This window comes from Prionailurus viverrinus, chromosome E1, assembly GCF_022837055.1.
Source record: "Prionailurus viverrinus isolate Anna chromosome E1, UM_Priviv_1.0, whole genome shotgun sequence".
NCBI classification, from domain to species: domain Eukaryota; kingdom Metazoa; phylum Chordata; class Mammalia; order Carnivora; family Felidae; genus Prionailurus; species Prionailurus viverrinus.
Genome location: NC_062574.1, coordinates 12,654,164 through 12,770,015, shown reverse-complemented (window position 1 = coordinate 12,770,015; position 115,852 = coordinate 12,654,164). Strand labels below are relative to the sequence as shown.

The 115,852-nt window shown below is 51.4% G+C and overlaps 1 protein-coding gene across 7 annotated transcripts; it reads right to left on the bottom strand.

Annotated features, from left to right (window-relative positions):
- Window positions 1–67,729: 67,729 nt before the first annotated feature.
- Window positions 67,730–110,222, bottom strand: KCNJ12 (potassium inwardly rectifying channel subfamily J member 12). Of its 7 annotated transcripts, none has more exons than XM_047833856.1 (4): window positions 109,917–110,222; window positions 77,706–77,827; window positions 72,911–73,195; window positions 67,730–70,716 (listed from the first exon to the last, which is right to left on the bottom strand). In XM_047833856.1, the coding sequence occupies exons 3-4, from the start codon at window positions 73,158–73,160 to the stop codon at window positions 69,365–69,367; spliced, it is 1,602 nt and encodes a 533-aa protein (XP_047689812.1). In that variant the 5' UTR covers window positions 73,161–73,195; window positions 77,706–77,827; window positions 109,917–110,222; the 3' UTR covers window positions 67,730–69,364. The 7 variants fall into 7 exon arrangements, with proteins under 7 accessions (XP_047689812.1, XP_047689813.1, XP_047689815.1 ...); XM_047833857.1 differs by lacking the exons at window positions 77,706–77,827; window positions 109,917–110,222 and adding exons at window positions 73,358–73,405; window positions 74,155–75,340; XM_047833859.1 differs by lacking the exons at window positions 77,706–77,827; window positions 109,917–110,222 and adding exons at window positions 70,824–71,427; window positions 72,521–72,631 and having other exon boundaries at window positions 72,911–72,996.
- Window positions 110,223–115,852: the final 5,630 nt, after the last annotated feature.

Genomic DNA, 115,852 nt, shown 5'->3' with positions numbered 1-115,852 from the left:
TCAACCCGGTCTCAGCCTGGCACCGGGGTCCGGCCTCCTACAAGATTCTCTTATTATTGCTTGTATTTCTGCAGTGTTGGTTGTGATCTCTCGTCATCCATCCTTGATTACATTTCTTTGGGTCCTTTCCTTTTTCCTTTTGATCAACCTGGCTAGGGCGTTGTCAGTTTGGTCGATGCTTTCAAAGAAACAGCTGCTGGTTTCATTGATCGGTGCTACTGTTTTCCTTTCGTATTTCGAAAGTGTTCATTTCTGCTCTAATCTTTCTTGTTTCCCATCTTCTGCTGGTTTGGGGTTAGCTCACACTTGAAAGCTAGTTCATTTCATCTGGGACTGTGTCATCTGCCTTGATTGACACTTCAGGTCCAGGGGCTGGCGAGAGACAAATTAGAGTCCCTGTGTCGCAGTGTGAATTCCCTGAAGATTACCCACATCTGGCTGCGTGTGGTCAGCACCCAGCCTTTCTCCAATTTGGAGTGCAGGCCAACTGAGAACAGGGGACAAAGGGTAGAGAGATATCAAGAACACCGTTTCGTTTCTGGACAGCTAGACTGTAGGATGCATCCTGTTCCTACTCACGGAATGGGAACATTCTGCTCTGCCCTTGCTGAAGGGAACAGACTCACACATTGGCTTACCGGGCTAACTGGAACGTGTGGGCTGGTGGAGACTTCCGGATAAACTGGCAGAGCAGGGAGGACAAGAAGAGTGCATAGCATGCAAACCAAGATTGAGGCAGAGACCCAAGGCAGGAGCCCCTTAAGAACTTGGCCATCATCGATCCCATCCAAGTGGCCTAAGAGGCCAGTGGAGGCCAGCGGACTTCCGCCTCCCCTCAGCACTATGCTTCCCTCCTTGTGTAGGCAGATCGGAACGAGAGTGCGGCACTGACGAGATTGCCCCCACACTGTTTTCTCTTGAAAGCGACCACGAAAGCACACAGGTAAAGAGATCGCTTCCTCAAAATCCCTTATCCAACTGGCGTCGTCTTCTCAAGAGGGATTATGGAAGCAGGAAGTTCTCTTCCCATCTGGAGAGTTCTCCCAGAATAGCGCGTGGGTACATGGACACTCCACAGGGTGTTCACAACTCCAGCCTTTGTTTTTTTCCCCTCGGTGGTGCTGGGGCCTTATCGATTTTATCGTTTCACACGCCAATTGTTGACTTTTTCATTTTCTCTGTGGCTTATCTTTTTCCTGTGTAATTGATGTGCCCTCTGTCCTTCTTTTCCCCTCCGTGGGTCTGATTTGTTGGTGCGTTTTCTAGCTCCTCAAAACGGAACTTAAACAAGTGATTCTCCACCCTTGCCCTCTGCTAACAGAAGCATTTGAAGCGACGGGCACTGCCCTAGTGGCATCTCACCACCAAATTCCATGTTGTATTTTGATTAACAGTCTGTTCTGGTTTACGTGTTCCATGTAATTTCCTCTCTAAACCGTGAGCCTTCAAGAAAGATACCGTTGTGGTGCAAACATTTAGGGATTCTCTGGACGTCTTAGTATTGTCGATTTCTACTTTATTCCCAATGTGTCAGAGAACATAATTTCTAATAGTTTGTTATCCTGATGATTATTGGGCCTGTGTCATGGCCCAGAATATCTGGGTGAATGTTCCATGTTTCTAGGAAAAAGTATGTTTTCTACAACAGTGAGGTGGTTAGTCTGTAAATGTCCGTTTCATTCAGGCCAAGGGTCGCAGTCAGATCCCCTGTGTTATCCCTCGTGACACGAGCCGGTGTCCCTGGGATTTGACACCTACCCGTGCTTCTCAGACTTCTTTCCCCATCAGGTGAGAGGATGCTAGAGGGAGCTGGGTTCCTTCCTGCACAGGGAAAGCTGGAGGGGACTGGATTTGGGCATCTTCTTTCCCCCAGGCCGGCTGTGGATGGCAGAGGCAAGGTGGTTGCTCTGGGAGAACCGTGTCCCCCCAGGGAAGGCTTCCTTAAGGAGACCAAGGGCACCCTGGGTGTGTTCAGAATGGTGGTTTCCTTCTCCCGCTGCCAGATGTACTGAGGATTTTGCTTTGCACTCTGAATGCGGTGGAGCTCCTGGAGGCGAGCTCATGAGTGTGGAAGTCCCGAAAGGCTGCGTCCCCCTGGGGTTTAACCTGTCCGTCTTGCGGACACGGAGCCTGCACACAGTCATCAGCCACCGTGTGAGCGCTGCTGCCCAGATCCCGCTCCACCAGCGGCCTCTGCTCGGTGAAGCCGCGAGCCTCTGCGTTCACCCGTCTCCCCACTTATTGCGGTGATGCTCACCCTGTGGTCTCAGTTCTCTGACGGATTTAAGGATTGTTGGTGTTCACGCCGTTCAGGTTTCTCTCGTGATGAGAGAGAAACCCCATTAAGAAGGTCCAAGGATAAAAGGCGTAAAGTAGGTTACGGGGACAGGGAGCCAAAATAAGTTATAGGCCTGTTTTTATTACGTGAGATTTTCACAGACATAACTCCATGATAGTGAACTTGGAAACAGATGAGATAGTCGATGTCTAGCAACACACAAATTATACGAAAATTGTGGCAAGCAGCGGAGAGGAGTCCACCCACAACGTGGCGCCACTCAAGGGGCTGGAGGGAGTGGCCGCGGTCTGGAGACCCCCGGACCGGGAGCTAGTCGCACATGGCAGAAGGGGCTGGTGGCCCTGAAGGGCAGTAGGGTGGAGCCAGTGAGGCGGCCAAGAGTCCTGTGGTCCTGCAGCAGGGGCGGCGGGGACCAGCTGGGGCAGGGGAACGATGGGGATGAGACAGGAAACGCAGCGTTTGAGGAGGACGCAGGGTGCGACCCTGCAGGGTGAGGCGAGCGGGGACGCAGGCCCGTCCTCTCTGCGAGGGCACAGGCAGGTCTGGCTGCTGTGGTGATGACGCCCTGGGTGAGTGGGCTCAGGGGGCCAGCCTCTCTGAAGTGCCACCGATCCCCTGTGTCAGCTCTGTGACTTCATGTCTCAGAGGGCTTCCTGCAGATACACCAGCCTAGGAGACCCTAGATCTAGCTCTATCTCACCATTGTCCAAACCATGGGAATGAAGGAACATAGAAGAGAGAATTCAGTTGGGAAGTCAAAGACCCAAGGACGATGTCCCAACTGTAGGGACTCTGAAGGATGTCCTAAAAGCCTTGCTAGGGGAACAAAGCAACTGAAGAAGTCCGTGTGGTAAAATCCCTTGTTGGGTTAAAAACACGTTTCAAAAGGTATATAGAGACATGCTTGAATGGCATGGAGCATTTATGGAGCGCTACCCAAGTAAATGCTTTTAGAAGATACTCTGTGCAGGGAAAGGGGAGACTTACATTTTCACTGTGTGTCCTCTAGACTATAATCTCTTTATTAAAGATATATTATTTGTATGTATTTGCTACACGCAATGGGGGCTCAAGAGTTGAATGCTCCCCCTGAGTCATCCAGGCGCCCCTAGACTATAATCTTTTATGAATGAAACATCGTTTAAAGGAAACACTCTTTCTCTTCTCCTCTTCCAAGCGATATCCTGCCTCCCAGGAGACCCCATGGACCCCGGAGCACAGTTAGAAACATTGTGTGAGGTGTGGACAGCCTGTAACACAAAGCTACGTATGCAAACAGACCTCCCCTCATTTTCCGAAAGTTCCATTCATTTCTCTTTCTAGTGTCCAATTCTACTGAAGACAGGCAAGTATTCTGAAACCCAGGGAGTTATTTCTCTTGCATCTGAGACATCACGTGCCTCTCCGCTGCTGTCCGTCCTGGGCTCGGGGGCTGCAAGGAGGGAGGTTCTGTGTGCACAGTGAGTCTCCCCCCGCCCCCCACCCCCCGCCCAGCGCCGATGGAGCCGGTCCTGACGTGCCTGCTGGTCCTGGGTCCGCCCTACCATGGCAGGCCGCGTCTTGCATGGACTCGTCCCTGAGGCAGGTCCCAGCAGGGCAGAACCCCTCGCAGCTGCTGGGGTCCATGTGTGGGACCCCAGGCCCCTCTGCTGGCTGCACTGCTGTCCACTCGCTAGAGCTGTCATCGAGGACAGGAAACCGTAAAACCGTCTGCAGACCCAGCTACCTACTTTGTAGGGACCGTGGCAAAGCGAACTTTCAGATCCCTTGTGCAAAAAGCAAGGGGAATATACAGTTACTGGAACTAAAATATAAGGCATTTTCCTTAATACTATATTACTTATGAAACATAATAGGTTATCAAAGGCACATGAGCAACAACTAGGGTGACACGTTAAAAGCAATATTTCCAGGGTCTTCTTTTATAGAATACACTACATAACACCTTATCTATGTTATACGGAAACGTGGTATCATTTTAGGGCTCACTTCTATGCAAGTTCCCTTACTGTGTCATGAAAATGTATAGATACTTTTAGCAACTTTTATCTTTGGTGGATGTAGTTGAGAGTAGTGTTGGCCTCTACTGGCACGTGGAAGACCCCACACACTTGTAGTTCATGGTTTGGGGAAGCGTCTTTTCGGTGGTGTGAATACAGGTGGAGCTGTTCAGAGTATCTTTGAGGCTGTGGTAAATTGGATGGGTTTCCGATAACTTATTTCAAAATATGAATTGCATCACCCACAGAACTCATGATCCTTGAGGAACAAGTTTTCTAAAAAGAAAGTCAACTTCAAACAAATCAAGCCAAACCATCGATTTCGGGTATTCCGAATGTAATTTGAGGTGTAAATTCATATACTTTGGCATTTTAAGGTTTCCGCTGACCTTTCTCATCATGTGCTGAGGGTGTACAAATACCCAAAACTGGGTTCCAGGTTGGTGTATAATACAAAATGCCCTTCAATTCATTCTAACACTGTACCTTCAATTTTCTGGAATGTTACTTTTAAAATTGTCTTCCTCCTTAACAGATGGTTCTTCTGAAGCTTCCTATAAAATAATGTTCTTTTCTGCTGCACGCAATGACCGTTAAATGTAATCTATGATTTCTGAGGTTGTGGATTTCTGGATTTGTAATGTTGTAGCAGTTTTCATACCAGAGATACTCAGCCCTTGAAGAATTCTAATATTCTTCAGTGGTCCCCGATATGATGTATTGCAATGAATTGTTATTTTGCAGCAAGCTACTAACCCAGTTTGCTGCCCGAGTAGCACAGTTCTCGTGCCAGCATCCAGGGTGGGCATTTGTATTGGTGCAGATGCCATGGGGACAGGCTAGCGGGACAGCCAGACCAGCCAGCCTGCCACTGCGGGTCCCGGCACACCCCCTTGCAGAGGTCCTGGTCCTCTCTCCTAAGGCTATAACTGCTGCCACTTCTGCTGCCATCACTGCTTGGGGACCCACTGTCCCAGGACTGTCCCCATCATACACATGTGCACCAGGCAGCCTGACCCACCCTTCGGCTCCATGCTGGGTGCTTCCTGCTGCATCTGCGTGTGTGAGGACACAGTACACCCCATGTCATCCACCAAGGCAGCCAGTCTTCACCCAGTCTTTGGGACAGGTGGCCTGTTCAGGGCTGCAGGGGTCAGGGGCTTGAAGGCCTTTGTATTATGTAGCTCTTCCCTTTTGCTAAGGAGAGAAGCCAAGGAGGCGTTTCAGATGCAGGTGTGAACCTCCTTCAAACACAGTCCGTGGCCAGTGAGCAGCGGGACGTACCCCCGTTAGGGGAAGCCTGCGAGTTGCATTTCTGAAATCCTGAAAGGTAATCCCATTGGTACGAGCCCAACAGTTTGTTTCTGCAAAGGAATCCTCTTTTATATTCATGCTTTCAAATTGTTCCATAATAGGATTCACAGCACAATATGGGTGACGTGTTTTTTATATGTGGGCTTCGATTTTTAAAAATCAGTAGAACTTTAAAGTTGTTTCATTTAGACGTTATTTCTAAAATTCTGCTTTTAGAGGTGCCTGCGTGGCTCAGTTGGTTAAGCGACCGACTCTTGATACTGGTTGAGGTCAGGATCTCACGGGGGTGAGATGCCCGCAGTCAGGCTCCACATGCGGGTGGAAGCTGCCTGGGGTTCTCTGTCTCCCTCTCTCCCTGCTCCTCCTCAGCTCGCGCACACATTCTCTGTCTCGCAAAATAAATAAATAAGCTTAAAATTCTGCTTTTAAATATAACATGGGCAAGCATTTAAGGACAACCCTGCGGGAGTCTGTGACACTCACCCGGCACCATGGTGAGCCTGCTCTCTGTGACTGGGAATAGCAAAGCCATTTGCTGATGGAACTGTAGGTCCAGGTAGAAGTGGCCCTCTGTGCTTGGAGCTAGGAATCTAACGGGCTAGAAAGAAATAACAGTCACTTACCAACCAAAAGTCCATTCCCACAGCTAAAGCCAGATCACTCTGAAAATAGGGACAGCTAACAATAAAGTGACAACGAATAGCTATAAAGTCAAATGCCTCAAATGTGAATCTCAAAAAGCAAAGGCATGCCATGACTGAGATAAACCAGAAGACACGAAAAATTAGTAGCTCTAAGAGTGAAACACTGGCAGAGATAACGAACATAAGTAATTCAGACATAATAAGGTTTTAAATAAATAGTGAAAAGTAACTAAACTGTAAATGACTGTGAGAATGCAGATCCGTCAAAAAGTCGCCAACTGAGTCCCAATTTGGTGAGAGGGAGCTGTTCCCTGCCAAGACAGGCTCCCACACGGGGAGCAGGGGTCAGAAGCAGAGTCAAACCAGAGAAGGCCAGGTGCCACGGAGGAGGTGACGGGAGAGAGGCCCCAGAGCAGGGAGTGGGAGAAGAATGGCCACAGCGAATATCTGGAAAGAGGCCGCCACATTTATGAGCATTTTCCAGACCCATCAGAAAGAAACCCTGTGAGGTTGGAAATGCTTTTCGGAAGCATACTGCTTTCCACAATTGTCACATAAACGACTAGCAGAAAAATACTATTTCTCTAGCAGTATTTTTGCTAGTATATTGCATACTCTAGCAGCGTGGGAATGGGCTCACCCCACACAAAGGTACCTCAGGGGTAAGAGGAGGAAGTACGGAGTAACCACTGCAGAACACGAAGAGTCCCCATCTTGATGAACCTTATGTGCTGTGCTGTGCAGCTTTTAAAAATGAGAAAAAAGTCGGGGCACCTGGGTGGCTCAGTCGGTTAAGTGACCTCAGCTGAGGTCATGATCTCAGGGTTTGTGAGTTCGAGCCCCACAACGGGCTTGCTGCTGTCAGCGCAGAGCCTGCTTTGGATCCCCTGTCCCCCTCTCTGTGCCTCCCCTGCTCGTGCTCTCTTTCTCTCAAAAATAAAGAAACATTTTTTTTAAATAAGATAAAAGTTATTAAGAAAGCAGGGCACCTGGGTGGCTCAGTGGGCTAAGAGTCTGACTCTTGGTTTCAGCTCAGGTCATGATCTGACAGATTTGTGAGTTTGAGCCCTCAATGGGGCTCTCGTGCTAACAGTGCGGAGCCTGTTTGGGATTCTCTCTCCCCCTCTCTCTCTGCCCCTCTTGCACAGGCACTCTCTCTCTCAAACATAAATAAATAAATGAATGAATAAATAAATAAATAAATAAATAATTTTAAGTTATTAAGAAACTGATTCAGTGTAAGATATACATCATTAATCAGAAATAGAAAAATTTAGTAATGAAGGGACAGAACCCAAGAAAGAATAAGAAAAAAAAAAGGGAAGTCGCTTCTTTTTTTTTTTTTTTTTTAATGTTTACTTATGTTTGAGAGAGAGAGACAAAGTGCAAATGGAGAAGGGGCAGAGAGAGAGGGGGACATAGAATTTGAATCAGGCTTCAGGCTCTGAGCTGTCAGCACAGAGCCCGACGTGGGGCTTAAACACAGGAACCTCAAGATCATGACCTGAGCCTAAGTCAGAGGCTTAACCCACAAAGCCACCCAGGTGCCACTCCTGGAAAAATCATCTCTTAAATGAAGTTCAAACCAGAAGAAACAATGTCAAATAAGCCTTACAAGCAACAGAAGGCAAAACAGAGGAAACTATTGAAAAAGCAATTAAATAAGAGATTGTAAGAGATTTGATAAAAGTGTCAAAAGTTGAAGATAATGAAAAGAGATGGGCCATATGAATGACTGAGGTGCTTGAAAGAGCAAAGACAAAGCCAAGATAGAAAACAAGTAGAAAAAATTCTAGTTCTGCTTTTGTCTGCAGACGGAAAACACTTTTGAGGAGGGAGCATAATGCAAGCTGAGAGTAAGTACAAGCTGGCACCAACCCCCCCTCCCCCCCCCCCCCCCCCCCCCGCAGCCAGGTGGAATATGTGTGATATTCCTCAGACACTCCCAGCTTCACAAGAACAAAGAAAAGGGGTTTAAGAGCTTGCCATGGTGACTCGGGAAACTAAGGCAAATGAAAACTTAAATTCCCTTACTGCCCACAGCCTACTGACAAGTCCTTGAGACAGGCAGAGTGACCTCTCTCTAGGAGCTCAGCTGCCTCAAGGACGACACTTTGCGAGGGCCAAAAGGGAATCTTGGCTTAACATTATCTAGCATGGCTACACCAGCAATGTGGTAATGGAACTTCTCTACTTCTCTCTCTCTCTGGGAGGAGCATGGGAGCTCCTTTTCGGTCCCCAAGGACTCTTCCTTGGGATACCTTTTTAACCCACTGGAAACAATTAGGCTTGCAAAATGTAGAAAAGGGCTGATCTCCTGGAACGCTGCATGGCCTTAGTAAACAGGGAAAATGGACAGAGGTACCCTAGGTCCAGGCCTGCACGGTCTGGTCAGTAACCAGGCCAGTAAACTCCCTCCTGATAATATTGGATAATAACTATCTAGCTAGGCGTCCTCCTGATAGAACTCAGTCGCTGGAGGAAACACAGGCCACCCCTGATAAAGGGGACACTGACTCTCTCTCTTCTTCCTCCTAATACATGTGAGGGCTTCTCCCTCATTCATTTCCCCGGGCTAATGGCTGTGATAATTAGAGCCAACTGTGCTTAGTCTACCTCAGGACGGGGACTTTAAGGAATATTCGCAAGCAGCTGCCTAAACTCCATTCATTTCCCTGTCTTCTCCAGCCAGACATGGATTCCATATTTCCCCTTTGGTGGAGAAAAAGAAAAACGAAAACAAAACAAAAAAAAAGAAAAGAAAAGAAAAGAAAAAGAAAAAACCAAATAAACCATGGTGTCTGCTCCTCTGTCCAGGCTGACAAGGTTTAGAGCCAGGAATCTTCCTTCTGTGCCTTCTGCTGGCACCTCGCCTCTTCTGCCTTCCCCTCCCCATCCTGTTTCTGCACCACCTTGGGTGGGGCTTACGTAACTGGTTCCTATGCCATCGTCACTGACTCAGGCACCACTGGTTCCTCCTCCCAGCTTCCTGTCAAGGAACAAAGAGCACCCACTTGGACTGCCCACTTCAGATCCCCCCACTGGCGTCCCAGGTAAAGATTGACAACAGGGAACAGATTGTCTCTTAAGTGGACCCAAATGGAACATATTTGTTTAAACTAACTTAAGCTTTTGCTTTAAGATAGACATGTCTTTAGCATTATCAACATTAAATATGAAACTTTTTATTCTACCTAGGTTTGCTGAAGGTCAAGAAAGCTCATGTTCTCTCTGCAAGTTGTTAGCAAGAAGATGCCTCATGGTAATGGTTAATTTTGTCTCAAAGTTTTCATGGGTAATTGTTAAGACAGCTTTCAAAGCCTTTGGTAACCTGAAACTTTAAAGTTTTGCTTGCACAATAAATGGGATTGAATTCATTGGATAGCAAATGAGATAAAAAGCTAAAGCACTGATTACTAGATGTAGGTTTGTGCTTTTGACTTATTGCAGAGTAACTAAGACTATTTGGGTCTGGTAAGCATGCTTTGTGTTTTATGAAACTTTTACTATGGAACACCTGCTTTGTGCTTAATTGATAAATTTACCATCTTAAAAAAAAACTGGTGTAACAGTTCTCAAGTGGTTACTAACTTCTCATTGGAGACTAAGGTTTCTAGAGTTAAAAGTCTGTTAAGTATAATTAAGACTGATGGAAATAAGGAAAGAAACTCTGTATGTAGGAAAGTAGGAGATGCATAAGAAAGATAGAAGGAATGGCAAATGCATTTTTTTGTTGGAGGTAAAAGAAAGTGATTTTTGTCCTAAATGAGACTGGTTCTTTGGAGAGAAATGGTTTGGGGCAAAATCTGAATGCAAAGGAAAGTTGTAGAAGGTTCCCAAAGGGAAATCTTTGGAAAGGAATTTGATGTGTGGTCCGGATGGACTAAGATAGAGGTGAATGGATTTTAGAGGTGCGCCAGGTATAAGATTAAAATTCTTTTCTCTCTGTTCAAAAGACAAAGTTTTCTTGGACTGTTGAGCTGCTCTCGATAAGAAAATGTGAACAAAGGTTTGGGCTTTTTGGGTTTTTTCCCTCTCTTTTCTCTGCCTGAAAAACCAAAGCTTATGTTTTGTCTTTTTCAGGTACTTGAGTACTTTGTTAAAACTTCTCAATGTTAAAGGAGCTTAGCTTTGCTGACAACTGTAGAACCATGCCTATTTGCCTTTGGAATCTCTTATTGCCACCTTGGTGAAAAAAATAATTTAAATAAATACTGATCTGCAATTCTATTTAGGATGCGCTTTATAACTGTCTGAGGTTTTTAACGGACTTCCAAGAGTTAAATTGTAAATGAATTTTTTTTTACAATTAGGCCTTTTTATTTGGGATGCTAAGTTACTTGGAAAGGCACTGTCCAATAATGGTAAACCTTAGGTTGTATTGCATGGGTAAATGCTGTAACTGTCAAATATATGTGCAATTCCTAAAGTTGTTGTTTTGATATTCTGATTATTGAAGTGGTATGTGCCACAGAAATAACTGAATTCCCTTGTCAATTGCATCATAATGAACTCTCATCAGATCTTTACCAATGTCCATTTTGTCATTTGTCATTTAGAATTGTTCTTATTCTCTCACACAACATATTTCATCTTCAAGGAGATTCATAAAAAGGACTTTTAGGACAATTACAGGTATTTGACATCTTTAAGATTAATACTAAAATGGGTAAAAATTTCCAGAAGTAAAAAGCTGCATTCATACTGAACAAGAATTAGGAACATGAGACTAAATGAATTGAGGAAGATTATAGTTTTGTGACTCTTGTTGGAAATATTGCTGGTTCTCTAATGTTTCCTCTCCAGATTAAGGAAACTTTCTCTTAAGATATCTATGATATACAGAAATGTCATAAAGTATTCATTTGTAAACTGAAGCATTTATCTTTTCTCTCTACCTAAACCCTCTAAAATTCAAAAAGTCTCAGTGAGCATTCTTCTAGCAATCATACTTATTTGCATCAGTTCAATAAGAGTCTTGTCCTTATAACAGGACACCATTGGAAATACTGGTGATTTTACCAAGGCTTTGCCTGGAATGTCCTATTTGAGAGACATGCATAGACTTAGATATGACCCGATAGCTCTAAGAAACTAAGGTTGACTTTATGAAACATGGAGCCATAAAGCCCCTTGGAAATGTTGGCCTGATACCTTGCTTACAGGGTTCTCAGCAGTCTCACCAGCTGAGTAAAGAATGTACCGTCACTTCCTGGCAGGTGCAGGAACCTCAGGGTACGTTGGGGACCTCGTGAAGAGGGATTCGCCCAGTTCTACAGGTATTGCGGGCATGTCTGACAGCAAGTACTTGGCTTGGCTTCTGGCTTGGAGAGGCTACTAAAAATTCAATCTGGAGATTCCTTAGAAAAGTTTGCAGCAAAGCAAACTTTAAGAAATCCTTATGATTAGGGGCTCCTTGAGTGGCTCAGTTGGTTAAGCGTCTGGCTTCAACTTAGGTCATGATCTCTCCATTTCTGAGTTCAATCCCAGCGTCAGGCTCTGTGCTGACAGCTCAGAGCCTGGAGCCTGCTTGGGATTCTGTGTTTCCCTCTCTCTCTGCCCCTCGCCTGCTCACGCTCTCTGTCTCAAAGATAAATATTTAAAAAATTTTTTAAAGGTCCTTATGATCAATCGCTATTCTTGCTGAGCTTATGTAAGTAATTAGGCCAAGTTTGCTAGAACCGGACTTGTTTTACAAACGAATTAGTCTTGATTTGGCTGTCTCCGAATATGAGGGTTTTTAGACAGAAAAACTATTTTCGATAATGCACTTTTATGGATGTTAAACTCTAGTTTTGATTGTCTTTAAATGTTTGTTGTTTGCCTAAACTGGACAACTTGAGGGAAACTTCAGAAAAGTGGTCACAATAGTACAGACATGGACAATCTTCTTGCTTGTTATTCTGTGGTAATAACCCCAGGGGCATATGATTTAAACAACTGGAAAATGGTATGGATTACCCCAACAATTGTATATGAAATAACTTTTCTCACTGTAAGTCTATCAACAGATAAAGACTATAGTGCCTTATTAAATTATTCACTTGCAGCCGGATTGAATCATGAGTCTCTAAATATGCAAACCATAGCCTCTAAACCTGATCTGACAATTACTAGCAACCCATGCCATATAAACCCCAAAGCCTGCTTTATTTAAAGGATCGAAAGTCTAATACAACAGGGAATTTAACTCCAAAATGAAATGGTCATATTATGTACTTCCACTGCCGTAAAGTTAGAGGGCACTCTTCATAGGCTCCTGCATCTAAATAAAACCTGTACCCCTTTACAGGAAATCAATGAGCGAACTAATGTGACCCCTAATTCCTGTGAACCTGTGGGAGAAATCAAACTTCTCTTATGATGGTTGTACCTTTCTTTTTCATTCTCCTTTCCCCAATTTCTACTAATAATTCCTTCTTACAATGGGCCACTCAAAAGGATCACCACAGATATTTGAGTTACACACCAGAAAGACCAATCTGATTCCTGCTGCCCATTCCCACTCCCATGTAAGGATGCTTCCAGCCTGACATCTAAAAATCTCACTGGCCGCACTTATTAATTGCCTGATTGCTTACTAAACAAAACATAATCTATAGGATGGCTAACCACCACCTGTTACCCAGTTAAGGCCTTAAATGACTCTCACAATAATATTATATTACTAAATACTAAAATAACTCAAATGCATGGAACAGTTCTACAACATAGAATGACATTCGATGTTTTAACTGCCGCACAGGTGGAACTTATACTCTCATAAAAACAAAGTGCTGTGTATACATTCCAGAATACCACAAAACTATTTCTGGATTTCTAACTGACAAGAATACTCAAACTGGCGCTTTAAACAATCCCTCTCTTTCCTTTAATGATTGGTTAAACATCTAGACTGGAGGTTTTTTGTCAGCTACCAAAGGACTTTTATTTGGGCTAATCTTTCTAGTTATTCTAATTATGTTTTGCTGTTTTCTCCCATGTCTGTCTGCCTCGTGCCGAGACTCCATCACTGCAATAACGTCAAGCCAACAGATGATCCTTTCTACTCCAGGAGCTTCGTGTACATTGCCAGTGTTGGATTCAGCTGCCTCTGCCTTTCATGACTCCCCTATACCTTCCGAACCGACCAATGTTGACCCATAGGTGGGGACATCTCTATGCCCCTACTCAGCAGGAGGAAGCCATGGAAAACGAGACCTCCACCGTCAGCAACCTTAAAGATACAAGGGTCGAAATTGTTCAGGAGGGATATGATGAGGGAGCATAATACAAGCTGAGGGCAAAGTACAAGCTAACACCAGCCCCTCCCACCTAGGTGGAATACGTGTGATAGTCCTCACACACACTCCCAGCTGCCCAAGAACAGAGTAAAGGGGTTTAAGTGCTTGCTGTAGTGATGTGGGAAAATAAAGCACACGAAAACTTAAATTCCCTTACTGCCTACAGCCCTTTGACTAGTCCTTGAAACAGGCAGAGTGACCTCCCTCTAGGAGCTCAGCTGCCTCAAGGACGACACTTTGCTAGGGTCAAAAGGGAAACCTGGCTTAACATTATCCTGACCCACCCTGATCCTGTAAATCTACTTTAACATATAAAAATTCCTTTGGAAATGCCCTTTATCTCAACTCCCCCAAGATATATGCTGGCAATCATACTCTAAGCTTATGGCCCCCGATATACATCTGAAGGGTCTCATGACTGAGGTTTTACTAAATGGTAATAAATGGCATTTTCCTAACAACAGCTAGCCCCTCAAGGTCCTGGAAATGTTGCTTCCAAAATACCTTAGAGACTTAGTGTATCCCTAATTCCCTCCCAACCTGTAGGACTATAATCAGTTACCTGTCACAATCCCAGTGCAGCTCTTTCTGCCCATGGGTCCTGTCCCTATGCTTTAATAAAATTACCTTTTTGCACCCAAGACATCTTCAAGAATTCTTCCTTGGCTGTTGGCTCCAAACCCCACCATCACCCAAAACATCGTCACCTGACACTTTTAGGAAAGAGAACACTGAGCATCTCTCGTAATAACTAATAGCAATATGGGTATTCAAGTAAAATCAGTGGGCTTTAAAGAAAAATAACAATCTTTTTTTTTTTTTTTTTTTTAAATTTTTTTTTTTTTTTCAACGTTTATTTATTTTTGGGACAGAGAGAGACAGAGCATGAACGGGGGAGGGGCAGAGAGAGAGGGAGACACAGAATCGGAAACAGGCTCCAGGCTCTGAGCCATCAGCCCAGAGCCTGACGCGGGGCTCGAACTCCCGGACCGCGAGATCGTGACCTGGCTGAAGTCGGACGCCTAACCGACTGCGCCACCCAGGCGCCCCAATAACAATCTTTTTAAAACAATATTTATTTATTTTTGAGAGAGAGAGGGAGGGAGAGGGAGGAAGCATGAGTGGGGGAGGGGCAGAGAGAGAGGGAGACACCGAATTCGAAGCAGGCATCAGGCTCTGAGCTGACAGCAGCAAGCCAGATGCGGAGCTCGAACCCACAAACCGTGACATCATGACCTGAGCCAAAGTCAGACACTCAACCGACTGAGACACCAAGGTGCCCCTAAAGAAACAGAAAAATCTTTGGGTATCTGGAATACAAGAGCAAGTGACATGTACAGAAACAACATTGAGAATTTCATCAACCATTGTGAGAGAAACACTAGGGCAACATATTGAAGATACTCAAGGAAAGAACTGATGAGTCATGAATTTCATACCAGCCTAGTTGGCTTCTTAGTATCAAAGACCCTGACATCCAAGTCATCAGGAAAGACCTAGGTTAACATTGTTCCCAAGATCAGTGAGATGAACAGACTTGAGTACAGGAAATCCCTATAAAGACATTGACATCAGGGGCGCCTGGGTGGCTCAGTCGGTTGAGCGTCCGACTTCAGCCCAGGTCACGATCTCACGGTCCGTGAGTTCGAGCCCCGCGTCGGGCTCTGGGCTGATGGCCCAGAGCCTGGAGCCTGCTTCCGATTCTGTGTCTCCCTCTCTCTCTGCCCCTCCCCCGTTCATGCTCTGTCTCTCTCTGTCTCAAAAATAAATAAACGTTAAAAATTTTTTTTTTAAAAAAAGACATTGACATCAGAACAGAGGCAAGTACTAAATTTGCAATTACTTTGTTTAATTAGCCTGAGTGAGGATTATCTGAGAGAGGGAGTGACCTTGGTAATGCCCTGAGTCACTATGGTGGCTGCCTTATATGGATTCAGTAAATTCTAACTTCCTTTAGGGTATTTTTCTCTATATGTTAGTGATTTTATAGAAAAATATTTTAAAAGCGAGTAGTAGTACATAAATAGTATTTAGTATAAAGCCTTCCATAGGAAATACAGATCATACATCTAACACTAATGTATACTAATGTATAATATATACTTCACATATACAATAAAACCCTAAATGTACTACATTAGGGAGTAATGTAGTAGACAGGGAGACAGGGAGACAAAAGGCAGTGAGGCCATTCTTGGTGTCTGTTGGGAGTGAGCCTGTCAGCCCTGTGTGAGCTCCACCCCCACCCCCCAGGAGGCCCAGGCTGAGGACCCCAGGGCCCCTCCCTCACAGGTGTCAGACCAGAATCTGCATCAGAAACAGGTGCTGGAATGACTGGGGAGGCACAGAGACAGATGGAGGAGGGCTCCCCGGGGTGGGTGCCTGGGACCCAGAGGGCGCCACATCTCTGGAAAGTGACTCTGTGCCCTGGCATCCCCAGGGGTCAGATCTGCTGGGCACTAGGACCTTTTGCTGCTCTCAGCTGACTGTGTTGTCTGTCAGCTGAGAATGTCTAGGAATGTCCTCCAGGAGTGATCTCTCCTGGGCATTCCGCCAGGCCGACTTAAGTAACTGGACCCTGGATGGTGAACTGCCACCCAGGAAAGGGGAGCCTCTAGACTCAGGATGAAAAGGCCAGTCGCACCCCTGGGCTCCCTGAGCAGCAGCAGGTCTGAGGACACAAGGTCGGGGGTGGGAAGCCCGCCCCTGCCCCCACACACAATAAGACCCAGCGTGGAACGTGCACAAAGTGGACAGGTAGTTCCCTGGAGCTCCTCCTTTTTCTCCCACTAATCCTTTTCTTTCTAAGACCCCAGCCTAACCTGCCTGTGCTTTTTAAAGTTTAGGGGAAAAAAAAGCATTATGCTGTGGTAATGAAAACACAGTTTTTATCTCGAATATATTCCAACACGAAAGCTTGCAAGTGACGTGACCTTTTATTTTATTTTTATTTTTTTAGCATTGGCAATTTTGTTGATTTTTGAAATTTTATAATTTTTTTTTATTTTGTAGATTTTGGTTTGGGGGTTTAGTTCTTGTTTTTTATTAATTTTTTGTTTTATATTTTTCATCTTATTTTGTTTACTTCTTTTTAAAATTTTATTTAAATTCAAGTTAGTTAACATATAGTGTAATAATATTTCCACGAATAGAATTTAGTCATTCATCACTCCATACAACACCCAGTGCTCATCCCAGCAAGTGCCCTCCTTAATGCCCATCACCCATTTAGCCCATCCACCCACCCAACACCCCACCACCAACTTTCAGTTTATTCTCTGTATTTAAGAGTCTCTTATGGTTTATCTCCCTCTCTGTTTCTATCTTATTTTTCCTTCTCTTCCTCTATGTTCATCTGTTTTGTTCCTTAAATTCCACAGACGAGTGAAATCATATGATATTTATCTTTCTCTGACTGACTCATTTCACTTAGCATAATACATTCTAGTTCCATCCACATTGATGCAAATGGCAAGATTTCATTCTTTCTGATTGCCCAGTAATACTCCATTGTCTATATACACCACATCTTCTTTATCTATTCATCCATCAGTGGACATTTGGGCTCTTTCCATACTTTCCATACTACATTCAAAATGTAGGACCAAGTGCTGGCAAACATGTGGAGACACTTGATCACTCGCACACCGATGGCGGGGACGTAAAATGGAATGGCTGCTCTGGAAAACAGGGTGGCAGTTTAAAACAACAACAGCAAAAAACAACAAAACAAACAAAAACCATGCAAATTGCATAACCTTGCGACTATCCCAGCCGAATGGAAGAGATTGTGCAGCAAAGGGTTGACTCAGCAGGTCTGGGATGTTCAGAAAGGAAATTGCACATGCCAGAGAAAGGCTGACCTTGCCTGTCTCCTTGCCCGTCTAAGCCCTTGGAAGGTCCTGCCTGGACCTTTGTTTAGCTGGGGCCTTGGGTCATCTAGGCCCACAATGTGACTTCTAGTGGGGGGCCTTGGGCCATGTGGTATCAGGATGACCTCCAGGAGGTCAGCGTCTTGGAATTTTGTGAGAGTCCTGCGAGTCCTTCTAGGGAGTGAGACATCCAGCCTGACGGTGGTCTGGAGGACCCCCATCCCAGGCCCGACACCACTTATGTTCCCACAAATTCCTGGCCATGAATGATCTCAACAGCTCTGTACCTCACAGCCCCAAACTGGAAACAACATGGATGTACTTCAAGGGGTGAGTGCTTGGGGGAGGGTAGGAGGGTATAGGGCAGGTAGTGGCAAAAATGTAGGGAAGCGTTTGGAGACACATGAGAGGAAGAATGGACAGGAGGGGGCCATGCATTCTCTATAACGTGGGAGAGACCGAATGAGGAAAGGCTTCTGGAAGTTGGAACAGGGTCACTAAGTGAACAGTGCTACCATCCATTCTGATGGGAAGTCTGGAGAATGCCCAAGGTGAGGGAGACCCAAGGTTGTGTGTCATTTTTTAATGTAATGTCCAGGAGGCATCCACATCAGAAAATCAACCAGGCAGTTTATGTATGATTACGGGGGGAGATAAATCGAGTTTATAAGCACTGAGGTGAGAGTGCCTTAGAAATGGACTAGATCACACAGAGATTATTTAAAATGATGAAAATGTAGACAGAAAAGACTAGTGCCCAGACTTGTACCATGATGCACTTCAAATTTAAAAATCTAGGCAGGGGAGCCTATGCAGGCAAACAGCGCTGTGAGAAACATCCAGAAAGTTAGGAATAAAAGGAGAGGATCCTAGAGTCAGGAGCCAGAAATGAGAGTGCCCTCAGACACAAAGATGAGCCCCACCTGCCTCTCTGTCCCCGTCACCACAAGCCCAGTCACTCAGGGGCATCCCAACTTCTGAGCTCCACTGCTCCCTCCAGGCCTGGAGCCAACCGGGGTGGACAGGACCCCAACTCCCTACGTCTTCAGCCACTTCCCACACCTCGAGCCCCTGGCAATTCAGTCGGCAGCACAGACCATCCCAGCCCCAGGGCAGGTGGCCCCCACCTGGGGCAGCACAGCCCCCACCTGGAGACTCGGGCCACCTTCTGGGGGAAGGGCATGCCCTCCTGCAGCAGGGATGAGTGAAAGGGACAGTGTCTCTTTGCTCCTGGACCCCATCTTACAAACTTTGTGTGCCCCCCACTCTGGAGAAACAATATGACCAAGGCCTTCCCTGGCCCGCGCATCCCCCCTGCTCTCACAGGGCAGCCTGAGCGTTCAGCAGGTCCCAGGTCTCCAGAAGGCAGGGACAGACACACAAACACACACACTCCCCAGGCTCCAAGTGTTCCTCCTCCTGGGGCCCAGCAGTGCTGGTGGCAGAAAATGTTCGGGAGACCATCGCTGCCACCTCCTGTCCCCTTGAATTGACAACCCCAGCTGATTCCAATCTGGTTGAGTTGTTTCTGTTAGTTTGATTTTACTGCTTCCTGTGGGAAGGCAGCTCGAAACTTCCTAGTCTGTCATTGTGCTGTGACCAGGAGCCTACATTTTCTTCTGTGGTCTCCATTCCTTCTCCTCATCCAACAGTCATAATCAAGAAAACAGTGCTCGGCGTGTATTTGCATTGAGTTTTCAAGCTTGAACAAGGTTAATAACACAGAGGGACAAGTTTTGGAGGGAATTTTATTCATCTTTTTTTTTGAAGCTCTCACAATGTTCAAGTACAATCTATAAAAACTTGAATATGTTAAAGAATGTTCACATAGTGAGTGGGTCCTCACTGCTCCCTCTGGTCTAAACTTTTTTCTCCCACCTCAGGGCTGCACAGTCTCCACCCACCTTCTGTGACACCGGCCTCACCCGATGGAACACCTGCCTGCCCTCTCGTCCAGACACTTTTGCTCTCACTCATGTCTATTGCTGTGTCCACCACGGACCTAAGCCCACCACAGTCAGGAACATGGTAAACGAGGAATCATTTCTCTACTGAGCCCCAGGGCTGGATAAAAAGAACACGGCTCTCGTTCTTCGGTGAAGACACAGCCTTCATGGAGCTGGAACAAATGACTGTAGGTGTCGGGAAGGAGAATTTGTGCATCAGTTCCTTACGTAACAGGCGGTGATCATAAAAGTCTTCCTCCTCCTCATCTTCCAGCTGAGTAGGTGGAGGAAGAGGAAGAGGAGCGCTGGCCTTCTGTGCCAGTAACTGTATATTCCCCCTGCTTTTTGCACAAGGGATCTGAAAGTTCGCTTTGCCACGGTCCCTACAAAGTAGGTAGCTGGGTCTGCAGACGGTTTTACGGTTTCCTGTCCTCGATGACAGCTCTAGCGAGTGGACAGCAGTGCAGCCAGCAGAGGGGCCTGGGGTCCCACACATGGACCCCAGCAGCTGCGAGGGGTTCTGCCCTGCTGGGACCTGCCTCAGGGACGAGTCCATGCAAGACGCGGCCTGCCATGGTAGGGCGGACCCAGGACCAGCAGGCACGTCAGGACCGGCTCCATCGGCGCTGGGCGGGGGGTGGGGGGCGGGGGGAGACTCACTGTGCACACAGAACCTCCCTCCTTGCAGCCCCCGAGCCCAGGACGGACAGCAGCGGAGAGGCACGTGATGTCTCAGATGCAAGAGAAATAACTCCCTGGGTTTCAGAATACTTGCCTGTCTTCAGTAGAATTGGACACTAGAAAGAGAAATGAATGGAACTTTCGGAAAATGAGGGGAGGTCTGTTTGCATACGTAGCTTTGTGTTACAGGCTGTCCACACCTCACACAATGTTTCTAACTGTGCTCCGGGGTCCATGGGGTCTCCTGGGAGGCAGGATATCGCTTGGAAGAGGAGAAGAGAAAGAGTGTTTCCTTTAAACGATGTTTCATTCATAAAAGATTATAGTCTAGGGGCGCCTGGATGACTCAGGGGGAGCATTCAACTCTTGAGCCCCCATTGCGTGTAGCAAATACATACAAATAATATATCTTTAATAAAGAGATTATAGTCTAGAGGACACACAGTGAAAATGTAAGTCTCCCCTTTCCCTGCACAGAGTATCTTCTAAAAGCATTTACTTGGGTAGCGCTCTATAAATGCTCCATGCCATTCAAGCATGTCTCTATATACCTTTTGAAACGTGTTTTTAACCCAACAAGGGATTTTACCACACGGACTTCTTCAGTTGCTTTGTTCCCCTAGCAAGGCTTTTAGGACATCCTTCAGAGTCCCTACAGTTGGGACATTGTCCTTGGGTCTTTGACTTCCCAACTGAATTCTCTCTTCTATGTTCCTTCATTCCCATGGTTTGGACAATGGTGAGATAGAGCTAGATCTAGGGTCTCCTAGGCTGGTGTATCTGCAGGAAGCCCTCTGAGACATGAAGTCACAGAGCTGACACAGGGGATCGGTGGCACTTCAGAGAGGCTGGCCCCCTGAGCCCACTCACCCAGGGCGTCATCACCACAGCAGCCAGACCTGCCTGTGCCCTCGCAGAGAGGACGGGCCTGCGTCCCCGCTCGCCTCACCCTGCAGGGTCGCACCCTGCGTCCTCCTCAAACGCTGCGTTTCCTGTCTCATCCCCATCGTTCCCCTGCCCCAGCTGGTCCCCGCCGCCCCTGCTGCAGGACCACAGGACTCTTGGCCGCCTCACTGGCTCCACCCTACTGCCCTTCAGGGCCACCAGCCCCTTCTGCCATGTGCGACTAGCTCCCGGTCCGGGGGTCTCCAGATCGCGGCCACTCCCTCCAGCCCCTTGAGTGGCGCCACGTTGTGGGTGGACTCCTCTCCGCTGCTTGCCACAATTTTCGTATAATTTGTGTGTTGCTAGACATCGACTATCTCATCTGTTTCCAAGTTCACTATCATGGAGTTATGTCTGTGAAAATCTCACGTAATAAAAACAGGCCTATAACTTATTTTGGCTCCCTGTCCCCGTAACCTACTTTACGCCTTTTATCCTTGGACCTTCTTAATGGGGTTTCTCTCTCATCACGAGAGAAACCTGAACGGCGTGAACACCAACAATCCTTAAATCCGTCAGAGAACTGAGACCACAGGGTGAGCATCACCGCAATAAGTGGGGAGACGGGTGAACGCAGAGGCTCGCGGCTTCACCGAGCAGAGGCCGCTGGTGGAGCGGGATCTGGGCAGCAGCGCTCACACGGTGGCTGATGACTGTGTGCAGGCTCCGTGTCCGCAAGACGGACAGGTTAAACCCCAGGGGGACGCAGCCTTTCGGGACTTCCACACTCATGAGCTCGCCTCCAGGAGCTCCACCGCATTCAGAGTGCAAAGCAAAATCCTCAGTACATCTGGCAGCGGGAGAAGGAAACCACCATTCTGAACACACCCAGGGTGCCCTTGGTCTCCTTAAGGAAGCCTTCCCTGGGGGGACACGGTTCTCCCAGAGCAACCACCTTGCCTCTGCCATCCACAGCCGGCCTGGGGGAAAGAAGATGCCCAAATCCAGTCCCCTCCAGCTTTCCCTGTGCAGGAAGGAACCCAGCTCCCTCTAGCATCCTCTCACCTGATGGGGAAAGAAGTCTGAGAAGCACGGGTAGGTGTCAAATCCCAGGGACACCGGCTCGTGTCACGAGGGATAACACAGGGGATCTGACTGCGACCCTTGGCCTGAATGAAACGGACATTTACAGACTAACCACCTCACTGTTGTAGAAAACATACTTTTTCCTAGAAACATGGAACATTCACCCAGATATTCTGGGCCATGACACAGGCCCAATAATCATCAGGATAACAAACTATTAGAAATTATGTTCTCTGACACATTGGGAATAAAGTAGAAATCGACAATACTAAGACGTCCAGAGAATCCCTAAATGTTTGCACCACAACGGTATCTTTCTTGAAGGCTCACGGTTTAGAGAGGAAATTACATGGAACACGTAAACCAGAACAGACTGTTAATCAAAATACAACATGGAATTTGGTGGTGAGATGCCACTAGGGCAGTGCCCGTCGCTTCAAATGCTTCTGTTAGCAGAGGGCAAGGGTGGAGAATCACTTGTTTAAGTTCCGTTTTGAGGAGCTAGAAAACGCACCAACAAATCAGACCCACGGAGGGGAAAAGAAGGACAGAGGGCACATCAATTACACAGGAAAAAGATAAGCCACAGAGAAAATGAAAAAGTCAACAATTGGCGTGTGAAACGATAAAATCGATAAGGCCCCAGCACCACCGAGGGGAAAAAAACAAAGGCTGGAGTTGTGAACACCCTGTGGAGTGTCCATGTACCCACGCGCTATTCTGGGAGAACTCTCCAGATGGGAAGAGAACTTCCTGCTTCCATAATCCCTCTTGAGAAGACGACGCCAGTTGGATAAGGGATTTTGAGGAAGCGATCTCTTTACCTGTGTGCTTTCGTGGTCGCTTTCAAGAGAAAACAGTGTGGGGGCAATCTCGTCAGTGCCGCACTCTCGTTCCGATCTGCCTACACAAGGAGGGAAGCATAGTGCTGAGGGGAGGCGGAAGTCCGCTGGCCTCCACTGGCCTCTTAGGCCACTTGGATGGGATCGATGATGGCCAAGTTCTTAAGGGGCTCCTGCCTTGGGTCTCTGCCTCAATCTTGGTTTGCATGCTATGCACTCTTCTTGTCCTCCCTGCTCTGCCAGTTTATCCGGAAGTCTCCACCAGCCCACACGTTCCAGTTAGCCCGGTAAGCCAATGTGTGAGTCTGTTCCCTTCAGCAAGGGCAGAGCAGAATGTTCCCATTCCGTGAGTAGGAACAGGATGCATCCTACAGTCTAGCTGTCCAGAAACGAAACGGTGTTCTTGATATCTCTCTACCCTTTGTCCCCTGTTCTCAGTTGGCCTGCACTCCAAATTGGAGAAAGGCTGGGTGCTGACCACACGCAGCCAGATGTGGGTAATCTTCAGGGAATTCACACTGCGACACAGGGACTCTAATTTGTCTCTCGCCAGCCCCTGGACCTGAAGTGTCAATCAAGGCAGATGACACAGTCCCAGATGAAATGAACTAGCTTTCAAGTGTGAGCTAACCCCAAACCAGCAGAAGATGGGAAACAAGAAAGATTAGAGCAGAAATGAACACTTTCGAAATACGAAAGGAAAACAGTAGCACCGATCAATGAAACCAGCAGCTGTTTCTTTGAAAGCATCGACCAAACTGACAACGCCCTAGCCAGGTTGATCAAAAGGAAAAAGGAAAGGACCCAAAGAAATGTAATCAAGGATGGATGACGAGAGATCACAACCAACACTGCAGAAATACAAGCAATAATAAGAGAATCTTGTAGGAGGCCGGACCCCGGTGCCAGGCTGAGACCGGGTTGAGCAACGGCTCCCTGTTGACTCAGCCAACCCGGTGGTTCCCCCTCCCATTCCCCCACTTGCAAAGGCATACGGAAGCCTCGCCAAGGCGGAGAAATCTAATTCCTGAAGCCTGTGGTCTGTGGGTGTTGGCAGTAATGTTACCCCCCTTTCTACCCCGGGTCAAATAGAAACAAACATGGGAACTGTGTTTTGCTAGCAATCTACCAACAGGACCTTGCTGTGACCCGTTTAGAAAGTTCACAATGTACACAGAACTAAATGTTTTGGTTGGCAGCGATCATGCGAAACCTGTTTATTCTTAGAATGACCTGACCCCTAAGAGTCTTGATATAAAAGATTGTGTACAGCAAGAATAAAGCCGTCACTTGGGCCATCAGCCCAGGGGACCCTCCTGTTCCCAAACTGGCTTCTCTTCTTTTCTTTCTTACATTCCCCTACCCTCAGGACCCTGATCTCGGTGTTTGTTGCGCCCGTCGCAACAGAATATTATGAGCAATTATATGCCAATAAATGGGGCATTCTGGAAGAGACGGACAAATTCCTAGAAACATAAACCACCAAAACTGAAACAGGAAGCAATAGAAACATGGAAAAGACTCGTCGCCAGTAAAGAAATTAAATTAGTAACCAAAAATCTCCCAAAAACCTAGAGTCCAGGGCCTGATAGCTTTTCAGGGGAATTCTACCAAACATTTAATTAAGAATTAACACCTATTCTTTTGAAGCTGTTTCAAAACATAGAAATGGAAGGAAAACTTCCAAACTCATTCGATGAGGCCAGAATTCCCTTGATTCCAAAACCAGACAAAGACCCCACTCGATAGGAAAACTGGAGACCAATTTCCCCGATGAACATGGAGGCAAAAATGCTCCACAAGATACTAGCCCACCGAATCCAACAGCACATGAAAAGAATTCTTCACTACGATCAAGTGGGATTTATACCTGGGATGCAGGGCTGGTTCCATGCCTGCAAATTGATCAGTGTGATACACTACATCAATAAAAGAAAGAAGAACCACATGATCCTGTCAGTAGTGAAAGGGCGGGCCTACGCCGGCCGACTCCATCTTGTTCTGTGTTCTCCACCTTGAGTGACTATGCCCCCGACATGACCCCTTTTCCGGGAAAATCGCAGAAACCTCAGACCGCGCCTCCTCCCCTCGAGTAACCTCCCGCTCACCCATTCAAACTTCCTGATCAAAACACACCCAGCGACCTGCTTAACAGGACTCTGACCCTTCCCCAGCCAATCGATTGCCCCTAGACCCCTATAAAACCTTTGTGCTTTTGAAACTCACTCTCTCTTCCCGGTATCTCACCCCTGCATCGGTGCAGGTAGAGGACTGAGCTCGAGCTAGCTCGAATAAAGGCTCTTTTGCTTTTGCATCGGACTCGGCTCCCTGGTGGTCTCCCTGGTGATCCCGAATTCTGGGCATAACAAGTAGATGCCGAGAAAGCATTTGACAAAACTCAGCATCCTTTCTTGATGAAAACCCTTAAGAAAGTAGGGATAGAAGGATCATACCTCAAGATCATAAGAGCCACATGGGAAAGACCAATGCGGATATCATCCTCAAAGGGGAAATTGAGAGTTTTCCCCCTAGGGTCAGGAACACGACAGGGATGTCCACTCTCACCACGGTTATTCAACCTAGTATTGGAAGTCCTAGCCTCAGCAATCAGACAACAAGAAGAACTAGAAGGCATCCAAACTGGCAAGGAGGAAGTCAAACTTTCACTCTTCGCCAACAACGTGACAGTCTATACGGAAAACCCCAAAGAGTCCCCCCAAAACTGCTAGAACTGATCCATGCGTTCAACACAGTTGCAGCATATCAAATCAAGGCACAGAGATCGGTTGCATTCCTGTACACCGATAATGAAACAACAGCGAGAGAAATCAAGGAATCGATCCCATTTCCAATTGCACCGAGTCCATAAAATGCCTTGGAATAAACCTACCCGAAGGCGCGAAAAACCTATGCACTGAAAAGTACAGAAAGCTTATGAAAAAAATTGAAGAAGACACACACACAAAATGGAAAAGTATTCCATCCTCTTGGATCGGAAGAACAAATATTGTTAAAATGCCAATACTACCCAAAGCAATCTACATATTCGACGCAACGCCTACCGAAAGAAACCCAGCTTTCTTGACAGAGCTATAAGAAAAAATCCAAAATTTTGTATGGAACCAGAAAAGACCCTGAATAGCCAAAAGCCATCCTGAGAAAGAAAACCACAGCTGGAGGCATCCCAACTCCACACATCAAGATGTAGTACAAAGCTGTAATCATCAAGACGGCATGATACTGGCACAAGAACAGACACCGAGATCAATGGAACAGAATCGAGAACCCAGAAATGGACCCACAGACGTATGGCCAACAGATCTTTGACAAAGCAGGAAAGAATATCCCATGGAATAAAGACAGTCTCTTCAGCACGTGGTGTTGGGAAAACCGGACAGCGACATGCAGGAGAACGAACCTGGACCACTTTCTTACGCCAGACAGAAAAATAAACTCAAAACGGAGGAAAGACTAAACGTAAGACAGGAAGCCATCCAAATGCTCGAGGAGAAAGCAGGCAAAAACATCTTTGGCGTCAGCCGCAGCACCTTCTTACCTGACACGTCTCCAGAGGCAAGGGAAACAAAAGCACAAATGAACTAGTGGGACCTCATCAAGATAAAAAGCTGCACAGCGAAGGAAACAATCGGCAAAACTAAAAGGCAACCGACGGAATCGGAGAAGATATTTGCAAATGACGTATCAGATGAAGGGTTAGTATCGAAAATCTAGAACGAACTTATCAAACTCAACATCCAAAAAAAACATATAATCCAGGGAAGAAATGGACAAAAGACACGAACAGACACTTCTCCCAAGAAGACATCCCGATGGCTAACAGACACATGAAAAGATGCACGAGGTCACTCATCATCAGGGAACTACAAATCAAAACCTCAACGAGATACCACCTCACACCTGTCAGGATGGCTAACATGAACAACTCAGGCAACGACAGATGTTGGCGAGGATGCGGAAAAAGAGGAACCCTTTTGCACTGCTGGTGGGAATGCAAACTGGTGCGGCCACTCTGGAAAACAGTATGGAGGTTCCTCCAAAAATTACAAAGAGAACTACCCTGCGACCCAGCAATTGCGCTGCTAGGTATTTAGCCAAAGGATACAGGAGTGCTGATTCGAAGGGGCACAGGCACACCGATGATCTTAGCGGCATTGTCAACAATGGCCAAGGAATGGAAAGAGCCCAAATGTCTACCAAGTGGTGAATGGATGAAGAAGATGTAGTATACGGACCCAGTGGAATAGTACTGGGCGATCCAAAAGAATGAAATCTTGCCATTTGTAACAAATTGGACGGAAGTAGAGTGTATTACGCTACGCAACATCGGACAGAGAAAGACAAACCTCATATGATTTCACTCGTGTGGAATTTAAGGATCAAAACAGATTAACGTAAGAGAAGAGAAGCAAAAATAATGTAAAAACACAGAGGGAGACAAACCATAAGAGACTTTTAAATACAGAGAACAAACTGAGGAGTGCTGGTGGGGAGTTGGGTGGGGGGAACCCCTAAAGGAGAGAGAGGCTTTAAGGAGGACACTTACTGGGATGAGCACTGGGTGTTACATGTAAATGATGACTCACTAAATTCTATTCCTGAAAAAAAGAAAGAAAAAAATAAAGAATTTCCTTCACAGGGGGAGAAAAACAACACGTAGATGGAACTAGGTGATAAAAGGCAGCGAAAGACAAATGCCCTATGTTTTCACGCGTATGTAGAATTTAGGAAACAAAACAAATGAGCAAAGGAAAAAGAGAGAGACAAACCAAGAAACAGACTCTTCGCTGTAAAAAACAGAAGGATGGGGAGCAGAGAGGAGGTGGCTGGGGGAATGAGTGAACCAGGTGATGGAGACTAAGGGGTGCACTTGTCCTGCTGAGCCCTGGGTGATGTATGGAGTGTTGAATCACTGCATCGGACACCGGAAAGGAATCCACATTGTATGTTACCTCTACAGGAAATAAATGAAATGAAGAATATAAAATAAAACGCAAAAAATGAATTAAAATATTACAAAATACAAGAGAATAGAAAAATAACGTTTAAAGAATAAGATGAAACATGAAAAACTAAAAATAAAAGATCCTATAATAAGCTCCCTAAATCTTGCCACCATATGAGATTCCAAGGAAAGTCTGTGACCCAGAAGAGGGCCCTCACCCAAGCATGCCAGCACCCTGATCTTGGACTTCTGGCCTCCAGACGTGTGAGCAACACGTTTCCGTTGCTGTATAAGTCACCAAGTGTATACTACTTGTTATAGAGGACTGGGTAGACGAATCCCTAAACCAGAAGACAATTGATAGTATGGCATTGTATGTGGTACACCAGAATTCCACGTGGATCCCCTTCATGGCTATGATCTTTTCCCAACCGTTTGTTCTTGTAACAAATAGTGCTGACATCAATATTCTTATCACCCATGCGTGTGCCCAAATGCTCCCCACGCCCCCTTGTTGCCAAAGGACTTTCCCTGTGGTATATGCAAAGGTCAATTTTGGTTACTCATTACGCGGGCAAGTTGATGAATCATTTCTTCGATGGATTCTGGGCTTTGCTTTATGCTTTCCGGAGACCTCCACTCCAGCATCATAGAATGAGAGGCGTCCCTCCACGCTTTCTACCAGTACTTTCACGGTTTCAGTTTTCGGTCCCGGCGCACCCTACCCCCGCACATGTCCTGTCCATCTAGGACGCCGAGAAGCACCGCTGTCGCTCTGAGAAAGAAGGTGGGCTAGGGGACTCGACGTGCCGGCGACTCTGGGGAATTTTGCGCCGGCTCACGAGTCGCCGCCTCCAGTCTGTCCTCTTCCCGTCCGCCGTCCCAGGCAGGGGAAGGCGATTCCAGGGAGATTTCCAGAAAAAGGTTTTCAAACTCCCCCTTAGGCTGTAGGTGCCGAGCCCTGTCAGGCAGGGCCGATCCATCCAGGCAGGGAACTCTTGGGGAGGGGGAGGGGGGGAATACTACCCGGGGCCCCGCGGGACACCCTCCGCCCACCTGGCGCGGGGAAGCGCCATCCGAGGGCACCGGGACGAGATCGGACTCGCAGGCGGCCGGTGGTGCGCCCTCGCCCGCCTGCGGTCCGGAGCCGGCCCGGTTGTCTAGCGCCACCTGGCGCCCGCCTCTCTAGCCTTTTCCCGCGGAGCTCCGCAAGACTAGCGACGGCTGGGATTCGGCCGCAGTCAGCGCCGCAGAGTTCCAGGGGGCCGGCAGCGCCAGCAGGATGTGCTCGGCGGTGCCACGGCGTCGGCGGGTCTTGCCTTCGCTGGGGATTGGGCGAGTAGGTCTCTTAGGGAGGCTGTCGTCGCGTCTCCGGCAGGGGTTGTGGGGCTGCCCAGACGGGTCGACCAGCACACGCCGCTCGCCGCCTGTCGGCTCGCGGGAAGCGACCGCGACCGCGACCGCGGCGGGTAAGGGGAGAGGGCGGCCCGGGCTCGGAGACGGGGACCGGGCGCCACGGGGGTTCCCGTGGTCCTACGTGGATCCCTGCCGTCGCACTTACCCGCGAGCGTGAATCCTCCTGGATTCCCGCTTCTTTCCCCACCTCGCCGTGGCTCAGCGTGGGCGGGGACGGGGTTGGGGAGCCTTGGCAATGATGGAGAAAGGGGATGGGGGGCGGCTCGACACTTCTAGTGTGCGACTGATGTGGCTGTTGCAGGGAGCGTGTGTGACGAAAGAGCCGGGTTGGACGCTGCCTTGCATGCCTCTTTCCGCAGTCCAGGTTGACCAGCAGTCTGCTAGGCTGGGGCTTGGGGGAATTTGGGGCGGTTGACCAGCAAGCCGTCAGTCAGGATTCGTGTACGGATTATTTGCATCTATTTGAGGTTTAAAGTAACTTTTTGCGTACAGCCACTCACTGTTGATTGTAAAATTGGACTCACTTCTGGTTCCAAGATGCTTTTGGAATAAACAGACTTCATCCCTGGTGCCAAAATGAAGTGTTAAACAGGTGTGTGTGTGTGTGTGTGTGTGTGTGTGTGTGTGTGTGTGTTTGAGTGTGACAGGGTCTCTGAGGCACCTGCCTATAAAAACATCATGAAATGAAATTGCTCTAAGGCCTAATCTCCTTGCAGTTTCAGTCTGTTTCAAAATGAAAGCTCTTTATCTGCCCATTTGCAATTCTTTTTTCTGAGACATTTCTTTCGTAGAAAACTTTGGGCCCCCTCACATAACCCATTTCTCTAGCCCACCGTGCAGGTGCTGCATACAATCAAGAAGCCAAACCCACAAGCTTGAAACAGGCTCTGGGGCTCAACTTACAACTGGCCTGCTGGGACAAAGACTACACCAGACCAGTCAGAGCGACAGTGGACCCCAGCACCTACCTTTCCCTGACTTCCCCTCATAAGGCTAAAAATCACACCCAGGGGCAGAGAGTTATCACACAAATAAAACATACCACGTATGAAAAAGCATGTTCTGTCAACTGCACCTGCACACCCAACTTCCTATATTTCTCCACCCTTACAGGGTTAGATGTCACTCCTTTCCTGCCTTCTACCCTTCGAAAACCTTCCCTGGGGGCACCTGGGGGATCAGTAGGTTAAACATCCAACTTCGGCTCAGGTCATGATCTCGAAGTTCATGGGTTTGAGCCCCGCATCAGTCTCTATGCTGACAGCTCAGAACCTGGAGTCTGCTTAGGGTTCTGTGTCTCCCTCTCTGCCTTTCTCTCTCTCTCTCTCTCTCTCTCTCTCTCTCTCTCTCTCTCTCTCAAAAGTAAACATTAAAAAAATAAAAACTTTCCCTGGCCATTGTTCAGGGAGCATCTAGTATTCCTTACCAAGACTGTCTCCATCATGCCCGGGCATGAGCTTGTACTAAATGCTATCCACACCATCCCTGGCCTCATGTCTCTTTCTACGCTCTAGAGTCAAAGGTCCCCAAGGTCAGTAACATATATATGCATATGTGCATGTATATATTATTAAGCGATAAAAAAAAAAAGAGGGAAATCCGCCATTTGTGACAACATCCTTGACGACACGGTGCTAAACAAATAAATCAGACATAGAAAGACAATACTGTATGGCTCACTTATATGTGGAATCTTAAAAAGTCAAAGTCATAGAACCAGAATATAAAATGGTGGTTACCAGGGTTTGGGGCTTAGGGGAAACGGGGAGACATTGGGCAAAGCATACAAAGCTCAATCGTAAGATGAATACGTTCTGGAGATCTAATGTACAGCGTGGTGACTACAGTTGATAATACTGTAGTATTTTATACTTGAAATTTGCTAAGAGAGTAGACCTTCAGTGTTCTCACCACACCTACAAAATTTAAACTAACCATGTGAGGCGATGGCTATGTGAATTAACTTGATTGTGGTCATCATTTCACAATGTACACACAGATAAACCCTCACGTCATACAACCTAAATATACACAATTTTTGTCAATCATACCTCAGTAAATATGTTTAATAAAAGACATGATTGGGTTATTAATAACATATAAAGTGACACCAACTATTTTTAAAGTAGTATATGTTGGCACATACCAGGCTTTTCTGTGAGCTTTTCGTAAAATTAAGAAAGAACCCTTCCCTGCTAAATGCATATACACACTGAAAGAGTTTCCCTCCAGCATGATTCTGCATATCCTCAGGGTCACACACAGTCTACACACACAGCCTTGGTTGGTCTGCAGTGTTCCCAGGAAGGAAAGAAGTTAAGGAAGGAAGGAAGGAAGGAAGGAAGGAGGGAAGGAGGGAAGGAGGGAGGGAGGGAGGGAGGGAGGGAAGGGAAAAGGAGAGAAAGAGAAGGAGAGGAAGGAAGGAAGGGAAGAAATAAAGGAAAAAAGGAAGAAAAGAAAGACATATAATTCATAATATAATTGCTGTGGATGAACTTTAGCTATTAAATGCTAAAATTCTCCTTGCCTTTCAGAAATTCCCTTACTCCAAACCAAGAAGGAGAAGTTTGTGTTTTTTAATTGTGGTAAAAATACATATCACCGCTTCAGCTATTTTTCTTAAATTTTTATTTAAGATTTTGATTTTGAGAGGTGGGGAAGGAGGGACTGAGAGAGGGAGAGAGCAAATCCCAGGCAGGCTTTGTACTATCAGCACAGAACCCACCACAGGGCTTGATCCCACAAAATGTGCGGTCAAGGCCTGAGCCAACATCAGGAGTTGCACACTCAACCGACTGAGTCTCCCAGGTGCCCCACCATTTTAGCTACTTTTAATTGTGTGGTTCAGTGGCATTGAATACATTCACACCCTTGCTGTGTTCACTCTTTTGTCTGACATTAAAAAAAATTTTTTTAATATTTATTCTTGAGACAGAGAGACAGGGTGTGAGCAGGGCAGGGGTAGAGAGAGGGAGACACAGAATCCGGAAGCAGGCTCCAGGCTCCCAGCTGTGCCATAGAGTCCAATGCGAGGCTGGACTCACAATCATGACCTGAGCCAAAGTTGGACGCTTAACCAACAGAGCCACCCAGGTGCCCCTTAGTCTGACTTTTGAAACAAGCCTGGGATGATGACTTTGAGTCACAATGAGAGCCCCATCTCTTCCACCCCCTCCCTGCTTCATTCAGAAGTACTGTCTCTGAGGTTCATTCATGTTTGCCCATCTTCCTCTTTGACATGGCCAGGAGGCAGTGAAATCCCTTGGCCAGAGTACCTGTGGGTGTCTAGACTCAGACTGAGGATTTCCCATGGGGATTGTGTCTGAGACTCAGACACTTGTTATAGCAGAGGGAAGACTTTACTCAAGAGGGACCACTGCAGGGGTGCCTGGAAGTTTCAGTTGGTTAAGCGTCTGATTTCAGCTCACGTCATGATCTCACAGCTCATGAGTTCCAGTCCTGCATCGGGCTGTGTGCTGACAGCTCAGAACCTGGAGCTGCTTCAGATTCTGTGTCTCCCTCTCACTCTGAAGTCAGTGGGGGTTTGCAGTGGGGAAGAGAGATTGAGATCAATGGCAAATACAAGGAAAAGCGGAAATTTATAGCCAGAGAACACATGGGGGCGAGCGGCCGGAAAATTACTAAGAGGAAACGTCACGGTGAGGAGGAATCTTCAATCAACTCAACAGGATTCTTGCTGCAGAATGAGAAATTTCATCGGAATTCAATTATGGGGAATTTTTACTAAACTTAATGAGCAGGAGGATTCTTGCTAAAATTGGATGAAGCTGGCCAAGGACAGAATGCAAGGCCCAGGCCTAGTCAGAAAGAGGACTCAGAGTGAGAGGCCTGAGAAAATTGAAAGTTAAAAGCTTAAGTTACGGGAAACTGAAACCTAACCAAGCTTAACCAGCTTGTTCCGCTTCTGTACAATTGCTTGGCGCGCCCATGTATTCCTGATCAATCATTATTGCCTGGCACATCCGTATATTCTTGATCAACCATTGTTACTTGGCACATCCGTGTACTCCTGATCAATCATTGTGATACCCGTACCCCCGGTTGTGGTCTGACCTAAAGGCAGGAACCAATCGAATACTGTTAAGTGTCCAACTTTAAACACCAACCAATCGCAGCTCTGTAACTGTGGAAAATTCCTGATTTCCCCATGACTTGTTTGTACCTGTCTATAAAAGGGGTGTAAAAACCTCTCTCAGGGCCTCTTGGCGTCACCGGCAACGGGGGCGCAGAGGTCCAGGTTCGAACCTGCAATAAATGACCCTTGCTGCTTAGCTTTGACTCTGGACTCTGGTGGTTCGTTTTGGGGGGGTCTCTTAGACTCTGGGCGTTTCAAGAGGAGTACGGGTAAAGAGGAAGTTTGGTTAAGGAGCGTCTGCCAGATGCCCGTGGGAGAGTAGGAACATAGTGGAACTTGAAGACTAAGGACAAAAACCATCACTTTGAGCAGAGTACTGCACTAGGAGTGTGCTGGGCCCAGAGCCCAGGGCTGAGGGCTCAAAAACATCCCCCACCAGGCCTTCCTTACCATTCCCACTTGTGTTTGGACTATGAACTCTAAGTCACCAATGTAACCTGTTTAACATCCTCCTTTGACTTGCCCCCCCCCCCCCCAAGGAAGGCTTGCAGTGAGACGTCAGCCTTCACATCCACGATTCTTAAATGATTTAGTGGGGTTTCCTGGGGCAGGAAAAGGAGGAGACTTTTTGCCCCAGACAAGGTGAGTGGCTCAGACACTCTCCCTCCCTCCCTCCCTCCCAGCAGTTTGGAAGCTGAAGGATGAGAGTGGGACAGGCGAAGAAAGCCATTCCTTGGAGAGAAGCCCAAGCTAGGTCAAAAGCTCTGACTCTACCAGAGCTTTCTGCATTTGAATCAAGTGCCCAGGGTTTCATCTTAAGTGGTGAACTAGGTCCCAGATCTGCAGGAATATCACACATGGGTACAGCGGAGTTGGTATCTCAGGCAAAGTGGTCAAGGTGTTGGCAAGATGTCTGCAGATGAGAGGAGACTTGTTCTGGGACCACCCTCCCAAGCACCGCTCTGGCTGAGAAGAAGGGAGGGCGGGTGCAGTTTGATCCAGAACCCTGACCAAACAATGACGTTAGCTGCTGCCTGCCTGGAGCCTGAGGGGCTGATGGCAGCAGGGTATGCCAGCTCCTCCAACTCGATTTATCCTGGGAACCTTCTGTTGTTACTACTGAGGTGCCAGTTGCTCCAATGACCAAAGCTAAACTCTCTGTGTCTAGTTTCTAAAAGGCCTGATTCTCTTGTTTTCTTGCTAAATGTGTAGCTGAACTAACACAAGTTTTCTCCTCCGTGAGTCACAGATAGAAACTACATCAGGTGAGTTATCGCACAAAGTCAACTTTATTGCAGCAAATAAGGAGATCACAGGGAATAACTTCCAAGCTGTGACTCCCCCAGCAACGGTAGATGGATTCCTTTGATTTAGGGTTAGGATGAATATTTAGGTTTGGGAACCTTGTCACTGGCTATAGGGGTGGGCACAAGGTGATGCATGCGCCTTAAAGAAACATGCCTATCCGTACATCGTATGTTATGTAAATGAGGCTTCTGCTCCCCATTGGATGGAGACTTTAGTATTAAAATGAGGTAGAGGTAACTGTAAGTCACTCCACAATTTCTGACATGATGGGGAAAAGAAGGATGATATGAGTGCAGACCTTGTTCATCTTGTCTTATCAGGGAAGATAATTTGGCCCTTGCCTGATGGGATCTAATTTTTTCATGAATGATGAGGCAAGATAATGGGAAAAGAAGGGAAATCTAGGATGTAAGAACACGAAGAAGATTGGTTATAGATACTGGGGTTCTGGAGAAAGTATTCTGTGCAAGAAGCATGAGCTTACTGATTTCTGGACAATGTTTCTGGCTGATTTGGCGTGTAGGTCATTTTGCACCGGCCTGTGGGTCCACTTTTGGATATCGTCTCCAGCTCACCTGAGTGGTGTGGTCGTGTAAATATAAGATGGGGGCTCATCCAGGGATGGAACCGTGTCAGAGAAAGGAGACAGCAGCAAGAAAGGGACTTCAAAGTATTTATAAGACAGTGACTCTCTAAAGTGGATGAGGGAGAAGGACACCTTGACAGTTTTATCTTTAAAGTCAGCAATCCCAAGGACTGGAACTCCTGGTTAAAGGAAATGTGGGTAAATGGAAAGATACTGCCAAGTTGCCCTTCAAAACGATGGTGCCAAGCGATACTGGAGAGAAACACGTAGCTGCTTTCCCTCACCCCGAGCTCGCGTGACACATTACTTAACTCTCGCACCTTTCCCGTCTGACCTGATGCTAAAGTGGTCCAGAGATGCATCTATCTCCTCACATGCAAGGGGCCTGGGGATAGCCTCGCATGCCTAAAAGCCATTTGTGTCTTTCAGGGAGTTTTGTGAATGTTCCAGACACCCAATCCCCAAGTTACTTGCCTCCCCCACTCCCCCCCCCCGCCCCGCGCCGCCCACACTGCCAAAATGGACTGTCCCTCCCACCACCTCTGCCTCCAGGGATTCTAACCTGACCACAGGGCTCTTCCCAGCACCTAAGATGGCCATCTGGGTCGCAGCCTCCCCTCTGTGCACGCTCCCTGGACCCCCACCATGGCAGGGCGTGGAGGCCTGACCGGCCCCGCCCCAGCAAAGCCCACTGTGTCTGTCAACAGACGGAGGCATGGTTTGCTGTATCGGTCTAGTAATATGAAATTCTAGAGCAGGCAAGGTAACCGGAAGGACGGATGTCAGTGGCTCCCTAGGCAATGGGCAGAGACCAGGTCTTTGGCAAAGGGGCACTAGCGAACCTTCTGAGTAATCGGAACGTTTTGGATCTTTATTGTGATGATAGCCCACCCAGTGGGGGCACATTTCATCAAAAGTCATGGACTTGTACACTGAAAGTGCCTATTAATGTGTGCAGATTATACCTCAATAGAGTAGATATTGAAGACAAAAGCAAACACTGCTCTCCAACGTAGGCTAATTTATACAGCAAATGAGGGATATGCATTCTCGGCAGTCAGCTTCCTCCCTGCTCTAGGCAGCAGGGTCTTTGATGCTTCCCCCTCACTTTTATGATTGCTCCTCTGTACGGTATTATTTTTCTTCTGCCTTCTCCATTTGTACCCTTAACACTTTTCAGCAGGGAGATCAGTGCTCTCACAAAGCCCTTTCACTACCGAGTGGCTAATCGTCCTACAAACGTAATAAAATTTTGAGGCATAAATAAATAAACAAGTAACCCACTGTCTCTGCCCTCAAGAATCTCACAGTCTAAATTTAAAATTGTGGAAGAAAGAGAAAGAAAAGAAAAGAGAAAAGAAAAGAATGCCTATAGTCACAGCAGCAGACCGTGACACATGGGAACATGGAACAGAAAAAAGGAAGTGAAAGCGATACAGAACAAAGACTTTTCTCTGAGGTCTCAGAATTGCAATTCAGTGAGTATAGACTCCAGCGTAACCAAAAACGTGTCCCACTTTTGTGGGGAAAGCAAGAGGTTTTTGTAAGAAAGAAGAGACTAATTACATGGTTTAGAAAAAGAAAAGAAGTGGGGGCGGGGAAATCTGTTAATTTGGGGGGAACTGGTCGAGCCACTTGGATGACTATCTAACTGATTGTTTTGTTGGTGCTATCAAATGAAGCTATTCCTGCTATACATTCGTTAAGGATTCTGTCTTTATAAAGTTAGTGCTGTCACCAAACCCAAGTTCATCTGTCTGAGGGGCAGCAAAGCCAATCACTGAGATATGGAATATGTAGCAAGGAAAGAGTGTATTGGGGAGGCAGCCAAATGAGGACAGGACAGCAAGCCTCAAATGTGCCTCCCCCAAAAGGGAGAGTCAGGGATATGTAAAGGCAAACTAGAAGGAGGAGCCATGATGGCAGAACAGCATGGAAGCTTTTTGTGTGTCTCACGTCCATGAAATACAGCCAGATCAACACTAAACCATCTTGCACACCTAGAAAGCTGATTTGAGGATTAACGCAACAATCTGCACGACCTGAACCACAGAACTCAGCAGGTACGCAGCTCGGAGAGGTGAACTGGGAGAGAGGGAAGCCACAGAGGGCAGGGAGCTGATTTTGTGTGAGGAGAGAGGATGGAGATGGGGGGGAGGGGGTATGGGAACCCCCCCCCCGCCCCCCGCAAAGCAGCTGGAGAGAAAGTAGAAAAGTGGAAACAGCCATAGGGACTGAACTAAAAAGGGACAAAGGAGAAAGGAGAGGGTTTAAATTCCATCAAGACTCTATAAACAGGGGACCGCCGAGTCTGAGGCCCCACTGCTCCATACCTGGAGGTGCTCTGGTGAGAAGGGCGAATCCCCAGGAGCAGAGTGGAGTCCAGGGGTCTTGAGGCCACACAGGGAGAGGTGGTTCCCCGGCTGGGAGGACAGCTGGTAGAGGCTGTGTGGGTCCCCCAAAGGCAAAGGCCCCAATGGACCCGGGAGAGCAACCACATTCGCTGGTGCTGGAACGAGGTCGTTGGCGGGTGAAGCCTGGTGCCAGATTCATGTTGTAATTTACCATAATCTCAGAAACACTGCTGCTGCAAGATCGCGTGAACTTTTTCTGGGGCGGGCTGGCACCCGGCCACAGTATCGGGGCACCGGCAGCAGCCCGGTCCCGCAAACGTTCCTGGGTGAGGCCGGCACCCGGCCATTGCTCGGTGAGACCCTCCCGCAGAGGGGCAGAATGAGTCAAAGCCACAATCCCTCAGAAATAAGGGGTCGGAAAACACAGCCGCATCTGAAACAAAACTCAGGAGGGAGGTGCTGCCTGAGGCTTGTGTAAAAGCGGGGAGTGGGCAGAAGCCAAAGACAAAGGACCTGTGCGCAATTGCTAATCAGGGAGCTAATCAGGGAGAACAGAATTCAGATACTGAAGACTGGGTAGCTGGGCGACGCCATTAACACCGCTCCCACGCATGCGCACACGTACCTACAAGTGACACAATCCATCCCAGTAAGCTGAGCAGCGCCATCTAGTGGAGAACGGAGCTGTTACACTAAGCCCCGGCCAACTGGGCCAACATCGCTCTTCAAGAACACATGTCTCTCCGCCTGCTTAGTTTATGGACCCTAAAGTGCTTCATAGCTTGGCTTCTAAGGGGAAAAGAAAGTAATTTCAATCGTATTTCAGTCTGTTCGCTGGTCCATCTATTCAATTTTCTTTTTTTTCCTTTTTTTCCCCTCTTTTTCGTTTCTTTTCTTTTCCTTGAATACTGAAAGAGAAAAAAAATTATCTTTATTTTCAATTTTTATTAAAAATGTTTTTCTTTATATTTTTACTATATTTTTTACTTTTGTGTAAATTTTTTTACATCGTATTTTACTGCCATCATTTCATTTTATTCTAATTCAGTGTATTCATTTTTTTCAAATTTTCAAACGATTTCCTTAGTTTTTTCCTTCTCCTTTTTTCTCTAATCTATCAGGCCCCTTTCAACCCCCAGACCAAAACAAACCTAGGATCTAGCATCATTTATTTGATTTTTTGTGTTTGTTGTTTTTAATGTCTTAATTATAATTTTTTTATAATTTTAATTTTTTTTTATAATTTTTTACCTCGTTAATTCCTTTTCTTCCTGCAAAATGATGAAATGAAGGAATTCACCACAAAAAGAGCAGGAAGAAACGACAGCCAGGGACTTAACTAACACAGATACAAGCAAGATGTCTGAAACAGAATTTAGAATCACGATAATAAGAATACTAGCTGGAGTTTAAAATAGATTATAATCCCTATCTGCAGAGATAAAAGACGTAAAAAACTAGACAAAATGGAATTTAAAAATGCTAGAACTGAGCTGCAATCTCGATGGATGCCATGGTAGCAAGGATGGATGAGGCAAACAGAGAATCAGCGATATAGAGGACAAACTTATGGAGAACAATGAAGCAGGAAAAAAAAAGAGGGAGATTAAGGCAAAAGAGCACGATTTAAGAATTAGAGAAATCAGTGACTCATTAAAAAGGAACAACATCAGAATCATATGGGTCCCAGAAGAGGAAAAGGGAGAAAAAAGGGTAGAAGGGTTATGTGAGCAAATCATAGCAGAAAACTTTCCTAACCTGGGGAAAGACACAGACATCAAAATCTAGGAAGCACAGAGGACTCCCATTAGATGCAACAAAAACGGACCATCAACAAGACATACCATAGTCAAATTCACAAAATACTCAGGGAAGGAAAGAATCATGAAAGCAGCAAGGGAAAAAACAGTCCTTAAACTACAAGGGAAGACAGATCAGGTTTGCAGCAGACCTATCCACAGACACTTGGCACGCCAGAAAGGAGTGGCAGGATATATTCAATGTGCTGAATCAGAAAAATATGGAGCCAAGAATTCTTTATCCAGCGAGGGTGTCATTCAAAATAGGAGAGATAAAAAGTTTCCCAGACAAACAAAAATTAAAGGAGTTTGTGACCACTAAACCAGCCTCGCAAGAAATTTTGAGGGGGACTCTCTGAGGGAAGAAAAGATGGAAAAAATAAATAAATAAATAAATAAATAAAGACCAAAAGCCACAAACATTAGAAAGGACCAGAGAACATCACCAGAATTCCAACTCTACAAGCAACATAATGGTAATACATTCATATCTTTCAGTACTCACTCTAAACATCGATGGACTAAATGCTCCAACCAAAAGACACAGGATGACAGAATGGATAAGAAAACAAGATCCATCCATACGCTGTTTACAAGAGACCCACTTTAGACCTAAAGACACCTTCAGATTGAAAGTAAGGTGATGGAGAACCACCTATCATTCTAACGGTCAACAAAAGAAAGCTGGAGTAGCCATACTTGTATCAGACAATCTAGACTTTAAAATAAAGTCTGTAACAAGAGATGAAGAAGGGCATCATATCATAATTAAGGGGTCTATCCACCAAGAGGACCTAACGATTATGAACACTTATGTTCCAATGTTGTGGCACCCAAATACATAAATCAATTAATCACAAACATAAAGAAACTCATTGATAATAATACTATAATAGTAGGGGACTTTAACACCCCACTTACAGCAATGGACAGATCATATAATCAGAAAATCAACAAGGAAACAATGGCTTTGAATGACACACTGGACCAGATGGACTTAACAGATATATTCAGAACATTTCATCCTAAAGCAGCAGAATATACATTCTTCTCCAGTGCCCATGGAATGTTCTCCAGAATAGACCATATACCGGGACACAAATCATCCCTCAACAAGTACAAAAAGATTGAGATCATACAGTGCATATTTTCAGACCACAATGCTATGAAACTCAAAATCAATCACAAGAAAAATTTTGGAAAGGTAACAAATACTTGGAGACTAAAGAACATCCTACTAAAGAATAAATGGGCTAACCAAGAAGTTAAAGAGGAAATTAAAAAGTTCATGGAAGCCGATGAAAATGATAACACCACAACCCAAGACTTCTGGGATGCAGGAAAGGTGGTCATAAGAGGAAAGTGTATAGCAATCCAGGCCTTACTAAAGAAGGAAGAAAGATCTCAGATACACAACCTAACCTTATGATTTGAAGAGCTGGAAAAAGAATAGCAAATAAAATCTAAAACCAGCAGAAGACAGGAAATAATAAAGATTAGAGCAGAAATTAATGCTATCGAAACCAAAACAAACAAACAAACAAACAAACAAACAAAAAGTAGAACAGATCAATGAAACCAGAAACTGGTTCTTTGAAAGAAGTCATAAAATTGATAAGCCACTAGCCAGTTGGACAAAAAAGAAAAAGGCAAGGACCCAAATAAATAAAATCAATAATGAAAAAGGAGAGATCACAACCAACCAGCAGAAATAAAAACAATAAGAGAATATTGTGAGCAATTATACACCAATAAAATGGGCAATTTGGAAGGAATGGACAAATTTCTAGAAACATATACACTACCAAGACTGAAACAGGAATAAACAGAAAATTTGAACAGACCCATTACCAGTAAAGAAATCGAATTAGTAATAAAAAATCTCCCAAAACACAAGAGTTTCCAAGGGAATTCCACCAAACATTTAAGGAAGACTTAACACCTATTCTCTTGAAGCTGTTCCAAAAAATAGAAATGGAAGGAAAACTTCCAAACTCTTTCTATGAAGCCAGCATTACCTTGATTCCAAAACCAGAGACCCCACTAAAAAGGAGAACTAGAGACCAATTTCCCTGATCAACATTCATGCAAAACTCCTCGACAAGATACTAGCCAATTGGATCCAACAATACATTTAAAAACTTATCCACCACGACCAAGTGGGATTTTTACCTGGGATGCAGGGTTGGTTCCATATCCGCAAAACAATCGATGTGATTCATCACATCCATAAAAGAAAGGACAAGAACCATATGATCCTCTCAATAGATGCAGAGAAAGCATTTGACAAAATACAGCATCCTTTCTTGATTAAAAAAAAAAAAAAACCTCAAGAAAGTAGGGATAGAAGGATCATACCTTGAGATCATAAAAGCCATAAACAAAAGACCCAATGCTAATATCATTCTCAATGGGGAAAAATTGAGAGTTTTCCCCTTAAGGTCAGAAACACAACAGGGATGTCCACTCTCACCACTGTTATTCAACCTAGTATCGGAAGTCCTAGCCTCAGCAATCAGACAACACAAATAAATAAAAGGCATCCAAGTCAGCCAGGAGGACATCAAACTTTCACTCTTCGCAGATGACATGATACTCTATATGGAAAACCCAAAAGATTCCACCAAAAAACTGCTAGAACAGATTCATGAATTCAGCAAAGTTGCAGGATATAACATCAATGCATAGAAATCAGTTGCATTCCTATACATCAACAATGAAGCAACAGAAAGAGAAATCAAGGAATCGATCCCATTTACAATTGCACCAAAGTCCATAAAACACCTAGGAATAAATCTAACCAAAGAGGTGGAAAATCTATACAATGAAAACTATAGAAAGCTTATGCAAGAAATGGAAGAAGACACAAAAAAGTGGAAAAAGATTCCATGCTCCTGGATAGGAAGAACAAATATTGTTAAAATGTTGATACTACCCAAAGCAATCGACATATTCAATGCAATCCCTATCAAAATAACACCAGCCTTCTTCACAGAGCTAGAACAAACAATCCTACAATTTGTATTAAACCAGAAAAGACCCCGAATAGCCAAAGCAATCTTGAAAAAGAAAACCAAAGCATGAGGCATCACAATCCCAACTTCAGGCTGTACTACAAAGCTGTAATCATCAAGACAGTATGGTACTGGCACAAAAACAGACACTCAGATCAATGGAACAGAATAGAGAACCCAGAAATGGACTCCCAAACGTATGGCCAACTAATCTTTGACAAAGCAGGAAAGAATATCCAATAGAATAAAGACAATCTCTTCAGCAAGTGGCGCTGGGAAAACTGGACAGCAACACGCAGGAGAATGAACCTGGACCACTTTTTTACACCGTACACAAAAATAAACTCAAAATGGAAGAAACACCTAAATGTAAGTCAGGAAGCCATCCAAATGCTAGAGGAGAAAGCAGGCAAAAACCTTTTTGATCTTGGCCGCAGCAACTTCTTACTCAACACATCTCTGGAGGCAAGAGAAACAAAAACAAAAATGAACTATTGGGACCTCATCAAAATAAAAAGCTTCTGCACAGAGAAGGAAACAATCAGCAAAACTAAAAGGCAACTGACGGGATGGGAGAAGTTATTTGCAAATGGCATATCAGATAAAGGGTTAGTATCCAAAATCTAAAAAGAACTTATCAAACCCAACACCCCAAAAACAAATAATCCAGGAAAGAAATGGGCAAAAGACATGAATAGACACTTCTCCAAAGAAGACATCCTGATGGCCCACTCACACATGGAAAAATGCTCCACATCACTCATCATCAGGGAAACACAAATCAAAACCACAATGAGATACCACCTCACACCTGTCAGAATGGCAGGCAACAACAAGTCAGGCAACAACAGGTGTTGGCGAGGATGCAGAGAAAGAGGATCTCTTCTGCACTGCTGGTGGGAATGCAAATTGGTGCAGCCGCTCTGGAAAACAGTGTGGAGGTTCTTCAAAAAATTAAAAATAGAACTACCCTACGACCCAGCAATTGCACTGCTAGGTATTTATCCAAGGGATACAGGTGTGCTGTTTCGAAGGAGCACATGCACCCCAGTGTTTATAGCAGCACTATCAACAATAGCCAAAGTATGGAAAGAGCCCAAATGGATAGTGGAGTATTACTCAGCAATCAAAAAGAATGAAATCTTGCCATTTGCAACTACGTGGATGGAACTAGAGGGTATTACACTAAGCGAAATTAGTCAGAGAAATACAGATATCATATGACTTCACTCACATGAGGCCTTTAAGACACAGAACATATGAACACAAGGGAAGGGAAGCAAAAATAATATAAAAACGGGGGGGGGGGGCGGCGCCTGGGTGGCGCAGTCGGTTAAGCGTCCGACTTCAGCCAGGTCACGATCTCACGGTCCGTGAGTTCGAGCCCCGCGTCGGGCTCTGGGCTGATGGCTCAGAGCCTGGAGCCTGTTTCCGATTCTGTGTCTCCCTCTCTCTCTGCCCCTCCCCCGTTCATGCTCTGTCTCTCTCTGTCCCAAAAATAAATAAATGTTGAAAAAAAAATTAAAAAAAAAAACAAACAGGGAGGGGGATAAAACATAAGAGACCCTTAAATATGGAGAACAAACAGAGGGTTGCTGGAGGGGTTGTGGGAAGGGTGATGGGCTTAATGGGTAAGGGGCACTAAGGAATCTACCCCTGAAATCATTGTTGCACTATAAGCTAACTAACTTGGATGTAAATTAAATTCTAAAAAAAGAGTATATTTAATACTCTTGTTTTCATGGAACCAAAGTATAATCAACACAAATATTCAGCCTTTATGATAAAGTGCATGCCTTTGTTTAGATTTGTATTATGTGTAAGTAACATAGGCTATATTCAATAATCCATCATAACAAGAAAATCTGTAGGAATAGAGACCTGACTACATGATTCTTCTACTACATGTTTTAAAAGACTGGCGTTTCTGTCCCCTGTGCTGGTGCATTGCCCAGTGTACCACTGTCCCTGTGGTCTGCAGCCCACTGCTTCCTGCCCTAACCCCTCCTGCCCAACCCCCAACGTTTACTGAAGGGCCGTGTCGCGGTGAGACGGGGCACGCCTGCTGGCACTGAGCCCTTAGCCTGCTGTCCTGCCACACAGCCCCTACAATGGAAGCTTTGTACCGGGGAGGGGCGGTCAGCACCGCCACTTAGCCCGAGCCAGGAGAAGAAACTGCAACCACAGAGATCCCCGACGCACAACCCAGGCGCCTGGGCTCCCCCACCCAGGCCTCCGTGAGGCCCCAAACCTAAATCCGCTGTCTTGGGGACCACTGCACAGATGCGTTCCTGCCGGCTCCCCCAGCCCTCACCCCACTTAGGGGACTCCCCCATGACCGGGCCCTCAGCCATGGACACCGGTTTTCCAAAGCTCACAGTGAAAAGGGGTCATCCCGCAGCTCCAGCTGACCCTGCGATGCCAGACCTCTCACCTGTCTACACCCTTCAGACCCCGGGGCAGAAAGCAGCCAAAGCAGAAGCTTCTGGTAGTACCGGGAAGGTCTTTGGTGCTGGGCACCACGGCCAATGGCAAGTGACAGCCGCTCCTTACTAGACAGGATCTTGTCTCTCCACAACGAAGCGACCAGTCATGCGCCCCCAAAGGTGAACAGCAATCTGGACCAGTGGCTGCTTGCGTGGGTGGACTGTGGGCAAATTGCAAAGTATAGAAGTCATTGTCCAGTACCATAGCTACTGTAGCACTTGAAATGGGGCTAATCTGAATTGAAATATGCTGTGAGTGTCATAGCCAGATTTTGAGACTTCGTATGATAAAAAGAATATACAATATATCATTAATAATTTTATATTAGTAACATGTTGGAATAATATTTTGAAGTAGTGAAGTAAAGAAAATATACCATGAAAATGCATTTTACTCCTTTAATGTTTCGATGTAGCTTCTGGAAAATGTGAATTTACATAGGTGGCTGATATTACATTTGTATTTAACAGACATCGCTGTCCTAGGAAAACGATGATGTGAAAAATGCATACATTGTTTGGAAAACCCTGCCCTCCCTAATTTATAAATGTACATGGAGACAGACACAGGAGGAGAGCAAGGAGATTTGAAAGGAATAATGAACAATGGAGGGGGAAAAAAAAGAAGGTGGAAAGATGTGTGACTTACTCCTATTTCAATATCGTGTCAATCATTCCCTGTCTCTTCCTTCCATGATTCTGTTTTCACCATAGGATAGAAGACATTTGTGGAATAGACACCACCAAAGAGGCCGAATACTGGATTTTGACTGAGCACTGGGTTTGAAATAGAAAGCAATGGCCTCTCCCAAATGGCTCATTCCAAGGAGAAATTTGGAGAGTTCTAACCCTTTGAGTCAAATATTGTCCAGTGCTGGTCGCCACAAAGGTGGGTCTGTGAGGCCCCTCTGAACATGAATCCACACCCTTCTTGGGAGAAACTGTTCAGTGGCTAAAGTTGTCCCAGCATTTCTTATACTCACCAACTTGGAGGTGCAGCCTATTTTGCCTCTCAGAAAAGAAAAATAACATGAATCTAGTCCATGTTACAAGTAAGTGGTTGTTGTGCCTGTGTAGTTGTTTTTTATTTAAAAAAATTTTTTTTAACGTTTATTTATTTTTGAGACAGAGAGAGACAGAGCATGAATGGGGGGAGGGTCAGAGAGAGAGGGAGACACAGAATCGGAAGCAGGCTCCAGGCTCCAAGCTGTCAGCACAGAGCCCGACCTGGGGCTCAAACTTGTGAACCACGAGATCATGACCTGAGCCGAAGCCGGACACTTAACCGTCTGAGCCACCCAGGCGCCCCTGTGCCTGTGTAGGTGTATAAAGACTCTTTTATAGGAGACATGGAAAGGGGCTGGGGAAGTTTATTTTATTCAGGGAGTTTTTTTTCATCCATAGCTGTCATTATTTATTTTTTACATTCAAACTGTCCAACTGAACTGTCAAACTGTTCAAACATCGCTTGCCCCCAGCCTTCCATTTCCCCCAGGTTCCCTGGTATCTTTCAGTGGGGGAGGGGTATGCTTCCTGCTCCCAGGATGCCACTGCTTTTAGGACCTTTTGATGAACGAGTTAGGGCAGTAGGTGTGAGTGTGTGCCTATAATTTTTTAAAATCATAGGTTTGGGGCACCTGGGTGGCGCAGTCGGTTAAGCGTCCGACTTCAGCCAGGTCACGATCTCGCGGTCCGTGAGTTCGAGCCCCGCGTCGGGCTCTGGGCTGATGATGGCCCAGAGCCTGGAGCCTGCTTCCGATTCTGTGTCTCCCTCTCTCTCTGCCCCTCCCCCGTTCATGCTCTGTCTCTCTCTGTCCCCAAAATAAATAAACGTTGGAAAAAAAAAATAAAAATAAAATCATAGGTTTATACTAATCCTCCAATTTAAATCAAACACCAGCAGGTTCCTCTCTATTTTTCCCCATTCCCGGTTTGTATTCCCTTTCTCCCATGGGGACATCCCTGGTTACCTCACAACATTAGGAAATGTATGCATTTCCTCAATCCTATAACCCCCCAAAATAGTTTCAGTGCTCCCATGCCTGTTGTACCATCAAAAACAAAACTGTCAAGCAAAGTTGAAGATTTCCTTATTGATCTTTTGGTTCGAAGTGTTGTTTTTGAAAGTCACTTGAATTATTTATTTATTATTTATCATTTTATTATTTATTTTTAACGTGCTCAGTTGTGGTATCAATTTGCTGCACAGGTTTGTGTTCTCCTGTTTGTATTTGATTTTTGTATTTTGTTTTTTATGCAACTTTATATTTAGCTTTATTTCCAACTTGGTAAAATGTTGACACTGTTAGAAAGTCAAAATTATACTTTTGAAAGTGTACCCAGAGAAATTGCCTTCCGATCCCTATCCTGTCCATACTATTCATCTAACCCTGAGAGCAAAGCATTTTCATTAATTTCTTGTTTATTCCTCTTGGGTTTCTTTTTGAAAGAAGAAACAAAGACATATGCATCTATATCTATATCTTCTTACTCTCCTTCTTTCTTCAAAATGCACATACACTTTGTAAACTGCTTTTTTCACTTAACAGTATATCCTTGAAATCACTCCATAGCAGTTAAGCAGATGGCTTTCATTAGTTTTCACAGATGCATGTTTTGCAATTTGTTTTAGATGTAGCGTATTTTAATCAACAAGGCTTCTCAGCATGGACGTTTAGGCTGTTTCAGTATTTTGCTGTTGCAAACAATACAGCCATCAGCAAGCTTATGTGCCCTGGTTTTTGTGTTTTGTTGGGGGGGGGGCTGGTTATCCGTTGAGGTGTAGTTTCAAGCTTTCTCCTAGAAGTGCAGTTGCTGGGTCAAAAGGTAAATGCATTTGTGGTTTTGTTACATAGATAGTGTCAAATTTCCCCTCACGGCTGCTACACTGTATCCATACCCCACACTTACAGAGGGTGTAGTTGAGGTCTGGGAATTTTTGCCAATCTGAGAGGTGAGAAGTGAGATTTTATATAGTTTTTCTTTTGCATTTATATAATAAGTGAATTAAAAATCTTCAGTGTATCATATGAGCCATTTTCATTCACTGTTCTTTTTTTCTGTCAATTTTAAGAGCTCTTTTCCATTAAGTAGATTAACCTTTTGGAAGGACATGTTGTAAATATTCTTTCAATTTTATTTGTATATTGGCTTAGCTTATGGTGCTTTTTGCCCATGCAAGAGTTTTTTTTCTTAGCACTTACGCATTAACCTATCAGTCTGTTCTTTTATTGAATCAGAATTTTTGGAGCGTACTTATGAAAGCCTTTTCCACGCACAGGGGACAATGGAATTACCCAGATTGTTTCTTCCAGTTCTTAAATGGTCTCAGTGTCTCCATTTATATCTCTGGTCAATATGCAGTGTATTCTTGGGTAAGGAGCAAGACACAGACCCGACTTCACTGGGGTCTGTGAGCAGGGGCTGTTCACACCCACCTTGAGGGGGAAGAAATCACGTTTCCCACCAAACCACTGGAAACACAGTCTTCACTTTGCCCCCTCCCTTGCTCCCACATCTGCAGTGACTCCCTACTGTCTGCAGAGACATGTTATTTGGGGCCTCACTGTGAGCTGACGTGGAACCCCTAGGACCCTGCTGAGCCAGGCCACACGCACTGTCGCACATACTTAAAGCACTCCTGCCTTCTATCCACTGTCCCTGTCTTCCAGAATTCCACTTGCCCAGACCTCTCTTCATGATCCTCAAAGATCAGTTTCCTCCTTCTCTGCCTCCTTCCTGCTCCAGCAGCCGGGATTTAACTCATTTCCTCCTCTAAATCCTCCTGGAATAAGTTTCTATAAACAGAGTTCAATTTGGTCCTTAGACCCTGGATGAATTTTCTTTCCTGGGTCACGGACTGAGCTACATTCCCCCGGATCCCCTCTGGCTGATGTCCCAGTAAAGTCTCGGCTTCCTGAGTCAAACTTCAGGGCTGGTGGCTGCACGGTTCTAACCACCAGTCAGTGCTCAGTTCAGGGCTGGGGTGGGAGGAGTATCTAGGTGGAAAGAAGTTTCCAAGACACAGATGCGGCCAGGGAGGGAAGGAACCTTCTGGAGAGGCAGGCAGGACTAGCCACGGAGTCCTCTGGCAGCGGTGAAATGTGAGGAATCCAAGGATTCAACCCCTGTGAGAGTGAGGAGTGAGGAGGAAAAGCCCAAGGACCAGAAGGGAGAGTGAGGAAGGCATTGCCCGCACTTCTCCTTCCCTGGAAATCTATCTGTTGGTTCGACACCCTCCCTGGAGCCTCCGAGATGGAATCTGAATCTGGCCCCTGTATTCAGAGGGCGGGGAGAGACTGACGGAAAAGGCAGGCCACTCCAGATCGGTAGGTGGCAATTGTAATCATAGCAAAGGGAACTTACATACGAGGCTTGTCTTGGGCAGCAGAAAGATGAAGGATCCCTGCCCCCACCCTCCCGCTGTTAAGAGGTTTGCAGAGAGGCGCTAACTGGGCTCAGTCACATACATAAAGCGTGCAGGTGTTTTCAACACCAGGTCACCATCTCAAGACTCTGTCCTTGATCACATTCCCTAACATCGCCCCTCCCTTCACTCCTGAAATTCCATTTCTGCAACCTCAGCTCACACACCGTCTCCCCCAGGAGGCCACCCCCTAGGCTGTGTGGTTGACACTCTGTCGCCCTACCCTGACCCAGTGTAACACATTGCTCTTGTCCCTGCGGTCTTCCCGCTGCTAGTGGCCGGTGGCTGGTGGCGTGCTTCATGCGATGAGCCGTGACGCCATTAGGCGGGTTGCCTGACTCCATTAGGACAGTGTCTTTTTCAAGTTTGAATTGCCATGCCTCTCATGCACATGGAAGGTCATTTTGTGGACCCTGAAGCATTTTCTAAGTGTGGGGGAGGGCCTGGGAGGCTGAGAACTGCTCCAATAGGCTGGGAGGCCAGGCAGAGAGACCCTGGTCCAATCGATCATCCTAGAATGTTGAGGGTTCCTTATACATTCCAATACCAGCCCTTGGTTGGCTATATGGTTGGCAAATATTTCCCCCCATCTGTATTTTGTCAGTCCCTCCTCTTTTAAGGGTGTTACACAGAGCATAAGCTCTTAATTTTGCGGAATTCTAATTTACCCAATTCTTTCTAGGGACCACGCTTTTGGTGTCAATCTAAAATCTCTTTGCCTAGCCTTAGATCGTAAATCCTTCCGGAAGTCCCCCCGCCAAAGCGTGTTCTAGTTTTATGTTTTACATGGAAGTATGACTTCATGTTTGTATGAGCTGTGAAGTGTGGCTGTTTAGGTTAAGAAATTTTTGTGTGCTGGCTTGCGTGTTTTGCCTGGGGATGTCCAATTGCCCTGCTCCTGGTTGATGGAGAGGCCACATCTTTCCTCCCTTCAATGGCTTTTGCACATCTGCCAAAAATCAGTTGAGCTTGGGCATATTTGTTTGAGTCTCTGTTCCATCCCATTGATCAACATGTCTGTCCACCTGCCAACATCATCCAGCCTCTGTCAGCTCTGTAACAAGTGTTAAATTAGGGGCAACTTTATTCTTGGTTTTCCAAATTTCTGTAGTCCTAGTTTCTTTGCCTATTTGTAGAAATATTTTTAAGGTAAACGTGTACATTTTGTAGCACCAAAGAAATTTCTACAACTTGCTTTTTTTTTTTTTCATTTGACTGTTCATCATGAACATTTACTTAATTTTTAAAAACCCCACAAATTTATAGTATTGCATTTATGGATATGCTGGAATTTATTTAACCCCTCCCCTCTTAATGAGTGGCTATTGTTTTCCTCATTTTTTTTGTTTTAATATAAGTAATGCTAAAATCAGTATTCTTATCACACATGTATTTGTGCAAATGTCCCCATACCTGTTTTCAGAATCCACATTCTTAAAAGATGGGGCCACATGGAAGCAGGGCTAGACTTCTGAGGAGGGGCCACCCCCTGGCCATGGAGATACCTCTGGGGCGGGCAGGCAGAGCACTATTCTGAGCTGGGACCCAGACCTCCGGAAGAAGGTCTTGATGAAAAGTAGAACAATAAACTTTCTAGAAGACATAAGAGCGTGTCTTCTTTATGTTGTGGTATTTATGAATTTGGTATGAGAAGTGCTTTCTTAAATGGGACCCCTAAAACGCAATAGCCATAAAAGAAAAGTTTGTTAGGGATGCCTGGCTGGCTCAGTCAGTAGAGCATCTGGCTCTTGATCTCAGGGTCGTGAGTTCCAGCCCCACGTTGGGTATAGATTTACTTAAAAAACAAAACAAAACAAAACAAAACAAGTAAAGAATCTTTAAAAAAAAATAAAAATAAAAGATTGTTAAATCGGACTTCATTAAGATTAAGAACTTTGAGTAAAAAACAACAGCCAAGGGGTGTGTGGGTGGCTCAATCAGTTAAGGGCCCAACTCATGATTTCAGCTCAGGTCATGATCCCAGCGTCATGGGATTGAGCCCCAAGTTGAGCTCTCTGCTGAGCGTGGAGCCTGCTTAAGATTCTCTCCCTCTCTCTCTCTCTCTCTCTCTCTCTCTCTGTCACCCCCTCCTCTGCTCACACACACACTCTCTTTAAAAAAAAAAAAAAAGACTGGGGCACCTGGGTGGCGCAGTCAGTTAAGCGTCCGACTTCAGCCAGGTCACGATCTCGCGGTCCGTGAGTTCGAGCCCCGCCTCGGGCTCTGGACTGATGGCTCAGAGCCTGGAGCCTGTTTCTGATTCTGTGTCTCCCTCTCTCTCTGCCCCTCCCCCGTTCATGCTCTGTATCTCTCTGTCCCAAAAATAAATAAACGTTGAAAAAAAAATTAAAAAAAAAATAAAAATAAAAAAAAGACTAAGTCAAAAATTTACAAGACTAGCAAAACAAGTGTTGCTAATGGGAGTGTAAATTAGTTCAACAACTTTGGAAGATCGCTTGGCAGTATCTATAAATCTAAACATACATAACACACCTCCTATGACACAGCCTGACAGTGGTTATTGCTAATGCCCACCGAAAGACGTGGAAGTAGGCAAAAGCTAGAAAAGTCAGACACAAAGCAATTTTACATCAATCATAGAGGAGATACGCATATTTTGATATATTTGAACAACAGTAGTGCATAGCAATGAGGAAATCAACTATTGCTACATGAAATAATATGGATGAAGTTCACAGACATGACCTTGAGTGAACAAGCTAGAATAAGAAAAGTGCCTAATGTATGTTTTCATCACTGTTCTAGCTTTGATTGCTCCTGTTTGTTTCCTAACTTTGCTTTCACCAATACTCCAGCACAATAGCAAATAACATGGATGGAAACAGACATTGTTGCCCCTTAGCTAATTTTAAAGGACATACTTCTGCTTTGTAATTTCCCCGTCTAAAGGAAAACACCCTCTTACATATGGGTCAATCTATTCCTACTTATTCTGGAGTCTTAAAATTTTAAAGATGTATTTATAACTATCTCAAATTATATTTGAGATGACAGTTTTATTTTTGCACGTTAAATGCTGATAAATAGATGTCCAATTGTTGCCAGCAGTTGGATGAAGAAGCCATGTTCCTGGTGGCATTGTCATTGTAACTACTTCAGGCACATTTGATCGCTTATCTTCCAAACATCATTCTCTCTGAACACAGCATTTTTTTTTTTGAGTACAGAATTTAGTAAATAGTGCCATATTAAGGAAAAAGAATAATTTTAAAATTGGAAACCTCAGTAAGGTATTCATTCTGTATTTTTTTAATGTTTATTTATTTGAGAGAGAGAGAGAGAGTAAGTGGGAGAGGGGCATAGAGAGAGGGAGAGAGAATCCCAAGCAGGCTCCCACCTGCCAGAGCAGAGCTGGACACGGGCCTCCATCTCAGGAAGCATGAGATCATGACCTGAGCCTAAATCAAAATTCGGACGTTTAACCGACTGAGCGACCTGGGCACCCCTCATTCTGTATTCTTATTTATACTATTCAATCTGACTTCACTGGATCTTCCATAAAATCAGTTTTGAGTGGATTATGTTTCCACACAAATGCGCAAGAACTAAAGAGGCAAGAATACCTGACGTTTCCTATCCCCAGACCAAGCGACGGTCTAGTGACTGGTCTTTTGCTGCCCTCTGCTGGTTCCAGTTGGAAGCCCTTGTTTAGATACATTCCAAGAAAACAGCTTTATGGTAGAATTTTTATAGTTTACCTACACACAAAACCAACAAAAATAAAATAAATAAAAATGTGAAATCCTTGATGTATATACACTTAGTCAAATATTTAAAAAGGCAAAAGTATTCTGATCCCAAAGAATATTTCCAATCTACATTATTTGGCTCTTGGTGCCATTTGAACTTAATCAAAACTCTGCAACATTTTACCCAGAACGTGAGATTCTCAGTTAATAGTAGAGGTCAATAGTGACTCCTTTCGTGGGAGTGGTTTCCCCAGGCCATTTGCTGAACAGACTGTCTCAGCTGCAAATCCTAATAGACTAACTTTTCTCAAAGACAGGAAAAAAAAAAAAAAGCCATGTGTGACACATCTAAACATAAGTCAAGCCGACAAAGTCTTAATATTCCAAATGCTTTTTATGTGATCTTATTCATGTAGGCACCAAGATTTTCACCACTGGAACCAGAGAACTTCCACCTGGTTCAGGCAAACACACACGCACAGGGGGACATGCACAAGAGCACACACACATACACACACACTCACAAGATGATACAGGAGCTCCTCGTAGGTAACCCAGGTAGCCCAAACTCTCTCAGGACTCACACATGGCCCAAACAGAGTTTCTTGTTTTCACCTGAACAATCAAGGTGACCTTGACTCTGTGTTCCCCACTGTCTCTCAGCAAGTCAGGACTTGCTTTCATGCATTCTTTACTCGTCTGTCCCCTGACTGCTTGTCTGTCCTGTGCCTCTGTCTGCCTGCCTCTATGTCTGCTGATGAGCTGTCTATCTTGTTCTCTATCTACCTTCCTCTCTTTACGTCTGTCTGTCAACCTGTTGCTCAATTAGTTTCTCTATTTGCCGTTCTGTCTGCCTGAATTTTTGTCTGCATATCTGTCAGTATGTCATTCTAGCTCTGTGCATGTCTGTCTGTCTGCCTTTCTGTCTTTCTGATAACTTTCTCTGCCTGTCTTTATATTCATCTGGCCATCTCTTTGCCTGTCTGCCAATCTTTCTGTCAGTTATCTATTTGACCATCTTTCTACCTGTCTGAATGCCTATATAATATCCGTTTGTCCGCCTTTCTGTTGATCTATCTATATTATAAATCTACTTGTCTCTCTAACAGCCTTTCTGTTTGTCTGTCTCTTTGGGTTTTTATGTATCTTTCTATATGTATATTTGTCTATCCTGCTACCGGTCTATCTGTATAACTACTTACCTCTAGAGATATGTGTATATCTATTTGCATGTCTACCCTTGTGTCTGTATGTCTTTCTATCTCTTAATTAGTGATCTATTTCTCTATCCAGCTCTCTGCCTATCCATTTGTTCATCTATCTGTCTGTATGCCTGTCTGCTGCTCTTTCTGTATATGTGACTGTCCATTTTCCATCAGTCTGTTTCTCTCTCTCTCTCTCTCTCTCTCTCCCTGTCTGTAGACAGATAGTGTCTTTCTGTCTGTCTCACTCTCTGTCTATCCATGTATCTGTCTTTCTATAAATATTTGTCTGTATGCCTGTCAATCTTTCAATCTATCTCTTTTTTTTTTTATTTTTTAAATGTTTTTATTTATTTTTGAGACAGGGAGAGACAGAGCATGAGCAGGGGAGGGGCAGAGAGAGAGGGGGAGACACAGAATCCCAAGCAGGCCCCAGGCTCTGAGCTGTCAGCACAGAGCCCGATGCGGGTCTCGAACTCACAGACCGCGAGATCATGACCCGAGCCGAAGCCAGACGCCCAACCGACTGAGCCACCCAGGCGCCCCAGTGTAGCTCTTTTTATATATTTGTCCACATGTTGTCCATCTGTCTCTCAAGCTATCTTTTTACCTATCCATTTGTCAGTCTGTCTATCTGACTATCTGCCTATCTTTCTATCTCCCTGTCCATCTGTCCATCCATCCATCCATCCACTTGCCTGTCTATTTTTCACCTCCTTTCTGCTTTTCCTTCTATATTTCTGATTGTATCTTTATCTGCCCATCTACCAATCTATCTCCCAGTCTGTTTATCTGACCCTCTTCCTGTAAATCTATCTACCTCTGTCTACCTACCTAGCTGTATGACTCCCAGTCTGTCTTTCCATCTGTCCATCTGAATCTTTTTCTGTATGTCCCCTTATCTTTCTATTTGTCAGTCTGCCTCTCTATCCATATATCTATATGTCTGGTTATCTCCCTCTGTCCAGATAGATAGGTAGATAGTAGACATCTGTTATTTTGAATGGCTGTGCATCAGTCTCTTTCTATTTTCTATGTCTGTCTGAGTCTTATGTGCATATGTGTGTCTGTATGTCTACCTATTTTTCTGTCTGTCTCTGTAGTTGTCTGTCTACATGTATCTCTCTATTCGTGTTCCTGTCTTTCTATGTATTGTCCATCTGTGTCTGTTAACGTGTCCGTCTTTCTGATTGCATCTATTTGTCCACCTATCAGGCTATGTCTTGTCACACTCTCTATCTTGTCTCTGTGTCTGTTTTTATTATTTTTTATTTTTTTAATGTTTATTTATTTTTGAAAGAGAGTGATAGAGTGTGAGCAGAGGAGGGGCAGAGAGGGAGACACAGAATCCGAAGCAGGCTCCGGGCCCTGAACTGTCAGCACAGAGCCCGACGCGGGGCTCGAACTCACGGACCCCGAGATCATGACCTGACCCGAAGTCGGACACTCAACCGACTGAGCCCCCCAGGCGCCCCTCTGTCTGTTCTGTCTCTCTGACTATATTTTTTCTCAGTATATCTCTGTGTATACATACATATAAAATTTGACTGTCGGCCTTTTTGTCTCTGAATATCTGTCTGTCTTCTGTAGATATGTGTACCTATCTCTCCAAACGTCTTTCGGTTTATCACCTTAACATTGTGTCTGTGAGGAGCTATGTCTCGTGATGTATTTGCTTGAGATGCCACATTTACTGGTGTCAGTGTGTGTATGAGACAGAGAGACAGAGTTGGGTCACCGGTGTGAGTGTGGCGAACTGTGTTCACTGACATGGGTGTGGCACTGCGTTCAGTGATGCGTGTGAGAGACTCAAGCGTGTGAGATGCTGTGTGCAGAGGTTCGTGTGTGAGCACCTCACCTGGGTGCATGTGGCCTGTAGGTGACGGCACCTTAAAACGTCTTCCTTTTGAAACCTCAAGCCCGTGGGGGCCTCTGAGCTCTTTGATCCAACAACCCCATCTATAGACGGACCACCGAGGCTGGGCCAAGCCCTGAGCAGAGGTGATGTGAATCGTCTCTCCCTTCATGCTCGTGTCCCGGTCTCTTGACGGTGAGAGGGTGGGGGTGTCCGTGTGCCCCAGCGGGACGATGTGGCAGGAGGAGATGGCGTCATTCTGATGCCTTATCTGCACAGCAGAAGCCCCAGTCATCCTCGGTGCCTCCCTCCCTCCCTCCCACCACGTCCTGCTGCATCACCTGTGTCTCCACCATCTCGCCACCGTTCAGTTCCATCCACACGCCAGTGAGTCCCCGGTCTTGACCTTCAGCCTGATCTCTTCTCCAAAACCCAGCACATTGATGTCTCTGCACACGGGTTTTGTTGGCAACTGCTTTTTCTTCCCCTTTATTTTGTTCAATAAAGTATAACTGACCTACATTTATCCTTCGTTGTGTGGAGTCCTGTGAGTCTTGACAAATTGCACCTAGCTGTGTGACCGTCATTACAGTCGGGATATACAGCATTTTTCATAGCCCTCCCTCCCATCCCTTGGTAACCCTGCCTCCCTGACCAACCCCCACCCCACCCCCCACCCCCCGCCCAGGCCCTGTTGACCGCGGATGTGTTCTCCATCCATATCATTTGGGATCTTCCAGAATGTCACATAAATAGGAGACTCCTGAGTCTGGCTTCTGTCACTCGGCATCATGCCTCTGGGACGCATCCTGTCACACCATGCATCAACATCTGTTCCTTCTCCCTGCTCAGGAGGATTCCGTTGTGGGGACAGGCTACAGTCTGCTCACCCACTTACAGGTGAGAGACACCTGGGTCTCTTCCTGGTCTTGGCGATTACAAATAAATCTGTTATAAACATCCACTTACAGATTTTTGTGTGAAAATGAGTTTTCATTTCTCTTGAGCAGCATACAGAAGGGGAATGGCTGGATCGTCCACTGAGTGTATGTTTAACTTCATCAGAAACTGCCAGACTGCCTTCCAAAGTGGCTGTGTCATTTGGACACAGAGATGCCCAGAGATGCCATCCCTCTGGGTGGAGCTCGCTCCTCCCCACCCACCTGGCGGCCCACACCAAAATGAATAGGGCCAGCCAGATGCCTCAGTGCTCCCATGAGCCCCCCTCAGCCCAGCGGCCATGCAGACTCCTAAACGCGGCCCCGGTCTCCTCCTCTCTTCCCAGACAGCACACTAGCCTCACTGTCCACTTCCTGCACGGCAGCCGGTGTGATCTTCTTAAGACGCCAACCATCTCACAGGGCTTTCTTGCTCCCACCGTGGACACCTTGGACCCGGTCAGCAGACCCCATCCCCAGCCCATCCCTCCTCTTGCCCAAGCTCTGTCCCTGGCTCTAACTACTCCAGCCACCCTTGCCTTCCTTCTGCTCCCCCAGCCCATGGAGCACCAGCCCCAGGTTGCCCCCACCTTGGGTGCACAGCCCCAGATAATGGCGACGAGAGACAGTGCCCATACTTACATGGCCCCTTTGTGTGTTGCTATTTCTTATTCATTTCATCCCCATGCTTCTTCGTGATTATCAGCCCCATGGCACAGAGGTGAAAACTGAGGCACAAAGAAACTAGCTCACTGGGCTGGGGGCACAGAATTAGGGAGAGGTGAAGATAGGTTCACAGCCAGGGTGTTGGACTTGAGAGCCCGTTCACACTCTCCCGGCGGTTTCAGGGCCACTGTGAAGGTCACCTTTCCAAGAGTCCTTCCGACTGCCCTTTTTCTCTGCCAACCAATTAGTTTGAGCATCACTGGCATTTATCACATCCTAGGCCAGGCATGGAAGGGGTACCCATCTACTGAATGAATGAAAGTCACACTTCACTGTCTCCACCGCTGAGCGGGTCCTGGGGAGACGTCACAGCCGCCTGAACTTCCCTGGTGCTCCCCCTTTGTGGCCACCTGGCTGGGCGGACGGAGTAGCTTCTGAAGTAGCAGAAGACTCAAGAAATGACCCCAGCCCAGTCCACCCTCTATGATCAGAACCCCAGGACCTGGGGCCTCATGGTCACTTGGGGGGGGGGGTCCTCGTCTCAGAACTGGGACCCAGGGGCTCCTCCCTTGGAGGAGCTGGGGCTCACGACTCCCCACCCCAAACAAGGCTGTTCAGCAGAGTTCACTAACGCACCTTCTATCACCTGCCCGTCTGGCCCCAGCAGCGGAGCCCCGCTGTTCTTCCGAGGGGACAGGGCGAGTGGGGCCTGATTCTGAGGGGCTGGGGTGGGGGTGGGGGTCCTCGTTTGTGCTGAGCCGTTCCTGGGAGGGCCAGAGCCCGTGTCAAGCAGCCTGTCGGTGTCTCTGAGCAGTGAGGGTGTTGAATGTCGTGTGCCCCTCGGCTGACACCTGCCTCAGTGAGGGGCTCACCGCCCACCACGTCCCTCCCAACTCGCCCTCTGACTGCCAGCTCACCTTCCTTCACCCTCAGCCGGCACGGCCCACCCCACCCGTCAGCCCCCTGGCCTCTGTCTGCCTGTCCCTTGCAGGCTCTGCCTCCAGGATGACTGCTGTCAGCGGTGGCCGGCTGAGAGGGCAGCACAGTGCAACCTTGGGTGTAAGTCACCTCCGACCTTCAGCTGTGAAACCCACTCTCTGCTGGGCAGGCCGTAAGGACACAGGACCTCCCCTTGTCAGGCCCTTCCTCTCAATCCAGGCACTGCCTGTCCTCTGAGCCCAAACCCAGCCCCCTGCTCCAACAGGAACCACCTGCTCCCGTAGGCGACCACTGCCCCGATGTCTATCACCGCAGATTAATGTCTGTTCTAGAATTTCACGTGGATGGACCTCACCACCATGTGCCCTCTTGTGTCTGGATCCTTTCATTCAACATTGTGTCTGTGAGGTTTGGCCGCATTGTTCCCCGCAGCGGGAGGCTATCTTCTCCGTGGCCATGTAACTAATATTCACACACGCTTATATGCGTGTGTGCTCAGTGTGTGCGTGTAGCTGTGTGCATGTTGGGGGGGTGTGCATGTGTTGGTGTGTGGGTGTTTGTGTGTGTGTGTCTGTGTGTTGGCATTGAGGCTGCACCACCTTTCAAACATTTTCTAGCTAGTCAGTGAGTTCACAAAACAACTTATAAAAGCTGATTATAAAAGCAGCTCCCATCTCTGCCCCCCATCCCTGCCACATGTTCCACGTGTGCTGTGGGTCCCCTCCCCCCCGCTACGTTGAATCCAGGGCAGTTCCTCTCTGAAGCCCTGAGGCAGTGAGGACAGGAAAAAGGCCTCAGAGGTTGCATGTTTGTATAGGCTGTGAATGGCACCCCTGGGTTTGTGTAATACACCATCTGGGCAACTGTACCGCTCCAGAGCCCGGCCTGCAGCCCTGCCCTGGTCCAACGCTGTCGTCTCAGAGTTCCAGCTCAACCTCTATCCCAAGCCTCAGCTGGGAACCGCCAGGGTGCCTGGTGGCTCAGTTGGTTAAGTGTCCGACTTTGGCAATCTCGAGGTTCGTGAGTTCGAGCCCCGCGTCGGGCTCTGTGCTGACGGCTCAGAGCCTGAAGCCTGCTTGGGATTCTGTGTCTCCCTCTCTCTCTGCCCCTCCCCCACTTGTGTTGTCTCTGTCTCTCCCAAAATAAATAAACTTTAAAAAATAATAATAATAGGGGCACCTGGGTGGCTCAGCCAGTTAAGGATCCCACTTGGCTCAGGTCATGATCTCACAGTTCATGGGTCCGAGCCCCGCGTCAGGCTCTGTGCTGACAGCTGGGAGCCCAGAGCCTGCTTTGAATTCTGTGTGTGTGTGTGTGTGTGTGTGTGTCTCTCTCTCTCTCTGCCCCTCCCCCGCTCACTCTCTGTCTTTCTCTCAAAAATAAATAAACATTTTTTTAAAAATGGTCCCAGGCCTCAGCAATGACCCCAGCATTGATCCAGGAAGGGAAGAAGATCTCTAGCACCTGGGCCCACAGAGCTGGCCCAGCACTCAGGGCCATGAGAAAGCACCGTTCCTGGTAGGTCAGATTGAAGGTGGGGAAACTGAGGCCCAGGGAGGAGCTACAGCTGGCAGAGTCGGGGAGGCTAGAACCAGGCACAGGTTTGTTCTGCTAAACTCTCTGGCTTGCCAGGATGCCATCCCTGCCAGTGCCTCAGTGGATTCATGGGGGTCAGAGAGCCCAGATCCCCCAGTCCCAAAGCCAGGGGGCCCCAAAGACTTGCCCAGGTCAAGAAGAGAGCAAGAAAGCCCCAGTGGGCCAGAGAGGGGATAGTGGCCGTCATCGGAGAAGCAACGATGGCGGCCTGGACCAGCGGCAGTGGCATGGAGAAATCCAGTCAGGCTCCAAACGAATTTTAGAGATTAAAAGGGTCAGCATGTTGCGCCAGAGGGGGGGGCGTGAGGAGAGAAAAGGGGCATCAGAAATCTGGCTTGAGCCACAAGACAGGCTGCTGGCCCATTCCTCTGCTCCTTGAGCCTCAGTTTCATCCATAGAACTCTTTGGAATTACTCATGCCTGACTTCTCCCTGTGTATGTGCCAAGCTCGGGCTAATAAATGCCTGTATTCTCTTGTTACTCTGTCTTTTGTCCATCTAATTCGCAGGGCACCAGGTGGAGAACCTAAGAGGAGAGAAGGAAGAATGTTCTCTCTCCTACACCAGAGAGGGGCTGTGCGGCCTGGCACCTCTGTGGGGGATGCCAGGTCACCCGGAATTCGATGAGAGCCTCGGCTAGGGGGTTAAGTCATACCTCTGGGGCTCCGTCCTGCCTGGCGTTACAGGACGTGTCCCTGGACAAGCAGCAGCTCTGCAAGTGAAGCCCCCACCGCAGCATAGCCTCCTCGGGGAGCTTGTCGGAAATGCACGTTTCTGGGGCGCCTGGCTGGCTCAGTCGGTTAAGCTTCCGACTTCGGCTCCGGTCAGGATCTCACGGTTCGTGGGTTTGAGCCCCGTGTTGGGCTCTGGGCGGACAGCTCGGAGCCTGGAGCCTGCTTCGGATTCCATGTCTCCCTTGCTCTCTGCCCCTCCCCTCCCCATGCTCTCTCTCTCTGTCTTTCAAAAATAAGTAAATGTTTAAAAAAGAAGAAGAAGAAGAAGAAGAAGAAGAAGAAATAAAAAAGAAATACACACTTCAGGCCTGACTCCAGACCTGCTGAGTCTCAAAGTGAGGCCCAGCCATGGGAGTTGGAAGACGCTCTCTGGGTGTTTCTGACGCAGCCCGCAGCCTGCTTCTGTATGGCCTTCCAGCTAAGAAGCATTGTTGCATTTCTTAACAATGGGGGAAGGAATCAAAAGAAGAGTTTTTCATGTAATGTGAAAATTACATGAAATTCAAATTTCAGTGTCCATAAATGAGGTTTCATTGGAACACGGTCCCTATAACAACTAACGGATTTTATTGGAACCCATTAGTGGATATACTGTCCACGGCTGCTTTTGTATGACAACAGCTGGCAGCTTCCACAGAGCCCTCACGACTGCAAAGTCTAAAATATTTACCATCAGTTCCTTTGCAGACAAAGTTTGCCTGCCCTGCCTCCCAGCAGCAAGCCAGTCCCCTAGCCACTGAAACCACAGGGGCCTGAGCCCGGACCCACAGCCTTCAAGGGCCCCCATTTAAAGGGACACACATGGGGCGCCCGGGTGTCTCAGTCGGTTGAGCGTCCGACTTCGGCTCAGGTCATGATCTCGCCATTCACGAGTTTGAGCCCCGCATCGGGCTCTGTGCTGACAGCTCAGAGCCTGGAACCTGCTTCGGATGCTGTGTCTCCCTCTCTCTCTGGCCCTCCCCTGCTCAGTGCTCTGTCTCTCTCAAAAATCAATAAACGTTAAAAAAAATTATAAAATGAAGGACACATGTATCTGGGTGCGAAGACTATATCTCCACGTTGTTTCACCACTAACACAAATTAAGTATTCTTTTCCTTTTATAATGGAGGCGACGGTAGGGGTCATGACCCCGCCCCTCAGTTTTGTGGGACCCCCTGGCAGCGAGGCTGTGCTCCTCACTGGGGAGATGACAGCAGCGGAGCCACCGCCGGGGGGCGCTCGCCCATCGGTGGTTAGCGAGGAAACACAGCCGCTAACATGCCACAAGTTAATTCGTTCCCGTTTTGATGACGGCATTCCAGTGAAATGGGTCTCCTGTGCAACCCTGTGTGTTTTACGTGGTACATTTCAAATTTTTATTTTATCAAATTCGACTTCACAGCACAGGAAACCGTCAAAGCCTCTGGGCAGCGGCTCCCTACGACCCGAGGCTGGAGATTTGCTCGTGCGCAGAGAATGCCAACAGGCAGCTCCACTGGTCTTTTTCTTTGGTGGCTCTTCCACAGCTTGAGAGCAGCCAGATGGAGCACCTACTCAACTGACTGAGCACCTAGCGGGTGCCGGGTCTTGCGTCTCTGGGCGCTGGGCACAGTCGTGAAGCAGGTGGAACAGGGCTTCCCCGGCCCTACAGAGGCTGACCTTTCGGGAGGTCGAGGCCGTGAGGCTGTGGCACAGGCCTGAGAGGCCGAGTGCCGGGAATGGGGACCCTTCACGGTCTTCCCTGCCCCTCCCCCAACGGAGTCGGTTCCTTCTGCTTCTCCTTGTGCTCTTTCCCCACTCAGGGCCTGGGAACTCCTCCTCACATACTCGGCAAAGCCTGACTCATCCCTCAGATCTCAGAGGGAAGTGTCACTTCCTTGGGGGACCCACCCTGGTCCCTCTCTCATCAGGCCTCCCTTTGCTTTTCTTCCCACAGCACCTTGCATCCGTCCCATCACCACTCAGGCATCACTCCGTATTGTTACTGCTTGGTGCGGTAGGCTCCATCCAAGCTGGGGCGATGGGAAGAGGTGGAGATTGTAGGTTGGTGAGACCTGCAGACCCCTTTCGGGGTGGGAGGCCCAAGGGACCCGCCCCCCCCTCCACTCGACCATCCATTAAGCAAACTCACACGAGGCACATACTGTGCCGTGCACCGGAGACCCGGCAGTGAATGAAAGAGAGGACAATCCCTGCCTTCATGGAGCTCTCTGACACTGGGTCAGGGAAGGCCTAGATGGGAAGGAGGAGGTAGATCTGAGGGGAAAGTGTTCTGGACAGAGGGAATATCATGTGCAAAGGTCCTGGGGTGAAGATGAAAATATAGTGTTCTCAAAACAGTAGAAGGAGGCGGGTGCCTGGAGCAGAGGGGCACAGGGAAAGGGGGAGATGAGCTGGCTGAAGTCAGGGCAAGGTGGAATGGGGCTTCAGGGGCGGAGAAGTAGTTGGAATTTTATTTTCAGTGTAGCAGGAAGCCAGGGAGGGCTGCAGGAAGTGGGGTTACAAGGCCTGATTCTGGCTTTAAGGTCACTCTGGTGCTGGATGGCTGGTGGGCCGTAGTGGGATAGGGTATGTCCTCTGAAGCCCCCACTATCCCCGAGGGGCAAACGGACAGCAATGATCTCGACCATCCACACTGAAGGGAAACCCATTTGTGAGTCCTTCCTGAGCCAGTGGGGCCCTTCACTGCAGGAGACAGATGATTGGAAGGATAAACGGAGTCCAGGGCAGGCCCCCTGGCTGGGCTGTCATCCCTCCACTGGCCGAGAATCTAACCCCAGCACCGGCCACTGGTAGACAGAGGAAAGGTCCTGGGTGGTCCGGTGCCTGGGAGGGTAGTGGCGTCTGGGTGAAATGAAGGCCGCAGGAGGGCTTGGGGACCCAGGGCCTGGATCAGATCCCAGCTCAGATAACCTCCCTTGAAAGTCCCTTAATGTCCCTGGACTGATTTCCTCTAAAGCAGGTAAACCCGGCACCTTAGAGACCTCAAACGTCAAGTTCGTGAGCGCTCACTAAACACTCATCACCCCACCCCCCACGCCGTTCTACCTTTTAAAAAGCAGATTCTGACTTGGGCTCATCTCATCCTTGGGAGGCAGGTAAGTGCAGGGGGAGCCTGTGGTCTCAGCCACACACAGACCTGGTGTTGCTGCAACCTCGAGCCTTGGGCTCCTTCCACGTGCACCGGCCCCACCTCGTGGGCTTGTATATGCAGCATGTGTGCGAGGCAGCTGCTAATTAAAGGTCCTCTTTCTCCTTCTCGTTCTTTCCGACAAGTGTGAGAGCTAGCAACGATTGTGGACACCCCTTCTTTAGAGACCAGGAGTCCGAGGCCACAGGAGAAAAGGAATTCAATATAGGTCACCAAGCAAAGGAGTGGCCTGGGGTCTGCTCGAGGGTCACAGCCAGGACAGGGGGTATCTCAAGGCTCCTGAGCTTCAGTGCTACGAAGTTTGAACAATAAATATTTATCAAGCGCTGACTGGGGCCCCATACCCGTCTGTGGGAACTAGCACTCGGGGGGCTGGGGGAGGCCATCGCTCCCTGGCCTCAACTGGCTTAGATTCAGGTACTGCGGTGCCAAGGAGGGCTCCAGGGTTAGGAGAGGATGAGCTCCAACCCCGCCCCCAGATTTAGCCGTAACCACCCTCAGCTCTCCCTGTCTCCAGGTTCAACCCCAGGGAACAACAACCTCCAAGAAGCCTTCATGACCTGCCCCCAACACCTCCCAACCTCCCGTCCTTCATCAGTGCATACGTCACCACTACCCAGGCTTCCTACCTTGTGGTCTGGAATCATCATCTGAATCCTACAGAATGAAGGTCCCCTGGGGTCCTTCACTGATACAGAGGAGTTCTCCGGCCACGGAACTAGTTTGGGCAAAGGAAAGAATTCTCTCCCTGTGGGCCCTCTGCTAGAAAGCCACTGAAATCCCAGAGACTGAGCCCTCCTACAGATAAAATTCTCCCTTCCCCAGAATGGGCCTTGCTGGCCTTCCTGCTCCCCCTTCTGGCCGCACTTGTCTCTTCCCTCTGTCCCGCATCGGCCCAGCCTGCCTCCCTAGGGGGGACACCACTCCAGGTCCTCCCCATCACCTCACGGCGCCAGGCTGCAGTAGGGGCTCCTCTCCCCTACGGTGGTGAGAACCGGGGCTGCTGTCCAGCCGGGGCTCCTCCGCGCCCGAGTCCCAGCAAAGAGCTACTGTTTCCCTGCAGTTGGCACACGCGTGCGTGTGGACGCCCTCCTCAAATCTCTGCAGAAGGAACGCAAAGCGGGGAGGTGTGGGCCCAGGGAGGACAAAGCGGTGGCCCAAGGTCACGTGGCTGGGGAAGTGTGACAACCGGTCCGAGTGGGTGGTGTGCCCCCGGGGGTCCGTGTGGGACAGGGTGTGCGGTCACAGGAGAATGAGGGTCTATGCGCCAGTTGGAAGAGCCCGCTGGGGGCCGTGAGCAGGTTGTGTTCTGTCCTCTCTCCCAGAGCTCCTACCGTGACCCACCCACCCCCGCCCCCAAGGCCCCTGGGGAGCCCCGTCGCCCCAGGACACAGGGGGCTGAGGGAGCATCGGAATGCCAGGCAGGGATTTTCAAACACATATCTCCACACGGTGGCACTCAAAGAGATCAAAATGCATTTAATGTGGTCTAGTCTCGTGGCCTATGTCTTTAGATACTGCTATGTATTGAAAATAACATGAAAATTCTCCAGTTTCACCATTTAAAATAGATTTGACATTCTATGACCTCACGCAGGGCAGACACCCCAGTGCAGGGGCCTCCTTCCCATCAGGCCCCCGCTCCCGCCCCCCCGGCCCCCACCGGGACCCTCAGCAGGCGGGGACGGGGCGGCACAGCACCAGCAGGGCACGGGGGGGCGGCCAGCATGTTCCTAGCAGCACGCACAAGCGTGCACAGACACACCATTTCCACTGACATCCGTGTGCACACACCCCTGGGACCTGCACATGCTCACACGTGCCCATACACGCTGCCCCCAGCAGGCAGGCGCCAGCCCTGCTCACAGAGCCTGGCCCAGCTGCCACGCAAATGTTCCACACGTGCATACGTGTTCACTGGGACAAATGCACACACGCATAGGCCATCCTTGGATGCCATGTACTCACGCACACACGAAGACACTGCCTCGGAGCCTCCGGCACGCACATTCCACACATTCCCCTCCGGACACAATCAGGGCAGGGGGTCAGCAGGACTACTGCGTTCAGCTTTGTGCCCACGTCCGGAGCCGGCATCCGTCCTGGGCGGCGTGTCCCCAGCCTTCCAGCCCGGTTAACAGTTAAACCAATGCCCACGTATGGAACGCACACCCACAACCACGCCTATGGGTAAACGCACACACGAGTCTCTGCGTGTATCTGCGTACGCACGCGTACACATCCCGCATGGATGCCATCAGCCCGGGTTCACACACGTGTGGAGATCGCCGTGCGCACACACCTGTACGGCGCTCCCATGACGGGGTGAATCCGCACACCCGGGCACTCAGGCAAAGCTATGACTGCACACGTCTGCTTGAACAGAGATGACATGGGATGATTGTCCACGTCAGTTCCCACACTCGGGGCTCGCACACTCACGCTCCTGAGCACACTGCCAGCACGGCCCCTTTCCCATACAAGCGGCTCGGTGTCTCAGGCGGGAGGGTGTCAGAGGCCACATTCTGGGCCAACTGCAACCCCCACACCTCCTAGTTCAGGCCGTCAAGAAACCCCTTGGAGATCTCAGTGCCGGGGAAGGCAAGGGAGGGACCGGATTGGTACGCACACCTGCACGGCACACAGACCACACACACGGGCACAAACGCTCCCCACTCACCTGTGCTCAGCACACACACCACGCACGGCATGTGGCGCACTCAGAGGACTGACGTGCGCGCCACACGCCACACACACGTGCACAAACATGGGTGCGCACGCACGCGCGCACGCGCACACACACACACGCGGCACACACTCCCAGGGACCACGTAATCCTTGCTCTGCACACACACGGCTCCTCCCATCCACCCTCCCGTTTCAAGTGCACTAAAGAGGGAGACTATTTTGGTCTTTAGCACAAGCAATAAATAAATAAATAAATACAGGGGAGGAAAAAAAAAGAGGGCAGAAGAGTTTGAAAATGCAGCATCTGCCTTTGGCAAGAGATGAAAGGCAGATCAGGGCTGCTCTCCCGCAGGGTCTGGGGCTGAACCATCCGGTGTGGGCCCGGGAGGGGGACAGGCCTGAGAGGAGGCGCACCAAGCCGAGGAGGCTAGGGCCTGGGGGGAACCCAGAGTCCCTGGCCCCTGCTCCGGAGGGTGGGAGCGGAAGCCGGACACACCCGGCCCGGGAAAGATCTCCAGCTGCTGGGCACAGCAGAATGCAGGCTCCTATGCCAGCCCCAAGTGACCAGGACCACCTCGTCCCTCCCTGGCTCCCTGACAACCTGGGCGGGGGTGGGCAGGTAAGCCCTCCCACATCAACTCTACCCTCGAGCCCCAGGGCTCAAATGGAGAAAGCCAGCTCTGGAAGCCAGGCCCTGGGCTGAGAAGGAGCTGAGGTCCCTCCAGCAGATCCTGAGAGGAAAGAGCTGCCTCCGCGGCCTGAATCATCCCAGCCAGAAATGAGGGTGGGGCCTGAGGCTAGGGCAGGATGCTGGGAGTCAGGCACACCTGAGGGCACGGGCCCAGGGTGTCTATGGGTGGGAACTGACAGCTCGTGCACAGACCCTCCATGGCCTCTGACTGCAGGCCAGGTCTCTGGCTTCCCTGGGGGCTGGAGAAGGAGAGAAAAGGCAAGGGCCCCCAGCCCAGGCAACCCCCCCCCCGGCCTCTCCCTGCCTCCCAGGACCCATCCACTCACTGGGTGACCTTGCACCCTACCTGTTTCCCCACTTGGGCCAGAGTCCTCGGTGCCTGGCTGTCTTGGGGGACGCGGATTGGAGTGGCCTAGACAGGCAGGCTGGGGAGACACACATGGGCTTTCTAATTAAGGACTTCCTTCCAGGCCTGGTTATTTGGGAGGACAACATTCTCAGCTGTCCTGGAAAGGGCCCCAGCTCCATCTCTGCCATCCGTGTCCTCCACCAAGAGCAAGCCCACACTGGGCGGCTCCTGGTCCAGGGGCCTGCTCTGGGCCAACAGAGCCCAGTGCCCCAAACCCCTTCCTGACGAGGGTGCCTGGTTGCACGTGCCACCCCCAGTCATCTCTGCTGACGATGCCACACCTTTTCTAAGACGATTCCTCTGCCGTTCAGCAGCAGAGTACAGCCCGTGCTGCCCCAGGCGTGCAGAGAGCACCAGGACAGCCCAGCCTCTGCAGACAGGCTGGTGGGGACTTCACGGTGGAGTCAGGGGCGGCTGGGAGGAGGGGCGAGTCCGATAAGAACAGAAACAACCGGAGCTGGCCCACCCGGGTCTCTAAGGCACGACTCACTGGGGTCCCGTGGGAACGGGGCTGATCTGCTTCCTTGTAGTCTGGGAACCCGGCCTCCCTTCCCACGGGGCCATCTCCTCCAACGTTTTCCAAGTATCCCTCACTGTGGAAGGGGTGGGGGCTACTGGGCAGAAAAGGAGAGAAAAGTAAAACAGGAAAATCTGGCGGGTGGGGGGAGAGCGGACCCTCCACGGCAGGCAGATCCCATATCCAGCCCTGAGACGCACCTCTAAGGTACAAAAGTCAAACTCAAAAAGCTCAGACTGGTTTTTTCCCAGCCCCTACCCCCACCTCTACCGGAAAGCTTTTATTACGATCATTCACATGGTCTTGGTTTTCTATCGCAAACGTCATCTAACGCGCCCGTGAGCACGAAGAACCACGGGTGAGCACCGCGCTCGCCCTTGCGGATGCGCCGCCCGGCACACACCCGCCTTCGCAGAGGAGAGGCCTGTTCAGCCTCAGGGAACCTCGTGGAGCCTCCATCTGACTGCTTCCATCTCAGCAGACTAGTGGGATTCTAACTGTCCTTTCTTATAACCCCCACAAAGTAAATTGTTTTCAATCACGTGTTATTATTATTATTTTTTTTTGTAAACAGTCTTACTCAAGCTAAGGTTGAGAAAGCCAAAACTGGTGTTTCTCCCCAAGTTAAAAACCAGCGAGGCGCACTGCAGCCTGCCAGCCTTCGCCCACAGAGGCTGGGTGGCTGTGGAGCCGTTTCCAGGCAGGCTGCAGTTCTAGCCTCAGGCAGAAGCCCCCGGCTCCTGGCCTGGACCCCGAGAGGCCACCTCCCTGTCCCTGCACCTGCTCTGGCCCCTGAGGCCAGGGGCAGCCCACTGGCCGCCCACTCTCCCGCCAACCTTGCCAGGCCACTGTGAAGAAACATAAAACATCTAAAACGCTACTGAGTCTGCAACCGGGGCACCTGGCCCGTTCTGCTCAAACCCGGGGCCCTTGCGGGACGCCGGGCCTCTCCCTGGCGGGGCGGATGCTGCACGTTGGCCGATGGCGGCTCAGATCTCTGATTCCCGTCTGTAGGGCCGCTGCTCGAGGCCGCCGCCGCCGCCGCCACCGGCCTGGGGTCTATCAAAGTCATGCCGGGCCTGGGGGCTGCGGCCATCCTGGTCTCCGTCTGCCTCGTCCTCCTCATCACGGCTCAGAAAGGCCAGCTCGTTCTCGTAACAGAAGGAGTTGGCACTGGGAAGCAGGAATTTGTTCTCCACCAGGTCCTTGGCGCTGCAGCGGGGTGTGGAGGGCACCTCGTAGGTCTTGTGGAAGTGGGAGTAGTCGATCTTGTACTGGTTCTTCTCCTCAAAGAGGACAGGCTCAAAGCGGTGGCCCCACAGGATCTCGTTGGCCAGGTAGGAGCTGCGGGCCTGCGTGGTCATGGCCGTGGCCTCCACCATGCCCTCCAGGATGACCACGATCTCGAAGTCATCCGTCTCCAGGTCCTGCCGGCTGATGCCAAACAGCGGGCTGGCCTCGTCGATCTCATGCAGGATGGTGATGGGTGACACGAGGAAGATGCGGTCGAGGCCCTTGTCAAAGCCGACGTCGATGTCGATCTGGTCCAGCGGGATGTACTCGCCCTCCTCGGTGACCCTCGGCTTGATGAGCTGGGCCCGCACGTGGGCCTCCACGATGTGGCTCTTACGCAGGTTGCCCACGCGCCACATGAGGCAGAGCTTGCCGTCGCGCAGGGCCACCACGGCGTTGTGACTGAACAGCAGCGTCTGTGCCCGCTTCTTGGGCCGAGCCATCTTGGCCATGATGGCGCCGATCATGAAGGAGTCGATGATGCAGCCCACGATGGACTGCGCCACCACCATGAAGACGGCCACGGGGCACTCCTCCGTCACACAGCGCAGCCCGTAGCCGATGGTGGTCTGCGTCTCGATGGAGAAGAGGAAGGCCGCCATGAAGCCGTGGACCTGCATCACGCAGGGCGTGCGGCCGCGGCCCTCTGCCGGCTCCAGGTCGCCGTGGGCCACGGCAATGACCCAGAAGATGACACCGAACAGGAGCCAGGAGGCGAGGAAGGCCAGCGAGAAGATGAGCAGCATGTAGCGCCAGCGGATGTCCACGCATGTGGTGAACATGTCGGCCAGGTAGCGCTGCGACTTCTCATCCATGTTGGCGAACTCAATGTTGCACTGGCCGTTCTTCTTGACGAAGCGGTTTCGGCACCTGCGCCGCGTGTGCACCTTGCCGTTGCCGAAGCCGTTGGCGCCCGACATGGTGACCAGGTGCAGCCCGTCCTCCTCTGATGACACGATACTGTAGGGGTTGGCCCTGCCGGCCGAGGTCATCCCGGGGGTGGGGGGGCCCTGGCTCGCCCCCAGGCCGGCTCCGGGTGGGGCGTCTCCTGTAACGGAGAAGACGGCATGGCTGGCGGAGCAGGCCACTCCGGCCCGTGCTTCCGCCCCCACCCAGCCCTCGGACGTGGCGGGCGGACATTTCGCCCTAACTCACCCATCACCGGACTCTCCATTTCCCCTCCTAAGCCGGCTCCTTATCCTCCCTCTCGGCTTGGAAAAGTGACACTCCGTCCTCCCAGCAGCTCCGGTCAAAAACCTTGGATTCATCCTCAACTCGTCTTGGTCCCACCCCAAAGGCTCTGACTTCAAAATCTATTTGGGATCCTGCCTCTTCTCCCGCCTCCGTGGCCCGAGTCCCCATCATCACCCACCCGGACCAGTATGGCGGCCACCTCGCCAACCCTGATGCTCCTGCCCCAACCCCAGTCCAGAGGCAGCCGCGGTGGGGGCGCCTGTCCGTCCTCCGCTCAAAGCCAGAGTCCCTGCTGGCACTTGCAAGGCCTGCGTGAGCGGAGCCCGGGACCCCTCGGAACCCACCTCCCGCCTCCGCCTCACTCACTCGGCTACAGCCCACCGCCTCCACGTTGTTCCTCAAGCCTGTCCTGGACGTTCCTCCCAGACAGCCTCCTGACACCTCACCTCCTTCGGTCCTTGGCTTCAATGCCATAGGAGCATCTCCAGAGGTCTTCCTGCACCCTCGGGAGACTGCACCACCTCACCCAGGTCCTCACCGTAACCCCAAAGCACCGACCGGTGACCTGATAATGGTGGTAATAACAGCAATGACATGCATGGGGTTGGCTTGGCTGCCGTTCCCACTATGAGATCCCCGGCCACCGGAACACAGGGGGTGTGCTGTTTCGTTCGCTGCTGTCTCATGCCCAGGGTCTGGGACACAGCCTGGCCCCGAGGACACCCTCCTGACGCTCACGGGCTCTGCCCCAAGGCACCCACTCCCAACACCCCTTCTCCACACCCTCTGAGTCCCCAGCAGTAGCTAGGAGGGGGTCCACGAGTTCAGTGCCCAGAGAGGTCCCTGACTGACCCCGGCCCAGGGCCCTTCCCTATCCCTGCCTTTCTCAGCTCCAAGTGACAGCACATAGGGGGTGCTCAGAAGCATCACTGTCCTGGGCCCACGCAGGGGAGCACGTGGTTGACTTGCCACAGACACGCACACATACAATCACGCACACCAACAAGTCTCAGGGCGTGCCCCGCTGCACAGCACCCGTGGCCGGATAAATACTGCTCTCATGGCCGGTAGCACGCATTCAGCCCCCAGACACACAGGCTGGCGGCCGCCCCTCCCCCAGTGCCCCGTTGGCTCCGGGCTGGCCTGTTGGTGCCAGGCTGAGGCATCTGCGGGCCGGAGGCCACGGTGCCGCCCGGCCCTGCGGGCACTGAGGCCATCTGGCCATTAGCATCGGGGCTGCAAGTGCTCAGGCCCCCAGCCTGGCTCAGCGGGGCTGGACTGGAAGGAGGGGGAGAACCCTGGCCGGCCGGCCTGGCCGAGGCACTGAGGAGTCAGGTGTATTCCTCCTCACTCACCCCTGATCCCCTCCTCTGGTCACGCTAGAAGGTCAGTGCTAGACAAGGCTGGGAGCCCTCGAATGCCCAGAAGACAATGAGGCCCCAGATAAGAAGGCCCCCACGGTAGCCGGGCCAGAAGCAGAGAGGCAGGTGGCTGGGCACCCACCAGAGACCGGGAAACAGGAAGTGACACAGCCAGGGGGAGGCGACACTGGCATTCAGCCCGGGTCTGTGTGACCAGGGGCAGCCAGAGCCTCAGGGGGAGCATGACATCTGACCTCTGCTTCAAACCCCTGGGAGACAGGTGCGGGAGAAGCTCACGTGACCACCCAGGCTGCAAACCCGTCCCAGGGTGTGTCTCAGCTGCCAGGTGCTTCTGGATCCCCGGGGCTGTGGCACATGTGTGACACTCTCGTTTCTCATTGCCTCAAACTGCAGAGAAAGCAGGCCAGACTCATCAGCATTTGCTGGTCTTAGGTCATCCTCTCAGAAAGCCAAGAAGGTGGCTACTAACATTACTTCTCCTCTGACTGGAGATTCAGAGAGGTTAAGCGACTTCTCCACAGCCACACAGCCGCAAGGCAGGAGAGGTGAAATTCAAACCACTCTGTCTAATGTAAGGTCTCATGCCATGAGGGACTCTAGGCTCCACGGGGGCCTCTTCTCTCACTTCCCTCCTCCCCCCATAGCTACTCCAGCTGACCACCTCACCATGGGTCTGAGGAGCTGAGGCCTGAGGCTGTAATGGTGGATGCTGCTTCTGCCCAGCCCAGGAGGCAGGGAGCCGGCGATTGTGGGGACCCCGGAGACTGCGCCGAGAAGATGGCTCAGCCCCGGGTTCCTGGACCCTCCAGGCAGAGGTGGCCAGGCTCGGGGTACTTAGATGCCGGCGGGAGGCCACCGGATCGCAGGGGGCAGGTTTATGTGGCCTGGAGGCCTGGAGGGATGTCCAGCGGGTCATGGCTGCTCCAACTGGGGCTCTGAGCGGCTCGAGGCCTGCAAGGGACAGAATCAGAAGAATCAAAGGCCGGAGAGCCCAGCCTGGCACGCTGCTCCCACCAGCCAGGCAGCCTCGCACCTGGCCAGCAGCGCCCAGACAGGGAAGGCTGCTGCAGTGACTCCTGGTGTCTGTGCCCGGGCTGGGCACTTGGGACCCACCCAGTGTGTCCCACAGGTGGGGGAACCCCTCTTCTGTTGGTGTTCCTCCTAAAACCACACAGAGAAAATCAACAAGGTCACGTTCACACCCTGCTCCCCTGTTTCTCAGGTAGAAACTGAGACTATGAGCAGAGTCACCCAGAAAGTAAGGATCAGAGATAGAGTTAGAGCTGCAGGCATCAGTCCGGTCCTCAGCTTCCCACGGCCCCCCTCTACTGGGTGTATATGCCTGCGGGTACATGCACGTGTGTGTGTGTGTGTGTGTGTGTGTGTGTGTGTGATTCTAGGGGTGTGGGAAGCCCCTCCCAGGCTCTTGGTGAATACAGCACCACAAAGAAAGACCCAGAAGAGGACCCATGAGTAGAAAACCCAGCACCACAAACTTGCCAAACATCCCAAGGACACTCCACACAGACAAACACAGGTGTGGCAAGAAGGTTACGCAGCTCTGTGGTCTTTAGAGACTTGATTTAAGAAATGTGGGACAATATCCTCAACCAAGGATATGCACGCCTGTTTGGCTCTTGCTCAATGGATGCATATGGTTAGATCAGATAAGAAATGGAATTAGATTTGTTTTGCTGGAAGAGGCCTTAGCAAGTAAAGAGGCCGGCTCCCCATTTCCCAGATTCAAGAGCTAAGGCTGAGACTCGTCCCAGGTCACAAAGCCACTCGTGGGTTTGGAAGAGACAGTAAAGACAACAGTTGGGACCGCTGTGGGCAGATGCCCAGGTTGGCCAGTGGGGATCCCAGGCACTGCCCGGAGGGGAGCAGGAGAGAGGCAAGGGCTGTGCTACCTGAGCGAGCCTAGGTGACTTCAACGCCGCAGGCCGGGAGCGAGGCAAGTCCAGCAGGCAGAGAAGGAGCAGTGGGCAGCACAGACCCAGACACCTCTGAGAGACGGGGAAGCTGTCCCAGCCCCGTTGTCTCTTGAGCCCACTTCCTTGCCGGGCACAGCGTCTGCAGACTCAAGACTCCTGGCCCCCAGTGTGTTCAGAAGGCGACAGGGCCCGGGCTGGGAGCTTTTAGAGAGGCAGCTACCACATGACCCAAAGGTGGGGCCCAAAAGTCACCGGGAGGTGCCTCCGGATGCAGCAGGACACCCCATGCCCAGTCCCCTGAGGCTCTGGGCACCTCAGGTTTCGGTGACATCCGGGAGGGGAAGAGGACAGGGCCTGGGCCCACATTCTCAGATATTGAGAAAGCGCTAACTACAACAGCCAGTGGAGGGAGCCCAGAGTGGGAGGGGCTCAAGGTCCTGCCTCTCGGGCTTTCAGCTGGCCAGAGCACCTTCCGAGGTGGGAGCACACTGATCAATGCATCCTGAGTGCTCACTATATGCCAGGGCGGGTTCTAAGAGCTCAAATTATCTCACTTAATCCCTCCACAATGTTATAACTATTATCCCCATTTTCCAGATGAAGAAACAAAAGCTCAGAAAGACTAAATCACTCGCCCAGGGTCACACTGCCTTTAAGCAGCAAGTTCCCAGTCTACAGGGTTAGGAGAGAAGCCCACACCCCATCCTACCAGGCCCTGAGGCCAGGCTCCAGGCATGACACTGAATTCCTGTCTCAGTTCTCAAGGCCTTTGTCACGCCGTGTGCTGAGAAGACATACAAATCCCAAATCTTGGCACCAAAAGCAGAGGTAAGCCCCGCACCAGCACCCCTGACCCATGGCCACTCAGCCCTTGCTTGGACCATCTAGGGATGGGGCACTCATTACCTCGTGACCAAAGCCTACAATTAAGAAATCCTTGGAGATCACTTGGTTCAGGGAAAGCCAGTGTGTGGCCTACACGCAGCTGGCACCCCCTCCTCTACCCCATACCCATGGCAGACGTCACTAATCCATCAGAGAACTATTTCTCGCGTGTCCTGGCACAGCCCCAGAATCTTTCTCAATCTAGTAACTATCCATCAGGCTTAGAAAGAGGGTTTGAATGGGGTGCCTGGGTGGCTCAGTCGGTTGAGCGTCTGACTTTGGCTCAGGTCATGATCTCACGGTTTGTGAGTTCGAGCCCCGTGTCAGGCTCTGTGCTGACAGCTCGGAGCCTGGACCCTGCTTCAGATTCTGTGTCTCCCTCTCTCTCTGCCCCTCCTCCACTCATGCTCTCTATCAAAAGATGAATAAATGTTAAAAAAAAAATAAAGAGGGTTTGAAGAATCCAATCTCTGATTTGTAGGCTCCAAGAGGGGCTCCCCTGCTCAGTCACACAGGAAGTGAGAGGCAGGGCCAGGCCTGGAGGGTGCACCCCAGCCAGGCAGAGCACCTCAGCAGCGAAACGCACCCAGGGCTGGGAGTGCACAGGCAGGGGGCGGGGCACTGCTGGCAGGGGGTCGGGGGCACCGTGGAGCAAGAGGGAGAACATGCTGGCACACTCAAGGGCCCGGGAGGAGGCCGAGGTCACCTTGGAGGGGGCCAAGAGTTTGCATGGAGGGGAGATGGAGGGTTGGGGGCACCATTTCCATTCTCACAACGGGGAAGAAGAAGACAGTGTCCTTTGACCTTTGCAGGCCAAACTCCCCTCCCCTCCGCCAAAGCACAGACAGCCGTTGCCCCCAGTGCACACCATGGCCTGCAAACATTCAGGGTCAACACAGTGCAGGTGTTCTGTGGCAAGCCCATGCCAGGCCCAAGGAGAGAAACAGTGATGACACCCCAGTATGATGCTGGAGATGACTGGTGCCCCGCCCATCCCCCAGGCCTCACCACTGCAGGGCCCACCTGCTCAATTTCCAACCGCTAATGCTAGTCTTTTTGCCCGAGCTCTCTCTGGCCACAGGCACGCGCTCTGCTCACGCATTGGGCAGGCTAGGGAACTAATTGCCCCCAGGGCAGCCTTCCTTGAGGGGCAGCTCCCTGCCCCTGACAAGCCTCCTCTGGTGCCAGCTCTCTGCTGCCTCCCCAGACCCGAGCCTCCCCTCCTGGATGCTCCACAGGACCATGTGGCCAACCATGGCTCCCCCTCTTCTCCCAAACCTCCTCCCTCCTCCTGTGCCCTTCCCCCCTCCTCCCCCTCCTCCTTGCTTTTCTCGCCCATCCTCCCCTCCCCTACATCCACTCCTCCCCCTCCTCCTGTCCCTCCTCACCCTCCTCTTCATCCTCATCCTCTTCCTCTTTACTTCCTTCTCCCTCCTTCCCTCCCCCTCCTCCTGACCCTCCTGACCCTCACCCTCTCCCCCTTCCTCCTTACCTCCTCCTCACCATCCCCCTCCTCCTGTCCCTCCTCATAGGGTCATTTGGTAACCTGACCACTTCCCCAATTGCCTGGCCTCCTCTCTCTCCTTCAGCCCCTATATCCACTGCCTCACCAGGTCCTGTGTAGTTTTCCCTCCTGAATTCTCAAAGTTGTCCACCATTTCCTCACCCACATCTTCCTTCCGGTCCAGGCCACTCCTGTTCGGACACACCAACAAGCATCTAATGGCTTGTGCTGCGGCAACCTTCCCCCCCATGTGGTCGGACCCCCAGATCACAGCTAAAGTGAATGTTTAAAATCCTCCCATCTGTCAGGGATCAGCTAAAGGCCCCCACTTCCAGGGAGCACTTTTGGATTCTCTGGCCCCAGGCTTCTCCTCTTGTGGCCAGAAGCTACCTTCTTCGTTGTGTGAGTTGCCCTTCCCCAGGCCCCATCTCTGACCAACCTCAGAGGTCCAGAGAGGATGGTGCAGGCCTGGCACAGAGAGGACACCCAGAAAACGCCCACTGACCAAACAAAAGGATGAGGGGATCTGCAGCAGGTAGCAGATGGATGAGGAACTGGATGGATCAATTAATGAGGTGACAGATACATGCACAGGTGGGTAGTTGAGCACAAGCATCAATAAATGGGACGGATGGACGGATGGACAGACGGACGGACGGATGGGTGGTAACCAGAAAGATGGATGGGTTAGGTGGATAGGAAATGATTCAGTGGGTTGGGTGGATGGATTAGTGGGTCGATGAAGAGACGGATGGATGGATGATGGATGGATGGATGGATAGATTTGTGGGAAGGCAGATAAACAGATAGATGAATGACTAGATGGATGAATGGGTGGATGGAAAAACAGATGGGATTTGGGGTGCAAGGATGAATGGCTGGGATGGTGGGTGAATGATTGGGAAATGGGTGAATATATGGATGGAAAGATGGCTGGATGGGCTGGGTAGGTGAGTGGATAGGTAGATGGAAAGAAAGCAAATGGGTGGAAGGATGTGTGGAGCTGGTGGATGGATAATGGGTTAATGAGAGGTCAAAAAGTGGTTGGATAGGGGAGTAAACAGATAAACAGACAGACGAGTATTTGGTTGAGTGGATGACTAGATGGATAGATGCACATTGCTGACCTTAATCTTACCTCTTGAGTCCTATCTTCTAAGTAACGGTGCTGAGGGGGCAAGTGGCTGTCTTCAAGTCTGTGTTAGCAGCAGTTGCCATTTCCCAGGCACCAGCTGGAGAGGAATCAGTTGCTAGAAGACCCTAAAGTTAATAGGACAAAGTCAAGTTACTGTCGGTGGTTCTGCTCTCCTCACAAGTGCTCAAAAGTCTGAAATTTCTACATGAACCCACACTTCTGCTGCTTCTCTTGGGGCCCCACAGGAGGTGGAAGAGACCTCCAGCCCACACCTCTGTTACCTCACACCTTCGCAGAATGTAAGTCTACCTATCAAACCTTTCAGAACCAAATAAGGGCAGAACAAAATGGGTCCCCAGAGAAAATAACAACTGATCATTATAGAGGGCCTACCACATGCCAGACACTGTGGTAGGTGTTTTACAGAGATCAGCTCATGTAATCCTCACAACTACCCCACAAGGTTGAAACCATTGCTGTTCTCATTCCAGAGATGTAGCTAATGTGGTAATTTTCCTAAGTTCACGGAGGAACTCAGATCCCTAACCTATGCTCCTAGCCACCACCTACAGAGCCTTCCCAGTGCCAAACACAGGATTCAAGTGTAGATGGGGAGAAGGACAGATGGAGGGATGGATGGATGGATGGATGATGAATAAATGGATGAATTATGGACATGTAGGTGGGTGTGTGAGTGGATGGATGGATAGATGGATGGATTATGGATGGGTAGATGGATATGTGGATGAATGGATGGATGGATGGATGGTGGATGAATGGGTGGGTGGATTATGGGTGGGTGAGTGGGTGTATGGATGGGTGAGTAGGTAGATTATGAAGGGGTGGATGGGTGTATGGGTGGATTATGGATGGATGGATAATTAGATGAATGGCTAGTTAGATGGAGGGATAGGTGGATTGATGGATGAATGGGTGGGTGGGTGATGGATAGATGGATGAATGGGTGGGTGGGTGGGTGATGGATAGATGGATGAATGGGTGGGGAGATGAGCAGGTGAATGAATGCCTGGATGGATGAAGTGGTTGGGTGAGTGGGATAGATGAACAGACAGATGAGTGGATGGGTGGATAAATGGCTACATGGATGGGTACACATCAGTAACTTGTCAGAGACTTGTATTAGGCATACACATATCCTACGTGGTCCCAGCATTCCATAAGCCTCAATTTTCTCACTGTCAAAGGAGGCCCCTGCTTTTCTTTCCGGCACACCGTGTGCATCGGGGGAGAGTGTGGCGGGAAGGGGCTCTGTGAATTTCCAGAGGCAAACTGACTTGAGAGGCCCTTCTCACCTTTCCCCACCTCCCAGCCACTGAGCCCGTGGAGCCCCACCCTTTCGCGGCTGAGGCTGGCTGCAATCCACTGTCACACTGGCTTTTCTGGCTGGGGTTAAGGGAACTGTGGGTGAGTCACCCCCACATCATAAGCCTCCTGGGGCAGGTGACAGCAGTGGGTTTAGAGGCTCACAGGCCTGGGTTCAAGTCGCAGCTCTGCCTATCACAAGCTGTGTGACCTTGGGTGACTCACTTCCCCCTTCTGGGCCTCTGCTCACTCCATAAGGGAATGTCTTGCTCGTCCCTCTTCACCTTCCAGGCTTTCACCTCAAGACTTCCAGTCCTCAGCACCCTGCTTTCTTGTCCCTCATCATTCCCTGAGCAGCTGCCATGGGTCTGCAGGGTGCCTCCCTTAGCCCTTACACTCTCAAAACTGATGGGGAAATTGAGGCTCAGGGAGAGTCCATCATAGACCATATCACACAGCTGGGAGACTCCATGGCAAGGACTTGTGTCCAAGTCCCTGATCTTATGTCCTTCCCCTTGAATGGGCCTACACTTTGTCTGGCCCTGAGTGCTCAGCTCTTGGCTTCAGTTATTCCAAGCTTCACAGCCCCACCTTGAGGGAGAGATAGTTCTCCCAGCTAGACAGACTGGGAAATTGGGGCTGGGAGAGGCTAAGTCACTTGCTCCGGGGTCACCTGGAGCTGGAACTCTGAAAGAGGAGGTGTCACAGGGCAATGGGAGCCAAAGAAGTTTAGGGAGAAGGGTGTGAGACAGCCTGCCCCTCCCCGCTTCCTGTTGGTCACTTGGCCTGCCCCAGGCTCTCTCAACCTTGTTCCTGGTGCCCTAGTTCCTGGAAGGGGCTTTCTTCAGACCCACAAACCCAGACACATTTTTTCTCACAAATGGGCAAAATTAGCTCCATTCTAAGGGTAACTGAGGCTCAGAGCAGAGAAGTGACTCGCCCAAGGTCAGAAAGCCACTGAATGAGAGGCAGCTTGGAGACAAGAACCCAGGTCTCTGGACAGCCTGTCCAGTGGTCCCCCTGCCACCCTGTGGTGGCCACAGCAGCCCATCATGTGAACTCAAAACTTCTGAAGTCCTCCAAATGCTTCTACGGGTCACAGTCACAGTCCTAGGTAGGACAGGCTGGGTGGGGGGGCGTGGCTTGCACATAACCCTGGAGTGGCCCGAGCCCACACAGGCCAGACCAGCCCTCAGTCTCCCAGCAAGTGAAGGCAGCACCTGGATGGACACTGAGGCTTCCCTACTCCTCCCCGTCAGTGCCAACCTGTCAGCCAACACTGGGCTGACATCGCCAGGGACGTGGGGCAAGGCACTTCCCCTTCCTGAGGCCCAGCTTCCTCCTCCACAAAATGGGCTGATGACGCCTGCCCAGCGGATGTGCCTTGCAATTCAGTGTGGTGAGGGAGGTATGCTCTGGGCACAGGGCCTGGGACAGCAGGGCTCTGGGAGGAGGCAGCTGTCACCAACGTGCACAACAGTCCTCCCGGGCGGGGTGCGGCCGAGGGGGCCGGTGATCCCCGATTCCCTAATTCAAGCCTGGCTGACCCCAGCTCATGAAGGGCCCTTTCTGGGCCTCAGCCTCCTCATTTGCAAAACAGGAAGACCCCGCCTATCTCAGGAGACTGTCGAGGGAGTAAACTGAGGCCCTGTCCCGGTGCAGACCCACGACAAGTGCCAAGTCCCTTCCGTGTTCTCCGAGAGCGGGTTTCCGGCTCTGACCGGCACCGGCAGCTGACAGCAGAAGTGGGGACTCCCCACAGGACTGAAAGGTGGCATATGTATCCCTGGCCCTCCCACACAGCCCCGTGTGATCCTCTCCGAGTGCATCCCAACAGGCAACAAAGCAGGAGAGCCATGACCTTGCACAGACAGAATCCTGGCTGCCTCCTTCCCCTGTGCCTGGACGGTGCTGGCTGGCACGCAACCCTCAGGCCCCTCGTGTTCCACAGCCCATGACAGGGGCTGGACACATCGATCCCAGGGACAGGCTGCGCCAAGTGGCCAGGAGAAGCGGACATCTGCCTTCTGAGCCCCAAGGTGAAGCCAGGGCAGGAGGTTCTGGCCCCCAGGATGGACGGCGGGTCATGCCAGACACTAAGGAATGTTTCTGAGGGTATTTTTATCTTGAGAACATCCTTCTACAGGGGGGCGGGGCCAGGAGGGAGACAGGGTGTCCTTGGCCCCAGGCCCCTGGGAGCAGCAGAGGACAGAGGCCCCTGGGAACCCTCCACTAGAGTGGCCATTACAGACACTGTGCCATCCCCAAGCTTCACTGAGTCCCAGGAGCAGATGACACCTAGGGGGTCTTGGGGGTTTCACGGGCTTGCTGCTCCGCTCCGATTCACTGTGCGACCTGGGGCAGGTCTCTGTCCCTCTCTGGGCCTCCCTCTTGCAGTCAACCTTTCCTGAGGGCCTGCTCCTGCCGGGCTCAGCTGGGCACCAGTGACTTGGATGGACCAGCAAATAAATGCCTGTCTGCATGGGGCACCCTGCCAAGCAAGGGAGATAGTGAGTTTACCAGCAATCACAACAAGGCTGGATCAGAGCCACGGTCAGAGCCCTCGGAGCCCAGGGGAGATGTCTAACCCGGTCAGGGTGCAGGGGGGACTTCCTGGAGGGAGCAGCAGGAGGAAGCCCAGCCCAAGACTGACCGCAGTGCAGTGAGGGGCACTGACAGCCTCACGAATCAGGGTCCCCACCTGGCTCTGCTCCTCACACACCGAGCCTTGGGCAAGGCTCTCCCCACCTCGGAGCCTCCCTGTTCCTATCCCAGGGGCTGGCCCTTCCAAGCCCAACATTCCAGAATCCTAAGGGATCTGGGGCCGAGGAGGGTGTAGAGCGACAGGCGGGGACATACTTTATCACTCTAATAACAGAGAAGTGCCTGCATGCACAGGTGCTGGGGCCAAGGCATTACATTAACAGATGGAGAAACCAAGAACCTGAGAGGCGCCAGATAACCTATTAAGGAGCTCGGACTTGATCCTAAGGGCTATGAGATGTCAGAAGGAAATATGAAAGTATGAGCTCTGGGGCAATATGACCTGGGTTCAAGTCCCATCTCTGTCCCTTCCTCTGTGTCCTTAGGCAAGTCATATCATCTCTCTGAGCCCATCTTCTCATCTGTAAAATGGAATTAATAATGGTATCTATCTCGTGGGGTTTCAGCAAGTGAGTACATGGAGGTTGCCTAGCTGGAAATTTCCTGGCCCCCCACCCGTTCCCATCATCATATATCTGAGGCCCTGATTCACTCTAGAAGAGGGGCATAGGCCCCTGGAGGGCCTGGACTGGACCTGACTCCAAGTAGGAAGGAATGAACAGATGGGAAGAGTGGGAAGGAACTCCAGCAAGAGGAATACAGTGAGCAAAGGCACCATGGCCTCTATATTTCTTACAGCTGTAATGCTTCAAGCTTCAACTTAATTGGAGTCTCAGACATTTCCTAAGCATCCAGCATGTGCACAGGAGAGCAAAGACCTGAAATAAAGTTATAAGAAACAACCTGGGACAAGGAAGACCGTGAAAGAAAAGATAGGAAAATTTACCAACATAAAAATATTTATGATGTTGTTGATCACAGTCCATCATAAGCAAAAAAGGTAAATGAAAATGTTATAGAAAGGACTGGAGTGCTTAAATATATAAAGAGTTCTTATGAATCAACAACAGAAAAAGACAGAGTAGAAATGAACCCAGTGCTAGAGCTGGGCTCCCCACTGAGTATCATGTGATCCCCAGCAAGTGACGACTCAGGAATGTCCACACCTCAGAGCCCAGCATGAGATGGCCCCTGACAGTGGAATGCCTTGCTCTGCCTTCCAGAACTCAATGCATTCTTCAGGCTCAAAGGATGCCTCCTCCATAAAGCCTTCCAAGATTTCCCTGGGTCCCCTGTTACTCCTTGCTGAGTCCCCACAACATGTCGCGGGCCCCTTGAACGGAGTGCCTGGCTTCAGCTGAGTGCCTGGCATTGCATCAGAGAATGTTCCAGGTGGAATAGCACGAGCATTTTTGACAGAGGAATAAATAAGGCAGAGAAAGGATCATGGCCATGTCCAAGGTTACCAGACTGCGAGCTGAGTCTATCACCCAGGTATCCTGCCTCTGGTCCCTCTGTGCTCCAGCCACCTCCTCCCTAGTGAGTCCTCCAGACCTGCCTTGCCCCCATCGGGGAAAAGGCCCCCTCTTGGAAGCTGCATTTCTTCGTATCAGTCTGGGCCCAATGTGGGGCCTGTCTGGGACAAGGCAGGGCAGGATCGGGGCCTGAACCCCTGGCCTCAGTCCCCCAATGACCCCGATGTTCTGCAGGGGGAAACACAAGGATGGTTGTTTTCTTAGCTTCCCTTTTTTTTGTCCTCATTTGGCAAATTTGTTTTTATTTGGAGAACAGAAAATGCACTGGGAGAGCCTGCCAGACCTCTCTGAGGGGCCCGGGGTTCCTTCCGGCATGGACAGGAGGCTGAGCTCTAAGATCAGGAGTCCATGAAAACAGAGGGGGCTTTCTAGAAGGCTCATCACTCCACCCCAGGACTCCTCTTTACAGTTCAGGTCTGGGGGCACCGCCAAGGGCTTGGGCCTTCACCTCCTCACCAGAATCACACTTAATACTCACTAACTCACTCAACAGGTATCTACTGAGACTACAACGTACAGATACAGTGCTTGGGGCCAACATTCAAGTGGAGCAAGACGGACAATGAACATGTTAGAGGGGAAGAAAAAGAAGCAATTCCAGAGGCAACGTGGGCACTGTTCCAGAGGTCTTTCAGAAAACTTGAGACCTACGGAAGAAAATGTGGGAACAGTGTTCCTGGAAGTAGGAACAGCAAGAACGAAGACCCTGAGGCCAGAAGGTTGCTCCATGTGTTTAAGGAACTGGAGGGAGGGCAGCAGGGCTGGAGTTGCGTACGCCAGGGAGAGGAGGGGAGGTGAGAGGGGACAGAAACAGCTCAGAGAGAGGACTTGGCTGGGGACACACCGCCAGCTGGGTAGATGGGAGCACCTGAGCTGCTTCTTGCTCATCTGCCAGTGGCAGTAATAACCCAGGTCCCAAAAATGGTGCTCCGAGGAAATGCTTCCCACCGCCTTGCCTTGCCACATGCCAGACCCTCTGCCCAAGGCCCTTTCTTCCTTTTTCTCCCTCAAACTCTTATGCATCCTTCCAAGCCCCTACCGCTTGTGCTTCACTCTATCTTTGACCAGACCATGCTGGGTGGCACTTACCTATCCCTCCAAGTTTTCCCTACCAGGCCAAGGGCCCCCTAAGGCCAGGGCCTGGGTCTGACTGCCCTGAGCACGGTCCAGGTTCTAGAAGAGGCTATGGAGGACAATGGAGACTAAGTCTCAGAAGGCCCCTCATGATTCTGCCACTATGACCCAGGAATACCCTCAAGGCATGCACTGCAAAGCAGCGGGCACGGCTGCCGTCCATCCCAAGACCACTTCAGTCTCAACTTGCCATGGGACCTTGCTCTGTCTGGGCCTCAGTTTCCCCATCTGTCAAACGAGAAGCTCTTCTGGGTTTGTTCATGTTGCCTCAGAGAGAAGGCTGTGGCCCGGGGAAGGGGAGTCTCCCACCTCCTTCCCCTATTAACGGCTCACAGCAGAGCAGCCCTGCAGGGTGCAGGGGCAAGGCTGTCATCATCAGAGTCCCCTCTGAGCTCTGGGCAAGCCCACGGAGCAGGAAATGTCAGCTTTCTGCCAGGTCAGCAGGGGGGGGTCCAGGCCAAGCCTCAGGGTGTTGGAGGGTCCTCCTACCCCTAATAAGACCCTGCTGGGAAACATCCCAGTGCCTGCCTACCCAGAACAGCCATGTAGGTGGCACTGAGGGTGCAGCTAAACTTTTCTCCCTGCCATGGCCTGTGTTGGTCCCCAAACCCTCACGAGGGCTGCTCAAGGACACCAAAGCAAGGGAGCCTGAGTGAGGGGAGAGGGGTGCAGGGAGGTCCGGAGGACCACGTGGGGCAGAGGCAGGGCTGTGTGGTCCCTGCCACTCAGTAGCATGTTCCAGGGGGTCCTACCCTGGGGCCCCAAAATGGAATCCAGGGCTCTCTGAACTTGATGGGAAAAACACCTGAACTTCCCCTTTTCTCTCTGTAAAATGTACCATCCCCTCTGCGACAAATGGAGGCAGCAGAGCCCAGCAGCCTGGCGCTCAGTATGGCTGGTCCTGGGGCCTGTTCTAGGTGCTGCCAGCAAAGGCATTCTGAAGCAACAGCGTGCTAATTACCGTATCACACATTCTAAAATAACGTTTTGATAAACAGTTCACGTTTCTGGTTTCCTTTGTGGTCCTATGTGGGTTCTCTCACGCGTTCAAGAACATTATCCTGAGCAAGTGCACATCAAAGGCATCCACAGCCAGGCAGGTCGGGACTGGGGCATCATCGTGAAATGGTGGAGTCACCTGGGCCGTCTCGTTCATTCATTTGTTCATTCATTCATTCACGCGTTCACTCATCCATCCGTCATCCATCCGTCCGTCCGTCCATCCCACAAGCATGTCTTCATCGAGCACCAACTCCATCTCTGGAATTGGTGTAGTGGGAACAGGGTGAAAAGCCCGTGCCCCTTGGTGTTTCTAACAGGTAGGGAAAGAGACAGACACTTCAGAAGGAAATGAATGAATGGAGAAGACTCACGCTGCACCGGAGGCTGTACGACCACGGGGGGAGGCGCGGTCCGGCTGCCTGGGGGGAAGCCAGGGCTTGCAAGAGGACACAGGGCTCAAGCAGGGAGGCCAAACGCACAGGCCAAAGGCAAGAAGGAGCTGCTATCTGAAGGAAGAGGGTTGGCAAGAGGGAGGCGGGCAAGATGAGGTCCGAGCGGGCATGGGTGGGTCCTCGGCCTGTGACCCACCTATGATGCCCCCTGGCCTGGTCCCAAAGTCACTCGGGAGCCCTTCTGGGGCCCAGGCCAGGAACATGAGCCTGAGGAATTCTCTGGAACACAGGGATGAGTATAGACAGCATCGTCTTCCAGGCATTCCTTCGTCTAGTCCTGGGTGAGGTACAGGATCTTCTTGGCCCAATGTCACAATGAGCTGAAGCTCAGGGTGGGAAGGGACCCACAGCCAGAGGGCAGTGATGCTGTGACCTCACAGCTGTCTCACCCCGACTCCCCCCACCGCACACGCTTCTCCAACCCCAGCAAACCGGAACTGCACACCAACCGTGCACCAGGCACACCCAACACTGTGACATATGCTGCTTCAGTTCACAGCATCATTCCTCCTGATAAAGGCCAGAGACGGGCTCAGAGAGGGTGAGCACCTTGCCCAGAGCCACACAGCTGGTCCACAGCAGAGGGGATGGGAATCCAAGACTTCCAGGGCCATGGGAAGAGAGACCCTGGACAGGACTACGCCAGCCTGGCCCTAATGTCTCCAGGAGAACCCAGTCTCTCCAGATGTCTCAGGACCACCTCCTGCAGTGAGCCTCCCTGTGCGCTGCTGTCTGCCTCTTCCTGAAAGCTAACTGATGCTGGGGCAGGACAGCGCGGGGAGGGGGGGGGGGCGGGGGCAGGGGCGGGGGCACTGCTGACAGCCCAGGGCTGGCGGGGCAAGGGCCTGGGGGTGTGACCAGCAGGTCTCTGCCCCAAGAGCAGGTGGGGCAGCCACTGAGAACCCCAGGAAAAGCTTTCTCATGCCTGAAGCTTTCATTTAGCACCTCTTCTATATTCCTCTGAACAACCCTACGAGACGCTGCCTGATGTCCTCCCCCAAGAGGAAGAAACAGGCTCAGGGAGGGAATCGAGCACCTCAAAGCTACAAGCCAGTCAGCGCGCAGAGGGCCGTCTCCTCCTCAGGCGAGGCCTGGAGGCCTGGAGGCCTGGAGAGTTCGTGTGTGTCAGTGGCTGGGGTGAATGGCCAGAGCTCAGAGGACGAATGAGGCTGCTTCCTGACCCCATTCTCACACCAGCATCTGCCGGCAGGAGGAAGATGTTAGGGGCCCAGGGATTCTTCCCACACTTGGTCCCAGCCCTTGCCTGCTCCAGCTTGCCCTGCCTCCGCCTTTAAGACACAATTACAGGATTAACCCTTGCCTCAATTTCCACATCGGTTACGCGGGCCAATTATATTGCCTGCCTGGTACTGCTGTTTAGGGAATTAGTGGAGTTAGTTTACGCAAAGTGCCCAGATCAGGGGCCAGCACACAATAGGTGCTCATGTGTGGGCACATCCTTGCATGGACCTACAGCCTGAGGTATGGGTGCATGTTTTTCTAGGAGTGTCAGGGAAGTGTAGACACTTGGCCCCACTTTGCATTTCCCCAGAAAAGACCTTGAGTGAAGGATGCGGGAGCAGGAAGTTTATTTGGGAGGTGATCCTGGGAGCGGGAGACAGAAACAGGGGAAGGACGGCAGCAAGTCACTGCCAAGGGCACGTAGGCTCCGGCCCGCTGGTGCCCAGAACTCGAGCCTCGGTTATCCCCCCAAGGGGCAAGGGGCGAGTGGTGCTGGGGGAGGCGGGGGTTGCGGGGGCCTGACGTCCACTCCACTGATGGGTACAGGGCCCCGGGTGGGGGTGGGCGTGGGGGCGGTGCGGGGAGGACATGTTCATCCCCCGCCAGCCACACGTGCAGGCAGCTCCGGTGACCAGAGGAGGCGCTTGTGCAGAGAGTTAGGGTGTGGTCAGAAGCTAAGTGGGAGGTATGAAGCGGGCAGCCCCGAGAGCTGGTGTCTCACACTCGGGGGTACACGTACGGCTGGGGCTATGTGCGCTCCTGCTCTTCGGCAGGAACACATGGGTGCCTGTGCAATCTGCGGTGTGTGCACACAGACACAGACCTGTGCCTTCACGAGGACAGATCTGTGCCTACATTTGTGCTGGGGCTGGACACCATGGGGTGGGTCTCTACGTGTCTGCCCTTGCACACACGTAGGTATACGTTTAAGCTTTACAAGGCGCGGCACACACATGCATGTGTGCTCAGCCTGGGTGCATGTGCATGCACTGTAGTCCCTCGCCCAACCCTGGCAGTGGCCATAGGATGGCAGAGATGGTCTGGTCACCTTGGCAACGGGGCAGGAGCTGGCTAAGCTGGGACAGCCTTGGTTCAAAGGAAAAAAAAAAAAAAAACCAAACCACTGAACACAAAGAGGCTGGGAAAAGAAAAGGAGGTGGAGGGCCCGGATGGGGAGAGGCTCAGCCCCCAGCCCCCAGCTTCTGCTCACAGATCTCCTACCCCCACTGGATCTGAGGCCCAGTCCCTGCCCTGGCTGTCGGCTGCCAGGAGCCAAGACACGGGTCCAAGGACCCATATCAGGCCCAGTTTTCTGAGCATCCCCTGTGTAAGATCCCTTTAGAGTCCTGGGAGCTCACCTACGAGGAAAGCAAGAAGGGACGAGGTGGGTGCCACAGACCCCGACTGCCAAATACCCCGGGAGAGCCCTCTCCCAGATTCGCTGCACCCCAGAAGAGGGCGCCCCAGACACGAGGCACTTTGCAAACCAGGGGACCCTGGGCCGTGCCCACACAGAAGTCACCCTCTCTGGACAATTAACGCACAAATTGCATGCACCGCCCCACAGCCGGGCCATTAGCCCAGATCCTGCGATGATTTATTCACGAGCTCCTATCTCCTTCTCATCCCCACGGCCAGCTCATCGGCCTCACTGCCTAGGCCGGGAGGGACGACCCACAGACGCTTTCCTGGCCTCGCTCAAAAACATTGCATGCTATTTATATTTCATCAGACGAGTGCACGGGATGAAACCGCTGGTGATCTGCTCACGCAGGCAGCCGGGAGCTGAAAGCCCCACATGGGTGGCCTCTGGGAAGGGAACTCTGGCTCTCAGACAGGAGAAGTCCAGATTTCTTTCACTCTTTCACGGTGGGCCCATGCTGAGAGCCTGTGGCACAGGACCTCGGCTCACATTGACAGGGGCTTTACCTTGACTGCCTCACTGTGTCCTGACAAGGCCCCACCGGAAAGATTCTGCCATTATCCTCATTTAACAGATGAAGAACGAAGGTTCGGAGAGGTGAAGTCACTAACCTGAAGCACACTGCCTGTAAGAGGCAGAGCTGGGAAGTAAACCTCAGGCAGCCCCAGAGCCTGTAACTTTACATCCCAGCATCTGGCCTCCCGGAGCCCCAGGGCAGCGCTACGAGGTCGTAGATATCCTGTCTTACAGATAAGGACACCAAGGCTCAGAGAAGTACAATGACTTGCTCAGGGTCACATAGCCAGGAATGGAAGCCAGGCAGGTGACCTTGACTGATAATGTGCTCTAATCCTTGCCCCGGGAGACCCCACTGATGTGCCCAGGGAGCAGCCCCAGGAGAAGGAGAATGGCTCGGGGCAGCCAGTCTCCACTGCTACCTGAAGCCACAGCCATGCAGGGTCCCCTCACCTGCCAGGGGGTGGCCCTACCTCAGTGCCCAGCCCCGCCTCCCAGAAGCCAAGTGGAGGCGCAGGGTGGGTGGCTCTGGTATAGCTCCAGCTGTCAACACAATGACAAGCGTGAAGGGCACTCAAATCACAGCGCTACCCTCTTGTCATCACCCTCACAGAGAAGGGACCCTCACACAGTCGGACGGGTCAGGCCTCACCAACATCGGGCTGGGGAGCTCTGGATAACCCAGAGCTCCCATAACCCCTGGATTTTCCTGAGACCCTTGGGAGCGGAGTTGGCTAGAATCCCAAATCCTGCCAGACAGACTGCCCCCTCTTTGAGCCTCAGTGTCCTCATCTATAAGATGGGAACTGACAGTGCCTCCGAGGGCTGGGGTGGACATGTGAGAACTTGGTAGCCGGGATGAGGCCGGTATGCAGTGGTCACCCAGCAAGTGGCCACTGTGCATTCACGTTATTTGCAAAGCCCGAGGTACCGCACCTGCTTGAATACAGACTGCACGAGCTTTGCAGTGGGCCAGCTCTGGGTTCAAATTCTGACTCTGTGACTCCCTGGTTGTGTACCTCGGGCACCTGGCTTCCCCACTCTGAGCCTCTGTTTCCCTGTCAGCTGAGGATGTGACTCCTTCCCTATGAGACTGTGGGAACAAACTACGTCCAGGCGTGTACAGCACTGATCTCCGACCTCAGCAAGCACTTGAGAGCCAACCAGCCCCCCACTCGCATTTCAACGCCAAGGTCAGGGTGGCAGGCACCTCTGAGCAACCCCCGGCCAGTATCTGCCTTCTAGAGACCCTGAGAGGCCGCCATGCCAGGCCTGGCAGGGACCCAGGGACGAGAGGACTGTGGCCCAGCTGGGGAGCAGAAGGTGTCCCAGACTGGCTGCAGGGGCTCAGGGCCCAGAGAAGGGCAGGCTGTACCTGGACCACACAACGGGACAGGGTGGGGGGTTGGGGGGACCCAGCCAGGAGAGCCCCCCTCCCCGACTTACCCTGCCTAAGCCAAAACCAGAACACCTTTCTCCTCTCCCTGGACCAGTCCACAATCCTTGCCTGAGCACCAACCGTGTTCAAGCACTGTTGAACTGAGCACTGTTCAACCGTGTTCAACCGTGTTCGGTTTCCCCATCTGTAACATAGGGGTGAGACGACGTGATTGCTCTGTGATGATGAATGAGTTCATAAAAAAAGAACCGTGCCTGGCATAGAGAAATATTATTAACACGTCAACATGATCAGCAGCAGGTGCATTTGTGGGCCAGGCCCCGGGGATACGGAGGGAAGAGGCCCGCGGATCCCAGCGCTGACCACACTGTGTGTTCGTGGTCTCTGTCCAGGCCTGCCAGCTCCGGGGCTCCTCAAGCACTTTCAGGCACCCCTTTTCTATGACCCCAGCAGGGCCAGGAAAGAGTTTTTGGAAAGAAAATGAATTGACAGTTTATCTGACAGTTTATCTCTGGCCACACTCAACTCCCAGCAGGCCGTACCCCTACATGCCTTGGCCCAGGCTGTCCCCCTAACCCGCAGGGTGTCCACCTCCTGGCTGACCTCTGGCTTCTTCTTCAGGCTCCCAGGCTGGGTTTGGAGCCGCCCCTAAGCCTCTGCAGCCTCCTGGGTTTTTCTCTGTCACAGCCCTGACCACACCAGGCACCCCTACCACCCCTGCCTCAAGCCGACCTTCTGGTCACCCAGCACGGGGCCGGGCACAGTACAAGGGCTCCATGTCTGTGTTCAGAACAACAATCTACAATTTAAGCTTTTATGTTTACTAAGAGTGCACTATATACCACACCTTGTCCCCAAGGACAAAGATTTCCTTGTTTAAGCTATACAAGAGTCCTACGAGGTAGATATTGCAATTTTACAGGGGAGAAACTGAGGCTTGGGGAAGTGGCCTGAGAACACTGGAGACTTCATGTGAGTCACAGCCCAGATCTGGACTCCTCTCTCTGCTCCAGCCCGTGGGGCGGCAAGAGAGGCCCGCACTGGTGACCATTAGCGCCCTCAGTGCCCCAGCCCCAGCTTGAAGAAGGATCCTTCTGCCAAAGAAGGGCCCTCAGTGTGGGGCAGGACAGAAGGGGCACAGGGGCTGGCTTCACACTTGGGGGGCTGAACTGTGCATTCCAGGCCTCTGGGGCCTCATCTGTAAAGTGGGGACACTGAGACAAGCCTGGCGCCTGACACAGACCGGGCACTCGGCAATCAGTTGTTGAAGAAAAGTGTGGAGGGGCCCTCATAGCCTGGGATCCCCTGGCCTCCCTCTGCTTAGGCCTCTGCCTAGTGGTGGCGGCAGCTCAGCCCAGACAGGGGCCCCAGGCCCCCAGAAGGACATTAGAGGCCCCCAACACCAGATCGATGGCCTGCAGAGAGTGCTGGCCCTGTGAGCAAGAAAGCAAAAACACCCGAGGCCTTGCACAAGGGCAAGATGCTGCACGGGCTCTGTGTGCAGAGGGAAGGGCAGCAGGGGGCGGGGCCAGCCCCGGGAACAGCCAGTGACATAAGGACAGACTGTGTGGGACCCTGAAGCTGGGCTTCGGACGGCTGCTCCGTCAGCCAGAGCCAGACCCCTGGACCCGGGCTCAGAGGAGCACCTGGGGGCCCAGAAAATCCCTCAAACCTCTCTGCGCCTCACGTCCTCCTTTGTAACTGGGGATGCCAAGAGGACAGCATTTCCACGGTTATCTTGTGAAAGCACCCATAAGACTCTGAAGCAGCAGAAGCCTCCAGTAAACGTCCTTTCCAGAGACCCAGGAGCCTGTATTTTCCCTCCGGCTGCAGGTGGAGGGCAGGTGACAGGTGAGCCAGAGAACCTGGGAACTGGGGAGACACGGGCACCGTGGTGCAGGGAACGGGGTGTTAGAGTGATGTCAAGGGACACAATAATGACTTACAAATCCAGCCCCGGCCTAGAAGCAGCCTCAGCCCCTCCCCAGAGAGTGGTGGGCTGGGCAAGAGGGGCAGAAGGTACCGAGGGTCAGGGAAAGGGGAGGCGGGGGGACCAACCCATGTATACTCCCCACGCCCACCCGCGCCGCCCTCCCCACCTGTGCCGTCGGGCCACATCCACTTCACTGGCCAGGACACACACATCTCTCCCAGCTGCTCACAGAACTCAGGCGCACGCCCTCTCCACGGTCAGGGCCCCTGCACGACCACCACACACACGGAACCACGCACCCCCATCTCCAATGGCTTTCCACCTGTCTCTACAGTCCACGTCCGTCTACACTGTCCCCAAACGGGACTCATCACCACGGGCCTGGCCCTGTGAACACGGCTGGTTCACACTGACCCCATGTGCCTGGACTCCTGGGTTGTGAGGATGGGAAACAGAGAGGAGGGCAGGGGACCATGAAACCCTCCACTCGCAACAGTACCAGCATCCCCAGGCCAAGGGGAGCCAGGTGGCTTGGACGCCCTCCAAATCCAGCCGCCAGGCACAGCCCCGGTGGGGGGCTCCTGCCGGATCCTCGGTGCTGACAGGCTGATGAGGGGGTGGGGGATCAGCTGGGTCTGTGCCTCCGCCTCAAGCAGCTGCAGTCTCGGGAGGGAGGGGTAGAGGGGGGTCCTGTCAGGAGGTGGCATCTGTCCCCTTCCTGCCTTTCCATCCCCACTGTAGCAGGCAGGGCCCCCGTTCCCTGAGGAGCCCTGCCTGCCAGGCTGGGCACTGCTGAGCACACTCGTCCGTGACCCCCAAGCAGGCACAGGTTGAGCGCCCACTGTGTGCCGAACTTGTGGGAACTCCTAGACACAGAGCCCTGCTAGGACCTCTAGTGGGTAGCTTATTATTCCGACTTTACACATGGGGAAACTGAGGGTCAACAAAGCTCTGTGGCATGCCTGGACCGCTTCCTGTAGAAGCTGCTGCAGCTCAGGAAGAAAGACAGGATAGGAAGCCGCTTCAGAAAGCCCACCCCACCCCATGCAGGCCACACACCGGGCACCCTCCACTGATTGTCTTGCTTCACCGTAAGGACAGTCCTAGGAGGTGGTCAGCAGGATGCCTGCATCCACCGTTCAGATGAGGAGTCCAGGCCACAGCGGCGGAGCCAGGAAGCAGTCCTGCCAGAAGGCCAAGCCGTGGCTCAGTTCCCCCAACCCGCTGGCCACCTGAAGCCCTGCTGGGAGTCGTGGGAGGTCGCCTGCCGCCCGGGGAGGGGGCAGAGGATCAGGGGAAGGTAAGAGCTCGCAGGGGAGATGCTGCTGGGCAGGGAGGGGGCTGAGCCTGGAAGTGGAGGGCAGGCCTGGATGAGAGATGAGACCGAGAGCTGGCTGAGGACACGGCTGAGGCCCGGGGTTGGCGGGGAGGAGAGGGCACCCCAGTGAGCGCACCTCAAGGCGCTGGGGCGGATGTCGAGCCACGCAGACCTTCCCAGGGGGAGCCAGGGCCCTGGGCCCAGACGGTGCTGACGGTGAGCCAGACGAACTCTGGAGGTGACCAAGGGGGACCCAGGTGACCTGGACCTGAGCAGTTTGTACTGCCACCATAGGTACAAAGATCAGGGGCAAAGGCCAAGAGGAGAAATTGGGGAAAGCGACTGGGGACACACGCAGTGAGGAGTTCTGTAGTTACAGGGAGCAGAGAGATGAGCAGAAGCCAAAGGGGAGGGGGCGCTCAAGAGAGCGTGCTTTTAGTGGCGGAAGATAATATATCCTCAGAAACTTAAACACAGGGTTGCCATATGACCCAGCAGTTCACTCCTAAGTATGGACCCAAGAGAACTGAAAACCAGTGTTCACACATGACCATGTACATGACTGTTCCCAGCAGCACGACTCACAACAGCCAAAGGCGGAAACTGCCCCGACACCCGTCAACTGCCCAAGGATAACCAAAATGTGATACATTCACCCATGGACTATCATTCAGCCCTAAAAACCATCAAGTACTGAGCCACACTGAAGTCTGGATGAGCCTCAGAAACACTCTGCCAAGCGAAAGCAGCCAGACACAAAAGGCCACAAGTTGGATGATTCCACGTATATGAATGTCCAGAATCGGTAAATACACAGACGCGGAAAGCAGAGGCTGCCAGGGGATGGGGGCATGGAGAGTGCGGGTTGGAGGGTGGGAAGTGATTATTTAATGCGTACAGGGTTTTGTCTTGCGATGAAAACGTTTTGGAACAGGATGAGAGGTACATTTGCACACCATTGTGAATGTATTAGATGCCACCGAATGGCTCGCTCTCAATGGTTAATTTTATGTCATGTGAATTTTGCCTCAAAAAATATTTTTTTTGCGGAGTCACATGAAAGGGATTTGAACCCAACTAAAGCCTGACAGATGCAAGGCTAACTCCTCACACCCACTCAGCGGGGCCACGGCCACAGCCCAGAGAGTGGGAAAGAAACGCTTGCTGTTGCAAGAAAGAAGGAAACAATAGCAGAGCACTGCATGGCCTCCCGGCCACCTGCGAGGCCCCCTCCTTACTCACGCTGCTCCAGCCATGATGTTCTGTTCTCCACACCAGTCCCTGACCCCGATGGGGGAACACCACCTACCTTTGGCCTCTCCCCGGGCCCGCTTCCCTCCGATATGCTCCTGGCTCCTCCCTGACTCCATGAAGGTCTCCGATCAGATGTCCCCTTCCCTCCCGTGTATTCTACGGTCACTTATTCAGAAATCTATGCTCAGTTGCCCCTTGACATGTGAGGGCAGGGGGTTGGCATCCAAGACTACTCGTTTTCCAAGACTATTTTGTAGAGGTGTTCTAGGTTTACACCAAAATTGAGGGGAAGGTACAGAGATTTCTCATATACCCGCTGAGTCTACACATGCACAGCCTCCCCCACTGTCAACATCACTCACTAAAGTGGTACATTTGTTACAATTGGTGAACTTAAACTGACACATCATAATCACCCAAAGTCCACAGTTTACCTTAAGGCTAACCTCTGGCGTTGTACTTTCTATGGTTTTGGACAAATGTGTAATGACTTGTATCCATCATTATGGCATCATACAGAATAGTCTCACTGTCTAAAAATCCTCTGTGCTCTACCTATTCATCTCCCCTTCTCCACGCCCGGCAACCACTGACCTTTTTATTGTCTCCATGGTTTTGCCTTTTCCAGAATGTTACATAGTTGGAATCCTACAGCATATAGCTTTTCCAGACTGGCTTCTTTCACTTAGTAAATCTGCACTTAAAGTCCTCTGTGTCTTTTCATGGCTTGATCTCTCTCTCTCTCTCCTTTTTTTTTTTTTTTTTTTTTTTTTTTTTTTTTGCTGAATAAGGTTCCATTGTCTGGATGCACCATTTATCCATTCACCTATTGAAGAACATCTTGGTTGCTTCCAAGTTTGGGCAATCGTGACTAAAGCTGCTATAAACATCTGCGTGCAGTTTCTGTGTGGATGTAAGTTCTCGACTTTGTTAGGTAAATACCAAGAAGTATGACTCCTGGATCATACGGTAATAGGATGTTCAGTTTTTAAGAACCAAATGTCTTCCAAAGAGGCTGCACCATTTTGCATTCCCACCAGCAATTACAATTCCTCTTGCTCTGTGTCCTCGCCTACATTTGGTGTCAACAGTATCCTGGATTCGGGCCATTCTAATAGGTGTGCAGTGGCATCTCGTTGTTTTAATTTGCATTTCCCCGATGACATATAACGTGGAGTGTCTTTTCCTATGTTGCCTGCCATCCGTGTATCTTCTTTGCTGACACGTCCATTCAGGTCTTTGACCCATTTTCCAATTAGGTTGCTTGCTTCCTATTGTTGAGTTGTAAGACTTCTTTGTATATTTTGGATAACAGCCTTTTATCAAATGTGTCTTTTGCAAATATTTTCCCCAAGTCCATGGCTTGTCTTCTAATTGTCTTAATACTGCCTTTCCCAGAGCAGAAGTTCTTAATTTTAATGAAGTCCGGCTTGTCAATCATTTCATTCACGGATCGTGTCTTTGGTGTGGCTAAAAAGGCATCACCAGATCCAAGGCCATCTAGGTTTTCCTCTATGTTATCTGCCAGGAGTTTAATACTTCTGCATTTTACATTTAGATCTATGATCCAATATGAGTTAACTTTTATGAAGGGTGCAACGTCTATGTCTAGGTTTTTTTTTTTTTTCTTATGAATGTCCAGCTCTTCCAGCCCCTTTTGTTGAAAAGACTATCTTTGCTCCATTGTCAGAGCTGGTTGACAATACTTATAGGGGTCCATTTCTGGGTTCTCCACTCTGTTCCTTTGATCCATTTGTCTATTCCTGTGTCAATACCGCACTGTCTTGATACCTGTAGCTTTATAGCAAGTCTTGAAGTCACGTGGTGTCAGTCCTCTGACTTTGTTCTTCTTCAATAATATGTTGGGCTCATCTGAGTCTTTTGCCTCTCCATATGACTTTAATCAGTTTGTTGATATTCATAAATTAACTCATATTTTTTTTAATTTTTTTAACGTTTATTTATTTTTGAGACAGAGAGAGACAGAGCACGAACGGGGACGGTCACAGAGAGAGGGAGACACAGAATCTGAAACAGGCTCCAGGCTCTGAGCTGTCAGCACAGAGCCCGACGCGGGGCTCGAACCCTCGGACCATGAGACATGAGCCGAAGTCAGACGCTCAACCGACCGAGCCACCCAGGCGCCCCAAAATTAACTCGTATTTTGATTGGGATTCCATTGAGTCTATAGATCAGACAGGGAAGAACTAACATCTCGACAATATTGAGTCTTCCTATCCATAAACATGGAATATCTCTCCATTTATTTAGTTCTTCTTTGATTTCCTTCATCAGAGTGTTGGAGTTTCCCTCTTAAAGATCTTGCATATATCTTGTTAGACTTGAACCTAAGCACGTCATTCCAGGGAGTGCTAATATCAACGGTATTGTTTTTAATCTCAAATTCCACTTGTTCGTTGCTGGTATATAAGAAAGCAATTGACTTTTGTATATTAACCTTGTATCCTGCAACATTGCTAAATTGCTTATTTGCTCCAGGGCTTATTTGTTTTTTGTCAATTCTTTCAGACGTTCCTACATAGACAATCATGTCATCTGTGAACAAAGACACTTTTATCTTTCTTCCCAGTTTATATATCTTTTATTTCCTTTTCTCGCCTAATTGCATTAGCAAGGACTTCCAGTATAATGCTAAGAAGGAGTGGTGAGAGGGGACATCCTTGCCTTGTATCTGATCTAAGTGGGAAAGCTTAAAGTCTCCCGTCATTAAATATGATGTTAGCTATAGGGTTTTTTGTAGATAGTCTTTATCAAGGCAGGAAAGTTCCCCTCTAGTCCTAGTTTGCTGGGAGTTTTGACAATGAATGGGCTTTGTTTTGTTCCCTGGAGAGTCCTGGTACTTGCAGAAAGTGCTGGCCTACGGTGAACCCTTAATGCCCACCTTTGGAAGAAACAGGTGCAGAGTGTAGAGAAGTGTCTAGCAGAGAGAGGGAGACTCACCACAGTGATGATCTTGGGTAGGTGCGAGGGATGGGGGCCCAGTGGGCAAGGCAGGAGATCATTCCATCCGTAGGAAAGAGAAGAAGGCACGCTGAGGGGCACAGGTGCCAGGACATGAGTGGCTGTGGTGGGAGCAAGGAGAAGTTCTCTTCTTTGATTTTCTCAGTGAAAGAGGAGGCCACACTGTCAGCTAAGGGTCCAGGACCTTGAAGTGAAGGGCAGGGCCCCAGAACTGAGGGAAAAGGTTCCGGAACAGGCAGGAAGGGGACAGACCTGGGATCAGCAGTGTAAGCCGAGAAGCAGCACCTGGAGTGAGGTGGGGCTAACCGGCCACCCCAGGCAACAGACTCAGGGGTTCGCATCCCTTACGTCTTTCTCCCTGGTGTCTAGGAGGGTCAGGGTGTGCCCAAGAGGCAGGTGGCAAGAAACCTCTCTGCCCCAGGCCCTGCCCAGGGCCCCAGGGATGGCTCTGAAGGACTCTCTAAGGTCTCCACTGGCTGGAAACTCACCCTGGGAGGCACTGGTGTAGAGACACCTCCTTAGGGTGCCTTCTCTGCTCTGCCATTCCCCCGTCCTCTGCAGAAACTTCTCCTCAGGCCATGGGTTAATTTAAGTCCATAATTAAAGGAATCAGTGAGTGAAGAAAGAAGTGATCAACGGCTCCTCTGTCTGCCCAGGCACCAGAGCGGCTGCCATCACGTCCCAGGGCATCAAATAACATTCGTGGCCAGGTCTATAGGCAGCGCGCTGTGCCCCCACCCCATATCCACAGACCCACAGAACTCAGCTGTGGGTGGGGTTGGGGCTCCAGGGACGTGGGACCAATAAACAGACGTGAGAAATGGATGAAGGGGAGGAACCCCGACCCTGAGAGCTTTAGCAAGACCTCGACCTAAATCTTTCCCCCGCATGAGCCTCCCAACACACAGTAGGTGCTCAAGCGATGACCTTTCTGCTCTAGTCCTTAGTGGGGGTAAGAATGAGAGAGATTGGACGGACGCCGTGTTCGGTGGCCGAGGTCTCAGGGGACAGAGGACAGCAGGTCGTTCAATGTGGGCATCAGCTCTGCCGGTCCCTCCCTCTCGGGGCTTCAATTTCTCCCCCTGCAAAATGGACAGAACTCTGGGAGCCCTCCATCGTCTAGAGCTCTGTAATAGTGCTAACACTTGGCACACACGATCGCAGTTTAAACGGGGTGTAGACTTAGCCCCATTTCTCAGAATAAGGGAGTGAGGCTCAGAGAGGTGAAGTTGCTTGCCTCAAGACACACAGCTAGCAGAGGGCGACAGCCCCATTGGAATCCAGGCCGACCTGGCTCCTGCCCAACATCGCATTTCCCGGATCCTTGGCCAGGACATCTCTGCCCCCTCGGGGGAGAACACGGCAGGGCCTGTGGCTTTCATGCCTTTGGAGAGAAACTGAGGCCCCCTCATAGGGCCTGTCAATCTGGGTTCACATGCTGTTTTGGCCACCTGTGTCCCTCAGTGGCTCCTCTCTCAAGCCGTACGCCCCGCCTGGCCAGGACGTTTTGAGAATTAAATGAGATAATGTTCGGGAAAGCACTGAGCACAGCACCTGGCACCAGAAGACACTGGGTAAACAGTCATTTTCATTATTATTTTTGGGTGCCAAGTCTCAGCGAAACGTCACGTCACTTCCTGAGAAATAAAGGCACCCAGTACCACCACGGGCTGCTGATTTCACCACCAGGGCATGCATTTTGCTAAAGCCCCCAAAATGTCCTGATGGCCACCGGAAGCCAAGGGAGGGGCTGAGGACACCCAGGCTCTCCTGGCCACGTGGCATCAGGCCAGGGCATCGCAGCGGCTCATCCGTGGTGGCCCGAAGCGGGGGCGACGGCGGGAATAAAACCCAGCCCCCTCCCTCTGGCAACTTCGAGCTCTCAGGGAAACCCAGACCCCTGAGGAGCCCACCCCTCGGGCTCCGGGCACAGACTGGGCTGTTCAGAGACACGATGGGCTGCGCGCGGCCTCTCTGAGACTCCGTTTGGGCATCCGCAAGACGAGGCAGCCGCTTCCTGTCCCTGGCGTTAGTCACGAAGACCCACTGCGATGAGAAAGGGCAGGGGCATGCCACCTGACTCCCAGTGACCTGAGCCTGGGGGAAGGATGAAGGTCAGGAAAACAAGGTCCTTGCAGGAGCTGGCTGCGGCCAGAAAAGCTATGGGAAGGTGTCTGGATGTAAAGAGCTGCCCCACCTGACTCCAGAACAAGAGACGGGCAGATGAAGCAACAGAAGTGCAAGGGCCACCGTCACAGCCAGGACTGGCAGGGGCTGGGTGGCCAGCGACACTGGCGGCCGTGGGTGCGAGGGCGCAGGCTCGCTCGGCTCTGCCGAGAGGTGAGGACGCCGGGATGACCCGGAGGAGGGCACGGCAGTGACGGCTCTCGACGTCACAGAGGCACAGGCCCTCTGACCCCACAGGGCCATTTCTGGAACGTTTGGCTTGGGCAACCCAGGCATGGGGACCTAAGTCCGGGCAGGAACAGCCCAGGGGTGGGCGGAGACACAGAAGCGTATCAGAATGAGGCGGGCTGACTAAATGGAAACTCAGCCTCGCATGGGAAACGCCAGCTAGATTTTAAAACCATTTCACTGGTTGGTATACTAACAAAAGGTGTCACACACACCCCATCCCAGGGCTGTGTGTTTCATCTGACTGCTCCCAACAGCCTAATGGACGAAGGACCCTAATAGCCCCATTTTGCCAATGAGCAAACTGAGACACAGAACAGCTGAATAATTTGTCCAAGGACACACAGCTGGCACAGTAGCAAAGATCAGGCATGTAACCCCAATGCTGTATGTCTCCAAAATACATCGCTAAAATAGAATATGTTTCTTAAAAAAGAAAGGACAGCGTATCCAGGTTGACCATGTGTAGTGGGTTGAATGAAAGCCCCCCCTCCCCCCCGCAAAAGATATGTCCACCCAGAACCTGTGAAAGTGACATTATTTAGATAAAAGGTATTTGCAAATAAAATTAACCCAAGGATCTGGAGATGAGATCATTCTAGATTAGGATGGGCCCTCCATCCAATGACAAGTGTCTTTAGAAGAGAAGAAAAGAGAAGACCAGACAGGACACGACAAGACACAGACAGAAGAAGGCTGGGTGAAGAAACGGGCAGAGATTGGAGGGATGTGTCTATACGGCAGGGAACACCAAGTTTTGGTGTCGGCTACAGAAGCTGGGAGAGAGGCATGGAATGATTCTCCCTCAGAGCTTCAGCAGGAAGCAAGTCTGCCGACCTCTTGATTTCAGACTTCTGGCCCCCAGAATTGGGATATAATAAATCTGTGTCGTTCTAAGCCACTCTGTTTGTGGTAATTTGTTACGGCAGCCACGGGAAACTAATACAGGGTGCAGTTGGCTCCCCACTGTCCCTGCGTCTGTTTTCCTTTCTGGGACCTGGCTGACTGTCCCCCCTGGACTGCTGCCTCCGTGCTCCTTCCACCACCCGGACACAATTTCAAGTGTATGTGTTCATTCAACCCATTTTCCCTAGTGTTCCCATTTCACAGATGAAAAAACTGATACCACTGGCTCGGATCGCTGCTCCAGAGGACCCCTGGAGCCTGCCCAACCACGGCTGGTCCTGCGACCACCAGGAAGGTAGCTGGGTCGGGACAGGGCCCAAAGCCTGGTCACCTGGCCCTGGAGCTTCAGAACTAGGGCATCTGCTGCAGGATGAGGGCCAGGCCCCAGGGGTGCCTGTGAGGCTGAGGCTGGCAGGGTCCACAGAGGAGAGGAAGGCAGCCAGGGGCTCCTCATTATGCAGCCCCCAGGGAGGGGCTGGACCATTCTGTAGCTGCCCCAGGGTCTGCTGGGCGCACCCCTTCCAGTGGTCCTGAAGGCTCCCCAGGGCCCAGGAGGGGGCCTGGCCGCCCCAGCCAGGCAGGTGCTGCCGACAGCTTGAAGCTCAGCAGGCCAAGAATATGGGCACGGTTGAGCCTCCGGCCCGAGTGGCAGAGGGCGGGGGAGCAGAGAGAGAGAGGAAACTGCCCTGCCCTGCCTTGACCGCAGAGCCAAAGCCAAGAGGGATGAAGAAGTGGGTGCCCAGATGTGGGCCTGGTGTCCACACCCATTTTGTAAATGGGGAAACTGAGACTGGGGGTCCAGGAGCAGTGGGGGTGACTCACACCCCTCTCGGACTTAGGCTAGCAGATCCTCTCCACCAGGGGCCCTCAGTGGGCCGAGGCGGGCAGTGTCTTTCAGATTCAGGCTCAAACCAGGTTATGGGAATGATGGGCTCACAAAGCAGGTGGTAGACAGCTGAGATGGAGAAGCTCAGAGATGAATCAGGGGTGACCGGTTCCCCAGAGGCCCTTCCCCCACCGCAGCTCTGAAGACCATGAAGAAGTAAACGATGGCAGCGAGCACCTCACCCGTGGTGCATGAGCTGCGGGCCACTAAGGCCCAGAGGGGGTGGGATCTGCCCCGGGGCAGGGAGCTTCGCAGTGGCATGGGGACCGAAGGGGGCTGGGCTGGGGGCTCCGAGGTTCGGAAGATTGAAAAGTGCAGGTTCCCAGGCTCTACCCCAGACCCTCCGAACCAGAATCTCTGGGGATGGAGCATGCTCCCAGAGAGGTCTGAGGAAGGAGGTACCCCGTCCAGGATTCGGCACCTCTCCCACGGCTAAGGTGCGCCAATTCTGCAACTCTGTAATCTCGGTCTCAAAGAGGTTACAACTTCCCAACTCAAAGAATCCATGACCCGTACGCTTGGGTAGCTCTGGATATTCAAAGACTCCACAGCTAAGACTCTATGATCTGGACTCTGTGACTCAGCCCTCAAGCCAATGCCCATCAAAGGAGAAAGGATGAAGTCCCTGGGTCTGGAGCCCTGGGGCACCAGCAGGGACAGTGCGTATGGAATGATCCCACGGGGGAAAAAAAAAACCAGAAAGCAAGAAAGGAAGAAAGGGGAAAAGGAACTATAGATGTTGGCATGTTTATATAACTACATTCACATGTTTGCGTAAGCACTCAGACAATCCAGAAAGTTCTCTAATAATGGTCACCTCAAGAACATAAAGCTTTGGGCTGGGGTGAGGCGGAAGACAGAGTCTGAGAAGGAGAGATTCACTTTCTATCCCTACACTTGTTTAATACTTTACCATGAGCATGTAACACTCTTATAATTAAAAACGATAATGATTCATGAAAAAAGAAAAAAGGCATGACAAAGTCTATGCTTCCTTATGTGTTTGTTCGCTTGTTTCTTTTATCCTCTTCCACCCACCAAGACATCAGCCTCGATCCCAAGGCACAGGGCACAGCTCACCGTCCTCGCTCAAGAGCTAATCGTGGAAAGCATGAATGGCGCCGAAATCCTGACATCCCCAGAGCCTGCACACTAATACTTGACCGGTGAGACCTCTCCGAGAAGGGAAGGGAGGGGCCTGGGAGAAAAGAGATGCCAGGGGCTGGTCCTGAGGATGGGGTGGCACCGGGATTCCCAGGTCCTGTCACACCCTGCTTCCACGAGGCCACAGTCAAGGCCGCTAGGAAACCCCACTTTTGAGCTCCCTACCTGCCCCCAGATCCCCACGCCCTGCATCCACCTGCCCTCCACGTGACCCAGACAGGCCTCACACTCTCTGGGCCTTACCAAGCTCTAGTCCCGTGAAGGAATGGGGCGTGAAGAGATGGGGCCAGCTCCCCCCGGCCATCCCCAGTCCTCCTCAGGCCCCCACAGGCCCGAGTGGAAGCCTGGCCTGGCCTTGGCCCGGAACCAAGAGCCCAGAGGCATAGGGTCGGGGGCAGGAGGCAGGCGGCTGCTACCACCCAGAACGCCAGCTGCTGGCAGTGATTTATTTTTGCTTTAAGTGCTGGAGAATTGCAGGGCTGCAGCCGCCAGCTCAGGGGGCTCAGGCTGCAGCTGGAAGGAGAGGGAGGTGGGCAGGAGGTGGGGGCCGCACAGCCCCTCCCTGACCTCTCTTGCCCTCAGCCTCTCAGAGTCTCCATCACACACACACACACACACACACACACACACACACACACTCACACACACACACACACACACGCACGCACACACAGAGCTCAGGACCTCCCTGTCTCCACACGCTCCCTCCTCCCCGCCCCAGCTCTCCTAAGTAAGTCTCAGAACAGCTGCAAGGAGGCTCTAGGGGGCAGAGAGTCTCGACCACGACCCCCCACCTTGCTTCTGAGACATTTCACCACCTCTGGCTGGGGCTGTCCCTCTCTGGCCTCAGCCGGCCCACTCCCACCTTGGGATGTCATATTCACCCTTCCCCCAGGACACCCACTCACAGGTCAGAGGCTGATGACAGTCACAGGCAATCTGGAGATAGCTCTGGTTTTCATTATGACCTGATCCCTTTTCTGCCCGGAGGGTGGGCCTCAGGAGACAGTGCCCTGCCCTGGGGCACATCTGGCTAAACGGCCGCTGGGCACCTGGGGTTGCTGAGCAGCCCTGGCCGAGGCCCAGCCCCTCGGGAACCTGTCTGCACATCCACAGAATGAGTGTAAGCCTTAGGTTGGCAGAGGCGATGGGGTGATCTGGGGGAGCCAAGGGGCTGTGCTTTGCCAGCTAGAAGGCTTATAGGTTCTTTTTACAGCTGGAAAGCTGCTAAAGTTGGTAATGGCCAATCTTGAAACATAAAATGTTTCAACCTGGGTGTGGTGCTCAAAAACAGAGACTGTGCAGAGGAGGTAAAACACACCGACACAAAACAAAAGGCCGATGGGCATGTGAAAGTGCTTAATTGGGCAAGAAATGGAGACACTGTCCCCTCTGCCACCCCCAACCCCTGCAGCCGGCCTCCACACATTCTACTGAAGGCCCAAAGATTTATAAACATGAAGAGAAGCGCTGAGGACCGAGCGGCCCTGACCCTCTGCACCTCAGTTTGCTTAGATCTGCAATGGGAATGTGGTTTCTGCCCCTCACAGGGTGGGGATGGGGGACACCTTAAGCTGCAAGCAAGCCAAAGGCCAGGAACACGGCAAGGTTCAGAGCTTGAAGCAGATAAGGTCACAGACAGAAAGAGCTCAACGCAGAGTTGGGGCCTGAAATAAATGCCACTTCTCTCCCCCTCACAGACAGATGGCAGGCCAAGGGGTCAGAGGAGAGGTCTGAAAGCTGGCTCTGCCCCCGACAAGCTCCTCAGTTTGGGGACAGTGATGTCACTTCTCCGAAGCTCGGTTTTCTGATCTGCAGAATGGGATGATAATTGTGGCTACCACTGCTACTGAGCACACTCACTATCTATCAAGCACCGCACATGGAGGAACCAACCCATTCATTCCCCACATGTTTATCGAGCATCTACTACACACGGGGTAGTGCCGTAGGTGCTGGGGACGTAGCTGGGAACAAATAAGACCCAAACCTCTGCACTTAAGGCACTTATATCCCAGTGGGGGAGACAGACAATAAACAAGACAAGCAAATAAAACATAACATGGTGGATGGCATTAAATTTGACGCGTCGAAAAAAGCAAGAGAGGGAATGTGGGCAAAGGGAGCCCATGGTGTCATCCAGGAGAGGCGTCATGGAGGAGGTGGCCTTTGGACAAGACCTGAAGGTGGTGAAGGAGGAGGCTTTGTGGGGATCTGGGGAAGAGTGTTTCAAGCAGAGGGAGCAGCAAGTGCAAATGGCCTGGGGCAGGAGCAGGCCTCAGGTGTTGGAGGCACAGCAAGGAGAAAGGCAGGGCGGCCTGAGGAGAGGGAGACAGTGGGGAGCAGTACTGAAGACCAGACTGTGCAGGGCCCTGTGGACCACAGTGAGGAGTGTGGCTTTTATTCTGAGTTGAGGGCAAAAGAGGTGGGGGGGGGGGGGGACACGGGAGGATCCTGAGCCCAAGACCAAGACGACAGCACCCAGAGTGTGTCAAGTACACAGTAGGTGCTCAAGCAAGCACGGTCACTCTGAAGGCTTTATCTTTGTTCCCTGGCCCTTCCCCAAGCCTGAGTCCCCCAAAGAGACCCAGACCACAGATGATGGAAGGAGGGGGAGGCTTCAGTTGCCCAAGTGGTGGGAGTGCTCAGTCCAGGCTGGTTGAAGGGGGACGGGGCCCTGGCAGGATCCAGGAGGCTGCTCCCACTGACTCTGGGGCAGCACCAATGTACAGCCGGGGTAGACCTGCTCCCCGGGATCACTGAGAAAGGGGCCCCCGCTCCTATCTGGCCGTGCAAATGGAACTCTGTCTGATGTTACAGGGCCGAAGGCCAATTAGGGGGCTGGACCAGGGGTCCCCAAGGTCCCCTCAGCCCCACGCTGCCTCTGCAGCTGCCACTTCAGCAGCTGGGCAGGAAGACCTGCGCTATGGAACGTCAGGGGGGGTGGGTGGAGAGAAGGGGTAGAGAAGGGGAGGGGGTACAAGACACACAGCAGGAGCAGGAGGCCTGTGTCTGAGGCCCTCTCCCGCTGCAGCAAACCACTTAGCCTCTCTGGGCCTCAGTTTCCCCACATGTCCAAGGACAGGCTGCACTGGAATGACAGATTCTCAAGGCTCTGGTGCCACGTTCCCCTCCTTCGTGCAGCTCCCTTTCCACACCCCCACTTCTGCTCAGATCCCCCCTGCCCAGAAGCACACACGGAAGCTCACGTTTCTACTCCCCCCCCCTCCCAGGTGTTCTCAGGGGTCCCCCCAGCTGCGACTTTGATCCCACCTCACAGATGATAAACTGAAGACCACGAGGAGAAGTGACTCAGCCCCGCTCACCTTGGCTGTGTGCCCTGAAGCCTCCTCCCAAACAGTGAGATTCTCGAGGGAAGGGGCTGGGTCTCCATTCATTCACCACCAGTTTATTAAGCATCTCCTGTGTGCCGTGCACTACACCAGGACCACGGCTGAGGGTGCCAGGGTCTCCACCACTAGAGCTCACGGCCCGCCACAGCTCCCATCATCACAGCGAGGCCTCTGCGGCCAGAGAAAGCAGCCTAGACGCAGACCCACCAAACATTTACAGGGCACGCCAGGCCTTCCCTAGGTCCCAGGGATACCGCCACCTGGGCACTGGGATGGCGAGCAGGCACCCTGCAGCCAGCCTGGCACACAAACGTAGCCGGGCAGGGTGTCTGGGGAATAGAGGAGGGTGCAACTCCGTCCCCGGTCGAGCGCCAGGGCTCTGGACCAGAGGGACACAGGTTCCAGTCCCTCCCGGTGCCTCCTTGGGCCTCAGATCTCCTGTCTGTACAATGGAGCTAATGCCACCCTAGGTACTGGCAGACCATTAGGAAATTAAATCAGGTGGCAGAGTGCTGGGCGCTCGGCCAGTGCCCGGCGAGGGCTCCAGTCCCGCCTGCGGCCCGGCTCCTCTGGAAAATCCGCCTGCCTCAGTCCAGCCCCGCCCCCACCCCACCCCCAAGGCTCCTCTGAAGCCTCCAACCTCCCTGCCCCGCCTGCGGCCCAGTTTCAAGCCGGCTTTCTTTCTTTTATCTTCGGCCTTTGCTGTCTTCCTATCACGCAGCCAATTCCCCTGGTACAGCCAGCCTGTGGGCCCGAGCCCACACCCACCACACCTTGGAGTGGCCGGCCCAGCCTCCACCCTCCCGCTGCCCACGAGCTGCCTCCCTCTCAGCCTCTTCTCTGTGCCAGCCTATGGCAGGGCTCCAGCTGCAGGCCCCAGGGGAGGGGCAGGTGTGCCCATGTGTCACTCACAGCAAAGCCCTGGCGGGGGCCCAGCACCGCACACCAGGTGCACCTGTCGGAAGGATGGCCCAGCCCAGAGCCAAGAGGCAGCGAGACCAAGAATGGCCATCGGGTGGGCTCTGAGGGAGCACCAGCAGCCTTCAGCCTGGGGCTGGGCGAGGGCCGCAGGGGTTGCCGGGAGTGACGACGCAGTTGCTTCTGCCCCAGACGTGTGCCAAGGCCGCCGGGTGCCATGCCCGGTGCTGCCAACTGTGGCCCAGGGCACCAGAGGGAACTGTTCACAAGCAGAACCCGTCCCAGTACCGCATAACTGCAGGGAACTGCTGTCATTGTTACTGTTATTACTATCTTAATTGTTGTCACTATTATTTCACTGCTGCAGGGCCACCAATGTTACCTCGTTCTGCTTCAGGAAGACTTGAGGGGAGGGACACTGTGGCCCTGGGACAAGAAGCTTGACAGGGGCAGCCCCCTGGCCTGGGAAGAGCTAGATGATTCTGCTCAAACCCCTGACTCGCTGTGTGGCTTTGGGCAAGACCTTGCCCCTCTCTGGGCATATCTTTCTCGCAGCACAGCACAGCTCACTGAACATCCCTGGATCGGGCAGCAGCCTCCACCACATCCCTTCCTGAGCAGCCTGGAAGCCCTACGGGGGGGGCCTAACGGGGCAGGTGGCCATGATGGGGACAGAGGTCCAGGGGCGGGCCAATAAACCCAGAGCTGCACCAACACCCAGCATTTACAGAGCACCCCCTACCTATATGCATTCAGCAGCGCACCAGTGGAGAAGAGGGGACCCTGTCATCTGGCACACTGGAGCGCCCGTTCTTGTCCCCGGGAATGCTCAAGCAAGTCCCTCTTCCTTGCACCTTATTGCCCCTAAGGAGTCTTGACCCCACCTGAAGGGATCCCGTCCAACGTCTCCTTCTTAGAGCTGCCAACCTCCAGTCCCCTGGCCGGAGAGAAGGGACCCCCAGAAAGCTGATGGCAGACTTTACTGAAGATTGTCTTTGGGCTCTGAGCACGAGGAGTGGGGTGATTTTCTGAGAACAGAGGAGCGGGAACTTCACAAAAAAAAAGACCATAAGCCTCCAATGGGCCCAAGACTGGGACCTCCTCCCTAACCCTCCGGCCATATGGCAGCGGCCTAGGCAGGAAGTCCCCCGTGAGGGGCCACAAAGGAACAACCTAGCAGAAAGTGAGCCTGGGGTCACAGCGAGGCAGCGGGACTGGCCTTACTCGGCGCCTAAGGGAGGGGGTCAGGGATAAGGCCGGAGGCTAACGCCTTGTAGGTTCTACCCCCCAGAGGTGGCTACTGATTTCAGCGGCATATGGGCACCTCCGTGCTCCTGGAAGACAGAGCCTGTGAACCTGGGTTCCGGGAGGTGGGTATGGGGGCAGGGGCAGGAGGTCCCCAGCACTTTACCCCAGGGCTCCAACCTGGGCACAGGGAGCAAAGAATAAAGTAGAACGGATCACAGGCAGTGCAGCACTCCCAGATGGGTACGCCCCCTACGAAATGGGCAGCAGGGTGAGGGGCCAGGAGAACCTCCCAAAACAGAAGACCATCTCTAAAGAAACACTTTCCTGTGACCTCCCATTCTAAACACAGGTTTTAAAATATTCACATGACCAGTGCACACTCAATCAGGACCGGCAGCAGAGACATGCGCTGGGGCCTCAACTCCCATGTGAAGCACCCCCCCCACACACACAGGAGCTCCCCACCCCAGGTGCCACTCCAGTGAGCCCCCTGGTTCCCCACGCCGCTTCCCCATAGGGCATCGGGAGCAGAGGTGAGCACCTAGGAGCCACTCCTGCCATGAAACCCTGGGGGCTTCTCAGCTGAGGGGTCATCGCCTCTGCGATCAAGGCCGACTTCTAAAAGCAAAAAGGTGCGGCTGGAGTTGGCGGCTGGCTAGCGGAAAACACCATTTCCAGAATATTTTTACTCCATTAGAGCACGGGAGGTGGGAGAGAGAAAGGACTCCGAGGACCCGCAGATCTAGGGCCTGGAGGCATTTTCGGGCCGCTGGTAGACTGCGCCCCCTCTGCACCCCCACTTTAATCCCGGGGTCTCCGGGAAGGTCACGCATAGGATTGATGCCGCGCGCGAAAGTGCCTCCCCACGCTCCCTCCCGAGCCCCCATGTGCGAGTTGGCCAGAGGGGGGCCGAGGGCGCCTCAAAGTTTCCCGGAGCGCCCCCAGGACGAAGGTTAGCAAGGAGCAAAGTTCCCTGGTGGCAGTAGCCGGAGACATGGCAGGGGAAGAAAAGCTCGCAGTCAGCATTTCCTCCGATGGCTCACCAAGGGAGGAAAAAAAACAGAAACGAGAGGAAGAAAAAAACCTCCCGCCCCACCTTCCCTGTTGCAGCACCACCTCGTGCTCGCTCCGGGGGCCGGGGAGGGGGCCTTCGGGGTGCCGGAGTCGGGCCCCCGGGGGGCCGGGCGCCGGGCGGCCGCGCACTTACCTCGGTCAGTGCCCCGGGCGCGGCGCGCTCCGCGTCCTCCGAGCTCCGGGCGGCCGTTCCTGGCCCCGGCAGCCGCCGCGCTGGCTGCATCGCCGCCGCCGCCTCAGGGCAGCCCCCGGGGGCGCTCCATGCCAAGGGGCGCGTCAGTGTGGGGCGCCGATCTCCCCGGTTCAGCCACGGGTCGGGGGCGCGCGCCTGGACGGCGCCCCCGGCCGCGGGGCGCTCGCTCTGGCCGGCGCGGCTGGCGTCCGTCCCTCCGTCCGGCTGGGAGCGCGGCCGGCCCACCCCCTCCCCCGCCGGCTGTTATCTGATCCCGGGCAGGGCCGGGCGCGCTCGCCTCTACGCCCCGGCGCCCCGCGCCTCCCCGCCCGCTCCGGCCGCGCCAGCCCCTCGCCCCCGGCTACCGTTCCCAGGGAGGCGATGGCAGCGGCAAGGCCCGGGGAAGGCGGGGAGAGCGGAATGGAGGGCGAGGAGGCGGCGGGAGGCAGAAGCTCGGCGCGCACCCAGCTCCGCGCCCCGCTGCCACCAGAACCGGGCTCGGCAACTCCTCTAACTCTCCGCCGAGAGCACGCCCGCCCCGCGCCGCGCCGCCGCTGCCCCCGCCCACCCGGGCCCTAGCCTGGCCCAGAGCGCCCCCAGCCCCGGGCCGCCCCCCACACACACACACCGCCAGCCACTTGCGCAATGGGGCGCGCGCGCGCACACACAGACACACACACATACAGAGGCATGTCCTCCAGGGACACGCGCACACACAGGTGCATGGCCAGCGCACAGACAGGCAAGGGAATCTTGCACACACGCGTCCACACAGCCTGGTACACAGCTCAGGTGCCAGCATACAAGCATGCAAAATGCATGTCCTGACATGCATGATGGTTCCAAGTGCACAGGTGCATACACACTCACACGTGTGCATGCGGGGGGGGGGGGGGTATCTGCACGTGTGCATATGTGCACACAGATCCTAGCTTGTACATCATTCCCATGGAATCCTTTCTTTTTGCACACCAGGCATACACTCTATGCACACTCATATACATACATCATTTCCCCCTCTTTAATAGCATCTCTCTCCTCCCCATCTTGTGCTCTGTTTGGCTTCTCCCATCTCCTTCTTTCTCCTCCGTGCTCCTCCCCCCTACTCTCTCTCTCTCTCTCTCTCTCTCTCTCTGTCTCTCTCTGCTGACTTGACCCCCATGTGACCCTCTTCTCTTGCCACCCCAGCAAGGCTCAGGCTCTCTTCCCAGCCTGTCCCCACTCGCCCTACCCTCCCAGCCTCCTGGGGCCTATTGTCTGGGCCTCAGATCTCTCAGCCTCCCGCCGGGCCCAGGCCTTTCATCCTGGCAGACAGACCTGCCCGACTGGGCCTTGGCCCAGGAAGACCCCATTTTATCACCAGTCTGACCCCTTGTTCAGCCTTGGGGCCACAGAATTGGGCCAAGGAGGCAGGTCTGTGCCCGGAGCACAAGCCTCAAAGGGCTTCCTGGCCCCCTTGGCTTCCAGCTTCCCCTTTAATGTGAAATATAATTATGTGTCTGCACAGCAGGGAGACTGGCTGCAGGATTCTAACCAAGGAGGATGGCTCTCTGGCCACCGCCCAGATTGCTGGCGGCTGAGACAGAGCGGTCTGCAGGCCCCACCAGCCCCAGGCTCCCAGCCCCAGGCTCCAGGCCGCTGGCAGCTGGTAGGTACCACCTGGCCCAACCCACCCAGAGAACTCAGAGACCGACCTCAGGCTGTCCAGGGTTTGGATTCCGCCAACTCTATTGACCAGCTGTGGAGACAAGTCATTTCATCTCTCCGTGCCTCACTATCCCTGTCATCAAGTGGGGAGAGTAGCCATTCCTGCCTCATGGAGCCGCAGTGAGGATTAAATGCGTGTAAAATATACCTCAACAGCTGATACGGCTCCTGGCTGGGTGAAACAGCTGACACTGAGTGAGCACTCAAGACGTGTGAGGCTCTGTGCTAAAGACCTGGCTGGAATTATTTTGCTGTCACTGCAACAGGGTAAATACACTCACTGGCCCTATTTTACAAGCAAAGGAGTCGAGGCACAGGGAGGCCCATTGTCTGTCACAAGGCCGTTGAAGGTAGCACCAGGACTCAGGGCCCGATCTGTCCCCAGAACAAGAGCCCCTGCCCCCTTGCCTTGACAGCTGCTAAGGGCTGCAGTGGAGAGAAGGGCCACCCCAAGAGAGTCCAGCCCCATGCCCCACTCTGCCCCTAACTGGTACACCGTGTCCTGGTTTTCTCCTCCTCCTCCTCGGAGACCAGCCTCCCAGAGGACCAAAAGCTCTCAGGAAACTTTTCCTCCTTCTCCCTCCAAGCGACCCAGGAGGGAATTGATTCAGCTCCCCACCGTCCCCCACCCAGTTTCCCGGAAGACAGAGAGGCCACAGTCCCGCCCCAGGAGGAACCGGCCCCAAGGCACTCCTCCCAGGCTCCGCCGCGGGTCCCCAGAGGACCCCGGATGCCCCTCAGCTGGGAGATAGTTCCATCCAAAGGTCATAGCTGGGGAATGGACAGGAACACCTTGGGGCACCTCTGTGCCTAGGACTCTGACAGTTCCTGGGACAAGGGTAACTCCCAAGGTATCTGCAACCCTAGAATGTTCCCTACACAGAGTGCCCACCTAGATCCTCACCAAGCCAGGTCTTATCCCTGGGCCCCAGGCCTCCCCCAGAGCCATTATCAGACCCATTTCCCAGAGACAGCAGGTGTCTTTTGCCCCAGGACTTCCGGCAAGGCAAAGAATATCCAGCAAAGGTGAAAGCCCGACTCCCCAGGCCACTGCTTTTAGGCTCCCCTATCCCACCCCCCTACCTGCTGGAGTGGAATTCAGTCCTTAATCATATCCTAGAAGCGGCTGTTAGCACCCTGACACCCAGGCATTTGCTGGGCAATTTGGGGCACCAGCCTCCCTTTGGTGAACACAACCATGTTCCAGATGCAGGGACCAAGGCACAGAGGGACAGGGACATGTGGGGGTCTTGCTCTGACCAGCTCACATACCTGGCTCCAAGGCTTCCTGGTCTGTAGGCAGAGCGTCCCATGGTCCTACAAGGGCACTGCCCGTAGGGGGTGGGGATCATGCCTCCCTCTAGGGTTGAAGGGGGCCAAGCAGGGCTGCATAGAGATGTGGACACTGCCCTTGCTGAGGTCTCTGTAAAATAAGCCCCTGTCACACGGCCGTGAGAGAAGCCAACGAGACGAACGGGAGTTCAGTGCCCTGCACACAGTAGGAGTTTTAGCAACATAGGTAACACGCTTTGAGTGTTCCCAGCTTTCCCTCAATCTGAAGTGCTTTCTTTCTAAGGAGTGGGGCAGTCCCTCCCCACCTGGGGCGTGGCACGTAATAGCTGTTCAACTAATATTTGCTCATCTCAGCATCCTCAGAGCCACAGCCAGGAGGCCAAAGAGCCCCCGGCCCATCTGGAATCACTCCTTCATTTAAGGAAAGTGAGACCCAGAGAGGTGAGGTCGATTCCAAGGCCACAAAGCCATGGAAGGGGGTGACGAGAGCGGGAGGCACCCCCCCAGGCTGGGGTTTGCTGGTCGGGGTGGGCAGCAGGCAGAACTGCCATTTCTTTTAATATTCACATCTTCATATACCAACGCCGATGCATTTGCGTCAGGCATAAATTGATCATTGGTTGAGATGTGAAAAACAGACTGTCCCTCACCAGTACAGCTGCACCAGGGCTCCCCAGAATCCTCCTGGGGGCTGCCTCCTCCCAGGAGCCTGCCCAGCTTTCTCCTGCCACACCTAGACCTCGGCCCAGCCCCAAGCCCCACGTCAGGAGACCCTTGAAACATAAAATGGGCTCACGGCCTGCCTCGTTTAACCCTGCCCAGGGCAGGTGTGAGAACCAAAGCCCCAGAGGCCCACGACCTGCCACCCGCACCTCACCTACGCTCCACGGCTTCCCGGTTCCAGACACACCAGCCAGCCAGCCGGGCTCTTGGATGCCACCCACCAGCTTGATTCTGTCCCTAGGCTCCCTTCCCCAAGCCGCTCTTCCTTCAGAGGCAGCTCGGGGGAGGCCCACCAGAGTCTCCCATCTCCTGTTTACCACCATCCCCCGTTTCACCTTCCTCGTGTCTGGCCACTCTCTGAGACTTCTTGTTTACTACTGGTCTCCTCCGAGGCTTGTCAGTTCACGAGGGCAGGGACTATGTCTGCCCGGAGCGTTCACGGCCCAGGGCCTGGCACACGGTGGGTGTGTAGTAAGTGCCTGCAAAATGAGAATGAATGGACACAGGATGGAAAGACCCAGACAATCACAGGTTGGCTCTCAGCAGAAGCCTTGCCTCCTCCTCCAGGCAGGTGGCCAGGGTCCAGGGCTCACCCTGCCTCTCACCACAACCCCTGAGAAGGGAGAGAGACCTGTGCCCAGCTGATCCAGGATATGCATTTCTTGTGAGATACATAAAGCCCTTCGCTGGAAGTCAAGAGGCACAGGATTGCATTCTGCTGGGGCCAAGGGACGAGAGAGCCCCGACCACCTGGGCAGTGAGCAGCAGAGCAGAGCCTGGACCTGGGAGTCCTACCTTCAGCTCAGTCTCCTCCCTCAGTGCCTTTAGTCCCCAAGACAAAATGATAATAACAATGATGGTAACAATGGCTGCCACTGACTATGCCTGTGCTATGCTTTGGGTTAAATGCCCACCTGCGTGAACTTATTATGAAGCACCATGATGTTATTACTCCAGTTTCTAAGCAGATAGATGCCACTCCAGTTGGCAGAGGAAGACATGATGCCCAGACAGGTCAAAGGAAGGGATCGCCTGGGGTGGTTGTGAGCTGCTCGTGTGCAGAGGTGTGCAAGCCAAGACAGGTGGCCCTTCCTCTGGGGCGCGAGGGAGGGGTGGTGACGCCTGCCAGGGAGGTCAAGGAAGTGACTACCCTGCGCCCTCGCAGCCACACGCCGGTCGGGCCCCGGGCTGACCCTGCAGCATTGATTTGAGGAAAGCAGAACTTCAGCAACGGGTGACGGCCCTGCAAACAGGACACTGAGTCCCTCCCACCCGTCAGGAAGCAGGCATTGATCCGCTCAGCCTGGCTGACTTATTCCCCTCTTGCACAGGCTCTGACACTCGCCCTGGTCACCCCGGCCCCTCCTCTCTGCCTTCCATGGAGCTGCAGCCGGCAGGAGAACGCGCTAATGGAGGCCAGGGAGGTAGAGCCCGTGACTCTGGGCCACGCTCATCCGGCGTCTTCTGGGCATCGGGCCCTTTCTGTCCCGGCTACCAGACTTTAGAGGCATCGGTGGTCCACGTCCTCCCGTGGCTGGGGCCCCTCTTCTGGGAACCTTTCTCTTGGGGGACCCGCCCACCCAAACCCCCACCTCTCTGCCACGTGCTTCTTCTCGGAGGCTGGGACCATCCCCAGGGCCCGAGGTGAGCAAGCCACCCAGGCCTGGCTGTGAGCTTTACTGTGATTGGTTGAGGAGCGACATGTGATTGAAGTCAGCCAATGAGAACTGACCCTAGGACTTTGGCTGGATAAGCTGGAAAAGGAGCTCTAGCTCCCTGGGGGCCCTGGGGACCCCTTTGCCCCTATGTGGCTGAGCCACCTGAGAGGGGACCCACCCGGAGGAAACCAGAGCTGATGTATTGAGCGAAAAAAGATTCCAGACAGGCTTCTTTGAAGCTCTTAGATCCACCCCTGGATTTTTGAGTTCTGAATAATCCCTCTTCTGATTTAAGAGATTTTTGAGATGGAGCCTAATACTCCTCTCCTTGCCCTGGAGGGGCTGCCTGTGGACATGGTGGGTGAAAGACCAGCAAGGCCTCCAAAATGTCCCTCAAACTTTCTGAAGCTCTTTCCTCCTCTCTAACATGGGGTCCTTCAGAGCCACAGCTCTGCCACATGGGGCATAAACCCTGAGGTGCAGGCCAGGGTGTTTTCTCTCTCCCCTAAAGGGACA

Bases quoted from the DNA above. Each gene is read 5' to 3' on its own strand.
- KCNJ12 (XM_047833856.1), bottom strand. From the start codon at position 73,160: ATGACCCGCTGGACATCCCTCCAGGCCTCCAGGCCACATAAACCTGCC. The intron at 70,717-72,910 runs GTGAGGTGGTCA...TCTCCGTTACAG, and splicing joins CTCAGCTCCTCAGACCCATG to GAGACGCCCCACCCGGAGCC.